Source organism: Eretmochelys imbricata, chromosome 14, assembly GCF_965152235.1.
Source record: "Eretmochelys imbricata isolate rEreImb1 chromosome 14, rEreImb1.hap1, whole genome shotgun sequence".
In the NCBI taxonomy this organism is placed as follows: domain Eukaryota; kingdom Metazoa; phylum Chordata; order Testudines; family Cheloniidae; genus Eretmochelys; species Eretmochelys imbricata.
The window spans coordinates 52,947,213-53,083,451 of NC_135585.1; the positions used below are offsets into that span (position 1 = coordinate 52,947,213).

Below are 136,239 nucleotides of genomic sequence, written 5' to 3' on the forward strand. Positions count from 1 at the left end.
GGGCCTCCTGGACTGCTCCAAGGCCCTCTGGACCGCTCAGCTACACAATCCAGAAGGAAATCACCTTCTCCAGCTCCAGTAGCTCCAAGAGAGCATTCTTCTTTAGAATCTCCATGTCCCTTCTCGCTGGAGCCCACAGAGTAGGAGGCAGCAAGGGAGGAATCCCTAGGTATTTCTTCCTCTTCTCCGGATGAGACCATCGTACTGGAGTCAACATCACCTACCCATGAAGACTTTAAGGTCTTTCGAGACCTCATGAGGCGAGTGGCTGCTTCTCTGGGACTGCACACAGAACTTTTGCGAGACAATACACTCTTGCCCTTCCCATTAATGCAGCTTGGCTGGAAACTGCCAAGACTCTTTGGCAGACATCAGCTTCTGTTCCACCCACTGCCAAACAGGTGGATTAGATAATATCAAGTTACCCAGAAAGAATATGATTATTTCTTCACCCACCCTGCCCTGTTTCTCTAGTAGTCACGGCAGCACATGAACATTTGAGGCAGTTGCACCCAAAGGCTACCCCGAAAGAAAAGGAGTTTAAGAGAATGGATTTATATGGGACAAAGGCTTATATCACTGTGGGCCTTTAAATTAAGGTGCAAATTATCAGGTATTATTGGCCCAATATATTTTTCTTAATTGGTCAGCAGTTTCAAAACTCACATACAAGTAGTCTAAAGAATACAAAGAACAGATCTTGGCCATAGTTTCCAAAGGATGCTTCACTGCCCGGATGTCTCTCCGAGTGGCTATTGACACATCTGACACAGCTTCATGTTCTAGGGCAACAACCATCTGAATGAGACACTCTTTTTAGTTGCAAGCCTCTGGCATGCCAAGAGAGCTACAAAATCTTTTGAGGGAACTAAACTATTTTCTCAAAAGACCTATGATACCATGTGCAAGTTAAGTTTCCTGTGCGACTCTTCATTAGCTGTGCATCTGCACCCCGGTAACTAAGAAGAAACCGTTCACATCACAGGTGCAACACAGACCTTATTACCAGCTGAGACCTCAGGATGTCTCTAGACAGAGTTCTGAGCCTCCTAGATGTTGCCCATCAGCATCATCCACAGCAGGTCCTTCTCACCAGCCTTCATCTACTTTGGAGCAATCATTTTGACATCACACTCAAGAACAGCATACTGACAATGTCTCTCCTCCAATTTTTAGAGACCACCCCCCTTTGGAAATTACCTATCTTTCTTTTATAGTACATGGACAACTGGGTGCTCAGCACTGCGACAGAGGGATATGTTATTCAATTCACTTCTCTCCCCTTCCCTAGCCCACCTTCCTGGTCCCATTTCAGGGACATGAGGTGGTGTTAATGCAGGAAGTAGTCTCTTTTGGGCTTGGGAGCAATAGATGATGAAGTTCCTTACCATCACAGAGGGAAAGGCTTCTCTTCCTACTGCTTCCTGCTTTCCAGAAAGAGAGGTTGTCTTCATCCCTTCCTGGACTTATGAAAGATGAACAGATTTATCAAGAAAATCAAGTTCAGGATGGTTACCCTTCAGTCTATTATCAGTTCCCTTGAGAAGAAAGATTAGTATGCTGCCTTCAGTCTGCAGGATGTTACTTTCTGTGCTGGGATGTGTTCCACATGAAAGTATCTTTGAGTCATAGCAGGCAACATGCAGTACCACCTTCAGCCTTGAGGATGCTCACCAAGCATATAGCAGTGGTAGCAGCCTATTTTCACTGTTCAGGAATTCAGATATTTCCTTACCTGGATGATTGGCAAGTTTGGGGAAGGTCAAGGTTCTATGTCCAGAACAACATCCTGGTCATCAGACATCTGTTTTCTCATCTTGGTCTAAATCTGAATGTAGAAAAATGAACATTACAACCAACACAAAGAATAAATTTTGTAGGGGTGGATCTGGCCTCTGTGATCTATGGCTTATCTTCTGATGGACAGATTCTAGTCCATAGTATCTCTGTCTGAAACCCTCCAGTCCAACCCAAGGACTACCTGCCGCGTTTGAAATGTTCTGATCTCTCCATTGGTTCTGTGACAGTCAATTTAGCTTCCATCTCTGTTATACATCTTCCAGTAGATGAGTTATTTCTGTCTTTTCACATCCCTTGGTATCTAGAGTTTTAAAGGCCCTTATTCATATGGACCCATTTGTGTCTGATCCAGTACCTTCATGGGACTTGAATTTAGTTTTGTCTTGTTTAATGCATTCCCCTTTCAAACTTTTAGCAACAATTTTCTTATCATTGCTATCAATGAAAGCAATTTTGGTAGCAATTACTTCTGTGAGGAAGGTATCACAGCTCCAGGCACTACTAGCTGACCGCCCTTTCACAATATTTCACCAGGACTAGGTCTCCCTTTGACCGCACCCTAAATTCATGTCTAATGTTGTATCTGCATTCTGCCTCAATTAGACCATTCATCTTCCACTTTTATTTCCATACCCTCATTCTAACAAAGCAGATGAGAAATTTCATAGTTTGGATGTGTTCAGAGTGCTCTGTCCTTTTACGTGGATCACATAAAGTCTTTCAGATCTTTGCCTAGACTTTCTGTGGTCTTCTCTGAAAGGATTAAAGGGCAAGTGATTACAGCCCAGTGTGTGATACAGTCAGAATTGATCATCTCTGCTGTAATCTAACAACGGTTTCTGCTCCTTCAAGGATAACAGCCCATTCCCCTCGAGTTCATTCCACTTTGTCAGCCTTCTTGAGCAACATATGGTAGTAGCCATTTGCAAAGCAGCAATATGGTTGTCTGTACATAACTTTTTCCAGATATTATCACTCAAACTTCCCGGGATGGTGCCAACTTTAACAAGCCAGTACTGCTGGCTCTCTTCAAGAAATCCAAAGTCCCACCTCCTTTAAGGGAAAGTGCTTGTGAGTTACCTACAGTGTAACATGTACAGTTACTCAAAGGAGGAAAAAATGGATGAGATCAGCTTGGATGAAGAGCAGCTGGCTGAAGCTGAACCGGAGTAGGACAGATGTGATGCTGATGGGCAGAGGAAAGTATTTTGAAAAGCTTGCAGCCATGGTGCAGTCTCCTTTGGTTGAAGGTACACACAGACAATTGGTCAATTCAGTCTGTAATATAAGAATACTCTTGGATTCCTCTCTGACACTGGGCACTCATAGAGCAGCATCTGTGAGTAATGCTTTCTACCATCTCTACTCAGTTAGGGACTCCATCCCACCCTGGCAGGTGAAGACCTAGCCTCAGTTCTTCACACTTTTGTTACTTCTCAGGTGGATTACAGCTGTAATCTGTACTAACGCCACCTAGTACAGAATGCTGCAGTGTGTGTCCTCAGCAGCACAGGCTACCATGAACACATCAAACTTGTCTTCCACTCTCCACACTGGCTTCCCATAGAATTTTGCATCAAGCTCAAAGAGTCAGTCTTTGTCTTCAAAGTGCTTTGTGGCCTGGACCTAGGGTATCTAAATAATCATCTAAAGCTCTGGGATGAAGACTGGTTGACAACTCCATTCCTCTGGCTCAATGAAACTCTCAACAGTAAGGGCAAAGCTTGTCTGTGAAGGAGACAGAACTTTTTCTGGAATGAACTCCCCCAAGAACTAAGGATCATCGCAAACTTCACCATCTTCCACTCCAAGTGCAGGGCACATTTCTTTGACCTTGCCATCTATAATATAAACACATTGCAACAGGTATATTTATAGGAAAAAGCAAAACAAAAAAACCCACACCCTACGAAACCAAGACACTCTACTGCACATTTCTCCCTCTGGGGAGGTGATGAGAGAACAAACGTGACAGATGTTAGTCACATTGCTTAGTGCACTACTAGAAGTCTCACAGATACTTAGACGATGAGCGTGGTGTAAGATCCTGCATAGAACAGAACAGAAATATGTTACTGCTCAGAAGAGGGCAGACATACACATGAGACTGCTCTTAGGCACAGACCCCCCTTCTGTATGCTCAGACCTTCCTCTGTACTTGCCATGGCTGGAGAAATAGTTTATGCTGATTTAAACATTCCTGGAGCCAGTTCCTCTTCAAGGTCACCACAACGATCTCAGCACCTCAGTAAGTGCATTAGGTTTCTTATTTTTGTACCAGTATGGTCAGTCCTTGGTTAGGGTTCCATGTTTCTAAGATATTTTTTGTTTGACTTGCAGCACAGATAGTTTAGAGAAATTGTGTCCAGAGCCAAGGAGCAGCTCTGTGCTTTATGTATGGTAGGACTTAGCTAATGTGAAATTCTTTACCACTCTCAGCATTTGGCAACTGAATTCTGTTAAGGTAATATAATGCACTTTAGTTTGTTAGTATAGTGTGTCACAGAAAACTTCAGTCACTGACAATCTAAACATGCAAATACAAGTGCAAAAATATAGCTGTACTTTCTATGATACCCTTCCTACTTATTTAGTACGTATTTGTGGCATATAAGCAAACTATTGAGGTAATAATACATAGTATGGTGGGTTATAGTTAGGGGGCAGAGAGCAGTATGTTGGGTGAATCTGAGAAGAATGAACACAGCGAATGTGGGAGGCTCATAGAATATAATTTAATTATTAGAGAGAAGGTTAAAATCCACATAGGTCTGAGAGAAGAGGTGGAATCAGAAATTCAGGAGGGAGCCAAACTATGTGCAGAGGGTCATGGAGACTGTGGCAGATGGTAGGTACTGGGGGTTGAGGAGGAAGGGTCTACAAACCTCTGTGTACTGATGGAGGTAGGGAGAGGGAAGCCTAGTATCTCTGAAGAAAGTAGGAACTGGGACCAGAGGAGAAGAAGAAGAAGAAATGAGAAGAACCTGGCCAATGGGGGGTGGGGTGGGTAGGTGGGAATGATAGAGGTAATGAAGGGAATTTTTTTTTACTAGATTCTGAAATGGACAAAAACCCAGGAAAGCTTTCCAAGGACAGAGATGATGTGTTCTGTTTCTAAGTGAAGGAGAGACAGCGAGTTATTGTACTGTAGCTCCACTGAAGCATGGACAGTCAGGAGTTAGGGAAGACTGTCAAGGAGAAGACCGTGGCGGAGATGGGGACCATGAAGAGTTATCAGTGTTTTAGGAATATTGAAAATACAAGGAAGTATGTATTGCAACTTAAAGGATGTAAACTGAGTATCATAACTTGTGATTCCCCTGAAAAATGTTATTAAATAGGTTAAAAATCTTGATAGTTTGGAGGCTGTTTGGGAAAAAAATAATTTATATATTAAATAATTATTTTAGAGTATATTTTCCATAAGTACAGTAAGGCTACAGATTTACACGAAGGGTAAAATTTTCAGAAGTTCCTAAGTGACTTAGGTGTTTCTAAAAATCCCACTCTAATAGTCCAGATATTTCAGCAAGCTGTATATCAAGTGTGACATACTATAGTCAAACATACTCTATGTTTACAATTATACTTGTATATTGCCAATGATTCTGTCTTCCTTTAGCTCACACATTTTCCTTCTTTAAGTATAGCTACAAGTGTATTATAATTAAAAATTCTTGCTGTACGCTTACACATTGTGAACATAATGGAATTATTGTACAGCCTCTGAAATGGTTTCTTAAAGAGGTGCCTGATAGAATTTTATTAGCAGTTGATACTTTCCAATGGATCTTGCTTTGGTATCTGTTTACATCACAGTAATAACTAGCATAATATGGGGCTGTCTAGTCTAATTTAATTTTTGTTGTGAGCCTTCATGAAATTGTATCCATGCACTTTAGATATTATTTTCAGACAGGATCTGATCTACTCTTGAAAAATATTTTAGGAGTTAGATTCTGCTTGTTACATCACCAGCTTGACTTCATAGAAGTCAGTGAATTTGCTCTAAACTTTTTACACCAACGTATCCAAGAGCTGAAGTTGACTTTAAATGACTTTTTTAGCTGCCATTATATCATTTTGTTATGTTGATGATTTATGTTAATGAATGGAAACTTAGGCCCCAATCCTGTGATCTGATTTGATCCTTATGGTTGGTCTTCATTCACACCTGTACAGAATCCCACTGAAGTCAATGGGCGCAAGAGTCCACCCACATGGATCTAATTGCAGGACTGGGGCCTTAATTCACAGAGTCCAAGGCCAGAGGGGACATGTGATCATTTAGTCTGATGTCCTGTATAACAGGCCGTAGAATTTCCCCAACATAATTCCTAGAGTATCCTTTAGAAAAAAAAAATCCAGTCTTGATTTTAAAATTCAGTGATGAAGAATCTACCACAACTCTTGGTAATAATGTATTTCCAGTCCTACAACTAAGGGTAGGCCTGATCCTCCAAATGCTTGTGGCTAGCCGTGAGCTTTGTAAGGTGGGTCATCCAAAGGCCCAAACCTGCAGACAGTTATGCATAAGTTTTACTTCATTAAATGAGTCATCCCAATGAAGCAGTCACTCATATGTTTAAAATTACACCTGTGCTCAAATCTTTTCAGGATCAGGGTCTAATGCTGAAATTAAAATTAACTTGTCTCATAAGTTGTTGTTAAAATCTTATGACCAAATAAATCTGTTAGTCTTTAAGGTGCCACCGGACTCCTCGTTGTTTTTTGTGGATACAGACTAACACGGCTACCCCCTGATACTTGTTAAAATCATGAAGTCACAGTATTGACTTCATATAGCAGTTAAAAGTGGAAGACAGATTCCAATATAAGGATGACTTTAACCTTCCCACTTCCTTTTCCTGAAAACCCCTCTCCTTTTAGCTTGAAATAATTTGTTAGTCCAAAGCTACAAGATAATTTTCCTTAGAAACGTTAAACAAAATTCAACAAGCGATTTTAAATTGAAGACAGAGAACACAACCACCACCATTAATTAATATGAAATTTGCCAGGTGGTGTTGCTAAAAGGCTTTAGTTAGGAGCAGGGGCCTCGTTGTCTTAGGTACTGAACACGTATAGACCAGACAATATTTTTCACTTTTCAAAAATTACTTCCACTATTTTTGTCAACTCATAATTTCAGAACAATTAGTTCTCTGAAGTTCACAGTAGTGATCTGAATTAGGTCTCTGTGAAAAGCCATACATAAGGATGCACTTTTGTGAGCAGAAGGATGCAGTTTTTGAATTGACTTAGAATTAATAGTGGTTACGACAGGAAGAAATTTAATTCTCCTGTAGTGATTATAAACTCTGTGAGTGGCTTTAAGAGTGTCACAAGCTTCATTTGAAACAAGAAGTTAGTTTCCAACCCCTTCCCTAGAAAACATAGTTTGAAAGTATAGAGTGAGTTTGGTTTAAAGATGCTTCTGTTTACAAAAAGTTACAAAAGATCACCACTCAAAATCAAGACACTGAGTCAATGTAATAGCACTGTCACTTCTGTGTAAATTTGGATGTAACCTCAGAGGAATGTCTTTGTATTTAGCGTACACCTGGGTAACGGAATAGACTCTGGCTCACTATCTTCATTTCACAATATAATTCTCGGGAAAATAGGAAACCACTAAAGTATTTTGGCTGGGATTTTCAAAGAAGCCTAAGGGGTTTCAGCCACCATTGAAACTCCCCTAGCCTACTTTGAAAGCACTTTGGAACTCCCCGGGGGGAGGGAGGGGAAATGGTGGGTGTTTAGCACCCATTGGCAGCCCCATTATCAGCGCCTCCCGCTCCTCCCCAGCACCTCCCGCCCATCAGTGGCCCAGCTGATCAGCGTCTCCCCCTCTCCTCCCAGTGCCTCCCGCCCACTGCGATCAGGGGTGGGAGGGCAGGGCAGAGAGGGGGCGGAACGGCAGGTAGGGGTGGGGCCTTGGGGAAAGGGGTGGGGGTGGGGCCTGGGGTGGAATTCCACCCCCCCCCAACACATTAGAAACTCGGTGTCTATGATTTGCGTGCCTCATGTCTCCGTTTTCCTCTATGGGCTTGGCTCCCTGCTTGGAATACAACTCCCGTGATTCATCATGGTCTCCCCTCTTGGCAAGGAGGGGGGGCGCAGTCCATTTACAGCACTTTTGTGTTAATTTTCATGGACTAAATGGGCCCAAAGGATCAAAGGTGTTAATGGGATCCTGTCACTGTCTGACATTAAACACTGGTAAACAAGGTCCAGGGTTTGACATACAAGTACCTCAGCTTGGTTAGTCCCATGGCAAATACACCATTAAAAATCATTTTAATCTTTTTCTTTCTTTCTTTTTCTGTGTCTTTAATAAAGCAGTTGAAGCATTTGAAATCTAAAATATTAAGTGAGGCTTTCATTTTAACAACATTCCTTATTTCCTTTCCCTTTAGCTGGAGAAAAGCCCCCTATCTGACAGTCTTTAGATAGTATTAATGATGATAATAACTGTTCTTTTGAGGGAAAAGAAAAAAGGTTAGTTGAGATGGGCTGGAGCTATTGCTACTGTTGTTTAAAGTCTAATCCTGTTCCTCTAAAAGAGAAAACAAGACAAACAAAAGGTGAGGGAAAAGAAACAGCAAAGATAGAAAATACAACTTCTGTTTTTGGTGTTAACTCTCAGTTGTAACCTTGTTTCTGCAGAAACACAAGCATGGCACGCAATCATATCAGCTGCTCAGAGTCCTGGTGAACTTGTAGCAGAATAGGACTATTATGGCTGGTTGTCTTTTTCTGGTCACAGGCTTACAGCAGTGTTGCAAAATGTACAGTCTTGGCTGCCTAAGCCAGACTCTTATTACACAGAAGGTAAAAGGAAACGGATAGGAAAGAGAAGAAATAAGGTAGAGGAAAAAAAGAACAAACAAGGGGGAGTGGGGGTGACAGTCTCACATGCCAGGCAGTGTTTGGAATTTAGCCAGAGCAGGTGGAAGTAGCAATGTCCTCTGGGCTCCTCTCTCTGGGCCAGGCTGGTCAGGACATCTTTCAAGATCAGGATGACGAAAGCCCAATGGTGTAGCAGTGGGTCCCAGGATATGGTAGTGGCGGCAGCCCTGACGGTAACACTTGTGGTAGCAGATGTTGGCAGACAGCTTCTTCTTGGCTTTTTCTTGATCCCCCCCGCCCCCCAAAAAAGTCTTTTTTTTTAAGGACCCCATAAAGGATTGATGGGTGGAATAGCCGTCCCCTCATTATTTTATTCACAAATTAACTCTGTGTGTTAGTAGTACATTGCTGCTGATGTCGCAATTCTCATCTATGGCTCTACATATGACGGAAGTCCAAATCCTGATGCAGAATCAGCCACACTGAGAGCATGCAAAGTTCATATCTATGTTGTTTGATGATGCAGCTCTCTGGCACCTTTCATGTGCAACCTTTACCATGCATGATCTTAACACAGGTCTTAATTTATAGCAGTAGGTCTTTTTGTTTAGATTAGTTCAGTCTTTCTGTCTCCCTTTGCACCTTTTCCTATCAACATTTATTATTATAGGTTATTGTGACATTTAATTAACTTTCACACACTTCTCACAATTAGGGTAAATTTGTAGGCCCAGTTATCACAGCAGCACTCACATGGCCATCGTGCATCACAAAAGATGAAGTTTGGCTGGGGAGCCTGGTCCATCAGGGCTGCACAGAAGTTTCTGGGGGCCTGGGGCAATATTTGAAACTGTGACTCCCCACCTTTCTGTGTTTCATCCAATAATCATATTGTTCCACGGGTTTGGGGACACACTTAAACATGATGCCTGGGGCAAACTTCCATTTTTGGCACCCTCTCTGTGTGGCCCTGCAGCCCATAGAGGAGAATGGGGGAATAAGGCACCCAAACTTCACTTCTATGAGACACCACAGTGGGTGGCATTTCAGAATCAAAATACCCAAAATAAATAAATAAAAAATCAATTTTCTGCAGAAAACAAACACTTTTTTAGCAAAAAAAATTTAGTCCCGAACCCAGTTTTCTATCAAAAAAACAGTTTCGATGGAAAATTTCTCAACCAGATCATTTACAAACTAAGGCCCCAGTCCTGCTAACACTTACACACATACTTTACTTTTCTCATATAAGTGGTCCTTTTGAAGTCAATGGGACTACTTACGTGTTTAAAGTTAAGTGCAGGCACAAGTATTGTCACCTTGTCACTAAGGTGTGCTTAGTAATAGTAGACATTTGAGCCTGGTTTGTTTTCACAATGGAGAAGAATTCAGTGACATGGAGGCTGGGTATTTTCTTAGTGGAATTTGTTTATTTACCCTATGTACACCGGTCCTGGAACAGAGGTGGTCACAAATGGCATGCAAACAAACCCCTCTTTCAGGAATCTCAGCCAAAACACCATGCCTGGTTCCCAGGAAGCAACTCTGCCCCAAGTTGTGACTCTAGTTAGAGAAATTAAGGCAGAGAGCAAACTCCCCTACTGGTGCAACAGCTCCCCCACAAAGAACCTATACCGCAAAATGAACAATAGTGTAACATTTCTTCAAAGTGTTCACACATTGAGAAAAGGAATATGTATGACTGTGTGTAACAGCACCACCTGGTGACTCCTGACATAACAGTATTTATAGGATTGCGGTTTAAATAGGGTCAAAACACAACAGGTGTATTTTGAACATGAAGGGAAAGATAGAGGAGAGGGAGGACAAGGGGGATGGTCACAAGGACACAAGGTGATATGTATTAGCTAGGTTAACAATTTGGAGGCTTCGTAGTTGTTGGTTTTAAATGAAGTAAGCTATATTAATGAATCATTAACAGGCCACTTGCCTAGCTGTTATTATTAGGCAGTTTACCATGGGTATCAGGTTACAGGGGGAACGTAAGAAAGGATCTGAAGCAGGGCAGAGCAGTGGCTGTGTAGAATGATTTCAGGGGGGCCATCCATGCATAAGGAACAGCGAGGGGAAAAGGTGTGGAGGTGCTTCTGGGAGAAATGTGTGAAAGAAGCTGCCATCGGCAAAGCTGCCCCTAATGTTATACGAAGAAGAGTGGAACTCCCAGGTAAGGAGGCTGGGACAGGCTCCAGAGAAGAACAAGTTTCATTGTTATTTCTCACACTGGGACTGATGGTGTTTCGCCAAACATTGCCTCTTACAGGTTCCCCTCCATGTCCCTGGTGGCATCGCATCGCTGTAGGGGTCGGATGGACTGGGAACATCGTCCTGACAATAGCTGTGATAGCACTGGGGGTTTGGGGTAAGTAGAGCCAATCTATTTATCCATTTGGGCTTCATGGTGCTCCATGAATTCACTTCTCATTCCCAAATCTGAATGATATTCCATTCCTGATTCCTGTCCATTTGCGAATGAAATCCTAGGCATTACATCACCACCCAGGTCAAAATGTTACAGGAACAATGTGCAGTTAAGAGCTGGATGCATGAAACTCATATGATCCATCTAAAACAGGTTCACTGTTACATGTGGATGGGAAGACAGAAATGCACCTATACTCTGAAGTGAATGGGATTCCCTCTTCCTCTGACCCTAGCCTAGCTGTGATGGATACTACATTGTTTGATTTTACACCTCCCATGATTGTTTTTTTAATTCCTAAATAGCTGCAATAGAAGTGATTTTTTATTGACGCTGATGCTGTTTTGAAGTTTCCCAGTTGCATGTCTCTTGTGAAGGAAAGACCAGAGGAACTCTGAATACATCGGAGAATAATGAAACCAGAATCAACAGCAGCACTGCATGCTCCTGCCCAGAGGATTTCCGGTCTTACCTGAAACTAATTCTTTGTGAACCCCACAATGACAGCTTGGCAGGTAACCACAGCTCCTACTGTCCCAGAGCCATGAGTCACTCTCCCTTAAAGAGTTTGCAGCACTCTGGCTGTGACTGAAAATCCAGGCACCATGTTAAAGGGACACTGTCAGCTTTACTGAGGCCCCTTTATATACAATACTCCAGTGTTGCGATCACCAAGCATTCAAAAACCATAAGTCAGGCCCTAAAAATCATGAGATTGGCTTATTTTAGAAAAATTATACATTTTGGGTTCTTTATGTTTGCCTTCTGGTTTCTGAGCCTTTAGGTTGCACTTGGGTCCTGCTGTCAGGCTTTTCTCAGAATTATGAGGACTAGAAACCTTCTGTAATGAAACTGAGATTCTCACATAATCCCCTGACTCCAAGAGCTAGGGCGTAAAAGAAAACACCAAACTTCACAAGACGTGTGATAAAAATATGAGAGATGGCAACATTGCCAAAGTGAGAGTGTAAAGGGGGCTAACCAAGGGAGTAAACTTTTTCTTTTTTAATCAAAGAGTTTGGGAGGCAGAAGGTTACTTCAACAAAAACTAGAAAAATTCAGACGAAACAAGTTTCCTGTGAAGAATTTCATTTTGAAGAAAGGCAATTTTTTGCCAGTCAACTCTACTCATAACTATAGCAGGGAAAACAATGTTCAGACGACAGGGTGATTTTTAAGTAAATGGAATGTTTTTTAATGTGCTCTAATGCTTTAGGTGCGGTAGTGATGTACTATACACCCAAAGATCCTCTGTCTTTTTTCTTTTCATGAGTCCCAGTTGGTAGGTGCAAGGTAAATGCTGTGGCTGCCTCTTTCCGTACCAGTAGGGTTATTTCATTCTCCCTGTCATCCTGCTCTTCTTTGTGTATCTCCACCTGTTTCCCACCCTATGTTTAGATTGGTAGCTCATTGAAGCATACCTTGTCATACTACGTGCATGTGCAACACCTACCACAATGGGGTCCTGTCCATTGTTGTGGCCTCTCTGTCCTACTGTAATACTAATATTCATTATTATTGATTTGTATTGCAACAGTGCCCAAAGGCTCAGCATTCAGGGCCCCATTGTGCGAGGTGCTGTAAAAACACATAATAAAAAGACAGTCCCAAAGCCCCAAAGAATTTACAATCTAAGTAAAATTAATAATTCTCAGCTGTTTGTGCAGAGGATCAGCAGTGACATCTAGTGGTCAGAGTAACTCCCATTGCCAGAGCATAGACAGTTTTAATAATAGTGTAATAATACAATTTCTGTAGAGATTGGATCACAAAGTGTTTTTCAAATTATGTAATACTCTCAGGAATCATTTCCCCCACTACTGAAATGCAGCCACCTCTGGGGTGAAACTCAACAGCTGTTTGTCTTAGGCAAATGACTGAAGAAGAATTGCATAGCCTGTTGGAATTGCAGGGAGCGTTTTAGAGAGGCAAACTGAAGTCACCCAGGCTGGAATCTGAACAGGTTCAGACCTCCCAGAATTCAAGAACAGCCAGATGACTGGAAGGTAGCTAATGTAATGCCAGTTTTTTAAAAAGGCTCCAGAGGTGATCCTGGCAATTACAGCCTAGTGAGCCGGACTTCAGTACTGGGCAAATTGGTAGAAACTATAGTGAAGGACAGAATTAACAGACACATAGATCAACACGATTTGTTGGGGAAGAGTGAACATGGCTTTTGTCAAGGGAATTCTTCAAGGGAGTCAACAAGCGGGTGGATGAAGCTGATCCAGTGGATATAGTGTAGCTGGGTATTCAGAAAGTCTTTGACAAGGTCCCTCAACAAAGGCTCTTAAGGTAACTAAGTAGCTATGGTGAGGTCCTTTCATGTATCAGTAACTGGTTGACAGATAGGAAACAACGAGTAGGAATAAATGGTCAGTTTTCACAGTGGAGAGAGGTAAATAGTGGGGTCCCCCAAGGATCTGTACTGGGACCAGAGCTGTTGAACATATTAATTATTTGAAAAAAGGTGGTGAACAGTGAAGTGGCAAAGTTTGCAGACGATACAAAATTATTCCAGATAGTTAAGTCCAAAGCTGACTGTGAGGAGTTACCGAGGGATCGCTCACAACTGGGTTACTTGGCAACAAAATGGCAGATGAAATTCAACATGGATAAGTGCAAGGTAATACACATTGGGAAAAAAATCATCCCAACTATACGTATACACTGATGGGTTCTAAATTAGCTGTTACCACCCAAAAAAGAGATCTTGGAGTCACCGTGGATAGTTATATGAAAACTTCCACTCAATATACATCAGTGGTCAAAAAGGCTAACAGTATGTTAGGAACTATTAGGAAAAGGATAGAAAATAAGACAGAAAATATCATAGTGCCTCTTTATAAATCCATGGTGTACCTTGGATACTGTGTGCAGTTCTGGTCACCCCATCTCAAAAAGGATGTAGTGGAACTGGTTCAGAGAAGGGCAACAAAGATGATCAATGGTATGGAACAGCTTCCATACAAGGAAACACTAGAAAAGATTAGGGCTGTTCCACTTAGAAAAGAGACAACGGGGAGGGGGTGGAAATGTGATAGGACATGAATGGTGTGGAAAAAGTGAATAGAGAAGTGTTATTTACTAGGGCTGTCAAGCGATTAAAAAAAATAATCGCGCGATTAATCGTGCTGTTAAACAATAATAGAATAACATTTATTTTAAATATTTTTGGATGTTTACTACATTTTGAAAGATATTAAATTCAACTTTCAGATAAAGAGCTTGCACTTCAGTACTTGTATGAGGTGAATTGAAAAATACTATTTCTTTTGTTTCTCATTTTTACAGTGCATATATTTGTAATAAAAATAATAATATAAAGTGAGCACTGTGCACTTTGTATTCTGTGTTGTAATTGAAATCAATATTGAAAATGTAGAAAAACATCCAAAAATATTTAATACATTTCAATTGGTATTCTATTGTTATAAGTGCGATTAATCGCGATTAATTTTGTTGAGTTAATCGGGTGAGCTAACTGCGATTAATTGACAGCCCTATTATTTACCCTTCACACAAAACAAAAACCAGGGGTCATCCAATGAAATTAATAGGCAGCAGAGAGGAAGTATTTTTTTCACACAACTAAACTGTGGAACTCATTGCCATAGGATGTTATGGTGGCCAAAATTGTGACTGGGTTCAAAAAAGAAATAGATCCATCAATGACTATTAGCCAAGATTGTCAGGAATGCAACCCCATAATTGGTGCGATGCTGAACCTCTGACTACCAGAAGCTGGGAGTGGAAGTTGGGTGGATAACTCCGTAATTGCCCTGTTCTGTAAACTCCCCAGGAAACTCTGGTATGGGCCACTGTCAGAGACAGGATACTGAGCAAGATGGACAGTGGTCTGACCCAATATGGCATCTTTTATGCTCTTAATTACCAGATGTGGACCTTGCTTTTAGTTCTCAGCTGAACCATGGCAGTAGCAGTGGTACAGTGCCCCCTACTGCCAGGCTGGGGCACTGGGTTCAGTTCTGCCCTAGTAGGTGGTGTCCCTCCATCTCTGTCTCAGTCATCAATATTTGTTTCCACACTGATTTTCCCATGAGGTCTCCCATTGGAGTATAGGCAGAGCCTGTCTCTGTTCAGCTTTTATGATCTCACATGACCAAACCTCAGTGAACTACATTTACTGCACCAATCCAGAAAATCCCACCCAGTGATTCCTGCATAGAACCTGGAACTTGTGACTGAGTTAGAGCAGATCTTTAATAAGAGAGCAACTCTGTGTAAAGACTTCAGATGAATTCTCTTCTCTCTGCCCTCCCAGCTCTGCCAGCACCGCTCAGTCGTGACCTACAGCATGCCTGCCTGTTTGCATGCTGACCTCTGAAAAAAGCCCTTGCCAGTACATTGACTTTTACTCAGCTGTAGGGGAAACTTCAGCAATATCTAGAACCAGAGCTGGTACATTGCAAACCTTGTTCGTGAAAAATATGAAAAGAAATGACAGTTTGATATCCTTTGAAGGAAATGGAAAAGTGAAAGTCCTCCCCCTCTTTTCCAGTGGGGGGAAATGTTAAGAGTAAGTGTTGATTTCCCCTCCAAAAGTGAATGAAATCTTCTCCCACCCCACAGAAAATCAGTATTTCCATTTTGAGTCCCCTCCCCCCATCAAAAAATGAAAAATGACACCAAAATAAAAACTTTTATTTTGGGCAAAATGGCATTTTGCCATTAAAAACCAGCTTTGAACAAAAGTTTTCAGCCAGCTGTAGTTTGAATTTTCAGAATTGACGACACCCTGTTCCCATGTCTCCCTCCAGGGGGCTCCGAGTGCAGACTCTGCCCCAAGGACTGGCTGCTGCATGGGGACAAGTGCTACTGGCTGTCTGAAGAGAGTAAAGACTGGACTGGGAGCCGTGACGACTGCTTGTGGAAGAGCTCTCACATGCTCGTGATCCAGAGCCGGGAGGAGATGGTAACATAAAATACAGGCTCATCAAACTCCAGCTGGAGAGAGACGTGTGTCACTAGTTACAATCCCAGTGCAGCAGGGTTTATCCAGCCTGGCTCTACCCCTTCTTCCCCATTTCTCCTTTTCCCCCCTTCTTGGGCATCTGGCTGATTAACATACAATTCAGAACAAGAACCCCAGAGCTTTTCTACTCCAGAGTTCCCAGCTGGCTCCTGCAGGCTTTGCACCACCTAAGCCATGTCTGAGAGCTCAGCAGAGCCCTTCTGCATAGACAACGAGGAGTCCTTGTGGCACCTTAGAGACTAACAAATTTATTTGGGCATAAGCTTTCGTGGGCTAGAACCCACTTCATCAGATACATGGAGTGGAAAATACAAGAGTAGGTATAAATACATGAAAAGATGTGAATTGCCTTACCAAGTGTGAGGTTAGTTTAACGAGACAATTCAATTGACAGCAGGATACCAAGGGAGGAAAAAAAACTTTTGAAGTGGTAATGAGAGTGGCCCATTTCAGACAGTTGACTCCCAGTCTTTATGGGAGTTGGAACTGCAGAACTGGAATTAATTTGCAAACTGGACACCATCAGATTAGGCCTGAATAAAGACTGGGAGTGGTTGGGTCATTATAAAACCTAAACCTAATTTCCCCAATACTAATTTTCCCCTACTGTTACTTACACCTTCTTGTCAACTGTCTGAAATCGGCCGCTCTCATTACCACTTCAAAAGTGATTTTTCCTCCCTTGGTATCCTGCTGGTAATTGAATGGTCTCCTTAGACTAACCTCACACTTGGTAAGACAATTCACATCTTTTCATGTATTTATACCTGCTCCTGTATTTTCCACTCCATGCATCTGATGAAGTGGGTTCTAGCCCACGAAAGCTTATGCCCAAATAAATGTGTTAGTCTCTAAGGTGCCATAAGGACTCCTCGTTGTTTTTGCTGATACAGACTAACACGGCTACCACTCTGAATTCTGCATAGAGCTACTCACAGAAGCCCCCCTACTCCATCAAATCTCTCCCTGCCTTGACTGACCTCGGGCTGCCCTTGTAGCCCCACCAGGCCTGGCTCCTGGTCATCTGCTTCCATCACCTGAACCTCTCAGACCAGGGATACCTAGTCACAGGTGAGGCTGAACCCAGGACTCCCTTAAAGAGCCAGCTCACCCTGTGACACCAAGGACTGGTACTGGTGTTACCATGCCTGCACAAAGAGAGCCACATTTCCCAGCAGCTGCACTGGGACTCTGCCCGCCCAGGGGAGAGAGTGAATTAGCTCAGGTGCTGATGGGTTCTCCTGCTGCGTTTTGGGCAGAGCCTCTGAAGCCAAGAGCAGGCATTTGACGGGAGCACTAAGGGAATTTGAGCATGTTACAGCATATTCACCCCACCCCCTCTGCTTTGCCCTTCACAGGCTTCCATACAGAATGTTACACAAGGTGCAAATAGTGTCTGGATTGGACTTAAAGTGACACCCCCAGGGGGGAAATGGACTTGGGTGGACGGTTCCCCATTAGATCCAATGCTGTAAGTGCTGCCTGATGTTTACTGTTTGATAGATGTTTGGGAAAAGCACCCAAAAGTATAAATCGCTGATGTTAAATGTCCAACGTCTGTCTAAGGCCTGATCTACACTTAAAAGTGTTACCAGCGTAGCTATGTTGGTTAAGAGTATTTTGGCTGTGCCAGCAAAGGCCCTAGTGTAGCTGCAGTTCTACCAATATACCTGTGCTTACAGAAATGTAGCTTATGCCGATCGGGGGAACTGGCATAAGCTGCAGTGGTAGAAACACTGAGGTCTAGTCTACACTAGGGAGGGGGGATTGAGCTAAGTTACGCAACTTCAGCTACGTAAATAACGTAGCTGAAGTCGACGCCCTTAGATCTACTCACCGCGGTGTCTTCACTGAGGTGAGTCAACTGCTGACGCTCCCCCGTCGACTCGGCTTGCGCCTCTCGCTCCGGTGGAGTACCGGAGTCGACGGGAGAGTGCTTGGCGGTCGATTTATCGCTTCTATACTAGACCCGATAAATCAACCACTGCTGGATCGATCACTGCCAGTTGATCCAGCGGGTAATGTAGACAAGCCCTTAGATATGGATATAGCTGTGTCCACACTACAGGGTTTCCAATATAACTGCACCAGAAACACCTCCTAGTGTAGACAAGGCCTAAGGTGCTGATCTGGCTCTGCTGTGTTCCCCTGGGCTCTGCTCCTCTCTCTGGTCTTTCTGTTCCCAGTGTTAGATGCGGGGGAGGGGGAAGAAATTTGACGATTTCTCTCAGGCACCACCCATTTGTGGGGTCACAGTGAGCTGCTGCTCCTAGGAACTTGGGCAGATTCTTATCCCTTGATCCTCCCTCTCCTTCCTTGCATTAGAACAGTGGAATTTATCATCATTGCAGATCTGCGTTAACGTCCCACTGAGGTGTATGGAGCAGCTCCCCCCCCACATTGTTTCTGGGCTTGTCTAGACAAGCAGTTGGTTGGCAGCAGGCTGGGCTCTGAACCTACCTCAGTCACACAAGGTGGCCATAGACTGACTGCCCTGTGGACCCTGCTGTTGTGCACTAAAAATTTCCTACCGGGTTTTCAGTGGGCAGTCAGACTGTCCACACGGCCAGTGAGCACAAGGTAGATTTATACCCCAGCCTGCTGTGCCGTAAGGGCTAGGTTCACAAACAGACTTTTATGGGATGGGACGCTGAGTGTATCAGCACCTACGTTTTAGGCACCAAGAAAATCCCTGGGATTCTCAAAGCCTGCGTTAAGTGCCCAGACTCCCTTGTACAATGCATGGGGAGTGACAAGCACCTCACAATGCGATTCACAGAAACCAGCACACTAGGTGGGGAACTGCCTGAGCTAGCCAATGGGAGATGCCAATACAAGAGGCCAACCACTGCCTCTCTCAGGGAATTAGGTGCCTAAGTATGTCTACACCAGTGGTTCTCAACCAGGGGTCCGTGTCCTCTTTGGGGGATGGGAGCTGGTTTCAAGGGGCTGAGGGCCCCTGTGGCCGAAGCCTGGTGCCTCCGTGGGGCTGAAACCAGGAGCTGAGCCTGGGGGCTGAAGTCTTGAGCCCTGGCGCTCCCCAGGGGGCTGAAGTCAGAGCCGAGAGGCTGAAACCTGGAGTCCTGAGCCTGCAGGGCTGAAGCCTGGAGCCCCCAGCCCCAGCGCCCCTGAACTCCTGCGGGTCTAAAGATTGGAGACCCAGTGCCCCTGCCAGGCTGAAGCCTAGTGCCAAAGGGCTGAAATCCAGAGCCACAAGTCCTGCCCTCCTGCATGGGGCTGAAGCCCGGAGTCGTGGGGGTGAAGCCTGGAGCCACAAGCCCTGGTGTCCCTGTGGGGCAGAAGCCCTGAGTTCCCTGCCCCGTGGGGCTAAAGCTGGGAGCCCTGAGTCCCAAGTCCCATGGGGCAGAAGCCCCGAGCCCTGGCAGCTGAAACCTGGAGCTCCCAGCCCTGGCCCCGATCACCGCTCCAGCAGCTGAAGCCCCGACCCCCGGCCATGGAGTTTTTAGAGCATGTTGGGGTTGGGGTTCAGAAAGTAAAATGTTGAGAATCCCTGGACTACATTACAAGTGCTACAACTGCAGCATTATCTACATTACAGGGCCACAGTGGAGTAGACACTTTCTACAGCAACATTAGGGGCTTTTTCATCGCTGCAGTAAAGCCACCCCCTCGGAAGGCAGTAGCTAGGTCAATGGACTTGATCCAATAGAAGATATTTCCTCGCCCACCTTGTCTCTCTAATATCCTGGCACCAACATGGCTAGAACAACACTGCATCTAACCACTGTCTGTTTGACAGGTTTCCTGCTTCGAATGTACTTGGAACAATTTTTTGTTAGTTTTTGCACCTTCAGCAAGTTGTTTCTCAAACTGTTCCTTGGCCTGCCTTCTTAAACATTTACAATTCACTTGCCAGAGTTCATGCTCCTTCCTATTTTTCTCATTAGGATTCGACTTCCAAATTTTAAAGAATGCCTTTTTGCCTCTAATGCCCTCCATTACTCTGCTGTTTAGCCATGGTGGCATTTTTTTGGTCCTCCAACTGTCTTTTTTTATTTGGGGTACCCATTTAGCCTTGGTCTACACTACAAACTTGTGTCAGTCTAAGTAAGTCACTCAGGGATGTGAAAAATCCACCCCCCGAGCGACACAGGTACCGACCTAACCCTGGGTGTAGACAGCACTACGTTGATGGGAGCGCTTCTCCTGTGGCCATAGCTACCGCTCTTGGGGAGGTGGATTGACTACGCTGATGGGAGAAGCTCTTTGGTCAGTGTAGATGGTGTCTTCACTGCAGCACTATAAGTGTAGACAAGCCCTTAGTCTGAGCCTCTCTTACGGTGTTTTTAAGTAGCGTCCATGCTGCTAGGAGGCATTTTACACTTGTGACAGCTCTGTTTAATTTCCATCCAACAAGTATCTTCTTGCTTAGGTAGCTCCCCTTTTGAAGTTATATGTAACTGTCTGGGGCTTTTTTGGTATTATCCACCCTACAGGGATGCTAAATTTAATTACTGACAAGTATCAGGGGGTAGCCGTGTTAGTCTGTATCCACAAAAACAAGAAGGAGTCTGGTGGCACCTTAAAGACTAACAGTTTTATTTGAGCATAAGCTTTCATGGGTAAAAACCCCACTTCTTCAGATGCATGGAGTGAAAATTACAGATGCAGACATAAATATACTGACACATGAAGAGAAGGGAGTTACCTCACAAGTGGAGAACCAGTGCTGACGGGCCCAATTCGATCAGGGTGGATGTAGTCCACTCCCAATAATTGATGTGGAGGTGTCAATTCCAGGAGAGGCAAAACTGCTTTTGTAATGAGCCAGCCACTCCCAGTCCCTATTCAAGCCCAAATTAATAGCGTTAAATTTGCAAATGAATTTTAGTTCTGTTGTTTCTCTTTGAAGTCTGTTTCTGAAGTTTTTTTGTTCAAGTATAGCTACTTTCACATCTATTATAGAATGTCCAGGGAGATTGAAGTGTTCTCCTACTGGCTTTTGTATGTTACCGTTCCTGATGCCTGATTTGTGTCCATTTATTCTTTTATGTAGGGACTGTCTGGTTTGGCCAATGTACATGGCAGAGGGGCATTGCTTCAGAAACAAACTTCAAAGAGAAACAGCAGAACTAAAATTCATTTGCAAATTTAACACCATTAATTTGGGTTTGAATAGGGACTGGGAGTGGCTGGCTCATTACAAAAGCAGTTTTGCCTCTCCTGGAATTGACACCTCCTCATCAATTATTGGGAGTGGACTACATCCACCCTGATCGAATTGGCCCCGTCAGCACTGGTTCTCCACTTGTGAGGTAACTCCCTTCTCTTCGTGTGTCAGTATATTTTTGTCTGCATCTCTAATTTTCACTCCATGCATCTGAAGAAGTGGGGTTTTTACCCACGAAAGCTTATGCTCAAATAAATCTGTTAAATTTAATTACTGTGTCACTGTTACCAGGCAGTTCAGCTCCATTCACCTCTTGGGACAGATCCTGTCCTCCACTGAGGACTAAATCAGGAATTGCCTCTCTCCTTGCGGGTGCCCGGGCCAGCTGCTCCAAGCAGCAGTTCATTGATGGGGGCTAAAAATCATCTCTCTCCATCCCATCCTGAGGTGACATTTAGTCCCTCTGCTCCAATCACTCTTTAAATTATTTATCCTCACTGGAACATACCACTTAGCTCAGTGGTTAGAGGCTGCTCCTCCTTCTCCTCCTAAGAGGTAGTAGACCCCTGTTCGAATCCCTGCAGCCACAAGTGGACTTGAACTGGGTGTCTCTCACTTTTCAGGTTTGTGCCCAAATTCCTGGGCTAAAAGTTACCAGGGAGCGCTTGATCCTCCCTTCCATTTTGTAGGAGTTCACCTGTGGGGCCCAATCTGGTAAGTGGCCTTTGAACATGCAGTACCGGCTCGGGGCTCACAGGCGCGTTAGGTGGAGGAATGTCTGTCTGCTGCTGGCTCATGCATCATGCTGGGGCTTAGGCAGCCAGCAGCCTAGAGGGAGACAGCAGCGAGGCAGCTGACAGGCAGACACACAGGTGCCTAGGAAACCTTGACTATGAAAATTGAGGCACTGAAAAAGTTTAGGTGCCTCAAGGGTTTGGTTGCAGCTGAGCCAGGGTTTTGGACATGGTTCTGGGATGTAGGTGCCTAAAGTGGCTGTTAGGCTCCAGGAGTGATGTAGCCTTCCCAAAAGTGGGGGGCCCCTCCATGGCCCAACTCCTGCCCCTCCTCTTCCCCCAAGGCCTCACCCCAGTCAAGCTGGAAGCTGGAAGCAGGCCAGGGAGCCCAGGCCCCTCCAACTGCCCGGGGTGGGAGGGGGCCAAGAGCAGCCCCCGGCTGGAGTCCCCACCCCCCAGACTGTCCGTCCAGGGCAGGTGGAGGGTCCGTGGCTCCCCACAGCTGCCTGCACTGCTCTTACCCCGACCTGGCTCCGTCCAGGGGCGGGGCCTTGGAGCCACAACCCGGCTATGGTAAGAGCTGCGCGGGCAGCTGTGGGGAGTTGTGGATCCTCTACCTGCCCTGGGCGGGGAGTCCAGGGGGGCAGGGATACAGGCCGGGGGCTGTTCTTGGGCCCCTCCACCCCTGGCAGGTGACAGGTCCGTGGCTCTCCACAGCTGCCCAGGCTCAGGGTTTGGAGCTTTGGTGGGATTAGGAGGGGCAGGGGCCATGCTCATGGCGAAAAGTGGGAGGGTCATGGCCCCCTGGTCCCCCCTGTTCTGGCACCCCTGTTAGGCTCTTAAATCCCTTTGTGAACCCAGCCCTAACCGTTCATCTGGACAAGTCCTCAGGCTTCCTGCAACCATCTGTTACCCAGATCACGTGGTGCAGATTTCCACTCTCCCCTGAGACTCAGATTTGGTTTTTAAAGGAGAGCCGAGATGCGGGAGCTCAAGGTGGCTGCTTCCAATGAGAAAGTACCAGATCACTGACCCATGAGATTCAGCCTACTCCGTTCCTTGCCAGAGACCCCCTAGCTCCTCTCACCTCCACCTGTCTTTTCGACTTAAGCTCTGCAGGAAAGTTACAGAGATGAAGGACAACACCAGAGCCAAGCTTCCCATTAAGAGTGAGGGGGAAGAAAGACTCACCTCTAGGCCTTTCCTTGTTACAGGGACCACAATGACACTGACTCTCTCTTTAATTTTGCAGCTTCTTAGGCTCTACTGATGGGAACAGCTGCGGGTGTATAAAAGGCACCCAGATTCTGTCTGAGACGTGTGCCGCGGAGCTCAAATGGATCTGTCAGAAAGAAGCTGCTGTGATATAAACAGTCGGGCTGAGGATCTTTATTTGTGTATCTGTAACATGAAATACTGGTGTTTAGGCTCCCGGGGCGGGATTGTGGCTTTAGACAGAGCTCTAAGCCGGGGGCAGAGCAGAACCCCAGGAGGCATTGGGACTCAGGTACACCTCGCAGTCACAGTTCCTCCCCTCGGTCCTTCTTACTGGTTTGGGGTGTTGAGTTGTAATTTATAACTGTCCTAAACCTGGAAGAAATTACTAACCCGTGATGCTTCCCAGGGCAGTGAGGCATCTTGTGACCAGAGGTGAACGTAAGCCAGTACGGGCTGGTACGGCATACCGGTAAGAAAGTGGCCGCTGGTACGGGCCGGTACACAGCCCTGCAGCAGTGCTTTAAGCACCGTATCGGCAGGGCTGCTGATGGGGGGGGCGGGGCAAAAGGGGCAGCTGCCCCAGGGCCTGGCAATTTAAAAGGGCCTGGGACTCCAGGCAGCGGCCAGAGCCCCAGGCCCTTTAAATCGCCACCAGAGCCCCGGGACTCCTGGCCACCGCTGCCATTACCCTGGGGCTCCGTCAGTGATTTAAAGGGCCCGGGGCTCCAGCCGCTGCCATGGTAGTGGTGGCCGGGAGCCCTGGGCTCTTTAAATCGCTGCCGGGGCCCTGGGCAGCGCAGGGTGGGCAGCACTGAAGGGCTGGCTGGGGGAGTCTGGCCCCAGCACTGCCCCTTCCACCCGAGGCCTCGCCCCTTCCAGGGGCCCAGAGCCACACAAATATACTGACACAGGCCCACCTTGCCCAGGAGCCCGGCTGCCCTGCGTACGGGTAAGTCCTTTAAATTATTTTCAACCCTGCTCACGACCATCTGCCCTTTGTGTGAGAGAGCCTTGTCTGTGCCACACACACACTTGCTGCTGGGTTTGCAGTCACTGCAGGTTTGCAATAGGCCCATCCTGCCCTCAGACCCTCTGAGCATCCGCCTGGAGCGTCCAGCCCCTGGTCACCTGTATTATTTACAGATTCACGGCTTCCAAAGGAACAGTTCCACCTCAGATCACTGCTCCGCTTAACACACGGCACTTACATATGTTCATAGTGAAATCAAGGATCAGTTTAACAAAGCAGAGATTCAAGTAGAAGTCTTGGAAACAAATGGTTATACATAAAATAAAATCATAACATGCATTCTAGATCCTAGACTTATTTAACAAGATATTCTCCTGTCTAACCATGTCCTGCTCACCTGAAATTCTTGCAGCATTGTACAGCCAGGCAGAGTGTGACCTTTCTTTCATGAGACACCCCGCAGTTTGTTTCATCCTGTAGATTTCTATTTTTGTGGATTTTGCAATCTCTCAATTTTCACCTGGCTCAGTACTCATAGTATCCAGCATCAGGCACACAATACACAGATGGCCAGACAGGGAGATAACCTTAGTTACCACCTGCCTGAAAGGTCCTGAAACCTTCTGGTGACCTGCATTAACTCCAAGACCTTAAGAACATCGAATTCAGACTGGAACAGGTGCATAGAAGAGCTACTAGGATGATTGGGGTGTGACGGGTTGGACCCCCCTTTTAGGGTGCCACCCGATGTGCTGGACCCACTGAGCCTGCCTGTCCCACCAGCCTGGACTCCCCTTACTCTGTGCTGCTATGACAGGCTCTCAAGCCCCCTTCCAGCACACACACAGGTCAGGACACACCCAGCTGTAGAATCACACAGAGTCTGCAATCAGCTCTCTGTGGGAGGATTCAGATAGGGGACTGCCCAGCACCCCTGTGCACACACGCTCTTGAATGTAAACCCCAAATTATATTGTCTTGCCTTGTATAGAGATCTATATTGCGTAAGCTCATGAAAATCACCCCCTCCATCCATATGGAGGAAGATATGCACAGTTCTTTGCCCCCCCAGTTATGAATTGCACAAACTGGGTTTTAGAAAACAAAACACGTTTATTAACTACAAAGGATGAATTTTAAGGGATTATAAGGGATAGCAAACAGAACAAAGCAGATTACTGAGCAAAATAAACAAACGCAACCTAAGCTTAATTCACTAAAGAAACTGGTTACAAATAGTATTTTCTCACCCTAAATATTGTTTTAGGCAGGTTGCAGAGTTTCTGCAGCATAGAGTTCCAGATATTTCTCTTCACAGGCTAGACCCCTGTCTCAGCCTGGGCCCCAGACCTTTCTCCTTAGATCAGTTTTAGGTGGTTACAGCAGCCATCCTGGGCAGGGATTCAATGAAAAACGGGCGACCTGGATTAACTCACTCTCCAGCCTTAAATAGGATTTACATATGGCAGGAATCTTTTGTTTCCCTGCTTGATCTCCCCTCCCCTCCGCCCCCCTTCAGTGGAAAAATACCAGCAGTGTCCAAGGTGGTATTTTGTACCAGATGACATCACCTGAGGGAACTGGGATTGTTTAGTCTGCAGAAAAGAAGAATGAGGGGGGATTTGATAGCTGCTTTCAATTACCTGAAAGGGGGTTCCAAAGAGGATGGATCTAGACTGTTCTCAGTGGTAGCAGATGGCAGAACAAGGAGTAATGGTCTCAAGTTGCAGTGGGGGAGGTTTAGGTTGGATATGAGGAAAAACTTTTTCACTAGGAGGGTGGTGAAGCACTGGAATGGGTTACCTAGGGAGGTGGTGGAATCTCCTTCCTTTGAGGTTTTTATGGTCAGGCTTGACAAAGCCCTGTCTGGGATGATTTAGTTGGGGATTGGTCCTGCTTTGAGCAGGGGGTTGGACTAGATGACCTCCTGAGGTTCTTTCCAACCCTGATATTCTATGATTCTATGATCACATGAACTTGTGGTGTTAAAGCAACCATGAGATAAGGTTTATTTGTAATGTTCAGAGGAAGGAACTCCAGGAAGATGGGAGATCAGCATCTTCAAAGACCCATTGTCTTTCCTAATGGCCCATCCAGGCTGATTGCTTACTGTCTGGTGGGCGTTTCTCATGTGCCACTAGAGTTGTAATTGTTACATAGTCAATATTCCTAACTCCAGATACAGAAATGATACATGCCCACAAATTGGATAATCACATTCAGTAAATCATAACCTTTCCAATGATATCTCTCAAGATGCATCTTGCATAAAATACATCTTAGTTATGCCATACTCATATCATAAGCATAAGTGGGGCGTAATGTCGCATGGGGAATAAAGGGCTTGTTTTATAACAGAAGACTGGAAGAGCTTGGCTGGTTTAGTCTAGCAAAACAAAGGCTGAGAGGGGATCTGATGGCTCTCTATAAATAGGTGGGGGTGGGGGGTTATTAAACACCAGGGAGGGTGCAGAGCTGTTCTAGCTAAAGGATAATGTTGATACAAGAACAAATGGGGCTCAACTGGCCAAGAACAAGTCCAGGCTGGAGATTAGAAGGTTTCTAACCATCAAAGGAGGGATGTTCTGGAACAGCTTCCCGATTGGAGTTGTGGGGGGCAAACAACTTAGTTTTATGAGAGAGCTGGACACATTTATGAGTAAAAAGAAAAGGAGTACTTGTGGCACCTTAGAGACTAACCAATCACAGGGCCTAATAACATCAGCCACACTATCAGAGGCTCGTTCACCTGCACATCCACCAATGTGATTTATGCCATCATGTGCCAGCAATGCCCCTCTGCCATGTACATTGGTCAAACTGGACAGTCTCTACGTAAAAGAATAAATGGACACAAATCAGATGTCAAGAATTATAACATTCATAAACCAGTCGGAGAACACTTCAATCTCTCTGGTCACGCAATCACAGACATGAAGGTTGCTATCTTAAAACAAAAAAACTTCAAATCCAGACTCCAGCGAGAAACTGCTGAATTGGAATTCATTTGCAAATTGGATACTATTAATTTAGGCTTAAATAGAGACTGGGAGTGGCTAAGTCATTATGCAAGGTAGCCTATTTCCTCTTGTTTTTTCCTCCCCTCCCCCCCCCCCCCCCCAGATGTTCTGGTTTAACTTGGATTTAAACTTGGAGAGTGGTCAGTTTGGACGAGCTATTACCAGCAGGAGAGTGAGTCTGTGTGTGTATGGGGGTGGGTTTTTGGAGGGGGGTGAGGGAGTGAGAGAACCTGGATTTGTGCAGGAAATGGCCTAACTTCATTATCATGCACATTGTGTAAAGAGTTGTCACCTTGGATGGGCTATCACCAGCAGGAGAGTGAATTTGTGTGGGGGGGTGGAGGGTGAGAAAACCTGGATTTGTGCTGGAAATGGCCTAACCTGACGATTACTTTAGATAAGCTATTACCAGCAGGACAGTGGGGTGGGAGGAGGTATTGTTTCATATTCTCTGTGTATATATAAAGTCTGCTGCAGTTTCCACGGTATGTATCTGATGAAGTGAGCTGTAGCTCACGAAAGCTCATGCTCAAATAAATTGGTTAGTCTCTAAGGTGCCACAAGTACTCCTTTTCTTTTTGCGAATACAGACTAACACGGCTGTTACTCTGAAACCTGACATTTATGAGTGTGATTGTATGAGGGGGTTGCCTGTGATGGTGGGTGTGGTCTGGACAAGGTTGGGGTCTCTTCTGGTATATGTCTTATGGTCCTAAATGTCATGCTTCAGGGCTTCAGCTGGTCACTTGCAGGGGTCAGGAAGGGATCCCCCCCCAGTGTATTGTTTTTGGGGGTGCGGGAGAGGTGTTTGCTTTTTGTCTCCATCCTCTGAAGCATCAGCATTGGCCATGGTTGGAGATGGGACACTGGATGGGGTGGGCCAATGCTCTGGAGTGTTACCAAGTTTTCTCTGTCTCAGGGGCTTGGCTGGCTGGTTCTTGCTCACATGCTCAGGGTCTAAGTGATCACCATATATTGGGTCAGGAAGGAATTTCCCCCAGGTCAGATTGGCAGGGACGTTGGGGGTGTTTCATCTTTGTCTGCAGCATGTGGGCAGGTTGCTTGCTGGGAGCAACTGGGTTTATCTCCCTTCTGTTAGAGGCACCTGCTTTCTAGATCCAGAAGTCACTGGGTCAGCCCCAGCAGGCAACCCCCAGTCAGGGCACTAGGAAGCTCATTTTAAAGAGGTTTTTAAGACTTGTGATGAACTAGGCATCCAGGCCCCTTAAGCAGCTCTGAAAATCTCTGCCCAGGGCCTGGCTAGTGGTGCAGAAGGAGACCAAAAACAAAAAACAAAAAACAGGCCGGGTTAAAAAAAGTAAAACCTTTCTTTTTTGAGGGCATAAAATATGGCGTAAAACATTTCTCTGTGGCCTGTGCAGCACAAGAAATGGCCTCCGGAAGCCCTGCTGGCGCCATTTATGGGTTTGGCTGGCGTGGGGTTGCAATGGCCATGTTACTTATGAAGGTTGAAGCCCCAAGTTATGGAGCTCACTCCAAGTGAGTGCCAAGGAAACCCGCACCCCACCCCACTGTGTATCCTGTATCTGCCACAGAAGGAGTGAAGAGAATCAAAAGAGCTGTCTGGGGTAACCTAGGGCCAGAACTGCAGGGGGCTCTGGGGTGGGACTGAGGAATATTGACAAAACTGGGCTAGCAGGGAGCTGCAGGTCGGGATTGAGGGGCATGAGATCTTTGTCTACATGGACACAGCTCATAGCCTGTCATGGCTGTCAATGTCGGTTCCTTGTTCCTGGCTTGAATTTTTGCCTTCATCCCTCTGCCTGCATGAGCAGCACAAACCTCTGTGCACTCGGCCTCTAACCCAGCTGCCGGGCTCTGTGGTTGGATTGTAGATTTGAACCATGCTTTGTGCATTGCTGTGATTATCACATTGCAGCTGCCCATGGGAGATGCTGCCGGGGCTCTCTATGGAGCAGCAGAATACAAAACAGCCAATGCCCTGATGGAGCCACAGCCCCAGGACAATCCTGCCCGTGCGCAGCCAGGGTGCACAGTGGGCGCGATGCGTTGCTTTCTGTTAGCATGTGCTGTAGGCGAGCAACCCGCCTCCCTCTCCCCAGCCAGTGTATTCAGACGGCTTGGCAGCGATTCTTCCCCTCCCGCTTCCTCCCCATGTGTTGTGATGGGAAACAGGGCAGCTAGTGGCTGGGCATCGCGGTTCCCTGCTCCGGTGGTTGCCGGGCTGCTGCCCCCTTTGATTCTCGGCTCACTCCTGGAGGGCTCTTCCCCCTCCCCTTCCAGCTGGGTGCCTGTCAGGCAGATCCCATAGCAGATCAGGTCTCTGAAGCCCTTTGGGTGGGGAGGGGCCAATGGAGTTTAAGGTGGTTTTAATCATCATGGAACCGCCTCTGGCAGGGGGTTGAGCTGCTGGCCATGGGTCCATGTTCTCAGTGGCAGCAGCAACTGCCCAACCCCTGTCTGTGGGCAGCAGGGACTGGATCACCCCCAGGGGCTCTCAGGGCACCGATCCCTGGCTCACAGCTGCTGTCTGGTGCACACAGCGGTGGCCGTGGGGCTGTGCAGGGGCCTTTTGGGCTGGGTGTGTCAGACCCCCTGTGACAGCCCTGGCCCATCTCTGCCTGGTTCGTTCTCCCCCCTTCTGCTGTGTATGGCCAGTGTGAGACCCCAGTGTGCGGGGACAGGGGCACTCGGCAGTGTGGGCCCAGCCAGCGCTCAGCAGGGGGCAGAGCGGGGGTGGGGATGGGGGGCAGCTTGAGCTCCTGCCACCAGAACATGCTCACCAGGCTCCTGCCACCCTGAGCTCACCAGGCCCCGTGACAGCCTGGCTGGGAGTGCCCAGGGAGGGCACTGGGCTGAGGGGAAGGAGGGATTGTTCTGCCAGCCCCAGCCGGCCTGACCCTCCGGGCTCCTCTCCCAGAGCGTCTGAGGGAAGGAGCAATCGGCAGAACGGTGCATGTTCTAGGGCAGCTCCAGCCCTGGTGCTCTCAGCGAGATGCGTCCTCGCAGCCCTGCCTGACGGGTCTTTCTGTTTCAGAACCTCGTTGTAACTGCAAGAAACACACAGTCAGTCTCGCAGTCACCCTCGCAATTGTGTTCTTAGTTCTCATCATCACTGTTATTGTCCTGGCAGGTGAGTTCTCAGCCCTCCTCTCTGTGCATCCCATTCCCCATGGAGACACCACAGTCAGTCTCTCCTCCTGGCCTGTCTGGCTTCTGCCCCTGGGACAGAGGATTCCTGGGGGATGTTCCTCCCCACCCCCCTCCTGCTCCCTCCCAGACCCCTGCAGCTGGGCACTCTCTGTGTCGGGACTGAAATTAGCTCCCCTCAGCCCATCTCTGAGCACTTTGGACCCAAGTCTCTATTGCCGGGCCCCAGGCACAGTCACCGATACCTGTGCAGAGTGGGGGTGATTGATGGGGCTGGGTGCAGGGCAGCAATGAGCTGGGCCCTCTGCCTGCAGCGTGTCGCCCTGAGGTACCAGCCTGGCCTTCCTGCATCCCTAGGTCATGCCCAGGGTGGGGCTGGCAGGTGCTGGCGTGTCACTGAAAGGAGCCGTGGAACGCAGTACAGACACCTCCATTAACGCAGTGTGAAACCCACCCACTGGTGACCTCGGGAGGGCAGGGTCCCATAGCACTATTGCCTTCACCACCTGCACAGACAGCGTGTGCTAGGGCAGAGGGCGGCTGTTCATGGTGAACATGAACCCTACTGTATCTGCCAATAGTCTGGGGAAGGGGCTGCTGTAAGATTGTCAGGGTTGGGATTTATCTGTTGCCCTGGGATCTGATCACTGGGCCCCAGGAGGGTTTAGCAGCTGGCTGAGGGGGGTGAATCCAGGTCTGTCTGCATTAGGAATCCTCTGTGCAATGTCATGACATTAGTGCAATTGAATTGGTGCCCGCTGCTAACGTAGACGGGCTGCAGTGGTGCAGAAAGGGGCTTCCCCTGGTGCCGTTCACTGCAGTAAGTTACCAGCACATCTGTGTGAGGGGTTTTCACAGATGTATCTTCCTCCCCATCAATACACGGGTGCCAGCTGCCCTGCTACAGGGGGGCTGTGAGTCCCAGCTCCCTGCTGGACGGGCCGGCTATTGGAATGGGCAGCATTGGCTCACACAGCGTAAGGTGAGATCTGAGAGCTTGGGGTTCCCCACCTGCGGGTCAGGGAGCCCCCAGAATGCAGTGGGGGCAGATGGTGGAGACGGCACCAGTCAGGGGCTCCCAGAACTGAAAGGCTCCTTGCTGGGCCCTACCCCTCCTAGGCAGTTCTGGAAAGGGCCCTGCAGGTCTGGGGTCCTGTGTATTTCCTGTACAGGGTGTGAAACGTGAAATTGTGGCCCACACAGCTGCAGCCGCTCCCTGAAATGAGTGACACATCACACACTGAGCAGGACTGTAAAGCGTCAAACGCACTGAGTGCCCTGCTCCGTTCTGTGTGTGAGCAGTAGCGTGTACAGCACACTGCACCCAGTACTCATCTTTCCCCCCAAAATCCCCCCAAGCCCTACCCCCCCTTTCCTGGGGAAGGCTTGATAAAAATCCTCACCAATTTATATAGGTGAACACAGACCCAAACCCTTGGATCTTAAGAACAATGAAAAATCAATCAGGTTCTTAAAAGAGAATTTTAATTAAAGAAAAAGTAAAAGAATCACCTCTGTAAAATCAGGATGGTAAATACCTTACAGGGTAATTAGATTCAAAACATAGAGAATCCCTCTAGGCAAAACCTTAAGTTACAAAAAGACACAAAACCAGGAATATACATTCCCTCCAGCACAGCTGTTTTGCGGCATGTAGGAAACTCCGGGAGGGAGGGGGAGGAGCAGGGATGGTGCACGCTTGGGGGAGGAGGCAGGAAAGAGCGGGGATGGGGCAGAGCGGGGGCTTGGGTGAAGGGGTGGAATGGGGGCAGAGCGGGGCAGAAAGAGGAGGGCTGGGGGCTGGGGCTTGGGTGGAGTGGGGGCTCAAGCACCCCCCGGCTAAAGGGGAAGTCGGTGCCTATGCCGGGAGCCTCAGTAAGCGCTGCTTGGACCCCGAACCGCCTACCACACCCCAACCCCCTGCCCCAGCCCCTTCCTGCACTCCAAACCCCTCATCCCCGGCCTCACGCCACAGCTCACACCCCCAGCTGGAGCCCGCACCCCCTCCTGCACCCTAAGCCCGTGCCCCAGCCCAGATCCTGAACCCCTCCCACACCCTGAACCCCTCATTTCTGGCCCCGCCCACAGCCCACATCCCCAGCCCAGTGCCCATAACCCCTCCCAACTCCCTGCCCCATCCCAGTGCAAGGCAGGGAGGGAGGGGGAACGAAGCGAGTGCAGGGTGAGGCCTCAGGGAAGGGGCAGGGCAGTTTTGTGCCATTAGAAAGTTGGCAACCCAACCAGTCAGTGTAACCGGCCATTCCCTGTTGCTAGAGCTCTGGCACCACCTTGTGGTCATCTCAGCTCCCTGACTGAAAGTCGCTTCACGTCTTTCTCGGTTATTCATCTGCCTTTTATTGCTCTGAACCTGCGGCTGTTGGTCTTGTGACTGGGAGGAAATGCTCTGAGCTGTGTTAGTTCCACCCCCTGGCTGGGAGTGTCACAGGAATCCTTCCTGCCAGGCAAACGTATCACAACAAACGTCTCCATAGCCCTGCATCTGGCTGTGCTGGATGGTCCTGGATAGCGGGCGTTGTCTCCTGAAGGGAAGGGAGTTTGTTTCCATCTTCATCTCAACCTGCCTCTCCTGGGAAGCCAAGCGCAGAGCAGGGAGAGGGGGGCAGCGGCCCAGGCTAGCAGGAGTCCTCGAGGTAACAGACCTGACAAATCGTGTTGAACTCGACCTCTTATCTATTAATTATTGTCCTGCAGGCCCCCCAATAACTGTCCCCTCCCTCTGCAGCTCCCTGCCCACCCCCGGCTGTAACACTGGGCTTGGGCCCAGCTCTCTGTGCTGGGTTTCATGGCATGAGCTGTTTGTCAGCTGCATCCCTATTGAATGGAAACCCGAGAGAATGTGACCCTGGCCTGGTCTCACCACCCGCCCCGCTCCTGGTAACAGTTTTCAAGTTCATAAAAAGTTGTTACAAGAAGGAGGGAGAAAAATTGTTTTTCTTAACCTCTGAGGTTAGGACAAGAAGCAATGGGCTTAAATTGCAGCAAAGGCGGTTTAGGTTGGACATTAGGAAAAACTTCCTAACTGTTAGGGTGGTTAAGCACTGGAATAAATTGCCAAGGGAGGTTGTGGAATCTTCATCATTGGGGACTTTTAAGAGCAGGTTGGACAAACATCTGTCTAGATAATACTTAGTCCTGCCTTGAGTGCAGGGGACTGGACTAGATGACCTCTCGAGGTCCCTTCCAGGTCTATGAGTCTATGCATCTGAGAAGCCTCTAAAAAAGAAAAAGCCTACTCCATTTAAATTTTATCAAAATCCGTTGATAAATAAAGGAGATATGGGAAAAAGAAGATTTTCTCTAAATATAGAGATTTTTGTTCAAATATGACAAAAATATACACATCTAGCTACACAAATACCCTTACCCTACCCTTACCCTTCACTAATTGTTCATTATTGACAGGCAGGAGGCCAGGGCTGAGAAAAAAACTAAGTTTGATCCATTTCTGTCTAACCATATAAAACATTATGGAAGCAGAGGATACGGGAAGCCTTCATACTTGTCTAAAACAATATGTGATGAATTCATCCAGTTTATGGCTAAAAAAGTGAGAGGATCCGTTTTGGATGACTTAAGAGAAGCAGGATATTTCAGTTTGTCTGTCGACTCTATACTAGATCTTTCACATGTAGATCACTAACTGTTATTGTAGGATATGTGTCACCCGATGATGGTTTTTCCCACTGAGTGCTTTCTAACTTTCATTGAACTGAAAAATCATAGTGGTGAAAATATGGCCAACATAGTGCTGGATTATCCATGGAATGACTGCAAAGTTGACTTCAGTAAGTGCAGAGGATAGTCATATGACAATGCAGCTAACATGGCAGGTTGGTATAATGGCATGCTGCAAAAACTTCTAGAGAAAAATAAGCATGCTATATATATTCCATGTGCTGGACATTCACTTGCTCTTGTTGGCCGTGCTGCAGCTGATTGCTGATGCAGTTAATTTTTTTGCTATTGTGCAACAGATATACACATTCTTTTCTGCCTTGTCACATTGCTGGGCAGTGCTCAAATCATTTTGGGGTCCTGAGTTCACCGTACAAAAATGTCTTTTTGACACTCGATGGGAAGCACATGCAAAGGCTACAGCAGATAGTTATGGTTCAGTTATTGAAGTGCTTAATCATCTTCATACTGATGACGGTGAAAAAGGTGATACAGTAAAAGCTGTATTATCCGGCACTTTATTAACTGGAAAGCTCTATTAACTGGCATTTCTGATATCTCCCAATACAAATCTTCAATCTAGTAACCGGGACTAGTATACTGCCCCAGAGGTTATGCAATTGCACATGCTGCATTCTGCTTTTATGCAAAAGACGCAGAAGACAAGTCAGCAAGCTGATATCAGGGATTTATTTAAAAAAGCAGCTTCCAGGGTGTGTCATAGGGTAAGTACAGGTTCAGCCCAATCTCTTACACCTTCTACATCTACAACGATAATTGATGTTGATAATGATGACCCTGAGGCACTGCAAGATCCTGAAGTGCCTTCTGAATCATCAAAGAAAGATTAAATTACGTTCAGTGCGGTTTTAGTGTTAAGTGTATTTTTTAGTGATAACCTACTGTATAGAAAACTTTACTGTACACACCTAAGTACTTCAAGACTCCAACCACTCTGCAGTGCAGTACTACTGTTGGATTGGTGAGTACCTGTCTACTATATTATAGTTTATTCATTTTACTGTATTCTCATTCTTTGAAAATTGGTATTCCATTGATAATTATAACTCTTAGTTAACTAGAATATGGAGGAATTAGAGTTTGTGTTCATGTTAGAACTTTGGAATCGTCTGTTGAATCAGTTCCACAAAACAAGCAAGGCCCTACAGGATGCACCGAGAGCTCTTAGTTCATGTGCAAAACTTTACACATCACTCCCCCACTTCTTGAAAGAAACCCGTGAAAGTTTTGACGAATTTGAACGTAAAGCAAAAGAAAACCTGTCTGATGTAGATTACAAATGTGTAGATAAACCCAGAAGAGTTAAAAAAAAAGAAGTCACTGATGGTGATGCACCTAATGCTGGTGAAACATTTTCTTCAAGAGACAAATTTCGGGTGAAATCCTTTATCCCTGTAACAGATGCACTTGAAACCAATTTGAAGAAAAGAGAAATCGTATATGAAAATTTTGCAAACAAATTTTCATTTTTGGTTGATTTAGGTGCCTTGGAGAAACAGCAAATGAAAGAGTAATGCTCCTGATGAAAAACTATCCTGAAGATGTTGATGTTAACCTCACTGGGGAAATAAAGCACTTCCATGCCTATATCAAGGAAAATTATGCAGATAAAGGACATTTAAAGCACCGGGACCTTTATCAAGTCATCATCCAAGATAAGATTCAGTTGGCTTAACCTACCCTGGCCTTTAATACCTGCCATCCATGCTGGGCCTTCACAACATCCTCTGGCAAGGAGTTCCAGAGGCTGAGTGTGTTATGTGAAGAAATACTTCCTTTTGTTTGTTCTAAACCTGCTGCCTATTCATTTAATTTGGTGATACCTAGTTCTTGTATTATGAGGAGTAAATAACACTTCCTTATTTACTTTCTCCACACCAGTCATTATTTTATAGACCTCTCGATCATATCTCCCCTTAGTTGTCTCTTTTCCAAGTTGAAAAGTCCCAGTTTTATTAATCTCTCCTCATATGGAGGATGTTACATACCTTAATAATTTGTATTGCCCTTTTCTGTACCTTTTCCAATTCCAATATATCTTTTTTGAGATGGAGTGACCACATCTGCATGCAATATCCAAAGAGGATGGATCTAGACTGTTCTCAGTGGTACCAAATGACAGAACAAGGAGTAATGTTCTCAAGTTGCAGTGGGGGAGATTTAGGTTGGATATTAGGAAAAACTTTTCACTAGGAGGGTGGTGAAGCATTGGAATGGGTTACCTAGGGAGGTGGTGGAATCTCCTTCCTTAGTTGTTTTTAAGATCAGGCTTGACAAAGCCCTGTCTGGGATGATTTAGTTGGGGATTGGTCGTGCTTTGAGCAGGGGGTTGGACTAGATGACCTCCTGAGATCCCTTCCAATCCTGATATTCTATGATTCTATGTGGGTGTACCATGAATTTCTATAGAGGCAATATGATATTTTCTGTCTTATTATCTATCCCTTTCCTAATGATTCCCAACATTCTGTTTGCTTTTTTGACTGCCGCTGCACATTGAGTGGATGTTTTCAGAGAACTATCCACAATGACTCCAAGATCTCTCTCTAGTGATAACAGCTAATTTAGATGCCACCATTTTATATGTATAGTTGGGATTATATTTTCCAATGTGCTAATTACTTTGCATTTATCAACATTTAATTTCAGCTGCCATTTTGTTGCCCAGCAGTCACCCAGTTTTGTGAGATTCCTTTTGTAATTCCTTCACAGTTAGCTTTGGACATAACTATCTTGGGTAGTTTTGTATCCTCTGCAAATTTTGCTGCCTCACTCTTTAACCCTTTTTCCAGATCATTTTTTGTATATGTTGAACAGCACTGGTCACAGTACAGACCACTGGAGGACACCACTATTTACCTCTCTCCATCCCTAAAACTGACCATTTATTCCTACCCTTAGTTTCCTATCTTTTAAGCAGGTATTGGTCCATGAGAGGACCTTCCCTCTTATCCCATGACAGCTTACTTTGCTTAAGATCCTTTGGTGAGAGACCTTGTCAAAGGCTTTCTGAAAATCTAAGTACACTATATCCACTGGATCATCCTTGTCCACATGCTTGTTGACCCCCTCAAAGAATTCTAGTGGATTGGTGAGGCATGATTTCCCTTTACAAAAAACATGTTGACTCTTCCCTGACAAATCATGTTAATCTATGTGTCTGATAATTCTTTTCTTTACTGTCGTTTCAACCAATTTGCCTGGTACTGAAGTCAGGCTTACCAGCCTGTAATTACCAGGATGGCCTCTGGAGCCCTTTTTTAAAGTTGGCATCACATTAGTTATCCTCCAGTCATCTGGTACAGAAGCTGATTTAAACAATAGGTTATATACCAGTAGTTCTGCAATTTCACATTTGAGTTCCTTCAGAACTCTTGGGCAAATTCCAAAACCTCCACTATTGACACCTCAGTCTGGGACAGTTCCTCAGATTTGTCACCTAAAAAGAATGGCTACAGCATCGTTCCTGGAGTGGCTAAAACTTCCCACCAATGGCAGGAGAGAGACTCCACTATATTGCCCATTGGTTGCTTCACTTTTATCACTGATGGCAGAATATGTGCAAATTTTGGGGAGAGACCGGTATTTTAAAGGACACCGTCAATTTGAAATCTAATCAGTTAGAAAAGCTCTAGCAACTGCTAGTTTTGTTAACAACCTGCTCTGACTCACACTTCCAATAGGGTGTAGTCCTACTGATGTCAGTAGTTTACACTGCTGTAACACCAGTGTGACTGGGAGGACAATCAGACACTTTCAGTTCTGGTCCCCAGACGGACTTGGGACCGGTTTAACTAAATCAATTTCAAAATCAGCTTAGTTAAATCAGGGAAACACCCTAGTAGGGATGCAAAAAAAAAAATAAAATAAAATAAGAATAAGGAGCTATTTTCTCCCTCCATCCTCAGAATCCAACATTTTATGGGAGTGAGGGAGAAAACTCCTGACTGGGATGTCAGCTAAAAATCTCAATGATCTGAGTGTGACGTTCCCCTGGTGTTATCTGGACCAGTGATCTGCTAGATCACTCCAATCCTTGACTCTGGGAGCCAGCCTTACCCTGATCTGCTGTGAGAACCCCCACTCCTGGGCTGTTCACGCATAGCCTCTGGCATGTAAGCTGCTCCTTGGATTGTGCAACCAAATTACACTAGCCAAAATCTCCGGTCCAAGACACAACCCTAGGAACCGTCTTGCAGTGTCCAGTTATGCCCACTGGATGCTGCAAGCTTATATGAGTTTATCAGTTTAACAAAGAAATTGATATGCACCAGGCTTGTTATTTCCAGGGGAGTCTCTGACACGCTTCAAATCAAATGCACTGCTTCAGGTAGAATAAATAAACAGATTTATTAGGTATAAAGATAGATTTTAAGTGATTATAAGTCAAAGCATAACAAGTCAGATTTGGTCAAATGAAATAAAAGCAAAACTCATTTTAAGCTGATCTTAACACTTTCAGTGCCCTTACAAACTTAGATGCTTCTCACCACAGGCTGGCTGGTTGCTCTTCAGCCAGGTTCTCCACTTTGATCAGCGCTTCAGTCACTTGGTGGTGGTGTCTGTAGATGTAGGTGGAAGAGAGAGAGCATGGCAAATGTCCCTCCCTTTTATCATGTTCTTTCTTCCCTCTTGGCTTTGCCCGCCCCCTTCAGAGTCAGGTGAGCATTACCTCATCGCAGTCCCAAACTGACCAACAGAAGGGGGGGTGACTCACTGGAGAGTCCAACAGATCCTTTTGTTGCTGCCTAGGCCAGCGTCCTTTGTTCCTGTGAGGCTGGGCTGGGTTTGTCCCATACATGCCCTGATGAGGTGTGAACTGCCTCTCTGCTCTTGGAGAGTTTTTTCCTGGGCTTATTTTAAGCCATGAAGAAACATTTTCAGCTTCATAACTACATACATGAAATTATAACCTATAACATTACTATAACGCTGCTGTAACAACAATTACTATAACATCACTATAACAACAGTGCTCAGTGCATTATGAGCCTTCCAAAGACACAACAAACTTTGCATTGGATACCACACAATCACTTTATAAAGATGAACATGGGGGTGTAGAGTGGTCCCACGAGGTACAGAATGTCACACTGAGTCAGGGCTAGTCTACACTGGCAATACTTAAATGTTTTTTCACACCCCTGAGCGAGAAAGTTGTAGTGTTGCAAATTACCACTGTAGACAAGCCCTCAGTGTCAAATCCAAAGAAAGAATTTGAAAACAGAGACGCAGTCGGTGAGGTAATATCTTGTATTGGACCAACCTCTGTTGGTGGAAGGGACAAGCTTTGGAGATACAACAGAGCTCTTCTGCAGGTCAAGAGGTTCAGAGGTCAAAATAAAAAATGTGGGAGAAAGAAAGGGCATTTCGCTGACATGCTACACCCCAACTTCCTGCAGTGTCCTGAGATTTCCAGCTAGATAGAACTGGAAGTTCTCCTCTGCCCTGCTCACACTACCATTGGCTCTTAGTAAAGAGATTTTCTATAAGGGGGCTGGTTAAACCCAGGCACAGTGCAGCTCAGTGCAATGTAACAGAGACGCAGCCCTCTCAGTGGTAGGTTAGTTCTGCCCAGGATGGGGCTAGACACTGGTTTGAGGTTTGAGCCCCTGGGTCCTTTCCTGCACTGGGAGGTTGCTACACACTGCACTGGCCCATCCTGTCTGTTCCCTGCACACATGGGAGGGGTAAGCTAAGGCAGCGTTTCTCAAATACCAGGGGCTTTTCTTGTGGCCACAGCCTCCTAGGCTGTGATAGGGGGGTGGGGGCCAAAGCAGAAGCCCCTCCCCCTCCCTGTTGCTCCTGGATGCACCACCTTGGTGTTGGCTTCTGGGGCTGCAAACAGGGGTTGGGCCCTGCCCCCCTTTGGAGACAGCTGGGGCACAATGCTGGAGGAGCAGGCAGCTGGTGAGTTCCCCACCTTCCCAGGGGTGGTGGGGCTCAGGCTTTGAGCTTCACCCCTAGAGTGATGCAGGGGGGGCAGCAGGCTCCGGCTGCCTGGCTTCAGGCTCCATCCCTGTCCCCTGGCCATAGGGCTTTGGGCTCTGGCTATGGGGCTTCAGACTCCGGCCCGCCAACTATCTGTCCTGCCCCCCCCCATCTCTATCGCCCCTGGCCCCTACTGCCTACCCTGACCTCCCCCCATCCTGGGCTTAATATGTCTCCAGGCTTGCCGGGGCTGAGTAAGTCTGTTGTAAGAAGTGATACATTTATGTTTGTTAATGTGTGCATATTTATGTTTTTCTTAACGCTAATTAAGTATTTTAGGAAAAAGCGTGAGAGCAGCCACCAGAAGAGTTGGTGGCCACACCGTGAGGGGCCACTGGCCTCCTTGTTCTTTTTGTCCAATCCAGGAGCAGTATGCTAATAAAGTGTACGGCCACGCCCCTGGTGTATTGTTGCAGTGCAGTCCCTTTCTGGTTGGCTGGCTGCCTCGTGTGCTTCCCCTTGCACCAGCAAGGGGGGAAGACATGATGTGCGTGAAATGGGGAGTTGGGGCTCCCCCCTCAGTAATAGACCACCAGGCCTTACTGAGCTGCTTGTTTTGGTGCGGCTTGGGCTTGTTTTTGAAAGGCAGGGTCGCACATTTATCTCATGAGACTTGGCAACTTTCTGTATATTTCAGTCCAGCAGCAAGCACACCACAATAAACACACACACACACACAACAAAGGGATGCAGCAGATTTTCCATCACTTTAAATCAAGACTGGATGCCTACATCACTACATGATCCTGCCCATCAGTTCCTGGAGGGAGTCAAAGTCTGCTTTTCTGAAGTCCAGGGTCCGTATTCTGCTGCTCTCCTTTCTTCCCTGTGTCAGGATCCTGAACTTGACCATCTCGTGGTCACTGCCTCCCAGGTTCCCATCCACTTTTGCTTCCCCTACTAATTCTTCCCGGTTTGTGAGCAGCAGGTCAAGAAGAGCTCTGCCCCTAGTTGGTTCCTCCAGCACTTGCACCAGGAAATTGTCCCCTACACTTTCCAAAAACCTCCTGGATTGTCTGTGCACCGCTGTATTGCTCTCTCAGCAGATATCAGGGTGATTGAAGTCTCCCATGAGAACCAGGGCCTGCGATTTAGTAACTTCCGTGAGTTGCCAGAAGAAAGCCTCGTCCACCTCATCCCCCTGGTCCGGTGGTCTATAGCAGACTCCCACCACGACATCACCCTTGTTGCTCACACTTCTAAATTTAATCCAGAGACTCTCAGGTTTTTCTGCAGTTTCATACTTGAGCTCTGAGCAGTCATACTGCTCCCTTACATACAGTGCAACTCCCCGACCTTTTCTGCCCTGCCTGTCCTTCCTGAACAGTTTATATCCATCCATGACAGTACTCCAGTCATGTGAGTTATCCCACCAAGTCTCTGTTATTCCAATCACATCATAATTCCTTGACTGTGCCAGGACTTCCAGTTCTCCCTGCTTGTTTCCCAGGCTTCTTGCATTTGTGTATAGGCACTTGAGATAAGTCGCTGATCGTCCCTCTTTCTCAGTATGAGGCAGGAGCCCTCCCCTCTTGCGCGCTCCTGCTCGTGCTTCCTCTCGGTATCCCACTTCCCCACTTACCTCAGGGCTTTGGTCTCCTTCCCCCGGTGAACCTAGTTTAAAGCCCTCCTCACTAGGTTAGCCAGCCTGCTTGCAAAGATGCTCTTCCCTCTCTTTGTTAGATGGAGCCCATCTCTGCCTAGCACTCCTCCTTCTTGGAACACCATCCCATGGTCAAAGAATCCAAAGCCTTCTCTCCGACACCACCTGCGTAGCCATTCGTTGACTTCCATGGTCTCTACCCAAGCCTTTTCCTTCCATGGGGAGGATGGACGAGAATACCACTTGTACCTCAAACTCCTTTATCCTTTTTCCCAGAGCCACGTAGTCTGCAGAGATCCGCTCAAGGTCATATCAGAATACAGTATAGACAGGGACTTGTTGATTACATTGTCCACTCTACTCATACATATGTAAATACACAAAAACACAAACATGATCTCCCACATGTCTTCTGTGGGTTATTCATTTTGCAGGATGTTTAACCCTTTCTAGACATGCGTCACACCCCCAATGTGAGACTGGTGTGGCAGGGCGAAATTAGAGCTCCTGGATACACCTCAAGGATCTCCCAAGATTGGTACGAGCTGTGTTTACATTGAATTCTTTTTAAGGCGAAATTATTGAGGCATGCTTTGGCCCCAGCCAAAAACTTAGTCCATACTTTGTGAAACACTTTAATGATTCCAGGGTTTGGTCTATGTGTTGACTTAACAAAGCCATTAATGTTCTTTAAAGAGCACTTACTCCCGCAGTCACCAATTTCCACTTGTTTTTAAGTGGACTTGGCTTGTAATTTCTTTGAGTTGCTTGTTTTGGGGCTTTTCCGGCTCTTTAAGGGGCTTGTTGCTTCTTGTTCTGGGCTTCCTGCTTGAAGTGGCTCATTGATTGTTGCTTGTTTTGAGCTTCCAAAGGAGTGGCTGCTGCTTTTTTTTGAATTTCCCTCTGGAGAGCTCCTGGTTGCACAATCCCTCTAACCAAAAGAAAGGATCTGGAGGAGACTGACAGTCCCCAGGACCAATGGGGAGAGGCCAATGCTCCAGGTCAGCCCGACTGACAGGGCACTACAGGCCAAAGAGGGAAGAGATTCAGGGAACCAAGAGCCCGGGAGTGGGAGAACCGACACTTACTCCATGCACTTTGGATAATCCCCCTCTCAAAGCACAAAGCTGCCATGTACCCACTCTCTCCTCCATGCCTACCTTTAACATGCATGTCTTAGCATCTGAGAGGGGAGGTTGCAGAGGAAGGCTCAGAGTTCCCTTTCTGCTGTACTACCGGCGGTTTAGTCCTTTCATAACCATTAGTTTCAAAGGAACCTAATCTGTGGGAAACTGTGCTTAGTTCCTTTGGCCGGTTTCTAAATCCAACTAGAAGGGGCCAGTTTACTTCTCCCCCCCTCACACCCCGCCCTCCTTTTAAATTAAAAGCATAGCGCTTTACCTGCAGGCCATGTGTTTACTTAGCGCTCCTAGAGTGGTGTGGGGGGGTAGGGGGGAGCAGAGAGAGGTGCGAGCCCTTGGTTGGGAGCCTGGGGGGAGGGGCTGGAGAGGCGCGATCGTGGTTGGGAAACTGGAGGGAGGGACAGAACAGAGATGAGAAGAGGCAGCGGGAAAGGGGAAGTGGAACCAGGAGCTCAGGGTGGCTGGCCGAGGGGGTGGGGAGCTCAAGTCACCTCTTACTGAGCTGCTTGTTTTCAGGCGGCTTGGGCTTGTTTTTGAAAGGCAGAGTCACATATCTATCTCGTGAGACTTGGCAACTTTCTGTATATTTCAGTCCAGCAGCAAGCACACCACAACAAACACAAACACACACACACACACAACAGACGACAAAGGGATGCAGTAGATTTTCCATCACTTTAAATCAAGACTGGATGCTTACGTCACTGGGTGAAATTCTCAGGTCTGCATTATGCACGAGGTCAAACAAGACTAACACAAGGGTGCCTAGTGGCCTTAACATCTATGACGGCTTTAATGCCCTTTGATATCCATTGAGAGAAGCTGCCCAGAGAGTCAGAGGCTTCTTTGAGACTTGAAAACAGAGGAGTCCCACTGCCAGGGGGGTGGAAACAATCGCCCAGGGGCCTAATTCTGAGGCGTGTTGCTAGGCCCTTGCTGGGGATTGTGGGGCCGGCACTGAAGAACGCTGTATGTGCTAAGTATGGATTCTGTGGAGATCTGGTGAAGGACAGTACGGAACATTTCCCCCTTTTACACTGAAGTCCCCAAATGGAGACTGTAAAGTTCAGAATTCTGCGGCTGCTGCCACCCCTCTCTGCGGCCCGTACTCTCCTTCTCATGCCTTTCCTGCTAACTCCATTGGTTAGTCTGTAGGACGAGCTCATGGGCAATACCGAGCCAACAGTTACACTGGGAGCAGGGACTTGCCTGAAGGACAGCTGGAGCTCTGCAAGGCATCGGCAGCCCTAGCTCCACTCCCAGGGCCTACAGCCGGCCCGCACAGCCCACCAGCCATATTGGAGCCTTGTGCATTATTGCCTCTCCAGACAGCCATCAAGAAAAGCTAAAGTTGCTCGTGTAACGCAACAAGTGTCTGTATTGCATCAGGCGTCACCGTTCTGCCGCAATGTTGTGAAACCCCGTTGTGTCAGCATTACACGCTCCGCATTGCAGCAGGGGGTGGGGAGTGTCTGCAGCAGCCCGATGAGCAGAGGAGATACTGATTGTCCGCGAGAGGGCAACGAAATGGTTCTCCTGCGGCGCTGCAGCATTTCAATGTCGGCAAGCCCTAGCTCACCCAAGGGCGCTGTTAGTTCTCTGAGTCCGTACAGACAGTGATGAACTGCCAAAATCTTAACAACGGGTTCCCTCCTCACCCCACGAGGGGGTTGTTGCCCACCCCTGCCCCCCGGGGCTCCTGCCTCATCCACCCCTCTCCCTTGTCCCCAGACAGCCTGCAGAACCGGGCAGGAGGGTCTCGTGGGCCACCGTAGTGGGTGCCCACCCCGCCCCTAAGAGCCAGAGGGACCTGCCGGGGGGCGAGGTGGGGAGTCCCGGCGGTGCTTACCTGGGGCAGCTCCCAGGAAGCATCCGGCAGGTCCCTCTGGCTCCTAGGGGCGGGGGAGCGTAGCTGGGGGGGGAGCAGGGGGAGCGGCCACTCCCCCACTGATCACATCAAAAGTGGCGCCTTGGGTGCTGACTCCCTGGGTGCTCTGGGGTTGGAGCACCCACAGAGAAAATTTGGTGGGTGCAGAGCCCCCACCGGCAGCTCCCCGCCCCGCACCGCGCCCAGCTCCAACTCACCTCCGCCTCCTCCCCTGAATGCACCGCCCCGCTCTGCTTCTCCGTGCCCCGCCCCTGGCTTGCTGCAAATCAGAAGGTGAAGAAGAATTCCATTTGAGCCTGACCTGCGTTAGCCCGTGCTATTTCAGGACTGAGGTACTCACAGCTTCACCAATACCCCTCCCTCCTGGCCTGCAGCACCTGTGACGAGAGGAATGTTGGACCTGTCCTCAAACAAAGCCAAGGCATAGCTCCACTTGAAATGTTGAGCCTGAAGGCCTGTGCATGAGTGTAATGCAATTCAGAACCTTCAGCTCCATTAAGCGTTTCCATTTTCCCCTCCAGAGAGATCAGGGTGTAAGCTCTGCCCCCCAAACTGGCTGCTGCACAGGGACAAGTGCTACTGGGTGTCAAAAGAAAAACCTCCCTGGAACGAGAGCCGCGATGACTTTTCAAGGAGGAGCTCTCGGCTGCTGGTGATCCGGGACCAGGATGAGATGGTAAATAAAACTTCTCCTGGATATATGAGCATCAACAGTAATAATTAACACACAAAACCACTGTCATAGAATCAAAGAAGATTAGGGTTGGAAGAGACCTCAGGAGGTCATCTAGTGCAACCCCCTGCTCAAAGCAGAACCAATCCCCAGTTAAATCATCCCAGCCAGAGTGTGAGGCTACATTAACAACAATGCGTTAACCCTTGAGGGCTCAGCCAAGTGCTGGTTCATCATTTAGCAGTAAGGCATTCCCTGGGAAATATCCCACCCTCTTCTGCCCTCTGACTCCAGCCCCTCAACCAAGCTTCACACTCATCACTGCTGTGTACAGTATTAAATTGTTTGTTTAAAACGTATACCAGCGGTTCTCAAAACTTTGTACTGGTGACCCCTTTCACATAGCAAGCCTCTAAGTGCGACCCCCCCTCATAAATTAAAGACACTTTTTTATATATTTAACACCATTATGAATGCTGGATGCAAAGCGGGACTTGGGATTCAGGCTGACAGCTCAGGACCCCAGCATGTAATAACCTCGCGACCTCCGCTGAGGAGTCCCGACCCCCAGTTTGAGAACCCCTTACATATGTAACCCTTCTGCCCGTCAGAGTTGGCAGCAACAAGGGCCGGGTTCAATACCTAGGGGATCCATTCCAATAACACACTGCAAACCAGCTCGAGCCCCCACCCAGTGACCTGGGACAAATATATACCACCCCTGCTGGGCGCCTCCAAGAGGCAATATTTCCCCTCTCACAAGCACATAGTCTGAGTGTAGCAAAAAGCCTTTTAATAACAGAGAGAAACAATGTGGCATTATGTTGGGGAAACACCACCAACAGGATTCATAACACAACCCATGAGCAAAAAACCTACCCCAAGCAAATTGGGGCATGCCCCTTCCCTTTGGTTCTTGAGTCCAGCAACCCCAAATCACCCAAAGTCCCAAAAGTCCAATGACCCAAAAGTCTCTGTCTCTGGTCAGGGCAGCCCCAGAGTTCAAAAGTTTATCTACAGAGCTTTACCTCCCAACCTGGGTGGAGATGGGGGCTGAGGTAAGAGGCACCTTACATGATCTGAAGCTGACCGCCCCACAGCTCCATAGGCCTTCGCTCCGCTCCACCAGCCGCCCCACGAACTGCTTCGCTCAGCTCCACTCTGCGGCCCACACGCAGCTCCGCCGTCCCCCGAACTACTCCACCAGCCGATCCACGAACTGCTCTGCGGCCCACCAGCCGCTCCCACCGTCCCACAAACTGCTCCACCAGCCAATCCACGAACTGCTCCATGTCCCACCAGCCGCTCCCGCCGTCCTACGAACTGCTCCACCAGCCTGTCCACAAGGCACTCCAGCCGTCCCGCAAACTGCTCCACAATATATCTTCAGACTCCCCCATTACTTAACACAACGCTCAGTGATTTCAGCTCTTAGTCAGTTCAGCTCTTTGGTGAATTCAGCTTGTAGTAGGGGAGCCTCAGTGCTGGTGCACTATTAGCCCCAAGTGAGCTCAGCAGCCTGTAACTAGATTTCTAATGAAATCAAAATTAGCTCTGATATTCCACAGTGGAGAGAGGAGGAAGTGCAATTAGCATGTAAGGCCCTCACCAAGGGGCCCATACCACCAAGTATTAATACTTGTCCCAACCTCTCTCAATTCACAGAGTTTTGGAACCCATGACCCTTGCCTAGCGAGTGCTACTTAGTTGATGGTGAGTCCCTCCATCATAACAAAAGGCCAAGTACAGTTCCAAGCACAGTTCCCATAATCAGGGTAATAACAATTTATTCTTCCTGCCTCAATAACAGAGACACTGGGGATCCCACAGCAGCCAAAGTGACCATTTGGGCAGCTATGGCCTCATTCTAGGCGGGGTGGGTGTGCCTATGCAAATGAGATCAGCCCCTGAAGTTCTTTTCCACAACTTGCCACACCTCACCAGCAGATGTCAGGGTGGAGCTCATCCTGACACTGCTTACACATATACTGTGTCCGTGTGTGTGTGTGTGTGTATATATACAGTACATAGCAGAGGGATTGGGGGGGACGACAGTATCATGGTGCACAGGGAGCAGGAAACTAGGCCAGAGACCTGCAAACCCCACAGGGCAGCGACCCAGAAATGAGTTGGGCTGGACATATAAATAAAAGGGGAACTGCTGGGAAGGGCAGAAACTCTTTGGAGCTGTGAGAAGTGCTTTGGGGAAGTAGCTGTATCAAGGCAGTGAACCCCTATGGTCACGTCCTCCCGTGCGCCAAGAGTCGGTAAGCAGCTGTTTTAGCTGAGGGGGAGACCCAGCCACCCAGATACTGGGAGCAGGAAGGCAGGCCTGGGTGTGGGGGAAGAGACCCAGTCCTGGAGTGGCCCCGGGGAGGGAGGGAGAGAGGGATGGCCCCGGGGGGACGGGTGGCCTGTGGGGGAGAGAGGGAGAAGGGCAAGCCCCGGGGTGCAGAGAGGGGTGGCCCCCAGGGGTGGCGGGAAGGAGGGAGGGGGAGAGGGGCAGCTCTGGGGAGGGAGGGAGGAGAGGAGCGGCTCTGGGGATGGGGGGATAAGGGACAGCCTTGAGGGGAAGGAGGGAGGGGGAGAGGAGTGGTGCTGGGGAGAAGGAGAAGGGCAGCCTCAGGGAAGGGGTGGCCCTGGGAAGGGAGGGAGGCAGGCAGGCAGGCAGGCAGGCAGAGGGAAGGGAGGGGGAGCCATGATGGGAGAGGAGGAGAGGGGCGGCCCTGAGGGGAGGGGTGGCTCTGCGGGGAGGGGCGGCCACGGGGAAGGAAGGAAGGAGGGAAGGAGCGAGGGGGAGAGGGGCCATCTCGGGGGGGGAGGGGAAAGGGTGGCCTGGGGGGGAGCGAGGGGGAGAGGGGCCGTCAGGGGGGAAGGAAGGGGGGAAGAGGGGTGGCCCGGGGGGGAGGGACGGGGAGAGGGGCTCACCCAAAGCACCTTGGGATCTGTGAATGACTGGCTTTGTATAAGTGCAAAGAATGGATAATCCATTAGGGTTTGCAGTGTCCTTGCAACTACTCGAGTCACCTAAAACATAATTCTGCTCTTGATTAAGGAGGGGCGTGTGCTGTGTAGTTCTGACACCTAGTGGAAAGAGAAAAGGAGTCCTTGTGGCACCTTAGAGACTAACCAATTTATTTGAGCATAAGCTTTCGGGAGCTACAGCTCACTTCATTGGATGCATACCGTGGAAAATACAGTGGGGAGATTTATATAAATTTATATAGATACTTGATTCTTTAGAAGATCTTTCTGATCTCTCCCCTCATCTTCTCACACCTAGTTTTCATCCATAGATTGGAAGACCAAAACAAGCTTTCCTGCTTTATCAACTCCCAATCAGTTTCTTAACTTTGAATAAACTGAAATGAAGAAAATGGTCTCTCTGTACCTGCACAAGAGGTTACTGCTGTCCAAAGCTGCTTTAACAAACTGTCACTGGTCCTTAGCCAGTGACTGACACCAGTTCAGTGGTTTGACTTTCTTCAAGACTTCATCAGCAAACATGTTCTGCTGGAATTTTATTCTGTTTAATTTAATGTAAATGATTTTAATGGATTATAGTAGGTTTAAGCCTTAACATAGATTGTCATTATTTCAAGTTTAATTTTAAAACAGTATTTATTTAAATAAAAAAATCAAATTTTAAACCACTGATTCTTATCCAACGGGCAGGATAGGGGAGACTCTGTCCCTTAGAGTCCTTCCAAGGTGCTGTGTCTGTGCCCCTCCCAAAGCTGCATCTCAAACTCACCCCCCCCTCCAAGTTCCCAGAGTTGCCGGTGCAGTTCTGCATTGTGTTCCCGTGCGCTCCAGACATAGAAGGCATGTGCACATCCCTGCCTTCACACCACACCCAGCGTCAGTGCATCCCTCCACTGCCCAGCTCCGAATTGAGGAGTGAGAGGAAATGGGGAATCTTCTATGAGGGGCCTGATGACAGAGAAGGGTATTGGTTACTACACTATTCTTAGCTCTGGGCTTTTGTTATGATGAATGGAAGATGGGACACCACAAACAAACCCACTGACCCTTGTGCTGTCCTGACTGCGTCATTGCAGATTCTAGGTCAGCTGGGAGAGGAGCTGTCAAGGTTCCTTCCCCACTCTGAACTTCCCCAAGGTACAAACTTTGCCTTGTCCTTGAACAAGTATGCTGCCACCACCAAGCGTCTTACACAAAGACCAGGGAAAGAGCCCACTTGGAGATGTCTTTCCCCAATATATCCCCCAAGCCCTACACCCCCTTTCCTGAAGAAGGCTTGATAAAAATCCTCACCAATTTGTACAGGTGAACACAGACCCAAACCCTTGGATCTTAAGAACAATGAAAAAATCAGGTTCTTAAAAGAAAAGGTAAAAGAATCACCTCTGTAAAATCAGGATGGTAAATACCTTACAGGGTAATCAGATTCAAAACATAGAGAATCCCTCTAGGCAAAACCTTAAGTTACAAAAAGACACAAAACCAGGAATCTACATTCCATCCAACACAGCTTATTTTACCAGCCATTAAACAAAAGGAAATCTAAAACGCATTTCTAGCTAGATTACTTACTAACTAACAGAAGTTGTCAGGCTGCATTCCTGATCTGTTCCTGGCAAAAGCATCACATAGACAGACAAACCCTTTGTGGTCCGTCCCCCCCCTCCAGCTTTGAAAGTATCTTGTCTCCTCATTGGCCATTTTGGTCAGGTGCCAGCAAGGTTATCTTAGCTTCTTAACCCTTTACAGGAGAAAGGGTTTTGCCTCTGGCCAGGAGGAATTTTATAGCACTGTATACAGAAAGGTGGTTACCCTTTCCTTTATGTTTATGACAGGAGCCAAAACCAGGGACACTGCAGCTGACTGGAACTGACTCTGCCATGACTGCAAAGAGCAATTTCTTGCAGCTGGCTCCAAGTTGATCAGAGCCCAGCACCCACCGCTGCCTCACTGAGAGGAGAGATGCCGGAGGGAGCAGAAGCAGATCCCTCTGAGCAGCCTCTTAACGGCTCCATAAAGATGGAGAATGGAGGAGAACCAGGTAACTGGAGCTTCCCTGCCTAGGAACAGGCTGGAGAGAGGAGATGCCTTTCCTCCTCCTCCCCCCAGCCCCCACCCTGTGCAGCAGAGGCTGTATTCCTCCAATGGACTCAGCTCCTGCTGCACATGCTCTCTTGTGTGGCAGCTGCACAGATGGTTTTTAGGACTGCACATGTTCTGCCCCTTGGAAAACGTTTGGCTCACGTCTCCCTGGGTCGCTCCTGTCACTGCTCTTTCCTTCTGTTTGTCCTTCCAGTGTGTGAGTTGAGGTGTATGCACTCATTACACACGCAGAGCCCTGCCTTCGTGCATGGCGAGGAGCAGGTCTAGCCGCCTGTGGCCACAACACATTCATTTGTGTTTTGCCAGTGAATTTATCATGCCCCCAGATGTGGTTCTGGGCACTAGGGAAGAGGATTTGCTAAGATTGAACTCTAGCGGGGGGTTCCTAAATTTACTCTCCCTGGGATGCAGGTGCTCCTCCAAAGTTCCTGCCAGGCTTTGGTTGTTAATTATGACAACTCTGGATATTCATATTAACCATATAAATGCTCAATCCCTTTTTTAACTTTCTTAAATGATTTTTACCAATTTCCTGTGGCAATGAGTTCCGCAGTCTAATTATACATTGGCTGGAAAAAATAGTTCCTTTCCCACCTTTTTAATCTAATTGAATATCCCCTTGTTCTTGTGTTATGAGACAAGGAGAACAATTGGAAGGGGATAACTACCCCTTTAAGGGACAGGCAAGAGGCTACATCTGGCACAGGTGTACTCAAGGCAGCCCTGCCCCACCATAGGCCTGGGCTATTTGAAGAGGAAGAGGGAGCTGAAGGAGAGAGGGGAGTAGAAGCCAGGCAGGCTGCAGCAGGTGGTGGTCTCTCTCCAGCTCCAGGAGACCAACCTGATCAGCCTGAGACTTGGTTTTATGGATGTTAACTTTGGGATCCCTGACTCAGGGTCCTGAAGTGAGGACCATATGAACTGTTCGTTGAAATTGCTCCTGAAGCCTTATTGAAAAGGGAAGTGCTATTTTCTTAATGAGTGTTGGCATCTCTTTGCCCTGGGCTGTTAACGCAAACCTGCTGCTGCCAATCAAGGGAAATTGTGGGATGCACCCACAGAGCCACACCAGGCCACACGCGGGTGTGCAGGGACTGCCCACACCTTTACCAACAAAAGCTCCCAGTCTGCCTTCTGTCCCATCTGTTATTGGATAGACTGTTTATCCTGTCGCCTCTCATTCACCTCCTCTCCATGGTGAACAATTCCAGGCTTTTCAAACTCTTGTCATGGATTTTCCAGGCCCTTGATCATCCTCCACCCTCTGATATCTGAATCCCTCTGATATCTGCAGGGTCCTTTTGGGGATTAATTGAGCTAATTAACCACACAGTGGTGATTTGGGGAGTGATGTTCTCCTTTGCAGTCTGGATGGGAGTTCGAGTTAATATTTTTGTCCAGAGCTGGGACAGAACCATTTAAGACATGAAAATAAATACCTGGTGTGTGTCAGATCAGAGCCTGATGGTAAATAATTCTGGTCTCCATAGCACCAGGAGCATTAATGGGTTTTTATCTTCCCGATGATCCAGCTAAGGGCAACTCGAGGAAAGCAGGTGTATCTGAAGGTCGAGCTGTATTCATTGCCATAGTCGTGGTCTTGGTGGTAATCATCATTGCTTTAGCAGCACCTTTGGGAGGTAAGTTCCCAACCCCTGACGATTCAGTCTCTGGGTTTGGGGGAGTTTTTCCCTTTATGGCTCACAGATCCATGTCCACTCTCCCTGGCCTCTCTGCTTTAGCAGTCAGGTCAGACAGGAGTCTCTCTAGGTTCTTTCATGTCACCTCCATTTCCCCCATCACTGTAGTACCTGAGAGCATCACAGACACTAACGGATTTCTCCTCACAGCCCCTGTGAGGCAGGGATCTGTCCTTGTCCCCATTTTATGGTGGCGGGAGCCAAGGCACCGGGGCTGGTTCCACAAAGGGCACTAGAGGGCCGAAGTCCCCATTTCAGGCACCCTGTGATCTGCCAACCCCCTGCCTGGCTGCCACTGAACCCTGGGGGTACCCGAGATCACCTGGGGACGATGCTTTTGCTGTAGAAGTTCCCTGAGCTGCTGCTTGGCCCTCGACACCCAAGGCCTGTCTTACCTGTGGGGCTGGATCTGGCAGGCGTGCTTAGGCTGCCTGCCTCTGTGAAACAGGATTTTGGCAAGGAGACCCCCCCACCCTTAACCCTGTCCCAGTGACCCCTCCCCCCACAGCTGAGGAGTAATGGGGGCACTAAGCGTGGGGGTGGGGAGATTCCTGCAGCTGGGGGTGGTTTCTGGGGCAGGTATGACCCAGCCCTGGCTGCACCTTGCATGGAAGAGGAGCTGAGCCTAACACAGGGTAGGAGCCTCCATCCAGGGCATCTCCAGCCCTCTTCCCCCAATCTGACAATTTACCTCTCTGCCTCCTGCTCCGTGTGCCCAAAATAACACACCCACGCTGCTGGGGAGGGGTGCGTGACCTCTCTTGCAGCTTCCCTTTGCTTCCCCATCAGACAGTCATTTTTCTGCAGGGAAGCAAAGAATTCCATGCACACGCAGTGGCGCAGAATTCCCCCAGGAGTATTCTTTACCTGGAGGAAAAAACCTTAATCAACACAAGAACGGCCATACTGGGTCGGACCAAAGGTCCATCTAGTCCAGTATCCTGTCTTCCGATAGTGGCCAGTGCCAGGTGCTTCAGAGGGAATGAACAGAACAAGTTACCGTCAAGTGATCCATCCCCTGTCACCTATTCCCAGCCTCCGGCAAACACAGGCTAGGGACACCATCCTTGCTCATCCTGGCTAATAGCCACTGATGGACCTGTCCTTCATGAACTTATCTAGTTCTTTCTTGAACCCTATTAGTGTCTTGGCCTTCACTACATCTCCTGGCAAGGAGTTCCACAGGTTGACTATGCCTTGTGTGAAGAAATACTTCCTTTTTATTTGTTTTAAACCTGCTGCCTATTAATTTCATTGGGTGACCCCTCATTCTTGTGTTATGAGATGGAGTAAATAACACTTTCTTATTTACTTTCTCCATACCAGTAATGATTTTATAGACCTCTATCATATCCCCCCCCTTAATTGTCTCTTTTCCAAGATGAAAAGTCCCAGTCTGATTAATCTCTCCTCATATGGAAACTGTTCCATACCCTTAAATCATTCTTGTTGCCCTTTTCTGTACCTTTTTCAGTTCCAATAGATCTTTTTTGAGATGGGGCAACCACATCTGCATGCAGTATACGAGATGTGGGTGTACCATGCATTTATATAGAGGCAATATGATATTTTCTCTTATTATTATTAGCTATCCCTTTCCTAATGATTTCCAACATTGTTTGCTTTTTTGACTGCACATTGAGTGGATGTTTTCAGAGAACTATCCACAATGACTCCAAGATCTTTCTTGAGTGGTAACAGCTAATTTAGACCCCATCGTTTTAGACCCCATCGTTTTATATGCATAGTTGGGATTATGTTTTCCAATGTGCATTACTTTGCATTTATCAACATTGAATTTCATCTGCCATTTTGTTGCCTAGTCACCCAGTTTTGTGAGGTCCCTTTGTAACCCTTCACAATCAGATTTGGACTCAACTATCTTGAGTAATTTTGTATCATCTGCAAATTTTGCCACCTCAGTGTTTATCCCTTTTTCCAGATCATTGATGAATACGTTGAATAGGACTGGTCCCAGTACAGACTCCTGAGGGACACCACTATTTACTTCTCTCCCTTCTGAAAACTGACCATTTATACCTACCCTTTGTTTCCTATCTTTTAACCGGTTACTGATCCGTGAGAGGACCTTCCCTCTTATCCTATGACAGCTTACTTTGCCTAAGAGCCTTTGGTGAGGGACCTTGTCAAGGGCTTTCTGAAAATCTAAGTACACTATATCCACTGGATCCCCCTTGTCCACATACTTGTTGACCCTCAAAGTATTCTAGTTACAGATTTAAGATTGAAATGGTCTTTGGGAGCAAGAAAATCTGGCAGGTCACTCCCACTCATTGGTGTCTGATTCCCCCTAGTGGCCATTCCGTGGAATTGATTGAAATACCACACCACTGTTAAACGTTTTTCTCTGTCTCCAGTTGCATTAAATCTGTAACTAGCAGCCTTGTGCCCAAGGTAAATCACTGCCACAAGATGTTACTGAGGCCCAGAGCTCAGCAGGATTCATAAAAAGACTGGCCCTTGACATGGATAATGAGACTATCCAGAGTAATCCTGGAGAGGGTTCAGTGTCTAGGGGGTACGAACCCTCCTGCTTCAGGCCGTGAGCCAGCCACTGACACACAGAAGTGTCCTCCTGACCCCTCCGTGCAGGTTATTCTCTCTGAATCAAGATACATATAGAAGGAATATGAACCTTCCTGCTTTGGGGCCTAGGCATCCTCTGAACGCATTTGGGGGAAATGTTCCCTGGGGCCGGCTATCCCACCACTGCCCACTAGGGGGTGCATTGCCCTCCCTCTGAAGCAGGTAGTGCTGGCTGCTCTCAGAGATCAGCCGTCAGCCCCACTAGTCTGATCTGGTCTGGCCGTTCCTGTGTTTCTGTTCCTGCTTGTTCTCCACAGAGAGACAAGAGAAGGGACGATCTCTCACCCTGGTTTCTCTCTCTCTTTTTTTATTTTTTAGTGGAAAAATCTAAGCGCTCTTCTCGATGTCCCCCTGCTGCCTCCTGTTGCCCGGATGGCTGGATCGGGATCCAGGGGGAATGTTACCATTTTTCTAATGCTTCAGGGAATTGGACCTACAGCCAGAGCGTCTGCTCTTCACATGGTGCCTCCCTGGCCGGGATTGATAATCTGCAGGATCTGGTGAGAGCACAGATGCTTTGTGCCAAGCCCACCGATTGCCGGCACAACAGACAGGGTTAGAGTCAGGCTGGGGTCAGCCGCTGTAGGGTAGAGAGGAGCCTGGATGCCTCCCAGGCTGGGCGGCTGGCCAGAGTCATTGCGGTTCTGGCAGCTGAATCCTGGCTGGACCTGGGGCTCCAGCCACCTTGATCCTGCATCTGCCAGAGCCCCAGAGGGAGACTCACCCTGTGCAGGGCTGGGCCAGCTCAGTCAGCTCCCAGCCGACGGGCTGTCTGGGGCTGCAGGGGGTGAGAACCTGGGGGTGGTGGGGGGAATCCAGCTGAAGGAGAGGCCTGCTCTGTCTCCTCCCCTCAACTTACCTGCTCTTGGTGGCAGGGATCTGTCTGCCCTCCCCCTGCATCTCCCTCCCCCTCCTGGCCCTGCTGTGCTCTGAGAAGGGGCTGCTGGGCAGACAGCGACTTTGCAGCTCAATTCCTGCTTCACCCAGTGGATGCCACAGCCCCCAAAAAGAGGACGGGGAAGGTGAAGGGTTAATACTTATCTGATCGCCACAGCCCCCAAAAAGAGGACGGGGAAGGTGAAGGGTTAATACTTATCTGATCCCTTCACCCAATAACAATGGAAGAGGCCTCTAGAAATCTAATTGACTAATCTAATCGCCTTGACTAATCTAATTGCCTTCTATGACGAGATAACTGGCTCTGTGGATGAGGGGAAAGCAGTGGACTATCTTGACTTTAGCAAAGCTTTTGACACGGTCTCCCACAGTATTCTTGTCAGCAAGTTAAAGAAGTGTGGGCTGGATGAATGCACTATAAGGTGGGTAAAAAGTTGGCTAGATTGTCAGGCTCAACGGGTAGTGATCAATGGCTCCATGTCTAGTTGGCAGCCGGTGTCAAGTGGAGTGCCCCAAGGGTCGGTCCTGGGGCCGGTTTTGTTCAATATCTTCATAAATGATCTGGAGGATGGTGTGGATTGCACTCTCAGCAAATTTGCAGATGATACTAAACTGGGAGGAGTGGTAGATACGCTGGAGGGTAGGGCTAGGAAACAGAGGGACCTAGACAAATTGTAGGATTGGGCTGAAAGAAATCTGATGAGGTTCAACAAGGACAAGTGCAGAGTCCTGCACTTAGGACGGAAGAACCCAATGCAGAGCTACAGACTAGGGACCGAATGGCTAGGCAGCAGTTCTGCGGAAAAGGACCTAGGGGTGACAGTGGACGAGAAGCTGGATATGAGTCAGCAGTGTGCCCTTGTTGCCAAGAAGGCCAATGGCATTTTGGGGTGTATAAGTAGGGGCATAGCGAGCAGATTGAGGGATGTGATTGTTCCCCTCTATTCGACATTGGTGAGGCCTCATCTGGAGTACTGTGTCCAGATTTGGGCCCCACACTACAAGAAGGATGTGAAAAAATTGGAAAATGTCCAGCGAAGGGCAACAAAAATGATTAGGGGACTGGAACATATGACTTATGAGGAGAGGCTGAGGGAACTGGGATTGTTTAGTCTGCAGAAGAGAAGAATGAGGGGGGATTTGATAGCTGCTTTCAACTACTTGAAAGGGGATTCCAAAGAGGATGGATCGAGACTGTTCTCAGTGGTAGCAGGTGACAGAACGGGGAGTAATGGTCTCAAGTTGCAGTGGGGGAGGTTTAGGTTGGATATTAGGGAAAACCTTTTCACTAGGAGGGTGGTGAAGCACTGGAATGTGTTACCTAGGGAGGTGGTGGAATCTCCTTCCTTTGAGGTTTTTAAGGTCAGGCTTGATAAAGCCCTGTCTGGGATGATTTAGTTGGGAATTGGTCCTGCTTTGAGCAGGGGGTTGGACTAGATACCTCCTGAGGTCCCTTCCAACCCTGATACTCTATGATTCTATGAATCCCCTGCTGCCCAAGGTGGGGAGCAGCAGAGTCAGGGTCTAACACAGCTGATTGCTTTTATTGGGTTTCTAAGGATTCCCTGCTGCCCTACAAAGGCAAACTGGACCACTGGATTGGCCTCTGGAAGGACGCAGGCCCGGTCTGGAAAGGGGCCAACGGGACTGAGTTTGACCATCGGTGAGTCTTTTTCTCCGTGTTAGGTCAGATGCGATGGAAATGCCCCACTTGCTGCTTTAACTTCCCCTCCTGCTGGGAGTGGGCCCGGTGCTGCTGCAGGGAGGGGGATCCTGAGGGGCTGTGAGTGCAGCAGCTCCCCTCCCTGACTTGGGGTGTCTCCCCTGGTCTGTACCTGGCACACACTGACTCTAGCTCCAATTGTTTCTGGGTTACAGGTTTGAAATACAAGGAGGAGCAGACTGCGTGTACCTGGACGAAGACCTCACAGTCAGCAGCTCCAGCTGCAGCTCTCTGAGAAAATGGATCTGCAGTAAACCTGTGTGACACTCTGTACCTCAGGGGAACACCCTACACCCCCATGTTCATCCTTATAATATGATTGTGTGGTATCCAGTGCAAAGTTTGTCATGTCGGGTGTCTTCGGAAGGCTCATGATGCACTGAGCACTGTTGTTATAATAATGTTATAGGTTGTAATTTCATGTATATAGTTATGAGGTTGAAAATGTGTCCTCATGGCTTAAAACAAGCTGTGATAAATGAAAGTGTGTGTGGGGGGTAGCTCCCTTTTATGGACACCCAGCATGCCAGTAGCTATAAAATCCCTTTTAGCTGCTGTTATTTAATTGCTTTACCTGTAAAGGGTTAAAAAGTCTTACTGCTATGCATAGGTAAAAGGAAGTGAGTGGACAACTGGCCAAAAGAGCCAATGGGAAGGCTAGAACTTTTTAAATTGAAACAAAGACTTCCCTTTTGTCTGTTTGTTGTCGTTTTCAGGGAGAGGCAGACAGGGAGCAATTATGCTGTGAGAAGCTTGGGCCAGGCATGAACAATCATCAGTATCATAACTAGAAACTACTCATTTAAAACTTCAGATAGTTAAATAGATTAGGACATGTTTAGGAAGATGCTAATAGGTTTATCCCTTTTATTTTTTTTATGGCTTTCAATTTTTTTGTGCTAACCCCAAGTGCTTTTGTTTTGCTTGTAACCTTTAAGCTGGACCTTAAGAAAGCTATTCTTAATGCTTAATCCTTGTTGTGTTTTTTTAAATTTAGCAAAAGCCAAAGTCCCAGATGTATTTTCTTCTTTTTTTATTTATAAAATTGACCTTTTTAAAGAACAGAATTGGATTTTTGTGTTTTTAAGAGGTTTGTGTGCATGTTGTTTAATTAGCTGGTGGCTGACATGGAGTCCCCGGGCGATGCTCTGGAACTGCTCCCTATAAAGCCAGTCAGGACTCTGGGGAAGTCTCCTTTCTGTGAGCAGCCTGTCTGCAGGGCACCCAGCTTCCACCTTCCTGGGTCTGACCTCAGAGCATTCAGCCTCCTCTGCCCCTCCGTGCACTTCCCACAGCGAGTCCGCCCAGGCGGGGTCCTGGGGAAGCCAAAAGGTCCTGCCCCCCAACTCCACAGTCAGACGTGACTCTCAGCCAGCCAGTAAAACAGAGGTTTATTAGACGACAGGAACATGGTCTAACACAGAGCTTGTAGGTGCAGAGAACGGGACCTCTCAGCTGGGTCCATTTTGGGGGGCAGTAAGCCAGAAAACCACATCTGCACTTCACTCCACTCCCCAGCCAGCATCAAACTGAAAACTCTCTCCAGTCCCTCCTCCTCTGTCCCTTCCCCGGGCCAGGAGGGCACCTGATTCCTTTGTTCTCCAACCCTTTAGCTCTCACCTTGCAGGGGGCAAGGGCCCAGGCCACCAGTTGCCAGGAAACAGGGTGTCGGCCATTCTCTATGTCCAGACCCCTGCACACACCTGACCGCTAGGGCTCTGCAATGATCATACACCCTTATCCCACCACCTCTTTACTTAAGAAATGCATAGGAGAAACTGAGGCACACCCACACTATTCAGATGAAACATTAAGAACAGTCCCACTTCGTCACATCTCTCCCCCCTTCGAGATCGAACTGAGCGGGGTCACTTTAGCCGGTGACCTGGGGAAGTTCGAACCCACCAACGTTCCCATGGATGCCCCAGCATCTCTCCCATTCCTTGGTGGGAGTTACACCAGGCCCTTCCAGTTTCATGCTCTCCCTTAGGTCGGGGGTGGTCAATAGCACTTGCAGGCCGCATGTGGGAAGGTTTATGCGGCCTGTGCCCTTTGGCCACCCCAAAACCCCAGGTGGTCAAACTGGGATTGGGTCTTCTCCCAGTGTTCCAGTCTGGAGGCCTGCAATTCGGGCTCTCTTGGTTAAGAGCCTCCTCTTGACCTGGGCCACATACTGTTCACTTACAGAACTAGCATGGAGACATCCCTTTCTCAACAACCTTGTCTCCCCAACAAGCTGGCCAAACACAGCCACTTGGTTATAGGACGGTTTAACTTTCTTAACAGCTTTCATTCCATCTGAGACCTTTGCAAAGCTCTCCACACTGGATCTTTCAACAGGAAAGTCAGTGGATCCATTCACAACAGAACATTTCTGGCTATTAGGAACTGAAAGTTTCTTGATTAAATCACTTTCACACCCTTCAGTTGCAGTCAACTGCTTGCAAAGACTCCCTGAGGATTCCTTTCCCTAGGGCTTGTCTATGCAACAATTCACCCCTCACAGAAATTCTGCTCTTACCCTATTTACCTAGGGCTTGCTCTAGAGGAACACTTTTCTGAGCAACAACAGACTCTTTCTGGGTCTCCCTTACATCCAGAATTACCTCTGGCCCATCAGGCGGATTCCTACACAATCCCCCTTTCAGGCAAATTTACAGACTTCCTTGATAAAAGGTCAGAAGCCTTCTCCTTCTCTTTGCCACACACGAGCAACAGGCAAAATACAAGCACCAGTATTGTCTGGGCTCTGGGATTTTACAGAGACACTGACTGGATGCGACCTAGTTACGGGGCCATTCTCCCGAGCGGACACAAACTTAGGACCCTTCCCTTCCTGGGCTTTAGCTGAATCCAGAACCAACTCTGAGACAACTGCACTAGTCTCAACCATCACAGCCTGCTCCACAGACAAAGGAGATGATTTGATTGGGGATTGGTCCTGCTTTGAGCAGGGGGTTGGACTAGATGACCACCTGAGGTCCCTTCCAACCCTGATATTCTATGATTCTATGATTCTATGAAGAGCCGGACACACTTTCTCCTTTCCCAGACCCACAGCTTGGAATCTCATTCCCCTTGTCCCAGCACACAAGGCTGGTCACAGACAACTGCTTGGAGATCAGGGTAGCTCCCTCCATAGGCAAGTCAATACCCCTGACAGACACAGGCACGTTTCCTTCACTCACAATTCTCCAGCCAGCTAACAGGTAAGGTCCAGGGACACTCACCTTCCACTCTCCTCGCCTTCCCACCCTGCTGACTAGACAAAGCCATCAGCTCACAGGGCTGCCTAGGCTCATCCAAACTTCCCTTACCAAGCACCTTGCCACTCCCAACAGATGCCCTGCCCTGCCTGTGTCTCGCCCCACTCAGCTGGGGTCTCAGCTCCCACTATGCTCAGCGCTGCCCTTGCTGTCCCAGTGTGGGTAGGCCACTGCTTTCCTCACTGCATCAGAGCCAGTGAGAGTCCCCACTCTGGTGTGCAAGGGGGGCGGGGAGCATCTCTCTGTCCCACCCAGCCCCAGGGGTCTGGTTACAGGCAGGCAGGTAGCCTGATCCTAGCAGCTCCTCCCTGCTGCCAGCCAGGTCATCTGCATTTTCACTGACCATTTCCCTCTCCACCGATTGGTTCCCTGGATTCAAATTCAAACCCTTGGCAGTTACAGAAGCAGGGCTTGGATCCTGTCCCAAAGAGACACAGTCACCCCACAACAGGGTTTCACAGCTGGTATCCTGGGGAACCCCAACGACCAGCCAGCCCCACCCCTCCTGGGTTTGCACAGGGATCTGGGCCATAGGCAGGGCGAGGGGCTTCATCCCTGGGACCCTCACCCAGCTCACACAGCCCCTCAGCATCTGAGGCTGCACCACCCGGGGCCTGACAACAGTTCTCTCTGTCTCAGGATCTCGCTACCCCAGGAATGTCTCCCCATTGACCATCACCTTCCGCTTCCACTGGAGGTCCAAGGGGCCTGACCCCAGGAAACTCCACACAGACATATAGGTTGGGACCAGGAGTGGGAGCCTGTCCACCTCCCCACCCATCTGGCTGACGGAGTCTATGGCCTTGGGACCCAGCAAGGGAGCTAGACACCGGGGCTTTTCCGCAGGGTCCCCCTGGTTCAAATCTCCAGCCTGCTCAAAGGCAGTGAGGTGGGCATCCACATCCCCCCCCTCCTTAACCAGGGGCAGCAATTTAGTCTCGAGGTTCCCTGCGGAGATGGCCCCCCGGGGTCTATCCCCACTCACCCCGGGGAGGTCCCCTATGCCTCTCCTCTCCACCATCGCCAGTTCATGCTGCTGCTGCTTCTGCAGCTCTTTCCTGGACTCTCGCTGTCTCTCACGGTCCTCTTGCTCTCTCGGACTCAGCTCCAATCCCGTCCGTTTCCGATCCCCCGATGGGCAACCTGATCGTGAAGACCCTCGTCTGGTCGTGGACTGGAGTCTTGGCGATGCCTGGCTCCCGCTCCAGCTGCTCCCAGATCCTGCTATAGTCCCAGTTGGGGTCAGGAATCTGTCCCTTAGAGCGGTCATCCTCCTCCAGCTGCACGATTAACTGTGCTTTGGTGAACTTTCCAATGCTCAACCCTCTCTTTCTGCACAGGGTTACAATGTCCTTCTTAAGGAGACGGTGACAGGCCATCACTCCGCTCTTCCCAAGTTGTTGTGGACTCACAGGCCTGTGTGCTCTCAGCTCCCCACGGTCTCCAGGGAGACCCCCTAGTGTGCCAGCCCTTCTCGAGGTCACCACCTCTTTGCCAGGGTCGAGCTGCAGACTGCTCCGCCCCTGGGACTGCTCGCTGCAATCCCCAGGGGAACCCTGTTACTGCAAAAGTCCTTCTCTCTCCAAGGGCCAAGCCGCAGGCTCCTCCGCTCCTGAGACTGCTCGCCGCAGTCCCCAGGGGGACCCCATTACTGCACAGTCCTTCTCGCTGGTCACACACTCCCAGGGGTTAACCGCCCCCCGAAACCGCTCCTCTCTGAGCCTTCAGCACGCCTGGTCCTCATCAATTCCCCTTCGTTTTACTGCTCCCCAGTCACTTACTGCAGGAAGCGCCATCCATGGGGTTCAGTACATCCCACCGCTCCCACCAGTTGTCACGGAGTCCCCGAGCGATGCTCTGGAACTGCTCCCTACGAAGCCAGTCAGGACTCTGGGGAAGTCTCCTTTCTGTGAGCAGACTGTCTGCAGGACAAACAGCTCACACAGCTTCCACCTTCCTGGGTCTGACCTCGGAGCATTCAGCATCCTCTGCCCCTCCGTGCGCTTCCCACAGCGAGTCCGCGCAGGTGGGGTCCTGGGGAAGCCAGAGGGTCCTGCCCCGCAACTCCGCAGTCAGACATGACTCTCAGCCAAGCAGTAAAACAGAGGTTTATTAGATGGCAGGAACATGGTCTAAAACAGAGCTTGTAGGTGCAGAGAACGGGACCCCTCAGCTGGGTCCATTTTGGGGGGCAGTGAGCCAGACAACCACATCTACACTTCACTCCACTCCCCAGCCACCATCAAACTGAAAACTCTCTCCAGTCCCTCCTCCTCTGTCCCTTTCCCTGGGGCCAGGAGGGCACCTGATTCCTTTGTTCTCCAACCCTTTAGCTCTCACCTTGCAGGGGGGAAGGGCCCAGGCCATCAGTTGCTAGGAAACAGGGTGTCGGCCATTCTCTGTGTCCAGACCCCTGCACACACCTGACCGCTAGGGCTCTGCAATGATCATACACCCTTATCCCACCACCTCTATACTTAAGAACTGCATAGGAGAAACTGAGGCACCCCCCACACTATTCAGAGGAAACATTAAGAACAGTCCCACTTTATCACAGTGGCAATAGCTGATTTCCTTTGTTTTTCTTCGCAGCTCTTCCCCGGTGCGGGTGAAAAGGCTTGAGGGTACCCCACAGGAAGGAATTCCCAAGTGCGCCCTCCTGGGTTCTCGAAGGGGTTTTGCACTTGGGTGATCTACCAATTCCAGGTCAAAGAAAAGCTGTAACCTTGGGAGTTTAATACAAGCCTGGAGTGGCAAGTATTAATTTTTAGAGTCCTTGCGGGCCCCCACCTTCTGCACTCGAAGTACCAGAGTTGGGGAATTGACATAAGCCCAGACAAAAACTCTCCAAGAGCAGAGGGGCAGTTCACACCTCATCAGGACATGTATGGGACAAACCCAGCCCAGTTTCACAGGAACAAAGGATACTGGCCTAGGCAGCAACAAAGGATCTGTTGGATTCTCAAGTGAGTCACCCCTCTTCTGTTGGTCAGTTGGGACTGCGATGAGGTAATGCTCACCTGACTCTGAAGACGGGGAGCAAAGCCAAGAGGGAAGAAAGAATATGATAAAAGGGAGAGAGCGTGGAACGCTCTTCCTCTCTCTTCCACCTCCATCTACAGACATCACCACCAAGCGACTGAAGCACTGATCAAAGGGGAGAGCCTGGCTGAAGGGCAACCAGCCAGTCTGTGGTGAGAAGTATCTAAGTTTGTAAGGGCACTGAAAGCGTTAAGATCAGCTTAGAATGCGTTTTGCTTTTATTTCATTTGGCCAAATCTGACTTCTTGTGCTTTGACCTATAATCACTTAAAATCTATCTTTGTAGTTAATAAATTTGTTTATTCTACATGAAGCAGTGTGTTTGGTTTGAAGTGTGTCAGAGACTCCCCTTGGGATAACAAACCTGGTACATATCAATTTCTTTGTTAAATTGACGAACTCCTATAAGCTTGCAGCGTCCAGTGGGCATAACTGGACATTGTAAGATGGAGCTTCCTAGGATTTTGTCTGGGACCGGAGATATTGGCTAGTGTCATTTGGTTGCACAATCCAAGAAGCAGCTTACATGCCTGAGGCTGTGCGTGAACAGCCCAGGAATGGGTGTTCTCACAGCAGAGCAGGGTAAGGCTGGCTCCCAGATCAAGGATTGGAGTGACCTAGGAGATCACTGGTCCAGATAACACCAGAGGGGAATGTCAGAACCTGATAGCCCTATATAGGAAGAGGAGTGTGTAGTGGGAGGGGACTTGTAAGATTAAGGGAATTGGAGACCAGATGTGGCAAAGCCTGATTCTGGTCCCTTCCATGGCCCCTAGATGCTGCAGCCTGGTTCCTTGTTTCTTAGTCTGCCTCCAGTCTGGTCCTAGTTGTCAATTACCCTATGCTGGGGTGTGTGACCCTTCTCTAGGGGAGACTGTCACAGTTTCAGAATAGCTGCATCTCTTTCCCACCTCCATCAGGTGAGGACTCGAGTCTCCAGCTGCCCCCTGTCTCTAGGCAGGGATCCCTGTCCCACTCCCTTGTGATCGGGAGTTTAAGGCTGAACTGTTCTCTTCCATACACCATGATAGCCCCAGCAAACCAATCTGTCTAAAAGCCAGCACTTGCGCTTTGCTTCCACTGTGAACCCAATACCCACCATGTTCCAGCTGTTACAAGCTAGCACATGGCCCTTTCTCAGCCGATACATCCCCTTTGCTCAATTCATCCCATTAGCTCCAATTGCTCCCTGGTGCCTTTAATGATTTCTTGCCCTTCTGGGGTTTGCACCTTTCAGACTGGGACATGGTTCTCATGGCTCTTTGCTGTATCCACACTCTGACATGTTCTTTTCTTCACCCGTCTACGGGCGTCCATCCCTGCAGTCCCTTGGGTGCCATAGGTTGGCTTTGGCCTTGGGCCCCTGGGTGTTGGGTTTCACGTGGTGTTGGTGCTTCCAAGTTCTGTCCACCTCCACTACCTACAGCCAGCAATGCAGCTGTGCTGCCCTGTGAGATACAGAGTGTGGGTGTCTTCATGCAAACCCAGCCTCTGAACCTGAGCCTGGGAGCCTCCTTGGGAAAATGTGGCCCTAGAGACAGTTTGCCACTCCTTTATTTCATTTTAACTTTTGTGCTGCACCTGGTCACTGAGTGCCGATTTTCGCATCCGCAGACTGCACTTCAGGGATAGATTTCTGTAAGGCACTGACTTTCTTAAGTGTCTTTTATTAGAAACTGCAGTGCAAAAATGTGCAGTGCTAGAATGTCCAGGCTGCTAATTAAACAAATACTAATTATTCCAAATTTCAGAGGGTAGCTTGTTGCTACTTGAGTGATGTGCCTTCTCTGCCACATTTTAGATTCTTGAATGTATCTGAACTGTGTAACCCTGCTCTGCAATATATTTGTCTTCCTCATATCTGTTTATTTGGTATGTTCAGCTCTTTCCTGGGAATGGATTCTGTTGCTGACAGAAAATTCTCAAAATAGCACAGCCCCATCTCACTATACAGGGTTAATCTATTCGCACTGTTCCAGAGCCAGGATTGAAACCTGGTGCGCTAACCACTTGGCTTTTGGGTGGGGTTAGCTGCTATCTCCTCCTCCAGTCCCCTTGTATCTGAAGAAGTGGGTTTTTACCCATGAAAGCTTATGCCCAAATAAATCTGTTAGTCATTAAGGTGCCACCGGACTCCTTGTTGTTTTCTCCAGTCCCCTTGTAACCCTTAGCCTGAATTTTATTAATTATTATTATTATCATTATTACTATTATTATTTTATTTTGGCTGAAACTATTCAGTGAATTCAACATCAGTTTGTGAATAGTCTTCTTCGACTCAAAATTGCATTTTTTTGGGCAAATAAACTATTCAGTGGAAAATATTCCCCCAGCTCTACTTGTGATGTCATTTCACTAGTTCTCCCTTCACCATAATCTTCCAGCCCAGACAGGACCTGAATTTCAAATGCAAGAAAAGCTTTTCATGCCGACTTTATCCACCTTATAAAAGCAGGGGGGAGGGGGAAGGGCACAAGCCCAATTTTTCCCTTTGAAGCTCACCTTCAATATTCATCATTTATGGGACACACTGAAACTAAAGAAGATTTCTCGTTCACACATAAAAAACACAGATAATAAATGTCACTGTCTATAGCTGAAGAGTGTCTTTTTCACAAATCCATTTAGCTGCAGCACTGCAGGTTTCAAAATGAATCCCATCTTCTTTTATCACCCCGCAGCTGTTCCCTTTAGGAGGACCTACTACCTTGAACCTGGGAAACAAAATAAATAAAGAATCCCTGTTTAGAATTTATGAACAAGATTTTTAGCAGCTTTGCTGCATTCTGACACCTTTCTCAAATTTCTTCCTTAACCACTGAATTGTTCCTACAGAGCCCTAGATGATGAAACACGTCCTAGCCCAGAGGTGGGCAAACTATGGCCTGCGGGCCACATCTGGCCTGCAGGACCATCCTGCCTGGCCCTTGAGTTCCTGGCTGGGGAGGCTAGCCCCCGGCTCCTCCCCTGCTGTCCCGCTTCCCCTGCAGCCTCAGCTCGCTATGCCGCCAGCGCTCTGTGTGGCAGGGCTGAAAGCAGACCCGCTGCTCTGAGCGGCATGGTAAGGGGCTGGGGAGCAGGGGGGTTGGATAAGGGGTAGGGGATCCCAGGGGGCAGTCAGGGGACAGGGAGCATGGGGTGGTTGGATGGGGCGGAGGTTCTCTGGGGGGGGGCGGTCCGGGGATGGGGAACAGGGGAGGTTGGATAGGGGATGGAGTCCCAGGGGGGTGGTTAGGGGCGGGGGGTCCCAGGAGGGGGCGGTCAGGGGACAAGGAGCAGGGGGGTTGGACGGGTCAGAGGTTCTGAGGGGGGCAATCAGGGGGCGGGAAGTGGGAGGGGGCGGCTAGGGGGCGGGGGCCAGGCTGTTTGGGGAGGCACAGCCTTCCCTACCCGGCCCTCCATACAGTTTTGGAACCCCGATGTGGCCCGCAGGCCAAAACGTTTGCCCACCCCTGTCCTAGCCCGTGATCCTGTAGTAGCAGCTGGTTTGCCTTGGTCTATTTTTGGAAAACACTTGTCCAATTTATAAAACCCAGCCCTCAGGATTAGTCCAACTGCTGATGGAAGCCATTGAATGAGGCTCAGGACTCATCTCTCTATGCAGAGGACTGTGCCTAGCACTTAACATCCCTTGCACCCTGTCATCAATATAAAGGGAAGGGTAACCACCTTTCCATATACAGAACTATAAAATCCCTCCTGGCCATAGGCAAAACCCTTTCACCTGGAAAGGGTTAAGAAGCCAAGATAACCTCGCTGGCACCTGACCAAAATGACCAATGAGGAGACAAGATACTTTCAAAGCTGGAGGGGATGGGAAACAAAGGGTCTGTCTGTCTGTGTGATGCTTTTGCCAGGAACAGACCAGGAATGCTCTTCATAACTCCTTAAATTAGTAAGTAATCTAGCTAGAAATGCATTAGATTTTCTTTTGTTTAATCGCTGGTAAAATAAGCTGTGCTGGATGGAATGTATATTCCTGTTTTTGTGTCTTTTTGTAAACTTAAGGTTTTGCCTAGAGGGATTCTCTATGTTTTGAATCTGATTACCCTGTGAGGTATTTACCATCCTGATTTTACAGAGGTGATTCTTTTACTTTTTTTCTTTAATTAAAATTCTTCTTTTAAGAACCTGATTGCTTTTTCATTGTTCTTAAGATCCAAGGGTTTGGGTCTGTGTTCACCTATGCAGATTGGTGAGGATTTTTATCAAGCCTTCCCCAGGAAAGGGGGTGTAGGGCTTGGGGGGATATTTTGGCGGGGAGACGTCTCTAAGTGGGCTTTTTCCCTGTTCTTTGTTTAACATGCTTGGTGGTGGCAGCATAGGGTTCAAGGACAAGACAAAGTTTGTACCTTGAGGAAGTTTTAACCTAAGCTGGTAAGAATAAGCTTAGGGGGTTTTCATGCAGGTCCCCACATTTGTACCCTAGAGTTAAGAGTGGGGAAGGAACCTTGACACACCCACACATAGCCTCTGCTCTCACCAATGCTGGAAAGCAACAACCCTGTGCCCCCTGCTGCACATCTTACATGGACTCAGAGGATAAAAACACTCACTGTGTTTGATTGAACAGGGAGCCGTCCACCCAAGTCCAGTTCCTCGAGGGGGATGTAACAGTGAGTCCAAGCCAGATCTGGTTTGCGCCTTTGGAAGTGTTTTTTATGAATGTCTGTAAATGACATGGAAGAATGAAGTGACAGGAAGGAGGGGCTAGTGGTTAAGGTGCTCGCTAGAGACTCTGGGAACTGGGTTCAATTCCCCAGACTCCCTCTGTGACTGTGGGCCAGTTGTTTAGTTTCTGTCCTGGCTGGGGCAGAATTACAGTACAGTCTTTGTGGTATCTGGGGGTCATGCTATTGGTGAGATGTCCACCGCTGGGTGGCAGAGCACAGAATATGTACTCTTGCTGGCCTTAACTTTTCATTTCCTTTCTTTTTAGCTTGTGTGGGTATGTATAGAGCTACCCTGGCAGACACACAACACAGTGGTTTTGTGTATTAATTATTACTAGTGATGTTCATATCTCCAGGACTAGTTTTATTTACCATCTCATCCTGGTCCCGGATCACCAGCAGCCAAGAGCTCCTCCTGGAACAGTCATCGCGGCTCTTGTTCCAGGGATGTTTTTCTTTTGACACCCAGTAGCACCTGTCCTTGTGCAGCAGCCAGTTTGGGGGGCAGAGCTTACACCCTGATCCCTCTGGAGGGAAAATGGAAACACTTAATGGAGCTGAAGGTTCTGAACTTCATTACACTCCTGCACAGACCTCCAGACTCAACATTTCCAGTAGAGCTATTGTCTTGGTTTTGTTTGAGGACAGGTCCAATAGTCAACTAGTAGCTGCAGGTGCTGCAGGCTGGGAGGGAGGGGTATTGGTGAAGCTGTGAGTACATCAGTCCTAAAATAGCACGGGCTAACACAGGTCAGGCTCAACTGAAATCCTCCTTCATTTCCTCCCCTCAGCTACTGTATTGTTCCTGCGTGCACTGCTTAACAGCCATTACGTTTCCTCTTAGAGATGGCTGTATTCCAGTTGGGGGGAGATCATACTACATATAAAAGAGTTAAAATAACTTTATTTAGGTTGCAAAGTCAAAGTTGGAAATGCCACATTCATGGTTGCCCATGCAGCTGTAATTCAGCCTCATTGCGAGTTCATCCTGTTCATTGAATGTTTGGGGAGCCATCATAGACATAGGAACAAAAGAGGCCTGCGCACTGAATGAGGCAGCAGCCCTGAGGAAAAAACAGTAGGTAATCATGCAATAAAGACCGTGTCATAAGGCACACACAAATGGGGGCTGAATTAAGGTTGTGTGGGTAATTGTAAATTTGGCATTTCATAACTTTTGGGAGCTTGGCTTTGTAACCTTCCTGTTCTCTTAATGTCCTATTTTTAAAAATATATCTAAAACTTTTTTATTACATGCAACTGGAACAACTTCCCCATCCTGAATCAGCAGCAGGGTTTGGACCCTGGATCTTCAGTATCACACCACACTGCTACCACTCCAGCAACAGGAGTAACTGTGCTCGCTGATAACAGGAAAAATCGGTTATTCTGAGAGACGGAGGCAGGGAATAGGACTGAGTCATCAAGGGAGCCCAGCCAGCTCTCCCCTCCTCTCCAGCAGGAGCTTCTGCCCCATGTGGTGTTCCTGGGAACAATGGGTGAGGGGGAGCCTGGCCCTGCTCTCGCCCCCCCCCACCTCCACCTGCTCAGGTAGCTCCTAGAACAGGGTGTGTTGCTGTGGCAAGGTGAGCCCAGCACTTTTGACTGTTATTTTGTCACACTATAGAGTTTCCCTGAGGATCACAAGCAAGGAGGGAAATGGCGACTCTTCCAAAGTTCACATCTCAGCAAAATCTGGATGAAATTTCATAGGCGAAAGAAAATATTTATCCAAGGACTCCCCTAGCCCTTTATTTCAGAGGTCTGCTTTGAACAATGGAAGAGTGAGAGCTTCTCAAAAATACCACAAGACCCTTTTACAAAGAAAGTGTTAGGGACCCTAAACAAAGGAGTTGCTGCCAGCTGCCCTATGAGTAGTTTGTAAAGCAATAGAATATTTATTGCACTTATTGAAGTGATTTGTGTCATTACCCTAACTGACCTCTAGATGGCACTACAATACAAGCTGCAGAGAGAGAAGGCGCTGAGGTTACCTGCTGAGTTGTTGTGAGATGATTCACACACAAATTGTTTCAAGTGGAAACGGAACTCTTTTAGGCCCCTGCTGCAGTTGGATTGATGGATGATGCTCTCCGTGGTCCTGTTGTTCTCCCGTGAATTCGGACATCCTTTGAGCTGAGAAACTTCAGAACAGCATGAGCATGAGTGGCAACTACCACTTAGGGATTAGCAAACTGGGAACAAAGGTGTGTGCAACACCAAATCATTACATACTGTCGCTATCAAATTCAGAACCGGGCCAGAGAGAGAGAGAGAAAATCTCATTTATTACACATTGTAAGGTGTCTTCCACTTTTCCCTGCACACTGAGCAGTGAAATTGAGAGAGCGGGATCACATAGGGCTCATGTATCAAGCTCTAACACCACCTTGGTCATGGAATATTGTTCCCTTTGTGGTGCTAATGAAGTGTCCAGGATATTATTCACAAGAACGTTGGAATCAGAAGTGTAGGGGGAGAAGAAATTTCAGGGATTTTGCATGAATTAATTTTAAACTGCTTACCCCAAACACCCATCGCTATCACAGCTCCCAGCAGGATGAGGATCCCAGCTGCTCCAAGGCCTGCAGCGAGCCGATGCCGGTGGGGACACTGAGGGTGAGCTGTAAGAAGCAGTGTTTGATGAAACACCTTCAGCACATAGTGCAAGAAATAATAACGGACGTTCCTGTGGAGCCTCCTCCAATGGGGGTTATGTTCCTCCTCATATAATACCAGGAATAGTTTTAAACCTGTCAGTTAAGGGCCACATCACTCTGAGGGCACCCCTGTGATGAAACAGAGAAAAATACTGCAAAGGTGAAGACAATACTAACAAATCCCTACTGCCAATTATTTAACAACACAGTTATATCCCACTTACAATGGTGCATATTTGACCATGCTATAGGGCGAGTCTGTGAGTCAGCCCCTTCAGGCCTTGTGTTGACCTGGACAGTGCTTCTTAACCTTTCTGTGGTCAGGACACATTTGTAAACCTCGATGGCCTGCCACGACCTAGTATATAGCATGAGTGCAAAAAACACCCACCTTACTAAATATCTTACCCACGACATATAATATACACATTAGTGTACCAAGTACTAAATAGTAAACCATACATACCAGAGCAGCAGCGTCTGTGGCTCCTGTCCCGTGGGGCTGGCTGGGCTCAGCTCTCCGCTCTGGGTGTTGTGACTTCCGGGCTCAAAGTTCTGCTCAGTTTTGACCCAGCATCCCTGACAGGGGGGCAGGTAAGCCAAATTTGTGTGAGTGGCATTGTGACCTGGCACACGGGCTTGTAGAGCCACTCACGCAAATTTGGCCTCATCAGCCCCGTCATCATGACAGAGGAGAGGCTGGGCCAAGCCTAAGTGGCGCTGAGCTCCTGTGCAGCAAGTCACAACATCTGGAGCAGCTCGCTGAGCCCATCCAGCCTTGTAGACCTCCAAGTCCTTCCCCCCTTTCTGCACAAAGGAGTTACCTGTGTTCAGTCTGCTAACACCTCTGTTCAAGGACAGCCAAGTCAAATAAACAAGCTCCACTAAGAAAATAGCTTGAGACCGGGTCACTAATTTCACCTCCAATGGGAAACTGACCTGCCAGGCCCAAAGTCTGCTAACGCTTGGCAAAACAGCAACAATATCAAGGAAGTCAGAGTCACTGGATCTATACCAAATAGTTGCACATTTTCATAGTGATATAGAACAGCTGAATATAACCAGAGGGTCACACACTTTGTAGCATCTATCTGCCGAGCTCATTGCACGTGGCAGGAGCTCCCATCCCTCCATTCCCCCCACAAGCTCCCTGGGTGCCCCCTTCCACCTTCCTGTACTGCAGGGATTCCCTGCAACTCCCTCAATCTCCCCCTGCCAGGAGATCTGTGCCCTCCATTCCCCCATCTCCCATACCCTTTTCTTTCCCCCATGCTGTCCTTCTTCCACACCAGGGTCCCCCATTCCCCCCAACCATGTCAGCAGTTCTGTGTTCCCCTCATTCCTCCCTCCATCCCCATTCTCCCCTCATGACAGGGATGCTGTGTGCACCCGCATGCCCCCTTCCTCCCACTTCCATCCATGCCAGGGCCTCTGTCCTCCTTCCATTTCCCCCTTTCTCCACTCATGTTTCCCCAATCTCCCACCCCCGCCCGGGCTTCTGTGTGCACCTCCTTTCCCTCTCCTCCCAGACCAGCAACCCCCATTTCCCTCCATGTAGGACTCTACATGTGCCCCCATTTCCCCCCTTTCCCACATTCTCCCGTCTATGGCAGGGGCTCGGTCTGCACCCCATCCCCCCTGCACTCCATACAAGAGTCTCCCATTTTCCTCCCAGGCCAGAAGCTGTGTGCACACCTCCTTCCCCCATGCCCCTTCATTGTCCCCTTCACACTCCCCTCCAACCATCATTATGTCTCTTCTGTCTAGGGTTGCCAAAATTGTATTTCAAAAATAAGGGACTGTTTTCTTAGCACTCCTGCCCCACCCCTCCTCCCAATATTATCATTATTATTAATAAATAACAACAATAATCGGCACTCAACCACATTCACCAGGGGTATTTCTTGCTGCTTTTTTTCAGCACTCAGCAATTCCTGATCTCGTACAGAGATGAAAAAATAAGGGATGTCCCTTGTCATAAGGCCTTGTTCGCAACCTGGTCTGTCTGTCTGGGACATGAGTCATGCAGAGCATCAGCATGCTGAATTCTATTGGGAGGATGGGCAGAATTTAGGGGTATTATGCTGAGAGGTGTTAATGGGTGCCATCAACCAGTTCTTTGATCTATAGATAATTGCAAAAATGCCAGAGGCTCTGGCTGTGCTAAAGAGATGACCATGTCCCCCATTTTTCCCCTTCCCCCCGTATGTTTTATTGATTTTGCCCAAACGTAATAGGGTTCTGTACACTGATGTCTAGCCATTCCCTGAACCTGCTACTGGTCAGTCAGGAATCAATTTGGAGTGGGCAAATCTACTGTGGGTGCTTCTGTGATGCAAGTAGCCAACGCAATCACTGACCTGCTGCTATCAAGGGTAGTGACTCTGGGAAATGTGCAGGTCATACTGGATGGCTTTGCTGCAATGGGTTTCCCTAACTGTGGTGGGGCGATAGACGGAACGCATATCCCTATCATGATATCGGACCACCTTGCCAACCAGTACATAAACTGCAAGGGGTACTTCTCAATGGTGCTGCAAGCACTGGTGGATCACAAGGCACGTTTCACCGACATCGATGAGGGATGGCTGGGAAAGGTGCATGATGCTTGAATCTTTAGGAACTCCAGGCTGTTTGAGCAGCTGCAAGAAGGGACTTACTTCCTAGATCAGAAAATTACTGTTGGGGATGTTGAAATGCCAAGTTATCCTTGGAGATCCAGGCTACCCCTTGCTCCCATGGCTCATGAAGCCATACACTGGCACCCTGGACAATAGTCAGGAGCTGTTCAACTATAGGCTGAGCAAGTGCAGAATGGTGGTAGAATGCACCTTTGGACATTTAAAAGCCCACTGGCGCTGTTTGCTGACTAGGTTAGACCTCAGCGCAACGAATATTCCCATTGTTATTACTGCTTGCTGTGTGCTCCATAATATCTGTGAAAGTAAGGGGGAGATGTTTATGGTGGGGTGGGAGGTTGAGGCAAATCGCCTGGCTGCCAATTTTGAACAGCCAGACACCAGGGCAATTAGAAGAGCACAGGTAGGCACACTGCGCATCAGAGAGGCTTTGAAAACCAGTTTCATGACTGGCCAGGCTACGGTGTGACAGTTGTGTGTGTGTGTGTGTTTCTCCTTGATGCAAACCTGCCCCCTTTGTTAATTTTAATTCCCTGTAAGCCAACCACCCTCCCCCCTTCCATCACAGCTGGCAAAGGAAATAAAGTCACTATTGTTTTGAAACCATGCATTCTTTCTTTATTAATTAAAAAAAAAAAGGGAGATAACTGATAAGGTAGCCCAGGTGGGGTAGGGGAGGAGGGAAGGACAAGGCCACATTGCTTATTGTAGACACACTTCAAATCAAAACTGTTTGAATGACAGCCTTCTGTTGCTTGGGCCATCCTCTGGAGTGGAGTGGCTGGGTGCCTGGAGCCTCCCGCCATGTTCTTGGGCATCTGGGGGAGGAGGATATGGAACTTGGGGAGGAGGGCAGGCGGTTGTACAGTGGATGCAGTGGCAGTCTGTGCTCTTGTTGGCTTTCCTGCAGCTCCACCAGACGCCTGAGCATGTCCGTTTGCTCCCCCATTAGCCTCAGCATTGCATCCTGTCTCTTCTCATCACGCTCACTTAATGCTTTCCTGGACTCTGCCATTGAATGCCTCCATGCATTCAGCTGTGCCCTATCAGTGCAGGAGGACTGCATGAGCTCTGAAAACATGTCATTGTGAGTACTTTTTTTTCACCTTCTAATCTGCGATAACCTCAGGGACGGAGATGATAGGAGAGCACAGAAACATTTGCACCTGCGGGGGAATAAAAAGGGAAAGTAAAATTTAAGAAGATACATTTCTGAGAACAAAAGGGAGACTCTTTCACAGTGAATCAAGCAATTCACAGCAGACAGCACATGTACTTTAGGTACAAGGTCACATTTTGCCTTTTATATTGAGTGCCTGCCGATATGGTGACACATCACACATGGCTGGGCAACAGAATTTGGTTTCCAGGCAGCCATGGTAAGCCAAAGGGTATGCAGGTTTGGCTTCTAATGCCTTCATAACATTTGGGAATGTTTTCAAACTGCAACAGCCTCCTTTCCCATAGCAAGCAATGCCGGTTGCGTTTGCCATTTAAAAGGAGGGGCTGCGGTTTTCAGGTGGATGTGCAGCACACACCTCCCCCAACCCCTCCGTGTGGCTATTTGGGATGATCCCTTCACCCCTCCCCCCGCCGTGTGGCTATTCTCAGGGATGATCCCTTTTAGCCAAGTGCAAACAGCCCAGCATGAACGGGGTCCTTTTACTGTTCCCTTACAAAAATTCCCCTAGTTCAACCAGGTGACCATGAATGATATCACTCTCCTGAGGCTAACACAGAAAGATATAGACTGAATGTTACGTGAATGCGACCAAAATCCAGGACCATTTGCTGCCATGTTTTGTGCTGCAATGATTCCAGACTACTTGCTACTGGCTTGGCACGGTAAAATGTCCTACCGTGGAGAACGAAATAAGGCAGCCCTCCCCAGAAACCTTCTGCAAAGGCTTTCAGAGTACCTCCAGAAGAACTTCATGGAGATGTCCCTGGAGGATTCCCACTCCATCCCCAGACACGTTAACAGACTTTTCCAGTAGCTGTACTGGCTGCGAATGCATCCCAAGTCTTCAGGGCAAATCAAACATTAAACACTATTGCTTTTAAACCCTGTACTGTAGTTACAAATGTGCACTTACCAGAGGTGCCTTCTCTGGCTTCAGGATTGGGGATCCCACCTTGGGAGGGTATTGGCTCCAGGGTGATGAAAAGGTCCTTGCTGCTGGGGAGAACGGATTCACCGCTTGCCTGCTGTGCATTCTCCTCCTCCTCTTCCTCATCCACAAAATCCTCCTCCGTGTTGCGTGAGACTCCCCTCTTGCTGGTGTCCACGGACAGTGGTGGGGTAGCGGTAGGGTTCCCCCCTAGAATGCCATGCAGCTGATCATAGAAGCGGCATGTACGGGGCTCTGACCCAGAGCGACCGTTAGCCTCCTTTGTCTTTTCGTAGGCTTGCCTGAGCTCCTTAACTTTCACGCGGCACTGCTGTGTGTCCCTGCTGTAGCCTCTGTCCATCATGCCCTGTGCGATTTTGGCATATATATTAGCATTTCTTCTTTTTGATCAGAGTTCTGCCTGCACAGATTCTTCTCCCCATACAGCAATCAGATCCAGTGTCTCCCTTTCGGTCCATGCTGGAGCTCGTTTGCGATTCTGTGGGGACTGCATGGTCACCTGTTCTGATGAGCTCACCACGCTGACCAAACAGGAAATTAAATTCAAAAGTTCCCGGGGCTTTTCCTGTGTACCTGGCTAGTGCTTCGGAGTTGAAAGTGCTGTCCAGAGCAGTCACATTGGAGCACTCTGGGATAGCTCCCGGAGGCCAATAACATCGATTTGCGTCCGCACTACCCCAAATTCAACCCAGCAAGGTTGATTTTAGCACTACTCCCCTTGCCAGGGAGAAGTACAGAAGTCGATTTTAAGAGCCCTTTAGGTCGACGGAACAGGGTTGCTTGTGTAGATGCATTCATTATAAAATCGACCTAACGTGGCTAAATTCGACCTAACCCTGTAGTGTAGACCAGGGCTAAGAGTGTTAATTACTGTGTGTAAGTAACAGAAGAATGTTAATTGTGCTCCTAAACATAGGCTCATTCACTTGTGTTAGTAAGAATCAAGAGTGGATGCTAACTGCATTTGTCTGTAGTTACCTCCATCCTGTTAGATGTAACCAAATTTAAGCTTGTAGTTGCTAAATCATTTTCATGTCTCTTTACATTATGCATGTGTCCTGTGCTCAATCAACCTTAAGATCAAAGATGTGTGAATACTGCATGAAACTAATAATGTTACCTGTATGGTCTTCAATTACCTGTCCCTGTTGCAATGGCTGGCCAGCAATTACATTACGTAAATCAATGTAACTGGATTATTTGTGCATGCAAGGAAAAAGCAAGGGTCCTTGGTTTAACAATGAAGAGAGCGATAAATACTGGACCTTGGGTATGGCCCTGCTATCTCTGATCTGCTGAGGCTATGTCTATGCTGGCAATTGAGTGATAAAACTTTTGTCATTCAGAGGTGCTAAATCCTCCCCCTCTCCCTCTCCCTCCCCCCCACCGCCCCAAAGACAAAAGTTTTTCCGCAGCAAGTGTCAGTGTGAACAGCACTCTTCTGCCAACAATGTGAATGCTGCTCGTTGGGGGGTGGAAGTACAACGGCTACACTGCCCTACTTTCACTAAAAGCTGTGTAGTGTAGACAAAGCCTCAGCTTTGGCACAGGGAGAGCTTAAGCCATTGAACTGAGATCCCCAGTGGGATGCCCTGAAAGATTCCTGAAAGGCCTCTAAGAGACTGTTAGAGAGTTAGCTGACATTATATCTCTGCTAACAACTGGACTCATATATTCTGATTCAACAGTAATGTATCTTGTCTGCTTTAACTTTTACCAGCTCTCTTTTCTTTTTTTATTAATAAATCTTTAGTTAGTTTACTAAGGATTGGCTACCAGCACTGTATTTTGGTAAGACCTTGAGCATCCTATTACCTGGGGTAAGTGACTGATCCTTTGGGATTGGAAAAACCCAATGTATGTGATTTTTGGTTTTAATAACCTTTTATCATAAAGTCCAGTTTGCCTGAGTGGTAAACAGGGACTGTCTGTGGCTTCATTATAAATAGTATAGTATTTTGGAAGCACATATAGAATAGGATGACCAGATAGCAAGGGTGAAAAATCGGGGAAAAAAGGAAGTGGAGGGTAATTGATGCCTATAGAAAACAAAGCCCCAAATATTGGGACTGTCTCTATAAAACTGGGACATCTGGTCACCCTATGATAGAATATACCGCCAGTCTGGGGTACTTGCCCTGTATTTTGGCAGTCTGACCTGAGATTGGCCCTCTTAGGTTACCAGGCAGCGTGACAGTGACACTCTACAGTTATTGTGTTACAAACAGACAGACAGAGAAATGCCATCCAGTTGAGTGTAAGGCCTTGCAAGTTTTGACCAATTACAGTACAACATTAACATGTTCCATATGCCCTATGTAACAGCATAGTTGGGATATAAATATTTATTTAGCAACTGCAGTGTTAGTAGAATAAAAATAGAGGCTGACAACATAATCATCTAAAATTTTCTCACATATATCAGTAATCTCATATACCTATAGAAGTTACACTCCAAAGATATCTGTTTTGTAAAATAACTTGTATAGTTACATTTCAAATACACCCAGTCATTTTCAAGGGAATCCTCTCCCTCCTGTCTGTTCTAAGTCACAACTTCCCAAACTTTGACTGATCCACAAATACCGAGTCTTATAGCTTATCTCCACGCTCAGGAAATGTGAACACCTCGTCCCTAGCCTTGGAAATGTCCCTGGCATCCTGACCATTTCAGAATCCAGGAGAAGATATCGCTTTGTGCCTTCATCATTCCCCTTGGACCAAGTTTCCATCATTTCCTCCTTTTCTCTAGCCCCATTTCCTGTATTCCTTAGATACTAGACTTTATTCTTGTCTGCACAGACGCTAGTAAGCCCATTCCTCTCGACACTTCACCCATCTAGTGACGCAAGCTCTACAACCCTCTGCACTGAATTGGCTCCCCAATGATTTTCAAATCCCATCATTCCTCCCTGAACGGTGAGACTCCCACACCTCTCCTAATAGAACAATGAAGTCCTGCCAGATCCCTTCTGCCCAGTCATTCCTCTCAAGGCTCACCAAAATGTATTGGTCTTTACCATTTGCCTTGCCCTACTCTTGTATATATTATAACTGCAATAGTTCATTTGCATTCTCCAAACAGGTTGATGAGATATATGATTTATTTGTATTGTGGTTGCATCCAAAGGTTTCAGACTGGAGCAGTAACCTATACTCTTACTTAGGCCAGATCTGCACTAGGAAATTGGGTCAGTATAACTATGTCGCTCAGCAGTGTGAAAACCCCACACCCCGAGTGATGCAGTTACACCAGCCTAACCCCCAGTATAGACAGTGCTGTGTTAATGGCAGGGCTTTCTGCCGTTGACATAGCTACTGCCTCTCGGGGAGGTGGAGCACGTACACCGATGGGAGAAGCCCTCCTGTCAGCGTAGGTAGCATCTTCACTGAAGCGCTACATTGGCAATGTGGCAGCAAGGCAGCTGCACCACTGCAGTGTTTTAAGCATAGACCTGCCCTAAGAGACTGTATCATAAACTTCTCATGCCAGGGACGTTCTCACTGAGTACAGAACACAATGGGAGAGAGGCTGAGAAGAACAATAATAAGATCAGACATTACAGAGATTAGCTAGCTCTGTGCACAGTTTAATAGTTAATTTAATTGTATAATGATTAGAACACCTGGATCCTTGGGTAAGGATTTTTTATTATGTTAAATCTAAATAAATAAGTAATTGGAAATGTATTTCCTCCTTTGGTAAAGTTAAATCAGCTATCCCAAATGATCACTCAACCTAGGCCTCGTCGCTTGTCTGATTTTTTTGTAGGCATCGCAGCAGAGATAGGTCTTAAGGAATTTGAAGAGGATCATACAAAATATAACTGGAGGCATAGGTGTTGACTCCATGGGTGCTCTGGGGCTGGAGCACTCAAGGGGAAAAAATTGTGGGTGCTAAGTGCCCACCAGCAACCCACTTATCAGCTCCGCCCTGCCCCACACTGTTTGCTGCTCGCCAGCAGGCCCCACTGATCAGTGCCTCTCCTCCCTCCCCGTGCCTCCCGCCCACCACCATCAGCTGTTTCGCGGTGTGCAGGAGGCTTTGGGAGGGAGGAGGAGGAGCAAGGGCATAGTGTGCTGGGGGAGAGGGTAGAACAGGGTGGGAAGAGGCGGGGCAGGGGTGGAGCAGGGGCAGGATGCGGGCAGGGCCTTGGAGGAAGGCGTGGAGTGGTGACAGGGCCTGGGGCAGAGCTGGGGGTCAGGCACTGCCCGGCACATTAGAAAGTCGGCCCCTTTGACTGCATGGCCCTTGTATTTGTACATAAAGCCTGTCACTGATTATGACATTTTTCAATGACAGATTGCATTTACACTGCAGTAAAGTGTACCACAAGGCATTAAAGAAATTCAGTATCACATTCCAGGAGTGCTAAAGGATTCACATTAGCTAAGTCCTGCCAGGTGTATGGTGCATAGAGCATAGCCCTGTGCTTTGAGTCACCTCTGTGGGGTAACTATTGTGGGCTCCCTGTTGCAGCCCCACCTTTAATATAGTTGGTGGATTGCTGGTGTTGCCGGGGGTTAGGCTCTTCACCAGTCTGGAGGCTGGAAGGGATATTTGCCATGTGGCAGAATTGGCAAACTGCTGTATTTTTATTTCCACCTTCCATTCAGCATAGGGGTGGTCTGGGTTTAGATTATAATTGTTGCAACTTTGACAGGATCCCATGTGGCTGGTAGATTAGAAAGGGTTTGTTTTGAGATTCCTATAACCCAGTGGGCTGCCTGGGCCATGGTCCTGAGCACAGTATTACCCGGTGAGGGGGTTTGCGTACGCTTTGAGCTGGGGGAGCAGTTCCCTGTGCTAACTCTGACTGGAGTGCCCTAAAAATAGAAGGCAGCAGCAGCAACGTGACGAGTAGGAGGGTGTTAGCCGCTCTGAGTACGTGCCTGTGGTCTCGGCTGGGTTCGTACTGATGTACTCGGGGTGGTGAGTCTGTCCTGCTGCTCGAGCTTCACACACTCTCTTTTAAAATACACTCTAGTTTTAGCACACTAGCTCGGTCAGAACTAGTGCGGGGTTTGTCTCCTCAAGCTGGGTATCTCCCCCCAGCTTGAACTGTGCACATACCCTATGTCTCAGGCAGCTTGTGTCTCACCTCATCTTGTCTCTCCTATCTCTAGCATGGAGGAAGGGTTGGGACTCTGGCTTACAGTCAGGGTCCCTTGGCAGCCTGAGGGTGGAGAGGGGGCATGACTTTCACATATACCCTCAAGTTTGTAGTACACCAAACCAATGGTAGCAACTGAGATCCACACTGGAACAACCCTGCTGGGTAGTTTGGGTGGTTACCCTGGTTAGGTAACAGTTTTAAATAAAGCTGCAGCCTCCACATTTAGCCCTATTATGGTGTCTATGTCTCATTGTCTTTATGTTCACGTTAACTTCTAATTGTACTTTGTCAAGTGGCTGAATTTTTAAGCACAGTTTAAAAATAAGGAAGCTATTCTGAGCTTAGTTATATTGTTTCCAAAAAATTCACAAGAGCTAGCACATGTGGAGCAATGACAGGGGAAGAGATGCCCCTTAACCTGATCACCAAATAGCCCCCTTCTTCCTCAGCCACATTCACAATTTGCTGCTGGGTCACATACCATACAGCTGTTTTAGGACTCCCTCCCACAGCTCAATGCTATTGGTGGAATCCCCTTGGAGACCTAGGCGCCAACTTCTTCTGGCGCCCGTGGGTGCTCAATCCCCCTCTACCCCCAGCCCCACCCCGACTCCACCCCTGCCCCACCCCCTCCCGCCCCCATTCCAACCCTTTCCCCAAAGTCCCCAACCGAACTCCGCCCGCTCCCTGCCCCTATTCAACTCCTTCCCCAAATCCCCACCCTGGCCTCACCTCTTCCCCTGAGCATGCCACATTCCCACTACTCCCCCCTCCATCCCAGAGCTTGCTACAGCTGTTTGGCGGCAGCAAACGATGGGAGGGAGGGAGAAGTGGAGATGTGGCATGCTGAGAGGAGGCGGAGGTGGAGGTGGTACAGGAAGCTTGGCTGCCGGTGGGTGCAGAGCACCCACAAATTTTTCCCCATGGGTGCTCCAGCCCCGGAGCACCCATGGAGTCTGCGCCTATGCTTGGAGACCTCCCCCACCCTCACCCTTCCCTAAGGGGAGAAATTGGATTGTATCTGTACCCCAACTCCTCACTTAACTCTCCTTCTGACCCAGTGCAGGGAGCCGGTCAAGCTATCAGGACAGGTAAGGCAAGGAAGGTCCCACATCAGGGTGCAGGGACCTCTCCAATATTATGGTAGAAAATCATTACACAAGTGAGGATTTTGTGACAGTCAAATGTGCCAGTTTCTTCATGTAAGAGGCATGTCCTGTGAATCCTTTGCTGAAAACCCTCTGCCACAGTAACGCTATGTCTGAAACACTGTGTCATTTTAACCCCTAAAATCCTCTGTGGGAATAACTCCTATGCTGGTAACAGGATGTCGTCTGAACTTGTGCGTCAAAAAGCATTACATTATCAGTATCAGACTCCAGGGTTCTCTTTTTGTCTTTAACACCCACTATTTGAAGAAAATATTAAACGGAAATTTAGATATTTATAATTGTGATTGTATTAATTCAATTGCCATGTGGAAAGGAGTATGCAAGGCAAAAACACAAGACAAAAAGTTCAGAAAGTCAGATTTGTTGCATAAGAGCTCTGAAAAAAGGTAATACACCCCATTAATTTTATTTTTTTGTGATAATTGGAGGTGGTATTAGTCTGCGTTTATCACAGAAGTGTAGGGATGAAAGGGACCTCAACAAATCATCTGGTCTATCAGCTGTGATGAGGCAGGATTACGTATACAGGTCCTAGACCATCCCTGACAGGTGTTTGAAAGAACACTAAGCCAAACCACATGCCAGAACTTTCAGAACAGACAAACTGCGTCCAGATGTGCAATTAGTGTGCGGCAAGCTGGAGCTAGAGTCATACCCTAGTTTAACGCACACAAGAGCTTGTAAAGTTCCCAAGTAGACAAGCTCGTACATAGGACACTCCTGTTCATACAAACCCGAATGACATTAGCCTTTTTTTGCAGCAGTATCACACTGTTGAGTCATATTCAATTTGTGATCCACTATAACTACCAAATGCTTTTCTGCAGTACCAGTGCCTAGCCAGCTATTCGCCATTTTGGAGGTGTGCATTTGATTTTTCCTTCCTAAGTGTAGTACTTTGCACGTGTCTTTATTGAATGTCATCTTGTTGATTTCAGACCAATTCTCCATGTTTCAAGCTCATTTTGAATTCTAATCCTGTCCTCTAAAATGCTTGCACCCCTCAAATTTTACTAATGTAGTCTCCACTCCATCATCTCAGTTGTTAATGAAAATATTGAATAGTACTGGACCCAGGAAAGACACCCATGGAACTCCACTTGATACAATCTCCCAGTTTGACAGTGAAGCATTGTTAACTACTCTCTGAGTATGGTCTTTGAACCCATTGTACACTCATCTTATGGTAAATTCATCTAGGCCACATTTCCCTTGTTTGCCTATGAAACTGTCATGTAGGACTGTGTCAAAAGCCTTGATAAAATCCAGATATACATCATGTCTACTGCTTCCCTCCAGCCACTAGGCCAGTTACCTTTTCAAAGAAGGAAGTTAGATAGGTTTTGTATGATTTGTGCTTGATATATCCATGTTGGCTACTGATTATCACCTTTTATCCACTAGGTCTGAAAAAATTGATTGTTAGACAATTTGTTCCAGTATCTTTCCGGGTATCGAAGTTAGATTGACTGGTCTATAATTTCCTGGGTCTTCCTTTTTCCTCTTTTTGAAGATGTGTTTTGTTCATTGCCACTTTGCAATCATTTCTTAAAACTAAAGGTTTAATACTCCTATTAAAAGGATAATTGCCACAGTCTTATTGGGTTATCCACCCAATACTACCCTGAAAAAAGGATATTTAACTTCTACACTATTTATCAGTTCTAAAAGAGCATCATCAAGATTTTAAAGTTTCAAATAACACTAATTTTTTGGCAAATCCTTTAAAAATGTCACTATAATTTTTATGCTTGAATTTTGCACCCTTTAAGTCGAGGATTCTTAGCCTCACTGGGGCATAAACAGGTTTCAGGGGGTCATGACCACACTCCCTTTCTTTTTGGATACATGGATGGGTGCCCTAAAACTTGTAGTAACATGGAGTCACAGCCTGGAAAAGCTTGAGAACTCCTGCCTTAAATTAACATTTCACTCAGTTCCTTATTTCTTCGTTATTCTGATATTCATTTTCTCTCTCTCCTCTCATCCTTGCTACTATGTTCCTCCTTGAGAATCTCCTTTAAGTCACAACTTTCCAAAATTCATTTGGTATGAAACATGTCTACTCTTCTTCTGCATTCAGAGACAGATGGGAAGTTGGGAATAATGTGTTCCCAGTTCAGAATCCTGTGTAAAATCCCATGATTTCCTGTAATTTTCTCTATTAGCCAAATTCTCCTTTTTCTCCAGCCCCAGGTCCTAACCTCCTCAAATAAACATTGGGTCTTTAACCAGAGGCTAGTAAATGCTTTTCTTCACTCTGCACCTATTAATGACACAGGCTCCATGATACAGAGTACCTAAATATAATCTCCCCACCTATTTTCTCCTAATCCTCTCTAAAAAGACAATGAAATACTTCCTGTCCTTGGAGACTTCCAGGTTCCTTCTGTTCCATTCAAACCCTCTTCCTAAGACTTGACCAATGCACTGCTCCTTACCCGCTAACTTATCCCACTATAGTAAGAATTGTAGATTCACTAGTTTACATCAATCCTTCAAATATGTATGAAAGATGGCATACGATAACGTATTGCATTGCCCTTGTAATTGTATATACATAGGCTGCCAGCGGCTACTCCTATAGTGTTGTGGCTGTATTACTAGCACTAACGTAATCCACACTATGATAACGCTTTAAAGAAACTCCGTATCCAGTTCTGACAATAGTAGGGGATTTCACATTCTCAGAAGTCCCACTCTGTGAACATAGCATATAGAGCTGCTCCTTGCTTCTAAAGACCTTATCTCTAATCTATCTGTGCTGCAGTTCATATAATAAAAAAGTACATTAGGATTCCATTTTTCTAATTGAAAAGAGAGATCATACTAGTACAAAACTAAGAAATTAAAGACTTACTGAGGTGCCGAGGTGGATGCAATGGGTTGGAAGAGACTCCCAAAATGTTTAAATCAGCATAAACTATTTCACCTGCCATGATAAGCGCAGAGGAGGGAGAGCACGTACAGAAGAGGATGGAGTCTAAGAGCAGCCTCATTTATATATGAGCAAATGTATCCAACATCAGGAAGTGTCTGTCATCTATCTGAAGCTTTTTTACTTCCTTTCTCCCTGGTGATTTGAGAAGTCCAGGCACCCAGACGAATACATTAATGCCTATGTGCTAGCAACCAGTCTGAGTTGTGCTTGAAAACACTCAGTACAGGAGAGCTGTTCTGCATTCGGGTGTTCAGGATTTCAAATGCACAATTATTTTTCAGTAGTACAAGTAAGCTGAGCCCTGACGAATTAAGCATGACATCACTGAAAATTCACATGTCAAGAAAGTCTTCTCATAACATAAAAGAGGGAAGTAGTCAATTGGCATTCCCCTAACCTTTCAGTGGAGCAGCCATCTTTAATGTATGCCCTTCACCCTAGTTTTCTCTATGTTGTTGGGGACTCAACCCTTGTGCTAGTGAAAAACTCTTTTGCATGTGGTGGCTGAACTGCCTTTTTCAGGAAAAGCTCTGCTGGATCAAGACCTGAACGCAGGAGTTGTCGTGAAACCTCAGCTCCCACTGAAGTCAATGGGAGGCCAGGGCACTCAGCACCTCTCCTCAGGATAGGACTCCATGTCTGATAATGCAAGAGTCAGTTCAATAGACTGCAGTACTGCCAACCTCAAATGTTCAAAAATCAGGAGTCAGGCTCACCAAAAATCATGGGATTGGTTTTAAAATCATGAGATTATGTAAAAATCATAGATGTGGTGTTCTTTTTATTTCCCTTCTGCTTTTTGAACCTTTAGGGTGCACCGGGGTCACATTTTGAAGCTTTCTTCACAGCCATAAGGGCTAGAAACATACTTTTTTTGAGAATGAAGGCTGAAATCATCACATCTCCACTTGATTCCAGGAGCTGGGGCTTTAAGGGAAACAATAATTAACCTAAAAAGAAAAGGAGTACTTGTGGCACCTTAGAGACTAACCAATTTATTTGAGCATAAGCTTTCATGAGCTACAGCTCACTTCATCGGAATGCACCCGATGAAGTGAGCTGTAGCTCACAAAAGCTTATGCTCAAATAAATTAGTTAGTCTCTAAGGTGTCACAAGTCCTCCTTTTCTTTTTGCGAACACAGACTGACACGGCTGCTACTCTGAAACCAATAATTAACCTGAAACTCATGAAAAAATCCGGAGAGTTGGCAACTCTAAACTGGTTCAATAGAATTTGTGCACACAGTAAAATTGTTAAGCTTGCATTCACATGGGGCTTGTCTACGCTGCAATGTTGTCCACAAAACTTTTGACTTTCACGGGTACTTTAAAAAGCCCCCCCGCGAAAGACAAAAGTTTTGCCGATCCATATGGCAGTGTGAAAGTGGCTTTGTCAGCAGGAGTGCTCTCCTGCCGATAAAGCTAATGCCGCTCACAGAGCTGGAAGTATTTTGTCGGCAAAAGTGCCAACAAAATACCGACAAAAAGCGTTTACACACGCTCAAAGCTGCATAGTGTAGACAAGCCCACAGTGTCATGTCAAATGGGAAATAGAGTTGGAGGGCATTAGTCATATGCTGGTACCCTGCATCTCCTGCAACACTCACTACCACTCTCAATTCGTTAACTAGCAGGCTGACGATACAACCATAAAGTCTCAAGTCTCAACTGTACAGCAAGCCCAGCATCTTATGTACAGCAAGGAAATAACTCCCCCACAAAATCTGCCTTAATTTATAGGTAAGGCTGCTGAGTGCAATTCAAAACAAGGCACATTAAACATCCATAAATGTTCAGGTTGAACAAACTCACAAGCTAAGGTTACATCAACAATCCTGAGGGAGAGCAGCAGAAGAGCTCTCAAGCATTTAAAAAGTAAGAAGTACTTATGCCTCTTAGCCGTACTGGGGAGTTTTGTCTGCAGCTGTTCTCATGCAGCTTTACTGAGCTGTTCAGGTTTGGGGAATCTGAGGAATTGCCAAGAGGGGAGTAGCAGAGACTCCCCTCTTGTAAACAATTCAGCTACGGCTACATAGTGACTTTTAATGGCAGGAGCCAGGAAGAGGGAGCATGGAAGAGATGGAAATGGAACCACTTTAAATGCTCTCAGGATGTTTATATTTTACATATTACATATATGCCCGCGCACATACAAATTCTGGTGAGTTTCCTGCCAGTAACTGGTTAAGAGGAAGTGAAAGTTTAAAAAGTCCTGATCCATTCTTATAGAGACCAAAAGCCATCTCTGTTCCTCAGTGGGGAGCAGTGTTGTCCACTGGCTCTGCTACTAGACTTGCACTCAGGAGATCTGAGTTCTGTTCCTGGTTCTATTACTAACCTGCTGGGTGACCTTGGCAAGTCACATCGTTGCCCTGTGCCTCAGTTTCCCCATATGTAAAATGGGGATAATGATACTGGACCAGATTTTCAGACATATTTAGGTGCCTTTGAAAATATGGCTAACTGACCACATGTGTTGAGAGGTATGGATAAAAAGTGCTGTATTATAGGTGACAGAGGTAAAGACACCTATCCTTCAAGTTGCTTGACACTTTCCAGTATAACACCCTGTTTTCAGTTGCTTATAACTTTGCTGGATTTAACTGTTCGTGCTGCAATTTCCTGGTGTGTGTCTGCCCCAGGCTGAATTTATTTTATTTTTTGAAAGTTTCAGCAAAAATATTCAGCCATTTCAGAGTGAGATTAGGGAAAAGCATATTGTTCCACCCATGTTAATGACCTGGTTATGAGAATTTTCTTCAGACACTCGAGCACATCCAGGCTTTGAAGCAGGGACTTCAATTTGACACTGAGGGGAGGGTGGTGGGAGAAATCACCCTGGTATCAGGGAATGGCTTTAGCTGTTCCCATGAAAAGCCATCCAAATTTGGCCAAGTTATGAGCCTTTAACAAATTGCACTTTGCACAGTTTCAGTAGAGACTTGCCAGAGCTCCACTGCTAAACCCCTCTAATCACTGAGCATGCTCCATCACATCACAACCCGGCCCTATACGTGACAGGACTACAGATGTGCCATCCTAGAAAGCAACTGAGCATGCTCTACCCTGGGGCTGAGCAAGCCTTTCCTTGCAATTGCTGCTCAGGACCACTGTGGAGTCAGGCATCAGAACTGAGTTCAGGGAGATTTGGAATGTTGTTGTAGTTGTATTGGTCCCAGGATACGAGAGAGACAAAGTAAGTGAGAGAATATTTTATTGGACCAATTTCAATTAATGGAAGAGACAGAGACAAGCTTCTGTCCTACACAGAGCTCTTCTTCAGGTGTGGGAAAGGTAATAAGAGCAAAATGCAAGGTGCAACAGATTGTTAAGCATAGGAGTTAGCAAATTACAAGGGATCATTCAAAATTAAGTGGGCCATTAAGACCCACAGTCATAGGGCAAAGGAGAAATTGTGGGTTAGAGACTGTTGTAAAGAGATATAAACCCAGTATCCTTATTAAGTCCTTGATTTTTATGGTATCTAGCAAAGTAATGAATTTTAAGCTCCTAGGTTTTGTGCAGGTTTCCTCTGAGGATGAGTATTGAGAGGTCAGATATGGAATGATTATTTTCTGTGCTCTCAGTGCTCACCCTGAAGGCATCCAGGCAGAGAGGAGAAGGAGAAAGCAGCCTGATTTGAAATACAGAGGGGTGAAGAATGGGTGTTGGGAATGTTTGCAGGAATTAAGGAGGATGGGAAGCAGAATTGGGGTGGGGGAAAGAGAGACAGTAGCTGGCAGGAGGGGAAAGCAGCAAGAGCTTCTTGTGCTTCAAGAAAGATGCACAGCTTCAGTGTATGTCACCTCTAGTCTATAATAAAGAATTTATTAACTACTTACCTGAGTTCCAAGTAAGTCAGTATCAGGATGAACCAGGAGGGTAGCAGGTGGAACTGGAGGACATGGCTACCACCCAGAAGGAAGGAAAGGGAGGTAGCCCCAAACAGTCCAGATGCTGTTGATAACTCAAGGTGTGGATCAATATGAGTCCATGTGATGGAATTTCTGTTTTCAGTTAAAAAAATTAGTAAATTACATTAAAAACCTATTCTAGAAGAAAGTTACGATTGAAAATTCAAGCATTCAAATGCTAGGAAATGCGTGTGTTAAGGTTGCCCATGAAACCTTAACTTGCTCCCCTTGGGTGGATGGATTATGATACAGTCTTTTATAATATGATCACACACATCTTTCCACAGGACTCATGACTCATTCTGTGAATGGGTAGTTAATCAATATTTCATTGTATACTCCTTAATCAAAATGTAGCCCCAGGCCTGGTTTACTTCACACCATCCAAACACTGCACTGAATATAATTAATTTTGTCCTGGAAGTTATGGTTCTCTCACCACAGTTTCAAAGTGCGTCACAAATATTAATGAACTGATCTTTACAACACCCTTGAGAGGCAAAGTGACTTTATTATTCCCATTTTATAGATGGGGTATGAGGCAAAGGGAGATTAAGGTCAAAATTGTCAAAAGTGTACACTAATTTTGGGTACTGAACTACAGATGCCTATGACCTTTTTTTCAGAATAGTTCATATTTTTATAGCACTTTATATGTTCAAAGCACAGACACCATCAGCTTCAGTAACAGTCATGAGCACTGAGCGCTCATTGCCTCTGCAAGACTGGCTGCTGTCTTACACTGGGCACCCAGAAAATGAGGAACACACACTTGGTGGCCACCTATGAAAGGTTTGGTTTAAGTGACTTGCTTAGCATCACTCAGGAGCTCTGTGGCAGGGGCCGGGTTAGAATCCAATTCTTCAGGCTGCAACCAACTGCATTAAACAATGAGACCCACCTTTCTCTTCTGGCCGACTCCATGGGTGCTCCGGGGCTGGAGCACCCACGGCGAAAAATTTCCCCCCACACCTCTCTCCCGCCGGTGGCCTTACTTACCAACTCCTCCCCCGCCCTCCCAGCGCTTCCCCAGAGCCACAAACATCTTGTTTGTGGCATTCAGGAAGCTCCAGGAGGGAGGGGGAGGAGCAGGGATGGGAAGGGATGGAGGATGGGTGGAGCCTGGGGGGGGGGGTGTCGAGCACCTCCCCCCTCAACTAGAGGAGAAGTTGGTGCCTATACTTCCGGCAGTCCTGTTTTATTCACAGCATAAATTCCTACTTCCTCAACAAATGAGACAGAGGTTCCACAGTCTCCTGAACATACCCTGATTCATTCCCTGATCACCATGTGTACTGGTTAAAGCAGGGGTCTATGGAAAAATAGTAGGTGATCAGGTAAGTAAAGACAGTAACACAATGCATGCACAAAAGGACAAAATTAAGGTTGCACAGGCAACCTTATTTCTAGCATTTCTTAATTGGAGTGCTTGACTTTCCAACCATGATATTCTTTTAACACAGTTTATTAACAAAATGTAATAGAGCTAGAGATTATTAGTGTTCTGGTAGGAACAAGGAGACTGGGACCCAAATGACTTAGCTACCTACCCTTATATTGAAATATTTTAATGGAATGCAACAGTATCATGCAATTTGTCCCGCTTCCCTGGTAGGCAAACATTACCTCAAACTCTGGCTTGAAGTTTCTTTTCTTTAATGCTATTTTTTCTGTCTGCTCCACTACTGTAGTGGAAATTATCTACTACAGAAGCTTCAACAGTGACAGGATCCTGCCTAAGCAATGGTTTACTTTGTGCTTCTTTCCTGTGTGATCTCAGGTGTCAGATCTGCATTTCACAAGTGTGAAGGGCCTCTTCCCCTGCACCGTCTTGATAATCACTGAAGGTGATCAAAATCCTACCACAAGGGAATTGAAATATCTTAGAAAACATATACAAAAATAGACTTTGAAACCTACATGCAACTATTTACGATTTCCCAGTGAAACAGATTCCTATGAGAGTGCTGTCCACATCCAAATATTGTACAGACTACACAGTTCTGTCAGCATACTTCAACCACCACACAAATCCCCAGCTATTCCAAACTTGAGACCATCATTAACATTTTATAGAAAAGTTACTTACCTGTACAGTAACTGGAGTTTGAGAGTTGTTGTCTATTTGTATATTCCACTCTTGGTGTGCATGCACCCCAGGTGCTTGAGATTGGGGTGTTTTGGCCAGCATTGTTTGTTCGGGCCACACACGTGCTCTGGTTGCCCTCCTGCCCCTGTATCAAAACTATAAAGGGCAGTGTGGATCCAACTGCCACTCAGTTCCTTCTCCACCACAGCATCCACGTATGTAATAGAACTCTAAAGTAAGGGGGAAAGAGGACAAGTCATAGAATATAAATATGGGCAATACATCTTGACAAACTCCAACTACTGTCCAAGTAAGTAACTTCTCTCTTCTTCAGGTACTTGTCCCTATGTATATTCCACTCTTGGCAACTCACAAACAGATCTAAAATAAGAAGTGGGGTGCTCAGAGTCTCTCTAAAAAGAGTTAGCAATACAGCTCTCCAAAAGAAGTGTCTGCTCTGGATGCTTCCACCAAGAAGTAGTGTTTGGAAAAGGTATGTATGGAAACCCAAGTGGCTGCTTTGCAGATGTCTAGAATGGGAATGCTTCTCAAGGAAGTAGCAGAGGCTGCTTGTGCCCTAGTGGAATGGGTTCCACAATTATCCGGAGGATGTAATCTAGCTGACTCGTAACAGAATATAACGCACCCCCAAATCAATGTTGACAGTCTTTGGGCAGAAACTGGTTGGCCTTCATCTTCTCAGCAAAAGACAAAAATAACCTTGGAGGCGCTCTAAAGGGTTTAGTTCTTTGCAAGTAAAGGGCCCTCTAACCATCAAATATGTGTAATCTTGATTCTCCATTATTAGAATGTGGTTTGGGATAAAATACTGTTAGATGAATAGTCTGATTTAAATGGAATCAGATATTTTTGATAGGAATTTTAGGTGTGGTCTGAGACACACCTTATCAGTATGGAAGGCTGCATATGGAGGTCCTGCCATGAGTGTATCTCCCCAATTCTCCTAGATGAAGTAATAGCTTCTAGAAAGGAGGTTTTAATGGTTAAGGTTTATAAAGAACATGTTGCTAGGGGTTCAAAAGTGGGCCCATCAATCTTGACAACACTATATTAAGGTCAGGAGGGAGGGGACCAAGTTCTCTTATTGGTGGAAACATCCAAATTAGGCCTTAAGGAACTTAGAGCTAGTGGGGTAAATTGTATAGTCTCCTAAGGAGGGTAGTATGCACTGATGGCTGCCAGGCATATCTTAACTGAACCAGTGGAAAGTCCAGAGGACTTCAGACAGTAATCTTCATGGCACAGAATTGGTGCTGTTCCCACCAAACTGTAAATCTCTTATTTAGCTGCATAGGTTTGGCTGGTAGAATCTTTCCTATTATTATCAAAATGTTCTGGTCTTATGAAGTTCATGATCTCCCTAGACATCCATCCAGAAGTCATGCTGTGAGATGGAGGGAGGATGGATTCAAATGGAATGTGATTCCCATCCTCCTGGGATATCAAGTCTGGGATTACAGGTAAGGCCTTTGGGGAGGACATTAAGATAACCTCATCAAATCCTGGCACCTCATCAAATCAATGGGTCAGCATACATAAATGTGGTGGGACCACTGAATAAGGAATAAATCTGAGAGAGATCCTGTGCTGCACTTGGCCTGGGAACAGAAAGTTCAACATTTGTTTGTCCCAAACAGGTCTGATGGACGATTCCAGTCTCTGAAAACTGTGGAAACTTTGGAGTCTGATTGTCCACCCATAGTCTGGTAACAGGTGTCTGCTCAAAGGTTTCTGCCAGTGTGTCCTACAGGCCTGAGAAGTGAATTATTGTTAAGAGATACTAGATGATGACTGCACCAATTCCATAATCTAATCACCCCCAGGCACAGTGGGGAATGAATGTGCTTCCTCTTACATGTTTATATAAAAGATTTTTAACAGTGAGGGTAATTAACCATTGGAACGGTTTACAAAAGGTCATGGTCTCCATCAATGGAAATTTTAAATCAAGACCCAACAGGCAGACTACAGAGAATTCTTTCCCATGGGTAACTCAGAATCCTTCCTGTCTAGTGTCCCATCACCAGCCATTAGAAGTATTTGCTAACTGCAGTAATGGATAGGCTATTTGCAACCTCATCATATCACCTGCTCCATAAACATATCAAGCTCAATCTTAAAACAAGGTAGGCTTTTTGCCCCCACTACCATAGGTGCCGACTCCATGGGTGTTCCAGAGCTGGACAACCCATGGAAAAAAATTAGCGCCCACTGGCAGCAAGCCAGCTCCCTCTCTGCCCCCCAGCTCCTCCCGTCCACCAGTGGCCCTGCCGATCAACTCCTTCCCCTCCCTCCCAGTGCCTATTGCCCACCATAATCAGCTGTTTCGCAGCATAGAATCATAGGACTGGAAGGGTCCTCGAGAGGTCATCTAGTCCAGTCCCCTGCACCCATGGCAGGACCAAGCACCATCTAGACCATCCCTGACAGGCATTTGTCTAACCTGCCCTTAAAGATATCCAGTGATGGAGATTCCACAACCTCCCTAGGCAATTTATTCCAGTGCTTAACCACCCTCACAGTTAGGAAGTTTTTCCTAATGTCCAACCTAAACCTCCCTTGCTGCAGTTTGAACCCATTGCTTCTTGTCCTATCATCCGAGGTTAAGGAGAATAATGTTTCTCCTTCCTCCTTGTAACAACCTTTCAGGTACTTGAAGACTGTTATCATGTCCCCTCTCAGTCTTCTCTTCTCCAGAATAAACAAACCCACTCCTTTCAATCTTCCCGATAGGTCATGTTTTCTAGACCTTTCATCATTTTTTTTGCTCTTCGCTGGACTTTCTCCAATTTGTCCACATCCTTCCTGAAATGTGGCACCCAGAACCGAACACAATACTCTAGTTGAAGCCTAATCAGCACAGAGTAGAGCGGGAGAATTACTTCTCATGTCTCGCTTACAACACTCCCGCTAATACATCCCAGAATGATGTTTGCTTTTTTTGCAACAGTGTTACACTGTTGACTCATATTTAGCTTGTGGTCCACTATGAGCGTTAGATCCCTTTCTGCGGTACTCCTTCCTAGGCAGTCATTTCCCATTTTGTATGTGTGTAACTGATTGTTCCTTCCTAAGTGGAATACTTCGCATTTGTCCTTATTGAATTTCATCCTATTTTCCTCAGACCATTTCTCAAATTTGTCCAGATCATTTTGAATTCTCATCCCATCCTCCAAGGCATTTGCAACCCCTCCCAGCTTGGTATAATCTGCAAACTTTATAGGTGTACTCTCTATGCCATCATCTAAATCATTGATGAAGATATTGAAAAGAACCGGACCCAGAACTGATCCCATGCAGGAGACTGGAGGGGGAGGGGGCAGGGCCTGGGGTTGAGTACCCCCCGGACCTGGATGAAGCTGGCGCCTATGCCCACTACTTCCCTTAGAAGGCTGTTCCAGAATTCATTCCTCTATTGGAGAGCAATTATACCTCCCCTCAGCCTTCTTTTCATTTGGCTAAACAAGCCAAAAATCCTTAAGTCTCTTCTTGTAAGAGTTTCTCCATTCCTCTGATCATCCTAGCAGCCTCTCTCTGCACCTATTCCAGTTTGAAATCATCTTTGTTAAACATGGGAGACTAGAATTGCACCCAATACTACAGGATAAGGTCTCGTCAGTGGCTTGTACAATGACAACACTTCCCAAGTTCCCTATCTCTACTGGAAATGGCTTGCCAGATACATCCAAGGATTGAAGTGGCCTTTTTCACAGCTGCATCACATTGGCAGCTCAGTCATCTTGTGATCGACCAATATGCCCAGGTCTTTCTCCTCTTCTGTTGCTTCATTCCCTAAATGCATGACCTTGCACTTCGCACTATTAAATTTCATCCCATTTCTATTACTCCAGTTTTCAAGGTCACTCACCTCTTATATGATATTCCATTCCTGCATACTGGCAATACTTCCCCACTTTGTGTCGTTCGCAAATTTTATGAGCACACTCCCACTCTGTGTGCCAAGGTCATTAATGACTGTGTTAAATAAAATTGGTACCAAGACTGATCCTTGAGGAACTCCACTAGTAACCTCCCTATCACCCGTCACTATGACCCAGTGCAGGCTACCCTTTATCCAGTTCTATTAGCCACCTTTTGATTTTCATATTAATCCCCACCTTCTCCAATTTAACTAATGATTTCCCATGTGGAATAGTATCAAATGCTTTACCGAACTCCAGGCAGATTAGATCTCCTGCATTTTCTTTGTTTAGAACAGTGGTTATCTTCTCAAAGACAGATCAAGTTGCTCTGGCTGTCTGGCACATCTACCTTCTGTAAAATCATGGTGTATTTTATCCCAGTTGCCATTTACCTCTGTCTTAATTACTCTCTCAAAATTTGTTCTAAGACCTCACATACAACTGAGGTCAAACTAATGGGCCTTTAGTTTCCTGGATTGCTTCTGCCCCCTCTCTTAAATATAGGTACTATATTTGTTCCTCGTTCCTCCTCCTTCTTCCAGCCTGGCAGCAGCAGCAAGAGGTCGAGTAGGAGGCTCAGCACTGTTAACCAGTCTGGTCCTCACACTTGCCTCATAACCCAGGAGAGCACACCTTACAGTTTGAAAACCAAAGCTTTAAAATGAACAACAGAATATAGCTGGAAGCAACTGTGCATTTTTAAACAAAGCCTTAAGCTGTATGGAAACATTTTGAGAGACTGTGCAGAACAGCTAGCAGCAAGTGCTCTGGTTGCTTAGCAGAGACAGGCACCAAAGAAATGTGCAGTATTCGTGGTTAACAAGTGGTAACACAGGCATACACGGTCACACAGGCTTTTGGCAGTAGTAAATAAACAAGTCTATTTCACCGAACTAACCAGTGTTAAGATGTCTTTATAAAAAGGCAGCTGAGCTGAGGAGCTAGAGGTACTGCACGTTGAAGTGTACAGTTGTATTGTTGACACCCTGCATTTCCTTTCGTTGAAAAGAAGTAAACTGCAGAAAGTTTTGCAGAGCTACATTTAAATGAATGGGTTTAATGCCCACTCAAATGGAAGTTACTGGATGAGAGAATAGATTTAGAGGGACATCAAGATGTTTAACCACATCTAGCCTATCTCGAGCCTGTGTAGTCAGTTACGGAATGCCTATAGACTCTAAATCTCCGTACAATAAGTTCTCAGTATTCAGTGCCCATTGAACTAGTTGTATTACTGCATGAGTATTCGCATGATTGGCAGCTGAAGAAAAAAAATCAAATTCCAGCCCTGCAGTTACCATATTGTTCTTCTCATTTTGATCTAAAGTGTTGTGTAATGTTGCTGTATATTAAACATTTCAACCCAGAGACAATTGCAGTGAATGACGTTCTACATTAGAGGGTCTAATCCTGCAGTCCTTATTCAAGCAAAACTCAAAAATATAGGGCCAGTTTTCAAAAGTCAGTTTACACAACTTAAACCTCAGACAAGATTGTGCATACAAAATCCTGACAAGTTTAACAGCTAGGTTATAAGGTCACTTTGAACATTTTGCTTCAGTATATTTTTCATTAACAAAATCTTTGCTTTAATAAAAAATAAAATTGGGTAGATGTGACATCCCGCAACAAGGCAAATCCTAAAAAGCAAGGAAGTTATGACAGAACACCTCTTAGCCATAGCCTAATGCCCATGCAGGACAGATCCACTGACAGTGACAGACTGCGTCTTCAGGTAACCATTTTATGCTTCCAAGTGAAAAGGAAGCCACGAATCGATTTCCCCTCACAATAACATACCAAAATTCCTCAGCGTATATTCAGGGCTGAGGTGTGCACGTTAGGGAGATGATGTATTATATTGGTGGGGGGCAGGGATTGAAAACATGAGGTTTTAATCAAAGAAGAGTTATGGTTTTAGACATGAGCATCACCAGGCCAGAATCATAGAAATGTAACGTCAGTACGCAGAAAGATAATGGAGCAAATAATTGACTATCCTTTGAGTTAGAGATTAGAAAAAACTTTCCAATCTGAATCTCCCTTGCTGCAAATTAAGTCAATTACTTCTTGTCCTATCCTGAGTGGACATGGAGAACAATTGATCACCATCTTCTTCTTTTTTTTTAAATATAAAAAGAGAGTTACTAACTGTTCAAGATGAATTGCACAAGTCCATTCCACTCTTGGTAAGTGCATATCCCACTGCAGGAAATTTTTCCCTCAGTGGTACCTGTTGGAGCAGCTCAAGCACCCTTTGCTGCCACGCACTGCTGGTACCAGTATAAAGGGCCCAGCTGACCCCAAGCCGCCTCAGTTCCTTCTTTCTGGAACGCCGATGCAGAAGGATGGGGTGGGGGTCATGGAGTGGACATGTGCAACACATCTCCAAGAACAACAGTTACAAGAGGTTAGTAACCACTTGTTTTTGGAGTGATTGCTCATGTGCATTCCACTCTTGTTGGATCCCAAGCAGTTCAATATATGGAGGGATTGGAGTTCATGCACGCATGGACTGTACTACAGCAAGTTTGGCATCATCTCTTGAGTACTGGGGAGGAGAAAGTGTGCACCGATGACCAGGTTGCTGCTTTACAAATGTCCAGAATAGGGATCTAAGCTAGGAATGCCACTGAGGATGCTTGCAATCTTGTGGAGCAGGCAGTCAGTTTGTCTGGTGGTGAAATCCTGCTAGAATCATAATGAGTGTATACAAGAAGTTATCCAAGATAAGAGTCTCAATGCAAAGATTAGAAGTTCTTTCATTCTGTCTACTACAGCCATGAAGAGTTGGGTGGACCACTGAAATGGTTTGCTCTTGTGTACATGGGACACGGATGCTCATCTCACATCCCATCCATGTAGCCATTGCTTATCCCTATGTGTGTGTAGTTTTGGTTAAAATACACGTAAGTTAATTGATTGATATGAAAATCTGAAACTACCTTAGAGGGAAAACTCTGATGAGGTTTCACCTTATCTTTAAAGAAGACTGTGTGGTTCAGATGTGAGGGCACACAGTTCGGAGACCCATCTGGCAGAAGTGATAGTAACTAGGAATATCACCTTCCATGGAAAGTGTAGCAAGGAGCACATGGCTAGAGGTTCAAGTAGTGGTCCCATAAGTTTAAACAAAACCAAGTTAGAGTCCCAAGGGGGAAAAACAGGTTCCCTTAGCTGAGGGTAAAATTTTACCAGGCCATTACAGAACCTAAATATGCAGAAGTCAGTTTCCAGGTATTAACCATACAGAAACCAGCTATTTCCCCAGAAGTTAACATGCTGCAAAGTTTGCATGTCACACCACCAGAACCCCCTCTGTCCTTTTTAGGGCCACTAGATAAATATAATCTGAAGTGTAATTGTCTGCAGCTGTAGCAATATCATCTAGTGGTCAGATTAAGTCTTGCCAGCTAATACAAAAAATAGTCTAAACTGTATTATTTCTACATGACCCTACATGTTCACAAAGACATCTTAATCGTCCCTCTTCTGGCCTTGAATTTATGGGAAAATTCTTTTGGCTCTTTTGGAAAAAATCTGACTGCAATTGTGGATACTGCACATTTTTTAAAATTTGGCTCTTGATGGCCAAAAAGTAAGCAGGAGCTTAGCATTACATTTTATGTAAAAAGCTGCCAGTACAGCAATATAAAGCACCTGAGTTATTTTTTAAAACAAGACCACCTCTTCCATTACCACAGCATCTGTAGCACCTTGCTAGGACACTGATTCAGAAATAACGTATGCCATGTCTACACTAGAAAACATTTGCCAGTAACGCCATACCAGCAAACCCTCCTAGGGTAAATGCAGTTTATACCAGCAAAAAAGTGCTTTTGCCAGTAGAGTTTATACCGGTTCCCCGAGCAAAATAATATATACCATCAAAAGTACTTTTATGTTGGTATAACTGCATCTATATCTAGGATTTTGCCAGTAAAGTATAGAGATGTCATGATAAAAAGTTTCACCCCGACAGACAGTACTATACTGGTAAAAGTTTCTAGTGTAGACCTGGCCTTAGGAGGACAGCTAGCTGATGAACTATTAACGTCACTGCTTGAGGCACCCTGTTGCTATGTTAGGGTTGGACAGTTGTGGCATAGAAGATCTGCAATCCTGTTTTCCTCCAAGATCTTCAAATGCACACCAGTCCTCTAGTTGCCTTTAAGTTTCTGATTTGAAATAGTTATGTTTCTAAGCAGCCTGTTACAGCTAAAGTGAAGTGAGTCACTGACAAGGCTAAGAGTCAAAATCCTGAATATTATAGATGGAAAATTATTGCGTCCTATCTAGTCCAAGTGACAAGGATAACAATTCCTAGCAAGCAAGTTTAATAACAAGTTAAGAACAATGGAATTAAAAGCATTTAGTACCTACAAAAATAACCATTCAGATTCTAGGCACGCTGCATGTGATATCAGTTATAAAGCTCTAGCCCAGTTCAGTACACTATACAATGCAAGAGTGTTGACTGGATTTGGAGACATCCAACATGGTGGAAGTTAGCGTAGATGGACCCACCCTGACCAACCCCTTCTCCCAAGCCCAGGTCCCACCAATGTCCTGGACTGATTGCCAGTAGTGTCCTATGTATTTGGATAAGGCCCCATCCCCATACTCAGTAGTCAGAGCACCAACCTAGATCCCAAGTCTCAGTCTTGGCTGACTCCACACAGCTACAGCCAAGAACCAGTTCCCCAACTCCCCTCCCCACTCACCGTTCAGAAAGATACAGTTTAGTTGCACTTCCTGATTCCACTGTCCACATACTGCAGAGGCTGAGAGTGTCACCAACTGACGCAGGGCAGAGAACAGATGAAGGAAGGGCTATCACAGTCTGAAAGGAATTGCAGATACAAAGAAGGATTTGGGGTGGGAGGGGGAGGCAATCTGGAAAGTACTAAACTAGACTGGCAGGCTGCCTTCCCCAACTCTACCAAAACTTCCCCCTCCTTCTCCAGGCCCCTGCAATTCCCCTGACTAATCTGCCAGTCCCCACCCCTGTAGCTTCCCCAGCCCGAGGCTGATTTGAAATTTTCCAACAAATTTTTTTCCAATAAAAAAAAATCAAAACTATTTGCAGGAAAGGATTAGTTTTGACAAACCTCCCGATTTGAAAGAAATGTGAGAAAGTTTTGAAATTGAAGTGTCCTGTTGTGATGTTGTCAAAATGAAGTTTCATTTTTAGATTCAAAACAACTTTTCATTTTGAAATTTTAGTTAATTTATAGTAAGAAGGTAAAAGGTCAAAAATCAAAACAAAGTGTTTCAACTGAACTGACCTGATTTTTTTTCCACTCCAGATTATTGGTTCATGAAAATTTTTGGATCTTGACTCTCTCTCAATTTGGGATGGGAACACTTAAAAAAATCTCAGAAATTCTCACAGGATGGGAAAATTGTTCCTCACCCTGCTCTATCTAGTACTTCTGGAGCATTTCCCTGCAGCTGTTCCCTGCTTCTCCAGGTGCTGTGATATCCAGCACTAACCGACTGAACTGATTGAAAGAACGTTTTTCTTTGGTGAAAAATTTCAACAAAACAAAACAAATTTGTTTAAATCAAACTTCCAGGTTTTTGTTGAAAATGGAAGAATTTTCAGGTTCTGGCAACCGAATCAAAAATATTTTGGCTTTTAGACAAAACTGAGGTAAACTGAAGTTTTGATGAAAAAGACTTAACAAACAAAAAAAAAAGGCTTTGAATGAAAGTTTTAACCAGCTCTGCTAACCACCAATCTGTCTACTGTTCATGCATTGTAGAACCCTTTTTCAGTTGTTTGTGTACCTTCTTAGTAACTCTCTTGACTCTCTGGAAGAAATTGCCTGGCGAGGTAGTGGAATCCACATCACTGGAGATATTTAAGAGCAGGTTGGATAGACATCTATCAGGGATTATCTAGATGGTGCTTGGTCCTGCCTTGAGGGCAGGGGCCTGGACTTGATGATCTCTCAAGGCCCCTTCCAGTTCTAGTTTTTCTATGATTTCTATGACTCTGCAAAAGCCTGCCATTCCTACCCTGTACTCCTCCTCTTTCTGTTTCCCATTCACAGTCTGACTCTTGCTCTTCCAGAATCTTCCATCCCTAGAAACACACCCCTGACTGACTGTCTCCCCAAAACTAAGAGCCCAGAGCTTTCTTCCCATCCCCCTGTGATATTCCTAACTGCCAGTCTATTCTCTAACCAGCCCCGATCCCACCACCACCTCCTGTAACTGCACTGGCTGTGGCAGAACCTTCTAGCCCCTGACTCCACAATCCCTTGCCAGGCTCTCACCCCAACAAAACCTAATTTTCCAGAACCTTCTCTCTGTATTTCTGTCTGCCATTCAGTCTGCCCATCACTAATAAAACCCGTTACTTCCAAAAGCTGTCCTCCACATGACACTCCTGACTCCCTGCTAGTCTGTCCTCTGCCCCCAGCTTATTAACTGCCCCAGCCCTGCCAAAAATCTTCCCGCTCCCCTCCATGGTCCTGGTGATATCCCTGACGACCAATCAATTTCCCACCACCCACGGGCCCCCATTCCCCATCCTGACTCTACCACAAACTTCCATTCACTGTCCCCATCACAGACTTACTGCCAGTATATCTCAGCCCCTCACACCCGCTTCACAAACAGAAATTGGCACTTCCAGGAATTTCCATCTCCCCATACCCCTGGCTGACAGTCTGCTCTTCACTACCCAGACATAACGCTATAGAGCATCTGAGTGCAAGTCTGTCTGTCAGACAGAGCCCTGCTCTTCCAGACCCTCCCCCCACGTCCCCGACTAACTGCCAGTCTGTCCCCCACAGACAGAGCCCCACTCTTCCAGACCCTCCCCCCACGTCCCCGACTAACTGCCAGTCTGTCCCCCCACAGACAGAGCCCCGCTCTTCCAGACCTTCCCCCACGTCCCCGACTAACTGCCAGTCTGTCCCCCACAGACAGAGCCCCGCTCTTCCAGACCCTCCCCCCACATCCCTGACTAACTGCCAGTCTGTCCCCACATAGACAGAGCCCCTCTCTTCCAGACCCTCCCCCCACATCCCTGACTAACTGCCAGTCTGTCCCCCCACAGACAGAGCCCCACTCTTGTAGACTCTTCCCTGGCATTATTAAGGGTTGTAATAAGGGAAAGAATAAGCTATTTAGTCCCTTCTCCAAGCTCCCAGATCTTCTCCCTGCTGTTGCCAGGGAAAGCCGTTCAACACTTGCTTCTCTCCCTGCTGGTTGCTTTATGCTCTTGATAGGTGACAATCCCCAGTTGGAGTCTGCCTCCTTCCTTCTGCTGAAATCTCTGCTCTGATGGAAGACACCTGGGGTCCCTTCCCCCATGCTTAGATAGAGAGATTTAACCCTTAAACCTGATACTCCTACATGGTTAGGAACCATGCACTGACCAGTGTGGGGGGTGGGATGCCAGGCTAGATGGCCCCATTGGTCTAATCTGCGCAGCAGGAGGGATGGATGGGATTCCAGGGTATATGGCCCCACCAGTTAGATCCATCACAGCTGGAATGTGGAGCTAACTTAAACCACTCAACCATGGTCAGCATTGCAGGTTCCCTTGCCTCTAATACTCATCCCTTCCTTCTTTACCCATCTCCAGCATCTCCACTGCTGACAGGCGTACCAGACTGACTTGTGTCCTGACCGCTTATGCCAGTGCAGGTGCCAGTGAAGATGGTTTGGCAATGCCGGTTTCCCTTCTAAAGGACTCAGCTGGAAGACAGAGAAGATCAAGGGATCAATGTTGTGATGTTGCACTCCATATGCTTTAGGAAAATATGCTTATAGAATCATAGGACTGGAAGGGACCTCGAGAGGTCATCTAGTCCAGTCCCCTGCACTCATGGCAGGACTAAGTATTATCTAGACCATCCCTGACAGTGTTGGTCTAACTTGCTCTTAAAAATCTCCAATGATGGAGATTCCACAACCTCCCTAGGCAATTTATTCCAGTGCTTAACCACACTGACAGTTAGGAAGTTTTTCCTAATGTCCAACCTAAACCTCCCTTGCTGCAGTTTAAGCCCATTGCTTCTTGTCCTATCATCAGAGGTTAAGGAGAATAATGTTTTTGTTGCTCTTCACTGAACTTTCTCCAATTTTCCACAACCTTTCTGAAATGTGGCGCCCAGAACTGGACACGATACTTTAGTTGAGGCCTAATCAGCGTGGAGTAGAGCGGGAGAATTACTTCTTGTATCTCGCTTACAACACTCCTGCTAATACATCCCAGAATGATGTTTGCTTTTTTTGCAACAGCGTTACACTGTTGACTCTTATTTAGCTTGTGGTCCACTATGACCCTTTGATCCCTTTCTGCGGTATTCCTTCCTAGGCAGTCATTTCCCATTTTGTATGTGTGTAACTGATTGTTCCTTCCTAAGTGGAGAACTTTGCATTTGTCCTTATTGAATTTCATGCTATTTTGCTCAGACCATTTCTCAAGTTTGTCCAGATCATTTGAATTTTCATCCTATCCTCCAAAGCACTTTCAACCCTTCCCAGCCTAGTATCATCCACAAACTTTATAAGTGTACTCTCTATGCCATCATCTAAATCATTGATGAAGACATTGATAAGAACTGGACCCAGAACTGATCCCTGCGGAACCCCACTCATTATGCCCTTCCCACATGACTGTGAACCACTGATAACTACTCTCTGGGAATGGTTTTCCAAACAGTTATGCACTCACCTTATAGTAGCTCCATGCAGGTTGTATTTCCCTAGTTTGTTAATTAGAAGGTCATGTGAGACTGTATCAAAAGCCTTACTAAAGTCCAGATAAACCACATCTACTGCTTCCTCCCTATCCACAAGGCTTGTTACCCTGTCACAAAAAGTTATCAGGTTGGCTTGACATGATTTGTTTTTGACACATCCATGCTGACTATTACTTATCACCTTATTATCTTCTAGATGTTTGCAAATTGATTCCTTAGTGATTTGCTCCGTTATTTTTCCTGGTATAGAAGTTAAGCTGACTGGTCTATAATTTCCTGGATTGCCCTTATTTCCCTTCTTATAGATGGGCACTATATGTGCCCTTTTCCAGTCTTCTGGAATCTCTCCCGTCTTCCATGACTTTTCAAAGATAATAGCTAATGGCTCAGATATCTCCTCAGTCAGCTCCTTGAGTATTCTAGGATGCATTTCATCAGGCCCTGGTGACTTGAAGACATCTAACTTGTCTAAGTAATTTTTAACTTGATCTTTCCCTATTTTTGCTTCTGATCCTACCCCATTTTCATTGGCATTCCTTATGTTAGGCATCCAAATGCAACCAACCTTCTTGGTGAAAACTGAAACAAAGAAATCGTTAAGCACCTCTGCCATTTCCACATTTTCTGTTATTGTTTTTCCCTCTTCATTGAGTAATGGGCCTACCCTGTCCTTGGTCTTCCTCTTGACTTCTAATATATTTGTAGAATGTTTTCTTGTTGCCCTTTATGTCTCCAGCAAGTTTGATCTCATTTTGTGCTTTGGCCTTTCTAATTTTGCCCCTACAGACTAGTGTTGTTTGTTTATAGTCATTCTTCGTAATTTGACCTAGTTTCCACTTTTTGTAGGACTTTTTTTTTTTATTTTAGATCATTCAAGATCTCCTGGTTTAGCCATGGTGGTTGCTTGCCATCCTTCCTATCTTTCCTGCACAGTGGAATAGTTTGCTCTTGTGCTCTTAATAATGTTTCTTTGAAGAACTGCCAACTGTCTTCAATTGTTTCCCTTTAGAGTTGCTTCCCATGGGATCTTACCTACCAACTCCCTGAGTTTGTTGAAGTCTGCCTTCTTGAAATCCATTGTCTTAATTTTGCTGTTTTCCCTCCTACCGATCCTTAGAATCATGAACTCTATCATTTCATGATCGCTTTCACCCAAGCTGCCTTCCACTTTCAAATTCTCAACCAGTTCCTCCCTATTCGTCAAAATCAAATCTAGAACAGACACTCCCCTAATAGCTTTCTCCACCTTCTGGAATAAAAAATTGTCTCCAATACAGTCTAAGAATTTATTGGATAATCTGTGCCCTGCTGTGTTATTTTCTCAACAGATGTCTGGATAGTTTGAAGTCCCCATCACCACCAAGTCCTGAATATGACATAGCTGGAATATGCTTTACGCTAAATACACCATGTAAGGTACCATTACAAAGGTTGTAATCTACTGAGTGTGTTCATCCTATTAGTTTGCATGTATTATTTCTGTCTGAAGTTAGGAAAATAAGGTATAAACTTGTACTACTGATGTAGTCATATTAAGTGGAAGCCATTATGGGTGCTTCAGAAACATTGAGTTGTAAATGGCTTGGTTTACCTGCAAACCTTCCTGTGTACATGGGGGCCAACCCTGGAAGAATGGAGACTGGGGCCTTACGGAGACATGTGACCATGTCACCTGATACTGAAATCCATCTTCAAGCTGGTACTTTTCCAGAGGGGGGTGAGATTCCAAACAAAGGTTTCCCACCTTAGGGAAATTCTATATAAGACGGGGGAAGTAAACAATGAGAGTCTTCAGCTGGCTTAAGAGATGGCCTCCCCAGCCCAAGGAGATACCTGAAAGCACCTGGAAACAAAAAAACTGTAATCACAGGGGTGGGAGAGAACAGGCTGGACCCAGGTCAGAAAAGGCAACTGACCTGAGAAAGATTTTACAGGAAGTAACAACTTGGGTGAGAAGTTAACATTTGTAATGATTTCTTAGTGTATTAAGCTTAGCTTTGCGTGTTTTGTTTTATTTTGCTTTGTGATTTACTTTGTTCTGTCTGTTATTACTTAAAACCACTTAAATCCTACTTTTTATACTTAATAAAATCACTTTTGTTTATTAATAAACTCAGTGTAAGTAATTGTTACCTGGGGGGGGGGGGCAAACAGCTGTGCATCTCTCTCTATCAGTGATATAGAGGGCGGACATTTATGAATTTACCCTGTATAAGCTCTATACAGAGTAAAACGGATTTATTTGGGGTTCAGGTTCCCAGAGAGGCTGTATACTGGGCTCTGGGAAAGTCCCTGTTAACTGAGAAGCCCCAGGACTGAGTGAATCTCAGTGTCTGAGGAACTTCAGTGGGGTGTGGCCCAACCTCTGGGTCTGTGCTGGACCTGAACTGGAGTGTTTAGCCCAGCAAGACAGGCGTGGAGGGGCGCCCGTTCTGGCAGGAGGGTTGTTCTCAGTGGTACCCCAGCGCATCAAGTGACAGTCTCAAGGGGGTCTCTGTGACCGAACCATCACAAATGTACTGTGGAAATGAATCATTAACTCCCAGCCCCCCAGCTCTAACAACTAGCCCCCACTCCCCTCCCAGAGCCCAGGAGTCCTGACTCCCACTCCTGTGCTCTAATCACTGCTCTACTGATCCATGCTTAGTAGGTGATGGGAAGCCTGAGGGGTAAAGGACATCAGCAGTAAGTAACTTCAATGGGGTCCCAAAGGAGATAGCATTGAGGAGTATGGTCCAGAGGAGGGCATACAGGGGTCTGAGACAAGCAATGCAAGCTACTGGGGCATTAGCTCCCACTCCTCTAGTCCCTACCTCCTCCCCCTCACCTGAGCCCCCAAACCCTCTCCTACCACTCAACCCCATTTATCCTCCTCCCCATAACCCCTCTCTTCCCTTGTCTCAGCCCCAAACCCCTCTCCCCCTCCTTCCACCAACCATTTGCATGTGTAATTTATTTTCTTTTCAAAACTAGGTTAAAACACCTTCTGCATGATTTGCCATGCTCAGGTTACATTTCCCAAAAGAACAAAACCCCATTGACAGAGGCAGATTTTAGCAACATGGCTACAGACATTTTTCAGATTTCTGCCCTGAGTTTAATTCAGCCTGATGCCAGCTCGGTGTTGGTCACCTTCACTGTTCACTGCAGAGCCCCTGAATGCACCCAACTGCAGTGAGAGCTGGTAAACTAGAAAACCCTCTCGCCTACTCTGCCCCACATGTGCAGTGTATGAGCATTAGGCATGTAGCTATCTATAGAGCTAAACTCTTTCTGTAATACTGTTTGCAACCCTGCTCCACCGGAGAGGCAGTGGGTGCCATGCACTAGTTGGGATAGATGTGCCATGATTCAGACCACATGGGCCACAATCACAGCCATGGTTTGATCACTAGGTCTGCACAAAAAATGTTTATAGAATCGGTCAACCTTAAGAAAGGCTGTTTTTTTGTGGGGGCTGCATCGCAGGAACCCCTGGGTCAAATGACCTCAAATTTGGATCACTAGCCGTCCCCTGCAGCCCCATGAGGCACACCACATTTTAAGGCAATTTGAGTACCCATGTGGACTTCAGAGCACTTAGAACAGTCAACCTTTAAACAGAAAGCTATTCTAGGTCTTTGCTATAGCAGAGCTAGTAATTTCCTTTGTCACAGCTAACAGCTTGATCCAGCAAACACTTACTACTACGTATAGGGGTTTCTACTCTGTGTAGCACCACTGACTTCAGACCCTACCCTTGAAATTAAAGTTAACTTTTCTGGGTCTCAGCAGAAGTTGCAGGAGAGAAGGGTCTAGTGATGGCCTCAGGGGTGTGGGGGAAGGCAGATGAGTTGGGTGTCACTTGTGTGCAGAGCCTGAACTTCCTGTGGTTTCTCATGAGGAGGGTCAGTGCTGCTTCTGGAGGTGTGAGCCCTGAGCTGCAGAGCCTGGGGGTTAGTTGGTAGCTGGCTCTTTTTCCTCCTCTGAGTATTTGCTGAAAAGAATTCAAACCCAGGACGAGCCTGGCCAATGGAGGACGAAGAGGGTTACACGGTATTAAACCTTCGTCCGAAGAGGACAACATCAGACCGGCCGTGTCAACCTGAGACCCAAGGTATGTGACTTACTGTCTCCCTGTGGTGTCTGTTACTGACTGTGCCTGTACATGTCACCTTGCAGGGAGGGGACAAGGGAAAACGGCTCGTGTGTGTGGAAATTCTGGATGCGCCATCGTGATAATCTGGTGACGGCGCAGATAGCTGCAGAGAGCAGTGGATAGAGATGAGGTAGTGAGGGTGCTAGTGCTTTTTACGTAGCCTGTTGTAAAACTAGGCAAAGATCTAGATGAATCGATGCGCCCCCAGGGGTATGTGTACCCCAGTTGAGAACCACTGCCGTAAAGGACAGGACATACATTACAGCTGATCAGGAGGCTGGGCAGGGTAAGAACACAAAAATAAATTCTGCAAAAGGGCATCAAAGGAGTTAAATAAAAATAGGCAGATGGTCAAAAATAAAACCTGTACGTGTGTATCTACAAATGCGAGAAGTGTCAAGGCAACAAGCAGGTGAATTGGAACGGACTCTGACTGAAGACCTGACACAGTAGGTGGTAGAATTCCCCAAATCAATGGGATACTGTAGCACCTGATTGTAAACTACACAGGAAGGACAGATTAGATTTGGGAGCTGCACTGTGCCAGTATAATGTGCCTGGCTATAAATCCCAAGTGCTAAGAATACAGATACACTAATATGTACACTACTGTGCCAGCCTCCTGACTTTCAAAGAGCTTTTGACGAGGTCCTTCACCAGACGTTACAAAGGAAAATAAGGACTTGTCTACACGGGTAAACTGACCAGAATATTGACTTTAAAAGTGATTTTATTACAAAATAATTACTCCTGTTTGAAAGTGCACTAATTATTCTGGAATAAAGTGATTTTTAATTGGAATAGAGTGTGCACATAGAGACCTATTCGGGAACAACCATCCGGTCAATTTCCCTGTGTAGAAAAGCCCTAAGTATTCATGGGGTGACTGGTAAAGTACTAGATTGGAACAGAAACTGCCTAGAGACAGGGAACAAATAGTAGGACTTAATGGTCAATTTCATCATGACAAAATGTTAGCAGTGGGCTGCCACACTCACTAGGGCTGGTGTTTAATATATTCATGATCTGGAAAGAGGGAGGGTCTAGAGGTTGCAAAACTGGGGCATGTCACTAGATTAGCTAGGTCACTCAGGATCGGAGAAAACGAAGGGACTTCAGAGAGACCTCACCACCAGTCACTGGGTGAAAGAGTTTAACACTCCAGAAGATGAAATTCTGACATTGACAAAAGCAAAGTAATGCACAGCAGAAAGACTGATCTGAGCATCTCCTGCACCTCGCTGAGTTCTAGATTTACTGTATCAGCTCAGGAGAAAGATCTGTGCTCAAACTACACACTTGAGCTGCTTCTCCTCTCCCCTGTGAGTTCTGTAATATACAGGACTTTGGAGCCTGTCTCCCATCCAGAATTAGGTCCCCTGGGTTCAATTCTCCTACAGCAGATCCCCCCCGATCTATACAATCAGACACAGATGAATGCCTCATTGTCACATCCTGGAAATAAACTCTCTGCGGTGCAATACAAAAAGATCCCAGGAGTGGAAGCCAATGCCCATAGGACCAGGAAGTCACAGGCTGGGGTAGCTGAGGTTTTAGCTCTTTCAAGCTTGCACTCCCCATCTGGTGGTGTCTTTTCCCGTGCTGTCTCACTCCGCAGCCCCTCTCACTCCAGGGACTGCAGTCTCCTCTTCATGACTTGGCCCTCTAGCCAGGCCACTAAGGTCCTCCCCTTCCAGGGAATTCAAAGTCTTTCCAGACCTGCGGTCTGGCTGGCATCTCCTATGCCCTTTCGCCTTCCTAGAGGCTGGTAGGGGAACCCAGGTCCACCCTCTGCACTGTGTTCCAGCCCAGGGACCCTAGAACAAGCAGCCACAGTCTCTGTACCATCCCACCCCTTGCTGCTGTTTTCTTGGGCTTCTTCCTACATAGCTGGCTCCCCCCACCCCCTGTGTTTGTCAGCCTCCAAACGAATTTGTAAAAAAACTAAAACAAGTTCATATGAGGGCGGCAATTATTTCAGGGCCTAGGGGCGGCAAAATCATTAATCTGCTACTGCCTCGATCCAAGGTGCAACTGCGGTTTACTTCCCTGCAGCCTTTCACAGCAACAGCCCCACCCTTTATAGCCAGCTACCTGGGCTTTATACAGGCCCCCCCTGTTCCTGCACAGGTGAGCTTGTTCCTCTAAGCAGGGCTTTCCTCTCAGCTCTCAATGTGCTAGGTGAATTGGCCCATCTGGCTTCCATTAACCCTTTCCACGCTGGTGTGGGTTGGACACCCCATCACAATGCCCTACAAGTGACTGGTTTAAAACTATTCCTGGTATTATGTGAGGAGGAATTTAAACCCCCATTGGATGATGCTGCTCCATTAGACAGCAGGTGGCCATTATTATTTTTTGCACTATGTGCTGAAGACGTTTCACCAAACACTGACTCTTACAGATCACACTCAGCATCCCTGCTGGCATTGGCTCGCTCTGGGGCTGGGAGCAGCTGTGATCCTCATCCTGGCAGTTGCTATGAGAGTGATGGGCGTTTGGAGTAAGTAGTTCAAAATTAATGTGTGCAAAATGCTGCACCCTGAAATTTCCCCTTCCCCCACATTTCCATGGTGATTCCATTTCTGATTCCAACACACTCGTGAATAATATCCTGGACACTTCATTATCACCACAAAGGGAAAAATATTACATGACCAAGGTGGTGGTAGAGCTCAGTACATAAACCCCAGGGGATCCAGCTCTCACAATTTCACTGTACAGTGTGTGGGGGGAAAGCAGAAGGCACCTTACGCTGTGTAATGAAAAAAATTTTCTCTCTCTTGTCCTGTCTTGTTCTATCTCTCTGGCCTGGTTCTGAATGTATAGCTACAGTATGTAATGGTTTATTACACACAGCCTCATTCTCCGTTTGCTAATCCCTACATGGTAGTTGCCGCCAGTGATGAGCTGCCAAAATCTTAGCAACGGGTTCCCTCCTCACCCCACGAGGGGGTCGTTGCCCACCCCCGCCCCCCAGGACCCCTGTCCCATCCACCCCCCTCCCCTGTCCCCTGACTGCCCCCAGAACCGGGCAAGAGGGTCTCGTGGGCCACCGTAGTGGGTGCCCACCCCACCCCTAAGAGCCAGAGGGACTTGCTGGGGGGCGAGGTGGGGAGTCCCGGCGGTGCTTACCCGGGGCAGCTTCCAGGAAGCATCCGGCAGGTCCCTCTGGCTCCTAGGGGTGGGGGAGCGTAGCTGGGGGGGAGCAAGGGGAGTGGCCGCTCCCTGCGCTGATCACATCAAAAGTGGCGCCTTAGATGCCGACTCCCTGGGTGCTCCGGGACTGGAGCTCCCACAGGGAAAATTTGGTGGGTGCAGAGCACCCACCGACAGCTCCCTGCGCCGCGCCCAGCCCCAGCTCACATCCGCCTCCGCCTCCTCTCCTGAACCCACCGCCCCGCTCTGCTTCTACGCTCTCCCCTCCCCCCGGCTTCCCGCGAATCAGCTGTCCGGCGGGAAGCTGGGGAGGGCTGAGAAGCAGGCGGCGGCTTCCCGCTCAGGCCGAGGGTGGCGGAGGTGAGCTGGGGCGGGGAGCGGTTCCTCTGTGTCCCCCTCCCCGAGTTACTGCTGCGGTGCGAGCGGCCCTCCTTGCGCCCCCACCCCCGCTCACCTCCACCTCCCTGGGCCTGAGCAGCTCACCACTGGGCGTGGGGGGAGGGTCAGGAAGAGCGGGGCTCTGTCTGTGTGTGGGGGGACAGACTGGCAGTTAGTCGGGGATGTGGGGGGAGGGTCTGGAAGAGCAGGGCTCTGTCTGTGTGTGGGGGGGACAGACTGGCAGTTAGTCAGGGATGTGGGGGGAGGGTCTGGAAGAGAGGGGCTCTGTCTATGGGGGGACAGACTGGCAGTTAGTCAGGGATGTGGGGGGAGGGTCTGGAAGAGCGGGGCTCTGTCTGTGGGGGGGACAGGCTGGCAGTTAGTCGGGGATGTGGGGGGAGGGTCAGGAAGAGTGGGGCTCTGTCTGTGGGGGACAGACTGGCAGTTAGTCAGGGACTTGGGGGGAGGGTCTGGAAGAGCGGGGCTCTGTCTGTGGGGGGGACAGGCTGGCAGTTAAGTCGGGGATGTGGGGGGAGGGTCTGGAAGAGCGGGGCTCTGTCTGTGGGGGGGACAGGCTGGCAGTTAAGTCGGGGATGTGGGGGGAGGGTCTGGAAGAGCGGGGCTCTGTCTGTGGGGGGACAGACTGGCAGTTAGTCGGGGATGTGTGGGGGAGGGTCTGGAAGAGCGGGGCTCTGTCTGTGGAGGGGACAGGCTGGCAGTTAGTCGGGGATGTGGGGGGAGGGTCTGGAAGAGCGGGGCTCTGTCTGTGGGGGGGACAGGCTGGCAGTTAGTCAGAGATGTGGGGGAGGGTCTGGAAGAGCGGGGCTCTGTCTGTGTGTGGGGGGACAGACTGGCAGTTAGTCGGGGATGTGGGGGGAGGGTCTGGAAGAGCAGGGCTCTGTCTGTGTGTGGGGGGGACAGACTGGCAGTTAGTCGGGGATGTGGGGGGAGGGTCTGGAAGAGCGGGGCTCTGTCTGTGGGGGGGACAGGCTGGCAGTTAGTCGGGGATGTGGGGGGAGGGTCAGGAAGAGTGGGGCTCTGTCTGTGGGGGACAGACTGGCAGTTAGTCAGGGACTTGGGGGGAAGGTCTGGAAGAGCGGGGCTCTGTCTGTGGGGGGGACAGGCTGGCAGTTAAGTCGGGGATGTGGGGGGAGGGTCTGGAAGAGCGGGGCTCTGTCTGTGGGGGGGACAGGCTGGCAGTTAGTCAGAGATGTGGGGGAGGGTCTGGAAGAGCGGGGCTCTGTCTGTGTGTGGGGGGACAGACTGGCAGTTAGTCGGGGATGTGGGGGGAGGGTCTGGAAGAGCAGGGCTCTGTCTGTGTGTGGGGGGGACAGACTGGCAGTTAGTCGGGGATGTGGGGGGAGGGTCTGGAAGAGCGGGGCTCTGTCTGTGGGGGGGACAGGCTGGCAGTTAGTCGGGGATGTGGGGGGAGGGTCAGGAAGAGTGGGGCTCTGTCTGTGGGGGACAGACTGGCAGTTAGTCAGGGACTTGGGGGGAAGGTCTGGAAGAGCGGGGCTCTGTCTGTGGGGGGGACAGGCTGGCAGTTAAGTCGGGGATGTGGGGGGAGGGTCTGGAAGAGCGGGGCTCTGTCTGTGGGGGGGACAGGCTGGCAGTTAAGTCGGGGATGTGGGGGGAGGGTCTGGAAGAGCGGGGCTCTGTCTGTTGGGGGACAGACTGGCAGTTAGTCGGGGATGTGTGGGGGAGGGTCTGGAAGAGCGGGGCTCTGTCTGTGGGGGGGACAGGCTGGCAGTTAGTCGGGGATGTGGGGGGAGGGTCTGGAAGAGCGGGGCTCTGTCTGTGGGGGGGACAGGCTGGCAGTTAGTCAGAGATGTGGGGGAGGGTCTGGAAGAGCGGGGCTCTGTCTGTGTGTGGGGGGACAGACTGGCAGTTAGTCGGGGATGTGGGGGGAGGGTCTGGAAGAGCGGGGCTCTGTCTGTGGGGGGGACAGGCTGGCAGTTAGTCGGGGATGTGGGGGGAGGGTCAGGAAGAGTGGGGCTCTGTCTGTGGGGGACAGACTGGCAGTTAGTCAGGGACTTGGGGGGAGGGTCTGGAAGAGCGGGGCTCTGTCTGTGGGGGGGCAGACTGGCAGTTAGTCGGGGATGTGCGGGGGGAGGGTCTGGAAGAGCGGGGCTTTGTCTGTGGGGGGACAGACTGGCCAGTTAGTCAGGGACTTGCGGGGAGGGTCTGGAAGAGCGGGGCTCTGTCTGTGGGGGGGACAGGCTGGCAGTTAGTCGGGGATGTGGGGGGAGGGGCTGGAAGAGCTGGGCTCTGTCTGTGGGGGGACAGACTGGCAGTTAGTCAGGGTCGTGGGAGGAGGGTTGAGAAGAGTGGGGCTCTGTCTGTGAGGGGACAGAGTGGCAGTTAGAGACGTGGGGTATTTGTTGTAAAAGGTTCTGGAAGAGTCAGGGCAGTTAATGTGTATGTGGGCTGCGGGACAGAGTGGTATTTAGTCAGGGTCACAGGTGGGGGGATGGTCTGGAAGAGCGGGGCTCTGTCTGTGGGGGTTGGGGGGACAGACTGGCGGTTGGGTGTCCCAGTGGCTGAGGTGAAGAAAGCTGCCGGAAGAGCCACTTTCTATGGGGCTGGGCGAGACAGCAGCAGTCAGTCAGAGATGTGAAGGGGGAAGGTTGTGGCAGAGCCGGGGTCTGTTAGTGGGGGACGGGCATGTTCTCAGCAGGGGTGTGCTGGGGGGATGTGTGGAAGGTTTTGGCAACACTGGGTCAGTTAACGATGGAGGAACAGACCCTTAGCTAATGGGAGACACAAAATGGGTCATGGTGGAAGGTTCCAGCACAGCAGGGTCTGTCTGTGGTAGGGGGACAGGCTGGCTGGTGGGGAAAGACAGTGACTAGGGTGAGGGGCTGTGGAAGGTTCTGGAAGACCCAGAGCGGTTGGTGTGGGTTTGAGGTGGATAGACAGACAGGTATTTAGTCACGGACTTGGGAGTGGTGGAAGGTTCTGGAAGCCCCAGGGTTTATCTGAGGAGATGGGGGCAGACTGGCAGTAATATAAGGATGTGAAGTTGGGGTTCTGGCAGGTCTGCGGCAGGTAGTTTTAGGGACCAACAGATGTCCCAGGGAGATGCGGGAAGGTTGTGGAAGAACCAGGGTCTGGCAGTGAGGGGCAGGCATGTTTTCAGCAGGGATGAGTTGGGGTCTGGGAGGAAGGTTTGTTCATACAGAGCCTGGCACAGTGCGGTCCTGGTCCATGCCTAGGGGCCCTAGGTGCTGCAGTGACACAAATAATTACTAATGTTCATACTAGGTCAGCTAGTGATGTGGGGACCAGACTGCCTGCCAGAGAGACATGGGGCTGGTTATTGTGGAGGTTTTGGTAGAGCTGGGGGGTCTGTCTGAGGGGGTACAGAGGCAAAACAGTTACTCAGGATAAAGAGGTGGATGGGGTCTGAGGCTCTGGAAGAACCAGGGCAATTAATATATGTGGGGGTGCGGGGAACAGTCAGTGGTGACATTGCTGGGGTATGTTCTGGAAAAGCCAAAGTCAGATAGTGAATGGGAAACAATTTTTGGGGTGGGGGTGGGGGTGGGGATGGAGGGTTAGGGATGGCAGGTTCAGAGCTGGGACAGCCAGTAAGTAGCAAGGGCAGGCAGGACACCAATCGATTAGTTATCACATGGGAAGCTCTGGCAATTCACATGCTTAGGGTCTAACTGATTGCTATATATGGGGTCAGAAAGGAATTTTCCCCCATGTGAGACTGATAGGGACTTGCCAGGGGGGGTTGCCTTCTTCTACAGCATGGGGTGTGGGTTACTTGTCAGGATTATCTGGGAGCGTCTCACTTAATTATTTCCCTGCCGGTGCGGGGGACTCGGGCACTGGTGCACCTGGATCCCTCCTGTTCTCTGTCTGTGGCACATAATATTCTAGTCTCTTGAGGGCTGTAACACTTTGGTCTTTGCAATACTTTCAGTTGTTGTGTGTTGTGTGCAGGTGCTGGGTGGTGTTCGTGACCTGTGATATACAGGAGGTCAGACTGGATGATCTGGCAGTGCATTCTGGCCTTGAACTCTCTATGATATGTGTGGGGAAGACAGACTGCAAGTTTGTCCAGGACATCACAGGAGCCTGGGGGAGCTGAATGGGATGTTTATGGCAGACCGTGGCAGTTAATTGAGAGGACAAACTGGGAGTGGTAGGGAAGTTTGTGTCACACCTGGAGTAGTTAGTGGGGAGGGGCGGATCAGACTGGCAGTTACTCAAGGGTATTGCAGGGTCAGATAGTTTGTGGCAGAGCTGAGGGCTGGGCAGACAGACCGGCATCTTAGTTCAGCCCCTTCCACTCACTGTGAGGTGTTCCCTCCACCTCTCAGCCCAGCACATAAATCCCAGTTATCTCCCTCGGACCTAGGATGCCTGCCCTTCAGGCTGTGGTGACCCTCCCTCCCTTCCCCTCTACCAGCTCTGCATCATTAGGTGACTTCTCTGCCTCCTGCAGTATGTGAATGGCCCAGCCAAGAAAGGCAGCTAAAGAGCAGCTCTCTGAACGGTGAGTGGGGAGGGCAGATGGGAACTGGCTTTTGGCTATGAGGTCAGATCGGGGCTGGGATCTGGAATGGTGTTTGGACTGGTGAGCCAGGTGTGCAGTGCGGAGTCCTTGAGAAAGCAGGGGGAAGTGACTGTATGCAGCCATGTAGGTCACCGCTGGGGCCCAGTCAGGGACATCAGAAAGCGTGAGGGAAGGGCCAGGAAGAGGGTGGCAGCTGGTCAGTCAGGGCCTGTCATAAATATAAAGGGAAGGGTAAACACCTTTAAATCTCTCCTAGCCAGAGGAAAAACCCTTTCACCTGTAAAGGGTTAAGAAGCTAAGATAACCTTGCTGGCACTTGACCAAAATGACCAATGAGGAGACAAGATACTTTCAAAGCTGGAGGATGGGGGAAACAAAGGGTTTGCTCTGTCTGTGTGATGCTTTTGCCGGGACCAGGGCAGGAATGCAGGTTAGAACTCCTGCAAAGAGTTAGTAAGCAATCTAGTTAGATATGCGTTAGATCCTGTTTTGTTTAAATGGCTGATAAAAGAAGTTGTGCTGAATGGAATGTATATTCCTGTTTGTGTCTTTTTGTAACTTAAGGTTTTGCCTAGAGGGATTCTCTATGTTTTGAATCTGATTACCCTGTAAGGTATTTACCATCCTGATTTTACAGAAGTGATTCTTTTACTTTAATTAAATTTCTCTTTTAAGAACCTGATTGCTTTTTCATTGTTCTTAAGATCCAAGGGTTTGGGTCTGTGTTCACCTATGTAAATTGGTGAGGATTTTTATCAAGCCTTCCCCAGGAAAGGGGGTGTAGGGCTTGGGCGGATTTTGTGGGGAAAGACGTTTCCAAGTGGGCTCTTTCCCGGTTATATTTTGTTAGACGTTTGGTGGTGGCAGCAATAAGGTCCAAAGACAAAAGGTAAAATAGTTTGTACCTTGGGGAAGTTTTAACCTTAGCTGGTAAGAATAAGCTTAGGGGGTCTTTCATGCAGGTTCCCACATCTGTACCCTAGAGATCAGGGTGGGGAAGGAACCTTGACAGGGCCCATCTACACTGCACCTTCCACTATGCTTGTGCTGGTATTTTACTTATGAGTTAATGAGGTTGTTATGGTGGTTTGTGTATGAACTTCTAGTGTGGGGGAGAATGGGGGACCCTGGTATGGGAAGAGGGGGGAAATGGCAGTATGGGAACAAGATAATGGGGGGCACAGTGTCCCCCATTCTCCCGCCATGGCATGGGCTCTATGGTATGGGGATGGGGGTATGGGAGACACAGAATCTGTGGCATGGGGGAAGGAGGGAGTGGGGGGACATACAGGGCTCCTAGCATGAGGGATTGTGGGGTGGTTGCAGTCCCTGAAATAGAGGAGATGGGAAGGGGCACACAGGGAGGTTGTGGGGGGAATGGAGGGATGGAAGGAGCCCCTGGTTTGTGCAGTGAGCTTAGACTACAGAAGCCAAATGTGTGACCCTCTAGTTTACCATTTCTTCCTAATTCTGGGTCACTAGAATTTGTGAATTCTTTGCTGAACAGTCATCCTAGCTCTGACTGCAAGTCTTACTCTCTTCAGAAAGCTGGTAGCACTTATTCCTATATGGAAACCAGTCCTATTGGCAGAGTTTGCACCCAGATCCCTCTAAAGGAAAAGTGAGTGTGGGGGTGTCACTAATTGTTCTTGGTTTACTGAGTAACAACAATCACTTGCCTTACAGTAACATGAGGAGCAGTCACACAAATTAACTTGGACTGGATGCAAGAATTAATAGGTGAAGTTCCATAGCCTGTGTTATGTAGGAAATCAGATTAGATGATCAAAGTGGTCCCTTCTGGCTTTAAAACCCCCACAAAGCTATAAAATTCTAAACAAGATGTTTCATTATTATTGTTTTGCTGTAGAAAGGCTGCATATGAAGAATAGGTGTGGGAGCAACCATGGGTACAGAGATTTTCTATTTATGGAAATTGTAGAGTGTTCTGAGATCCATAAGGACAAAATATATAGAAATACATTTCCATACTGGTGTATGTATTCTATGCTATTATTCACACCTGTGATGATAAAGAAATAGAAAAAGTAATTCAATACTAAATCTATAGCCACCCATGCTTATCCTGTCTGGACACTAGATGTCGTTGCTGCTGCTCCAGTCACTGCTCCATGTATTTAAGTATCGAAGATGAAGTGAGCTGTAGCTCACGAAAGCTTATGCTCAAATAAATTGGTTAGTCTTTAAGGTGCCACTCCTCTTCTTTTTGTATTTATGTAGTGACCCAAACGGGATTGACAGGGCAGAGAGATGGTGACCTATTAGCCATTAGAAATGAGCTAGTTTAGAGGTGGCCCATCCCTGGATAGCTAACTGTGTTCTGTGGTGTTCAGGAGCTCACTTGGGAGGAAGCTTGTTAATAGAGAAGTTTTACAGCAGTTGGAAGGTACCAGTAGCCTGAGATACTTGCCTAGTAGCCTGAGATACTTGCCTAGTCACTCTTGCCCTGCCCCGCTTCCATGCAGTCCAAAACCATCTCTTATCCCTGGCATATGCTCCCCACATGACCTGCCTTCACACTGCCAGAACCCTCCCAGTTCTCAGTCACTCACTCCCTGCTGCCAGAAACCCTCACTGATCTGTTATATACCCAATGTGAGCTATCTGGTAGCACCCATGGGAATCATATGGGAATAACTGGCAGACAGCCAGACTGCAGGCCGGCAGTAGTGGGAAGAGTGGGAGAGAAGGAGGGAATCTGCTGTCAGGTTGTCAGTTTCTACATCTATAAAATGGAGAGATACCTGCCCACCTCATAGGGACCTTGAGGATTAATTCGTTTTTATAAAATGCTTTATATTCCTCAGATGGGATATATGTACTGAGTATTAAAATATTTATCAATATTCAGTGCTTCAAAAAATCAGAAGTACGAAGTAGTATCATTCTACCTTGGAATGGGTATCTAGGGTCTCATCCTGGGCTGGAGATTTAACCACGTAACCTGCTTCATCTTGCATCTTCTAGTTTGGGGTTTTATCTTCTGGCAAGTGACTAGAAGCACTAGCAGGACGTGTAGTGAGATTGTCCAAGATAGGGCACAGGGCTGCACAGTGGAAGTGATGACGCCTCCATAACGGTCTGCACAGAGAAACCACAGAGGAAGCTTAGATGCTGCCGTGGACACAAGTAGAAAGGTAATAATCAATGCGTTAAGTCGACTAGACCTCTCAGAACTTTAAGATGCAGGAAAATGATATTGTTATCATAGTGCTTAGGTGTCCTGGTCACGAACCAGGACCCCATGGGGCTAGGTGCTGTACAACAGAACAAAAAAGACAGTCCCTGCCCCAAAATACTCTCAATCACAGTATAAGACTCTCATGGATCCACAGGATAAGTATTGTATCTCCTGCTTTTGAACAGTCTCTTGGAGGAACCCCTTTAGTGTGCCAGATTCCCAAGGGGTCTCACTCTTTCTTCACGGTAGAACACATGCTGCCTCACAGCCTTCTAAGACTGAATTTCTGGGTCTTTCCACCATGAGCTCTGCTCATAGGTGCCGACTCCAGGGCAGAGCACCCAAGGGAAAAAAAATAGCAGTTGCTTAGCACCCACTGGCAGCCAAGCTCCTCCTCTCCCCCCAGCGCCTCCTGCCTGCCGGTAGCTCCACTGATCAACTCCTCCCCCTCCCTCCCAGTGCCTCCTGCACACCGCGGAACGGATGTTCTGTGGTGTGCAGGAGGTGCTGGGAGGGAGGAAGAGGAGTGGAGATGGAGTGTGCTCAGGGGAGGGGGCAGGAAGAGGAGGGGTGGGGTGGGCCCTTGGGGGAAGGAGTGGCGTGGGAGTGGGGGCAGAGCGGGGTGGGAAGAGGTAGGGCGGGGGTCGGGAAGCACCCCCCCCAGCTAAAGAGGAAGTCGGCGCATATGGCTCTGCTCAATGAGTCCAACTGAGATAGAATCCTGGTGAGAGACTTGTACACTCTTCAGGGACTTATGCACCCCAGCCGGTATTTACAGTAACACCCCAAATAGCATTTTGAAAACAAGAGGATTTATTAGTTAGTTGGCACACAGCATGGGTAGTCCTTAGGTTAGCGGAGAAGTAAAGGTTAAAGCACAGTCCATTCTGGTCAAGTCACAATTCACCAGCCAAGCTCTAGTGAGCTCCGTTTTCAGGCTCTCTCTGACTTCCTTAGTCAGTCCTAGGAGAGAGAGCTCCAAGTTTCTTCCAGAACTCACACTTATTTCCTGCTGTACATGTTTGTCTTTTGTTCTCCAAGCAGGGCCATGCTGAGTTCAAAGCCCACCTGGCCGGAGCTTCCCACTGTTGTGTTGATTCAGGAGACTTTGGAGCTTGCATTGTCGCTGTGGGCCTCTTGTTGATCTGGGTCAGTTTCAGTTGGTTCCTTAAGGACTTTATTCATTCCACACAGCCAGGGAGGTGACCCATACACCTACGTCTCTTAGCCTGCTCTGAGAGCAAACTTAATTCTGCTCTACCGCACCTCACCCAGGGTAACAATGCAAAGTAGAGGGGGTAACTGGAAATTCCCTGAAGATTCCATCTGTACTAAGTATGCTCCAGCCCTTCAGAGCCCCTATGTGCTGACCAGCCTGCTTATGCTCAGTGCTCGAATTATGGGGGGGCCCTTAATGAAAGTAAACTCTCTCATCTGTAAGCCCCCACCTTCTGTCCCTGCCTCCTCCCCTACCCCTAACTGTCTCTACCTGCCCCTACTATTTAATGCCCCACTTTCTGCCCCTGCCTTCCCTATTCCTAATTGCCCCTGCCTCCCCTATCCATTACCCACACTTTCTGTCCCTGTCTCCTCCACCACTCATAATTCCCCCTTCTGCATCAATCACTGCACCCCTTCCACCCAGCACTACCCCTTTCATTCCCATCTGCAGTTTGCCCTGTCTGTAACCTGCCTCCCTCCAGCCTTCTGCATCTATCCAATACCCCTTAGCTCCCCTGGTCTACTCCTGCCTTCCCCTGTATCTAACACCTCCTCTGCCTCTCCTAACCCTGCCTCTATCTCTGTTCCCCCTTCCACGCTGACTCTCCCCAACCCGGCAGATCCCTCTCCCCAGTGTGGAGCTCCTAGAAGGGTCAGGGCACTGGGTCTTTATCCCCCTTATCCCCTAGGTCCCCCTGTGGTGACAGCTCCCATTCTCTGCCCTCTTTCCCTTGGTAGGTCTCCTGGTCCTTGACCCCCACAGTTTACCAAGTCTCTGACCCCCCTCTCCCTCTGGCTCACCCAATCCCCTCACTCTTAGTCTCTGACCCCCTTTCCCCTGTATCTCCGCAGCCTGTTGTCCCCAGAGGAGCAGTGGTCGGGATGGGATATGGCAGGCTTGAGCGGATTTCTGCTGAGCAGCTGGCCAGGGTGCCAGGCAGTGCCTCTTGCTTCCTGCTGGGATGAGGAGGGCATCTCCAGAGTGCAGTGTCCGAGCCTGGGACCTGCTGTGGGCAGGGGACTGCCCCCTGCCCATGGAGTGGTGGTGCTGGGGCCCCTAATCGCTCAGGGTAGCCTCTCCCTTTTGCCCCTTGCTGCCCCTTGCTGCACCCTGGCAGCACTAGCTGCTCTCCCGGCAGCTCCTGGCCCTGCTGCTAGGCACGCAGGTGGCAGGGCCCCCCCGAGCCAAGGGCAGCTGGACCTAGGCAGCAGCACCCCAGCAGACACCCAAGCTGGGTGAGAAGGGGCCCAATACATGGCCCCACAGCACTTTTGAATAAGACAGAAGTGAAGTGTTCCCTAAAAGCAGTCAGGGGGCCTGCTCCCCTCAACCCCCCCTGGAATCTGAGCACTGCACATGTGCCATCTCCTCCAGCTAACTAAGCTTCCTCACCCCAAGGCTACAGTGGCTGAGCAGAATTTTCCCTGCAATTGCTTCTCGGGCTGGGGTGACATCAGGTACCAGAGCTGAGGGCAGGGAGACTGACAGTAAAGGACAGACAGTGCTTCCCCCTGCTGATGCCCAGGCAGTGAGGAAAAGGAGGGGGTAACCTGACTGGGATAATAGAGGGGTGAGGAATGAAGAGGGTGGCAGGAGCCAGTGGATGGGAGGAGGAGTCAGGGATGGAGATTGGAACTAATGTGGGGTGGACAAGAGCAGTGGGGAGGGATAGGGGGGTACCTAGGCAGAGAGTGGGAGTCAGGGAGTGGTAGGTAGACAGAACAGATGACTAGGGAGCACAAAGCTAGAAGCCGGGGGTGAGGAGTTGGGATAGGGACAGAGGGGTTGGGGGTCTGGAGACAAGGTGGGAGAACTGGATCCAGAGTGCAGGGGATGGATAAGAGCAGACGGATATTCACATGGTGGCAGGTGAATATACTGGGATCACAGAGACAAAAGGGTCTAACCAATGAACCCAGGAGTCCTAAGTCTGTATGTTTCTCTGCTGTCAGCAAATAGCTCTGAAACCCACTAGAAAATTCTTATTTCTTATAATGGCTAACTACAAGTTACTCAGCTAGCTCAAGTAACAGAGGTGGCCTTTAGGTACTACCACAATATACATATTAAACTACATCCAAAACAGCTGTAATAAGAACATTAAGGTTGGAAAGTCAAGGAGTCAGCAGTTAGGGAAAGCTACAACTAAGGTTGCCTGTGCAATCTTAATCCCCCCACCCCCGCAAGTGTATGCATTATGATATCATCTTTAATTACATGAACACATTCTATTTTTTGGACAGGATCCCTGCTTTATTCAGTGCACAGGATGGATCACAGCTTACTGAATGAGTAGTCATTCAATATTTCTTATCCTCCTCATTCAAAGTATGTTCCCTGGCCTTCATTTACCGCACGCCATTCAAACACAGCACTGGATAAAAAATTAATTTCTTCTTGGGCATATTTATGGTGTTCTCACCATAGGATCTTTTAGTACTTCACAAACATTAATTTATGTTCACAACGCCCCTCTCAGATTAGGTGGTATTATCCCCATTTTGCAGATGGGGAACTGAGACCCAGAGAGATTAAGGTCAAAATTGTCAAGTGTCCACTAATTTTGGGTGCCCAAGCAGAGACACCTAGGCCATGATTTTCCAGAGTGCTAAGCAATTTTATAGCTTATTATATGTTCAAAGCACAGCTCCAATTGACTTCATTGCAGTTGAGCGTTCAGCACTTCTGCAAATCTGGCCCTAAGTCGGTGTCTTACTTGCAGCACACACAAAATGAGGAGCACATAATTAGTGGCCATCTATGAATATTTTGCTTTAAGTGACTGGCCCACAGGAACTCTGGAACACAGGAACTCTGTGGCAGAGGCAGGGATAGAATCAAATTCTCTAGAGTGCCATTCAATTTAACCACAGGATTATCCTTTCTCCTCCTGTAGTCCCCACAGCAATCATTACCCACTTTCTGACTTCTGCAATAAATGAGGCAGGTGTCCCACAGAAAATGACTTCTATTCACTATGCAACCCGGATTCATCTCCAGAGCACCATCTATGCTGTGCACTGAATGAGGCAGGGGTCCTGTCTAAAAACAGAATTTATTCATGTAATTACTGTATCATAATGCATATGCACAAAGGAGCTAATTTAAGATTGCACTGACAAACTTAAATCTTGCATTTCTTAACTTCTGACTGATTGACTTGCAATCTTAATATTCTTCTAAAGTAGTTGTTTATGTAATTTCCTAACTTTTTTTAAACAGACTGGAAAAAAATTATAAATTCCATCACATGGAACCATATTGATCCCCCAGTGTGGATCAACAGCAGAGTTTGAATCCTTTGATGCACAGCACCGACCTCTACCACTTGAGCCAACTGAGCTCTGGTCTACGCTATGAATTTAGGTCGATTTAACCCTGCACCCGTCCACACAACAAAGCCATTTTTGTCGACTTAAAGGGCTCTTAAAATCGATTTCTGTACTCCTCCCCAATGAGGGGATTAGTGCTGAAATCAACATCACCGGGTCAAATTTGGGGTAGTGTGGATGCAATTCGACAGTATCGGCCTCTGGGAGCTATCCCAGAGTGCTCCATTGTGACCACTCTGGACAGCAGTTTCAACTCAGATGCACTAGCTAGGTACACAGCAAAAGCACTGGGAACTTTTGAATTTAATTTCCTGTTTGCCCAGCGTGGTGAGCTCATCAGCAGAGGTGACCATGCAGAGCTCATCAGCACAGGTAATCATGCAGTCCCAGAATTGCAAGAGAACTCCAGCAGGGACCGAACAGGAGGTACTGGATCTGATCGCCGTACGGGGAGACGAATCCGTGCTATCAGAATTCCATTCCAAAAGACGAAATGCCAAAATATTTGAAAAAATCCCCAAGGGCATGATGGACTGAGGCTATAACAGGGACCTGCAGCAGTGCCGCATGAAAATTAAGGAGCTCAGGCAAGCCTACCAAAAAACCAAAGAGGCAAAAGGCTGCTCTGGGTCAGAGCCCCAGACATGCTGCTTCTATGATGAGCTGCATGTAATTCTAGGGGGGGCCCCTACCACTACCCCATCCCTGTCCGTGGATGTGGACAGGGATGGGGTAGTGGTAGCACCATGGAAGTGCTAGAACATCTAAATAAATAAATACATTCAAACAACTCCTTGTTAACTTGAGCTAAACAATGTGTTTCCCCCAAGTCTCATTCTCTGAGACAGCTAAACCACTTTTCCTGCAATTTTAAAATAATCATAATCATCAATAATAATTCAGCTTGAGGCAGGCACCTGGCATGGGAAATTCTAGTCCAAACAGCTTGGCAATGATGTAAGCAGCTGAAAAGAGGGTCTTATAATATGAAGTATCAGGCAACCTTAACTGTAGGTGGTGCTACAAGTGCCACCTATAAGAATAATTTTACATCCTCTTTGCACTTGTGTAAATGAGTGCATGTGGATTAGGGGAATGGAGATTCAGGCCTTTAGAATTCAACTTCCTTCTCTGGAGTTGTTGGTGACTATGCAGGGCAGACAGTAGTAAAATCTTGTTTTAATCCCTGTTGTCAGCAACTCTGACTGATATACATGGGGAGCTGATCTTGCTGAGCGTAAAGGGGCCATTCTACATTACAGCACAGCTCTGCTCTGAAAAGTGACTCTAAGGGTATCTCTGCACTTGGAGTTAGAAGTGTGATTCCCGGCTCAAGGAGACATATTAGCACTAGCTCTCATTGAGCAAGTGTACTAAAAATACACTGTAGCTGCTGAAATGGGAGCTGCAGGATGGGCTAGCAACCCTAAATAGGTGCCCAGCATTTCTGACGGACATGTTCTCAGTGTGACTAGCCCACTCTGCAGCTCACACTGCTGTGGCTACATTCTAGCACTAGCCTGAGTATGTCTCCTAGAGCTAGGAATCTCACCCCTGGCACCATTTGAAGACGTAGCCTAAAAATGGCCCCTTTTCTGCTGCACAGAGCTGATTCTTTTGTGTAATTCCTGTCTTTTTAATTCCTCAAATAGAAGGTTCTGGGCATGATTAAAATTTGAACTATGCAATCTTAGAGTGAGATTTCCAAAAGCATCTGGGCTTTGTCTATGCTACACAGCTTTTAGCCACACAGCCATGTCGACACAGCCGTGTCGCTAAAAGTCGGGCAGTGCAGCTGCTCTTTGTTGGCACTTTTGCCCACAAAATACTTCCACCCCCAATGAGCAGTGTTCGCGTTGTCGACAGGAGCGTGCTCCTGCCAAGAACGTGCTATTCATACTGACACTTGCTGTGGCAAAAGTTTTGCCTTCAGGGGGTTGGGGGGGAGAAGCAGGGTTTAGCACTTCTGAACTACAAAAGTTTTGTTGCTCAATTGCCAGTGTAGACATAGCCTTTAAGTGACTTAGCAGCACAAGGCCCATTGAAAGCCAATGGCATTTGTGCTCCTAAGGCTTTATCTGAACACAAAAGTTACTGTTTTACAACTCCTGTGGTGGAGAAGCCATTATATTGGTATTAAAGGTGCTTATTTGTTGTGACAAAGTTCCTTCTCTGCCTTTGTGGGTTCTGCGCTTTCTAGCGGATGCTAGAGTTGTGTACTTGGCTCCTCTTGTTAGTGGCACAAACCTGCCGTTCACTCCGTAACCTCATCACTGGCCAGCATGGGGAAAAAGGAGGAGAAAATTCCCCGCAGTCTCTGCTGGCCCACCTAATGGGTCGGGGGACAGGCCAGAGACCTTCCCCTCTGGTGGAACCCACAGTCCAGATCAACTCCTCTTATATCAAATAGGGAGTTGAGGGGATGGGGGGAACCTGGGACCTCCCTCTACTCCGGGTTCCAGCCCAGGGCCCTGTGGATTGCAGCATAGGCGCCAACATTCCCCAGTGCTGGTGGGTGCTCACGCCGCGCCCCCTGGCTCCGCCCCAACTCCACCCCTTCTCTGCCCCCATTCCAACCCCATCCCCAAATCCCCGCCTCCTCCCCTAAGCATGCCGTGTTTCCCCTCCTCCCACCCAGGCTTGCCGCGTGAAACAGCTGTTTGGTGCAGCAAGCCTGGGAGGGAGGGGGGAGAAGCGGAGCAACGGCACGCTCAGGGGAGGAGGCGGCGGTGAGCGGGGGTGGGGGGATGCGGGGAGCTTGGAGGGCCTTGCGGCAGTGGCGGGGGGTAGAGGAACCCCTCCCCACCCCAGCTCACCTCCACTCTGCCTCCTCCCCCGCGCACCGGGTTCCTCCTCCTTCCCCCTCCCTCCCAGGCTAGCCACACGAAACAGCTGTTTGGCATGGCAAGCCTGGGAGGGAGGGGGAGAAGCGGAGCGGCAGCACGCTCAGGGGAAGAGGCGGGGGCGAGGTGAGCTGGGGGGCGGGGCAGGGAGCTGCTGGTGGGTGCTGAGCACCCACCAATTTTTCCCCACGGAGTTGGCACCTATGGATTGCAGCTGTCTATAGTGTCTCCTGTAACAGCTGCATGACAACTACAAGTCCCTGGGCTACCTCCCCATGGCCTCCTCCCAACACCTTCTTTGTCCTCACCACAGGACCTTCCTCCCGATGTCTGATAACGCTTGTACTTCTCAGTCCTCCAGCAGTATGCCTACTCAGTCTCAGCTTCTTACGCACCTCTTGCTCCCAGCTCCTCGCATGCACCTCACTGACTGAAGTGAGGCCCTTTTTAAAACCAGGTGCCCTGATTAGCCTGCCTGTCCTAATTGATTCTGGTAGCTTCTTAATTGGCTCCAGGTGTCCTAATTAGCCTGCCTTAATTGGTTCTAGCAACTTCCTGATTTGTTCTGGAACAGCTCATTGTCTTACTCAGGGAAAAGGGATCTGCTTAATCTGGGACTAATATATCTACTTTCGATCACTCTCCTGTAGCCATCTGGCCTGACCCTGTCACAATATGTACAGCTTATTCTTATACAGGAAGGGGAATAAGCTATGCCATTGTAAAGCACTTTTTTCTGGTAATACTGCATCCACACTAGGGTTATACTGGTATCACTATATTGGTTAAAAATATATATATACCCCAAACTGAAATAGTTATACTGATATAAAAACTGTGCAGAACAGACCTTATTATGGGACACTGATGCACTTATGAAAATCCCACCCCTAATTAGTTCTAAGTGATTTGAAAAATGTAATGTGCTAAGTACAATAATTATTCTACCTTGGATCTGGGCAGCTGGTGTTTCTCCTGTGCAACTGGAGGTTTAGTACTGTGTAATCATCTTCTGCCTGCACCTTCTGTTTTGGGTTTTGTCTCCTAGCAAATGATTAAAAGATAAGAGAAGTGCTAACTGCACCGGAGATGGTCCAAGTTAGGGCACAGGCCGGCAGCAGAGATGACACCTCCTCGGTCTGCAGTGAGAAACCACACCGGAAGCTTAGAGACATGCATAGACACAAACAGAAGGGCAACAATTCAAGTGTTAATGAGACTGGACACCTCAGAACTTTAGGATGAGGAAGATTATATTGTGTGGCCGGAAAACAAAGTTAAACCAAAGAATCATAGATGCAGACCATGTACTGAAACAAACTATGGCTCCATCTTTTATTCAGTTTTAAATGTGGGTATCTTAGGTCCACTTCTCTTAGTTCCCTATCTGTAAAATAGGGATAATCGTCCTTTCTCTCAACTATTTGTTTATTCATATTGTAAAAACTGTGGGAGAAAAAACTGTCTTTTACTTTGTGTGTGCTGTTCAAATTTTGTCATTACATTTTTCAAGGAAACATTTCAAAAAGACATCTTTTTATTTTTGAAAAATTGTGTTCAGTCTTTGTGGGGGAAAAACTTTTACTTTTCTTAAAGTGGAAAGAGGTGTGGTGGGTGGGGAGACTAAAAAAAGTGAGTGGGATTTTTTTCCACCAAAACTAACCCCCCCAAAAAATCAATTTTTCTCAAGGAAAAATTAAAAAAAAAAGTCAACCAAAATGAACACTGTCTGTGAATATTATCATTTTGGTTGGAAAGTCACTTTTTGTAGAAAAACCTTTCAAAGAAAATGTTTTGACCAGCTCTAATTCAGAACGGCTTTGTAAACTGGCCAGTAAACTTATGTCTACAAACTTGGCGTGTGTAACTGTGCAGAAGTAACCTACGCTTACACAGCAGCATGCGGAACCCTGCTCGTGGCCGCACACAGGAATTTGAGTTCATTACCTCTGAACTATCAGAGAAAGTTCTTTCAGTTCAGGCAGTAGTGGCTCATGTATTTAGATCAAGAAGGTGTAGGTTCAATTTCTCCTGCCAGTAATCCACCCAGAAGCATTGTTTTACAATTACAAATCACATCTGTGTGTACAAACTGCCATTTTGTACACAGTACATTTGTTAACAACTGCCAATGCCTTTTGCACACTATGCATTTCTTGTACATAAATAGCTGCATATAAAAAAAGTAAGTTTCGAAGTTTGAACTAGTGGCTCTACATTTACTTCTCTATGAGTTTTATCTGAATAATTATTGCAGGTTGAAGCCCTCTGCTACATCGTTTCATCTGCCACTGAAATGCACCTGTTCTGGGATGAACCACATCAGCTGTTTAATAGCAAGACTTTAGAACAAGAACTAAAGAAGAATACTATAACTACAATGCTAGAGATAGGTGGAGTGTGTTTTTGTTCCAGTGCTAATTAGACAACAAAATAAGGTAGGTCCTACATTCTTCCAGTAATACCATTTTTTTAAAGGTGACTAAGAGCTGGATATTTATTTGAGTGACGTTTAAAATTCTTTATCTAACTACAATAACTTCAACCCCTGACTTCCGCCTGAACTTCTTGACTTTGTCCCTCTATTCCTCTTCTTTCATTCAGTATTTTCCATTAGAGAGTGTTACAGCCCACACTGAGTTAAATATAGCCTTGCAGAGCATTCTGCTGTTTGCACCATTTCAAAGAAAGGAAATGGAGAGTTTCAGCAATTAAACTGTCCACTTCAAATTGTCTCACATCTCAAGGCCCATAGCTCCTCAGCCCAGCTGCATGTTTACAATACAAATAGTAAACTTGAAAACCTAGTGGAGAAAAACAAGCCATCTGAGGAACAGCCTAACACTCTTTGTTCCTTGGGTTTAGTGGTTATTTGCAGAGAGGCCTTTGCTATATGTTAACTGCATAGCTCTGTTACCACTTGTTAACCAGTACTACAGCACCCTTGTTTGTTGCATGTTTTTGCAAAGCCAGGAGACCATCGTTTTTCACTAACTGCTCTGTTCAAGTTCACAAAATACATCTTTGGGACAACTGTTCCTCCTACAATCATTCCTCCTATAGTAGTATCTCCCCTGATATATAAAACCAAACATGAATGTGTATGTGATGCGTAAGGCTGCGAGTTTGTCCCAGAGGTCATGGAAGTCATGGATTCTGTGAGTTTCTGGGACCTCTGTGACTTCTGCAGTGCCCGGTGCAGCTGGCCCGGGGACCGCCTGAGCAGCTATAGTGACCTGGACTTTGATACACCCGCAGAAGGGGAACTGAACTGTTTAGTGGCCCAGCTGGAGCCCTGGGGCCAGAAAGGCCCAGAGATGGCAAAGACATTATTGCCTCCAGGGAGGGAGCCCTGGGGGATACGGCTCGATACCAGGGCTGAGACCATTTAAAGACTGCTGCACTAAGTAAGGGCCTAAGCATAAGAAGGGCTACAGGAAGACATAGGCACCGACTCCGTGGGTGCTCCGGGGCTGAAGCACCCACGGGGGAAAATTGGTGGGTGCTCTGCACCCACCAGCAGCTCCCCGCCCCAGCTCCCCTCTGCCTCTGCTCTGCCTCCACCTCCTCCCTTGAGCACGCCACATGCCTGCTTTTTCCCCCTAACTCCCAGCGCTTGCCATTGCAAAACAGCTGTTTCGCACAGCAAGCAATGGGAGGGAGGGGGGAGGAGGGGGAACGCGACACACTCAGCGGAGGAGGCGGGGCCAGGGCGGGGATTTGGGGAGGGGTCCAATAGGGGCAGAGGGGCGGAGTTGGGGCGGGGACTTTGGGGAAGGGGTTGGAATGGGGGCGGGGCCAGTGGTGGGGGGGCACGAGCACCCACCAGCGCCATAAGAAGTTGGCGCCTATGCAGGAAGACACTGACCAAGCGAAGGGTACTGGGATAGGCCCCCTCTTGGACTTGTGCCTCAGAAGGGGTTTATCTATCTGTTGTTTCACATAGTCGGTATGTGTGACTTGGCCGGAGGGCTGAGTTGCTGAAAATTCACCACAAGGCAGAGTGAAAGTGTAGTGAAAGTGCAGGCACACATGCCAAGGGAGATGCTCATGAGAAGAGAGTGCCACCCTGTTTCCCGCGTATTTTACGGTAGCATTTTGGAATTGCTATGGAAGCAGGTGCTAATGTCATACACGTTATGAGTTGGTCACATATAAGCACTCTGAGTGGAACTCTCCACTGAAAGCGTTCTACTTCGAGTCAGTGTGCACAGATACATGCCATTGTGGGTGTGTATGAATGCAATGCACTCAAACTGGAGACTTTTGCCTGCAGTACCACTAGTCAGTGCATGTGCCCTTCCTGTTTTGGGGTGGGGAGGTTTCCCATGCAGAAATCACCAGGATTTCAACATGCCACATGTAGGACTGCTATCTCTCTCAGCGACAGGCTCAAAAGCTGCCTAATTTGCTTAGGCGAGAGACATGTGAGGGGCAAATGTCCTATTTGCACCTCATTTCCAATGAGGATGAAGAAGCAGAGGGACTTCTGCCTTCAAATTCATCTTCTTGAAAAGGTGATGTGTCCCTTCTCAGAGCCTGACTCTGACCATGAAAGACTGGAGAGGGCCTCCACGCAGTACTGGGTTGTGACAGGGTGCTAAGCAGAAAACTGCTTAGCCAACCCTCTGTCACTCCAGCTCCAATTAAGGGAAGTGAATTGGAGCTGGGTAGACCACCTGGCCCTGATTGGGGAAGCTTGATCAGCTGCTGCCTCATTAGGCTGGGGCTGAGTAAGAGCCTCAGGGGAATGAAGCTGGGGGAGGAGCTGGAAAAAGGAAAGCTGCAGTAGAGGAAAGGCAGTGAGGGGAAGCAGAGAGAGATAGCTTGCCCCCTCTCTCCTGCTGGGGGACTGCAAGAAGGGGATGACTTGTATGGTGGAAAGGTGGTGGGAGCACAGCCTGTAAATAGAAGCACCAGGTGGGCACTGCACCTAAAGGTCTCTGTGTGAGTTTCTCAGCCCGGCGGGGGCAGGAGCCAGGAGGGCCCTGCAGGGACACTGTTACACAGGTTTACAATGGTGCCAGACCCAGACTCAGAAGGGGCCCATAATGGGCTCCTTCCAAGTGGTGGGCCCAGTGTGGACGCTTGGGTGGGGGCGGCATGCGGAGTCAAGTGCCCCCCATTTCTGCTTGGCCTATCATGGGGGAGGGAAAGGAACTCTGTCCTTCTCCTGCTGCTCCTGCCCCCCAGCACACTCCCCGCATGTAACTCTGGTGGGGCGGGGAGATTGCAGCAGCCCTGGGCTGGGCGCAGGGAGAGGGGTCGCTAGGGAAGGTGCTGGGAGCAGGTTCCCTGGCCTCTGATCAGCTGGATGTAGGGACATTGCCTGTGCCCTGCACCTCCCCGTCTGAGGTGTCCACAAGCTCCAGGGAGACACTGGTACTGTGAGTCTCTCTGAGCCAGGGCTGGGGGAGGTTCCGGTACTCCTGCTGTAGTGTCCCATGGGGGCCCACAAATATGTTTGGTGCCGGGCCCGCACAAGGTTAATCCAGCCTTGCCTCCACATGGAGCATCCCTGCAGCTGCCCTGGCTCTGAAACTGGATTTGTGTGAGAAATCTCACTCATCTTCCTCTCCTGTGGTCTCCTCAAAGCACTCAGAACCATCAGAGACTGAAGTCGTGCTCTTCACCTCACAAAAAGGCACTAAAAAGTCCTTCAGTGCCGGTTTGATGTCTGGTCATAAGTACTGACCCCTCTGAGGAGGCGTCATCGAGACTGGTGCCTTCACTTTTACTGGAGAGGTCTTTGATCCCCACACCGTCAGGTCTGGTACCAGTGTTGGCAGCTGTGCACTCAGCTCCCCTGTTAGTGCCATCAACACCACAAGCATTTGTGTCTCCCTCAGCCATTCTCACCTTTGCTGCAAGTGCATTGCCCGATACAAGTCACAGCAGCCTCAACGATGTAGGCACGGCTGTCATTGTGAACCACTAAGGCACCATCGGTTTCTCCTGCCTCCTTGATGCAGTCAGCACTGGCTCCACTGGCATTCAACATCGACTCACCTTTTTGGCCTTCAATCTGCCTCGTTCACTTCTGCTGGCACTGTCAGATACTTCAATGTCTGTACCTTTTGGGCAACACCATGTGTCGTCAGTGCTGAGACCTCCACCAAAGTCACGGGAAGTGCTCCCCCATTCAGAGAGGAGAGTTATATTTCGTCCTCCTCTTCAGACTCTGCACATGATAGACTTCTGTCTCCTCCAAGGTCTTTCAGGTCTCCATATAGATTATGCTCTAGACTTGCTCAAAACATTGAGCAAGGTCAGTATTCTTATAAAGATGCCCTCTTATGGTGCCCATCACCCTGGGCAGTACTGGGCCTCCTGGACTGCTCCAAGGCCCTCTGGACCGCTCAGCTACACAATCCAGAAGGAAATCACCTTCTCCAGCTCCAGTAGCTCCAAGAGAGCATTCTTCTTTAGAATCTCCATGTCCCTTCTCGCTGGAGCCCACAGAGTAGGAGGCAGCAAGGGAGGAATCCCTAGATATTTCTTCCTCTTCTCCGGATGAGACCATCGCACTGGAGTCAACATCACCTACCCATGAAGACTTTAAGGTCTTTCGAGACCTCATGAGGCGAGTGGCTGCTTCTCTGGGACTGCACACAGAACTTTTGCGAGACAATACACTCTTGCCCTTCCCATTAATGCAGCTTGGCTGGAAACTGCCAAGACTCTTTGGCAGACATCAGCTTCTGTTCCACCCACTGCCAAACAGGTGGATTAGATAATATCAAGTTACCCAGAAAGAATATGATTATTTCTTCATCCACCCTGCCCCAGTTTCTCTAGTAGTCACGGCAGCACATGAACATTTGAGGCAGTTGCACCCAAAGGCTACCCCGAAAGAAAAGGAGTTTAAGAGAATGGATTTATATGGGACAAAGGCTTATATCACTGTGGGCCTTTAAATTAAGGTGCAAATTATCAGGTATTATTGGCCCAATATATTTTTCTTAATTGGTCAGCAGTTTCAAAACTCACATACAAGTAGTCTAAAGAATACAAAGAACAGATCTTGGCCATAGTTTCCAAAGGATGCTTCACTGCCCGGATTATCTCTCCGAGTGGCTATTGACACATCTGACACAGCTTCGTGTTCTAGGGCAACAACCATCTGAATGAGACACTCTTTTTAGTTGCAAGCCTCTGGCATGCCAAGAGAGCTACAAAATCTTTTGAGGGATCTAAACTATTTTCTCAAAAGACCTATGATACCATGTGCAAGTTAAGTTTCCTGTGCGACTCTTCATTAGCTGTGCATCTGCACCCCGGTAACTAAGAAGAAACCGTTCACATCACAGGTGCAACACAGACCTTATTACCAGCTGAGACCTCAGGATGTCTCTAGACAGAGTTCTGAGCCTCCTAGATGTTGCCCATCAGCATCATCCACAGCAGGTCCTTCTCACCAGCCTTCATCTACTTTGGAGCAATCATTTTGACATCACACTCAAGAACAGCATACTGACAATGTCTCTCCTCCAATTTTTAGAGACCACCCCCCTTTGGAAATTACCTATCTTTCTTTTATAGTACATGGACAACTGGGTGCTCAGCACTGCGACAGAGGGATATGTTATTCAATTCACTTCTCTCCCCTTCCCTAGCCCACCTTCCTGGTCCCATTTCAGGGACATGAGGTGGTGTTAATGCAGGAAGTAGTCTCTTTTGGGCTTGGGAGCAATAGATGATGAAGTTCCTTACCATCACAGAGGGAAAGGCTTCTCTTCCTACTACTTCCTGCTTTCCAAAAAGAGAGGTTGTCTTCATCCCTTCCTGGACTTATGAAAGCTGAACAGATTTATCAAGAAAATCAAGTTCAGGATGGTTACCCTTCAGTCTATTATCAGTTCCCTTGAGAAGAAAGACTGGTATGCTGCCTTCAATCTGCAGGATGTTACTTTCTGTGCTGGGATGTGTTCCACATGAAAGTATCTTTGAGTCATAGTAGGCAACATGCAGTACCACCTTCAGCCTTGAGGATGCTCACCAAGCATATAGCAGTGGTAGCAGCCTATTTTCACTGTTCAGGAATTCAGATATTTCCTTACCTGGATGATTGGCAAGTTTGGGGAAGGTCAAGGTTCTATGTCCAGAACAACATCCTGGTCATCAGACATCTGTTTTCTCATCTTGGTCTAAAACTGAATGTAGAAAAATGAACATTACAACCAACACAAAGAATAAATTTTGTAGGGGTGGATCTGGCCTCTGTGATCTATGGCTTATTTTCTGATGGACAGATTCTAGTCCATAGTATCTCTGTCTGAAACCCTCCAGTCCAACCCAAGGACTACCTGCCGCGTTTGAAATGTTCTGATCTCTCCATTGGTTCTGTGACAGTCAATTTAGCTTCCATCTCTGTTATACATCTTCCAGTAGATGAGTTATTTCTGTCTTTTCACATCCCTTGGTATCTAGAGTTTTAAAGGCCCTTATTCACATGGACCCATTTGTGTCTGATCCAGTACCTTCACGGGACTTGAATTTAGTTTTGTCTCGTTTAATGCGTTCCCCTTTCAAACTTTTAGCAACAATTTCCTTATCATTGCTATCAATGAAAGCAATTTTGGTAGCAATTACTTCTGTGAGGAAGGTATCGCAGCTCCAGGCACTACTAGCTGACCGCCCTTTCACAATATTTCACCAGGACTAGGTCTCCCTTTGACCGCACCCTAAATTCATGTCTAATGTTGTATCTGCATTCTGCCTCAATTAGACCATTCATCTTCCACTTTTATTTCCATACCCTCATTCTAACAAAGCAGATGAGAAATTTCATAGTTTGGATATGTTCAGAGTGCTCTGTCCTTTTACGTGGATCACATAAAGTCTTTCAGGTCTTTGCCTAGACTTTCTGTGGTCTTCTCTGAAAGGATTAAAGGGCAAGTGATTACAGCCCAGTGTGTGATACAGTCAGAATTGATCATCTCTGCTGTAATCTAACAACGGTTTCTGCTCCTTCAAGGATAACAGCCCATTCCCCTCGAGTTCATTCCACTTTGTCAGCCTTCTTGAGCAACATATGGTAGTAGCCATTTGCAAAGCAGCAATATGGTTGTCTGTACATAACTTTTTCCAGATATTATCACTCAAACTTCCCGGGATGGTGCCAACTTTAACAAGCCAGTACTGCTGGCTCTCTTCAAGAAATCCAAAGTCCCACCTCCTTTAAGGGAAAGTGCTTGTGAGTTACCTACAGTGTAACATGTACAGTCACTCAAAGGAGGAAAAAATGGATGAGATCAGCTTGGATGAAGAGCAGCTGGCTGAAGCTGAACCGGAGTAGGACAGATGTGATGCTGATGGGCAGAGGAAAGTATTTTGAAAAGCTTGCAGCCATGGTGCAGTCTCCTTTGGTTGAAGGTACACACAGACAATTGGTCAATTCAGTCTGTAATATAAGAATACTCTTGGATTCCTCTCTGACACTGGGCACTCATAGAGCAGCATCTGTGAGTAATGCTTTCTACCATCTCTACTCAGTTAGGGACTCCATCCCACCCTGGCAGGTGAAGACCTAGCCTCAGTTCTTCACACTTTTGTTACTTCTCAGGTGGATTACAGCTGTAATCTGTACTAACGCCAACTAGTACAGAATGCTGCAGTGTGTGTCCTCAGCAGCACAGGCTACCATGAACACATCAAACTTGTCTTCCACTCTCCACACTGGCTTCCCATAGAATTTTGCATCAAGTTCAAAGAGTCAGTCTTTGTCTTCAAAGTGCTTTGTGGCCTGGACCTAGGGTATCTAAATAATCATCTAAAGCTCTGGGATGAAGACTGG

The 136,239-nt window shown here is 47.5% G+C and overlaps 3 protein-coding genes and 1 long non-coding RNA gene across 4 annotated transcripts; 3 read left to right on the forward strand and 1 right to left on the reverse strand.

The window, feature by feature from the left end:
- Positions 1 to 3,936: 3,936 nt before the first annotated feature.
- Positions 3,937 to 23,618, forward strand: LOC144275067 (killer cell lectin-like receptor subfamily F member 1). The gene is made up of 6 exons (XM_077834176.1): positions 3,937 to 4,048; positions 10,934 to 11,032; positions 11,443 to 11,607; positions 15,874 to 16,028; positions 17,447 to 17,559; positions 23,206 to 23,618. Exons 1-6 carry the CDS (start codon positions 3,937 to 3,939, stop codon positions 23,321 to 23,323), a joined length of 762 nt encoding a protein of 253 aa, XP_077690302.1. The 3' UTR covers positions 23,324 to 23,618.
- A 9,165-nt stretch (positions 23,619 to 32,783) lies between these two features.
- LOC144274800 (uncharacterized) lies at positions 32,784 to 35,872 on the forward strand. The gene is made up of 2 exons (XR_013347958.1): positions 32,784 to 32,944; positions 35,493 to 35,872. It is a non-coding gene; the product is annotated as an uncharacterized LOC144274800 (long non-coding RNA).
- An 11,306-nt stretch (positions 35,873 to 47,178) lies between these two features.
- On the forward strand, positions 47,179 to 58,389 carry LOC144274545 (C-type lectin domain family 2 member D-like). Its single transcript, XM_077833423.1, has 6 exons — positions 47,179 to 47,574; positions 50,128 to 50,333; positions 51,928 to 52,035; positions 55,021 to 55,202; positions 57,159 to 57,262; positions 57,478 to 58,389. Exons 2-6 carry the CDS (start codon positions 50,255 to 50,257, stop codon positions 57,584 to 57,586), a joined length of 582 nt encoding a protein of 193 aa, XP_077689549.1. The 5' UTR covers positions 47,179 to 47,574; positions 50,128 to 50,254; the 3' UTR covers positions 57,587 to 58,389.
- Positions 58,390 to 66,220: 7,831 nt separating this feature from the next.
- On the reverse strand, positions 66,221 to 85,022 carry LOC144274556 (killer cell lectin-like receptor subfamily B member 1B allele C). Its single transcript, XM_077833432.1, has 6 exons — positions 84,884 to 85,022; positions 70,829 to 70,927; positions 70,298 to 70,447; positions 68,676 to 68,830; positions 68,187 to 68,299; positions 66,221 to 66,344 (listed from the first exon to the last, which is right to left on the reverse strand). Exons 1-6 carry the CDS (start codon positions 85,020 to 85,022, stop codon positions 66,221 to 66,223), a joined length of 780 nt encoding a protein of 259 aa, XP_077689558.1.
- Between the last annotated feature and the right edge of the window lie 51,217 nt (positions 85,023 to 136,239).

Bases quoted from the DNA above. Each gene is read 5' to 3' on its own strand.
- LOC144275067 (XM_077834176.1), top strand. From the start codon at position 3,937: ATGCTCAGACCTTCCTCTGTACTTGCCATGGCTGGAGAAATAGTTTAT. The intron at 11,033-11,442 runs GTAAGTAGAGCC...GCTGTTTTGAAG, and splicing joins GATAGCACTGGGGGTTTGGG to TTTCCCAGTTGCATGTCTCT. The intron at 11,608-15,873 runs GTAACCACAGCT...GTCTCCCTCCAG, and splicing joins CCACAATGACAGCTTGGCAG to GGGGCTCCGAGTGCAGACTC.
- LOC144274545 (XM_077833423.1), top strand. From the start codon at position 50,255: ATGCCGGAGGGAGCAGAAGCAGATCCCTCTGAGCAGCCTCTTAACGGC. The intron at 55,203-57,158 runs GTGAGAGCACAG...TGGGTTTCTAAG, and splicing joins TTGATAATCTGCAGGATCTG to GATTCCCTGCTGCCCTACAA. The intron at 57,263-57,477 runs GTGAGTCTTTTT...TCTGGGTTACAG, and splicing joins GGGACTGAGTTTGACCATCG to GTTTGAAATACAAGGAGGAG.
- LOC144274556 (XM_077833432.1), bottom strand. From the start codon at position 85,022: ATGAGGCTGCTCTTAGACTCCATCCTCTTCTGTACGTGCTCTCCCTCC. The intron at 68,831-70,297 runs GTAACCTCAGCG...TTTTCCCTCCAG, and splicing joins ATCTCACAACAACTCAGCAG to AGGGATCAGGGTGTAAGCTC. The intron at 68,300-68,675 runs GTAAATAAAACT...TGTCATTTACAG, and splicing joins TCCGGGACCAGGATGAGATG to ACATTCATAAAAAACACTTC.